We start from the raw sequence: 136,797 nt of genomic DNA, 5'->3' as shown, positions 1-136,797 counted from the left end.
CAGGAAGATGCGGGGGTCGTTCAGGCCGGCTGCCCGCAGCCGCTCAGCGCAGTGATCCCGGATCTCCTGGAGGACGGCGGCCTCGCTGAAGCCCGAGGGCCGCTGGCTACGGGTGGCCGCCAGATCCTCGTCTACCTTGGTGCGCACGAAGTAGAACTTCTTCCCCTGTCGCAGGATCTCGGCGGCCAGGCGGGTCTCCACGGCGCCGCAGCGGCGCGGGGACACGAGCAAGAAGAAGTCATAGCGGCCGAAGTCCACCTGCTTCAGGTACTTGTCTGCTGAGCAGCCCGGAGAACCCGCCCCCGGCAGGTCCCACAGGGTCACGTCGGGAAACTGTGGGTGCGGGTAAGGCGAAGGCTGCATGGTGGTCTCCACGACCCCAGTGAGAGCTGCGCCAGGATCCTCGGCCCCCAGGCCACGCAGGGCATTGATGAGGGAGGACTTGCCGGCTCCCGACTCGCCCGTGACGCCCACCTCTAGCCTGGTGCTCTCCGAGTTGGCCAGAAGCTCCCGGAGGCGAGAGGCGGCCTGAGGGATGTCGCCAGACTCAAAGGCCGAGCGCAGGGCCTCAAGCTCTTCCTTGGCCATGAGGATGGTGGTCTCCTCCTCAGGCACCGCGGGCAACCTGGAAGTCGCCATGTTTCAGAGCTGGCCGGGAAGATGGGGGGACAGTCACGGGCTGTGTGACCACTCAGCGTCTGCAGGGGAGAAGGAAGCCGTTGGTATGGCATGCCCTCGTGCAGATGTGGAAGAGGGTACAAGGACGCGCTTTACCACCCGGCCTCTCTTCCTCAAGAACTGGGGTAGTTCTCACCTGTAGTCTTACACTGGGGAGTTCGAGGCAGGAGGATCGCCATGAGTTCCAGGACAGCTTGGGCTACACAGTCTCAAAACAACAATGCCCGGGTGTGGTGGCACACACCTTTAGTTTTAATCCTGGGAGGTTGAGGCAGACAGATCTACATGAGTTTGAGGCCAGCCTGTTCTACATACAGAGTTCCAGGCCAGCCCAGGCTTCATAGTGAAATTGTGTCCAAATAAATAAATAAATAAATAAATAAAATAATAATAACAATAATAAGCCAAGTGTGATCACTCACACCTGAGTTCCCAGCACTTGGGAACTAGAGGTAGGAGGGATCGTTTGAAGGGCATCCTCAGCTACATAGGGAGAGTTGAAGGCTAGCCCGGGCTACATGCAACCCTGCCTCAAAATAAGAACCCACACCCTCAGACCCATTTAACATGAGTTATTAAAGGACTCTGGAGTGTCAAAGGCCCAGGCCACTTTCCACCACTGACTTCCATGTGACCTGGATCAAAACAGACATCACTCGGTGCCTGTTTGCGCAGAGTTCTATAGTTAACGGGCATAATTAACAACCACACTACAGAGACGCTGTCAGGGGGCTGTGAATAGCTCAGGAAGGGCACAACTCTGCCTTGTGCCTAGTGCCCAGAGTGAGGCTGGGTGCCTGCTGAGACCAAAACCTTACATATCCGGGTTGAGACAGGGACCCACTGTGTAGCCCAGGCTGGCCCGAAGCTCACTGTGTAGCCCAGGCTGTCCTGGAGTCACAGCAGTTCTCCTGAGTGCTGGTTACAATGCCCGGCTGATGCCTCCAAATATTTGAGCAAGCTGTCCAGTCTCACTGTGGCCAGACCTCCCATCGTGGGTAGCAGGACCTGGCCTGCAGCTCTGGCCGAGCTGGAGAGCCTGCTGTGGTCACCAGGAGCCAGTGTGGGGTGACAGGGTCACCTCTTACCACACACTGGCCCAGCAATGCCTCCTTTTCTTCATCTGTGGCATGTGGCTGTGGCCGTGGCCATCCACACGACGGTGTCTCCTGAGAGTGGGGGACTCCACTGAGCTGTGGTGTTAGCAAAACCACGCTGGGCACACGGCAGGCGCCACCATCAGCATCCAGTGTTGTGACTGACATCTGTGGTCTGCGGCTTCCTTTTTTAAAGATGGGGGCTGGCTGCACAGCCCAGGCTAACTCACAGCAGCTGACTCACCTTAGCCTCTCACGTACCGGGCATGCAAGAATGCCCTCCCCCATGCCCCGCTAGGCTTGTGGCTTGGAGCCTCTGCCCTCCTGAGCGCTGACTGCCTGCCTGCTCTGAGACACGCTTGAAGGCCCCTTGGGCCCCTCTTAGGCCTATGGCACCTCCAGTCAACGCTGAAGACATTTGTCAATCAGCCCGTAGGCTCTCATTCGACCACCACCCCCTCCAGCTGTGTGGCCTTGCCAGGCTCACCCTCTCACTCTCCTCAGAGCTGATGGTGTCTCCCTGGAGACACCCAGCTCTCCCTCTTGTCCTTTGTGAACCAAGTGGCCCACGACCTCGAAAACCCAGCCACTCACCCAGATGTGGCGGCAAGCACCTGTAATCCTAGCATTTAGGAGGCTGAGCCAGGGAAATTACCATGAGTTCAAGGCCAGCCTGGGCTAGAGACTGAGGCCCTGTGTCAAACGAACAAGCCGTCTCCCCCTGATCCCCCAAAACCGCTGCAAATAGATAAAATCCCTTGCTTACAGAGAGACACCCTTGGAATCAGGGACCCATTTCATCTGGAAGGGAGGGACCTAGGCTCAGGTAACACAAGGGATATCTCCCACTCAGAGGCACAGTTGGGGCTCTAGTCCAGGTCCATGGGCTCCTTTACCCTCCCCCTCCGCCACACCCTTTCCCCCTTGACCCCTTTACCCCCTCCTCCTCCTCTGCTGCCCTCCCCATCCTCGGACCCTCCTTCCCCAGCTTCAGCCACCCCTTTCCAGGCCCCCTCCCTCACCTACCTCAGGTGTGACCTGGGACAGGTCGCTCTGGTTTCTGTGCACTGACCCGCAGGGCCCAGAGGGAGAGCCCGGCCCCTCAGGGACTCACCTGACCTGCAGGCTCTCCCTTCCCCTCACACTATCCCCGCTGGTGGGGTCTCCTCCCCAGTAAGCCCAAGATCACAACCTGTTGCTAGGGCCCATTATAACAGTGAGCCTCAGTCCATTGGTCAGCCAGGGACTGCGTAATAATGAGACGATGACATCAGAGGGCAGGGCCCCAGCGAGCAGAGACTCCAGCCCCAGAAGCCCTAGAGCCACCATAGGTGACCACTTTGGGCCCTGAGAGGGACGTTTTCTAACACACTTGTTCAGAGCCCCCTCTGGAATGAGGGTGGAGTTTAGTGATTGGAGGGTTTGGCTAACACGGCAAGGTCCTGGGGTCCTTCCCAGCGCCAGACACACCCAGCATGGCAGCTCACAGCCAGTAAGCCAGAGCTCGGTAGTTAGAGGCAGAAGGGTCGGAGGTCAGGGCTATCCTTGGCTACACAGCAAGTTTTAAGGCCAACCTGGGCTTCACGAAAACCTGTAAAAAATAAAGATAGATAGATAGATAGATAGATACATAGATAGATAGATGATAGATAGATAGATAGATAGATAGATAGATAGATGATAGATAGATAGATAGAGACAAATAGACAAATAAGCCTACCCCCCCCCCAAAAAAAGAGAAACTCTCCGTGGTTTCCATCACCTCACCCCTGGGACAAAGTCCTAAATGAATGTCTCAGCACTCTGCACCCAGGGCACTCTGCAGCCGGCTGCTTGCCAGCCTGTCATTGTCCTGTAGCTCTCGGGTGTCACATGTGCTCTGGGGCACAAGGGTGGGGGTGGGGTAGGGTTAGCCTGGCTAGCACTGGCTGGGGAAGGAGGAAATGGGCAATGGGAGGACCTGATTTCCATGGTGGCTCATGCCTGTGATCCCAGCACTGGGTCAGTAGATCCCATGTTCAAGGACAGCCTCCCCCTACATGTAGGTCAATCTGGACTACATGAGTCCTTGTCTCAAAACACACACACCACACATACACCCACTACAGACGCACACATACACACACACACCACACACACACACACACACCACATACACACACCCACACACCCACACACACCACACACACATATACTGCACACACACCACATACACACCACACACACACACACCACACACCACACACACACACACCACACACACCACACACACATATACCGCACACACACCACATACACACACCCACACACCCACACACACACACACCACACACACGCATTAGGCAATGGGGAGGTGGAGGCAGAGGGACAATGGCTCAGTCTGTAGTGTTTTTGCCTTGTAAGTGCAAGGATCCAAGTTCAGAACCAGCTGGGTGGGATTGTTGGTGGGCACGGGGACCCTGGCACTGGAGGCATGGAGACAGACTCGTCGGGGTTCCCTGGCAGCAAGTCTCACCTAACTAGTGTGCTGCAGACCCATGGGTGGTCCTTGCCTCAGAGGAGGCAGGTGGCTTACACACACACCACACACAAAGCTTGACACCTGGGCCGAGCTGTGTCACCTACAGACCACGGTGGCTCTGGATGGAGGCGGCCAGACAGGGCACGGAGCCCTGCCTTCCTCCTCCCTTCTCTAGAATGTGTTTTGCCCTTACCCTCCCCGCCACCCCACCTGTCAGTCAGTCTCCGCCAGGGGCCACCTGTCCGGCACACTTTCCTTCACTCTGTCCCTCTGGTTCCTCTGGGGAATGACATGCGGGTTACAAAGCAGGGAAATGAAAGTGATCTGTCTGTGGTGGTGCACGCCTGTGACCCCAGCACTTGAGAGGTAGAGATAGGAGGGTCAGGAGTTCAAAAGCATTCTTGGCTACTTAGCAAGTTCGAGGCCAGCCTGGGCGCCAGGGGACCCTGTCTCGGAACAAGCTAAGAGAAAGTAGGGAGCCCTGAGCCAGCAGATGGGCTGAGGTACGGACTGCTTCAGTGGGAGGGGCTTGAGGGGAGTAAAGGACTGCAAGAAAGAAACAGGAAGGAGAAAGAATGGACATGGGCGCTCAGGGCACCAGGCGCACAAGGGACAGGCTCAGAGCTAGAGCGGGTGATTCAACAGGAGATGCGAGAGACAGCTGGGGGGGGGGGGACTCTGGACCGTGCACAAGCCCTGGTTCTATCCCCAGCACTCTGAAGACAAGAGGGGAGAGAAAGGTCTAATCTAGGTGGCGTGTGTCTGCCACTCAGGTAACTTGAAAGGCTGAGGCGGGAGGATCACCATTTCCAAGCCTGCTACTGAGTGAGTTCAAGGTCAGCCTGGGCGGAACAGGAAGGGAGGAAGCAGCTGTGACGGCTCACACCTGTGGTCCCAGCACTCGGACAGCCACGAATCCAAAGCCAGCCTGAGGCTACAGAGTGAGTTCCGAGGCAGGCCCAGCTAACATGAGACCCTATCTCAAAGAAAGAAAGAAAGTCAATGACTAAAACGAAAACTAGAGAGGGCCAGGATGTAGCTCAGTGGTAGGGTACTTGCCCAACACATGTAAACCCTTAGGTTCAGTCCCTGATACCTCGAAAAATCGGTAGGGCTGAGACACCCACAGGTAGGGGTCACGTCGCCCAGTGCATGGGTCCTCAGGACCCCAGCCGCTGCTGCCGCTGCTCTACCCTCTGTCCATGGGTGCCTGTCTGCCCCATCCCCTCATAAGGTCCTCTAGCCAGGCTCTCAGGTCCTCTCGCCTCCTGTGCATTTTCTAGGATGTACCTCAGGCTTCCACAACTCAGAGGTTTGTTCTGGCATCTGAGGAGCCTCCAGGCATGAGGACAGAGGCCACAGGAGGGACAGATTGGCTAGAGCTAGGGCAGGAGAGGCTGACACCCACCCTGTCCAACCTTTCCAAACCCCAGGCGGCAGCTGCATACTGCATGGGATCCTGCTGACTGGCAAACTGCGGAGACAGTCAAAAATAGTCTCAGACGTTCCCCAAGACTGAGCAGGCTGTGGCAAGTCCCCAAGACTCCTTCCCCAAACTCACAGACACGTGTAGGGCCCACGAGGGAAAGGATGGATTCTTCCAGCAAACACAGAATCAGCAAACAGATCTGCAGACTCAAGCCATGGGGCTGGAGAGATGGCTCTGAGGTTAAGAGCGCTGGCTGCTCTTGCAGAGGATCCAGATCGGTTCCCAGCATCCTGAGGCAGCTCACCCATATCTGTATCTCCGGTGGATCTGACATCTGACCTCCTGAACACCACCCAAACACATGGAGCACATACATGCAGGCAGGCAAAACACCCACATACATAAAATAATAAAAATGCAAACAAAAGGTTTTTTTTAAAAAATGTTATAAAAATACATTTTTGAAAGCTAGACAGGAGTTGGGGACTTTTATCAGTGATAGGCGCTGACTCAGCAAGTGTGAGGGTTCGAAATCAAGCACTAGGACACAGATACATGAACACACATGCACACACCACACACACATGTAAAGAAGAAAAGGGACTGTCCAGATGGCTTAGTGGTACTGGACATAGTGGCTCACGCCTTTAATCCCAGAGCTCAGGAGGCAGAGGTGGAGGCGGGTGGATCTCTGTGAATTCAAGACCGTCTTGGTCTATATAGTGAGTGCCAGGCCTACATAGAAAGACCCTGTCTCAAAAAGGAAAAAAAAAAAAAAAAAAAAAAAAAAAACAGCTTACTGGATAAAGGTGTCTGCTGACATGACAGATAACCTAGATTTGATCCCAGAAGAGAGAAAACTGATTCCCACAATCTGCCCTCTGACTTCCGTGTGTGTACACACACAAACATACACGCACACACTCTCCCACATAAACACATATACACTCACATGAGCACACACTATAAGTATTTTTTTTTTTTAAGTTGGGAGCACGCCTTTAATCCCAGCACTCGGGAGGCAGAAGCAGGCCAAGCTCTGTGAGTTCGAGGCCAGCCTGGTCTACAGAGGGAGTTCCAGGACAGGCTTCAAAGTTACACAAAGAAACCCTGGTGTGAAAAACCAAATATATAATTTTTTTTAAAGAAGAAACATGCAAGCCTCATGCTCACACCTTTATCCAAGCGCTTGGGAGATGGAGGCAGGAGGGTTCTTGGGACAGATGGCCCATTTGTCAAGCCCAGGTAACCACTCCCAGCTTGTACGTGGGTGTTGAGATTTGAACTCCAGGCCTCACGCTTACATGGCAAGGACTCTTATTCAGTCATCTCCCTATATTTAATTATGCCTATTTAATTTTTTAAGAGCTCAGCATTAGAGTGAGTGATTAGCATGCAGGAGGCCTTGGGTTCCATTCTCAGCACCAGAAAGAGAGAAGGGAGAGGGTAAAACAGGTAGGGGAGAGAAAGAGAAGGAGGGGGAGGAGGGGAGGAGAGGGAGGAGGGGAGGAGGAGGAACTGAGTCTATTGGAAACGATAGAGACACACAAGGCACATAAGAGTGACATTTATTCATCCCTTCCTTCCGCACATAATCAAACGTAAGATGCCTATGGTTGTCGGACGTGTCCTTTTTTGATCCCGCTGACAAAGAGAAAATAATGCCGCCAATAAAACCACAACATGACATTTCCTTATCGCTTCAAATGTTCATTCCAGGACAGCTGAAAGAGCTCTAGGGAACTTACTTAGAGCGCACAGATCTTATCACACGTCAGTCCTGAGTATATAAAAACAGAGAGTGGTGTGCGCCAGTCACACCGGCTCTCGGGAGGCAGAGATGGGAGGACAGAGAAGACAAGGCCAGCCTGGGCTACACAGGCATCTGGCCAGGCGCGGTGGCGCACACCTTTAATCCCAGCACTCAGGAAGCAGAGTGAACTATCTCAGTAGTCAAAGGTGCTTGACAAGCAAACATGGAGGCCTGAGCTGGATCCCTAGGTGAGAACCCACACTTTGCATAAGTTGTCCTTTCAACCTACACACACACACACACACACACACACACACACACACACGTATAATAAAACAAAAGCCAAAAACAATATCCTAAAGCACTTCCTTAAGCATGTTCTCCCAATGTGCATCTTCGTCTCCATCCGCAGCAATCCAACCCTGCCAGGCTGGCTGTACCCTTCCTGGGTGTTCGCTGCAGAGAACATCTTTTTATTCTTTTCTTTCTTTGGAGCCTCCTCCTCTTTTCTTTTTTAACAAGATCTCTTGTAGCCCGGGCTGACCATGAGCCCTGTAGTTAAAGATGACCTTGAACTCTGGGGGCTAGAATTACAGAGGTGTGTGCATGCGTTCGTGCGTGCATGCGTGAAATCAACCTCCAGGGTTTCATTCATTCACTCACTCATTCATTCAAACATCGGCTCCCACAAAGGTGCTAGGTTACAGGGACACAGTAGGGACTAAGATTATCTCTCAGGCTGCCTTGAATCTTGCTCTGTAGCCCAGGATAGCCCTTGTTTTTGTCGAGCTTATATTCTTGAAAGTTAGATAATAAAAATAAAACAATTAAGATGATGCCAAGTAGTGAGAAAATAGAAAAAAGAAATCAAGGGGAAAGGGATGTGGTTGGAAAGCTGTGAGATGCCTGCCCCTTTGTTGTGGATCCTACAGGTGACTGACTCCCTTTCTCCCTGTGGACGAGCGAATGCCGCGCTTCCCAGGAGACATGGAGGGTCCTTCTCTTGAATTTTGAGCTGTCCTTGGGATGTGCTGTCATCAGTAGGATTCTGGGACTTCAGTTATAGCCTGTGAGCGGTACTGGCTCCATATTTTCTTTCTTGGCACCCTGACCTGCTGTGGAAGAGGTCAGGCAGGCTGCCTTCCTGGACAAGTGCTGGGAAGGGACAGCAGCTGCTAGGCGAACCAAACCGGCTAGCACATTCCAGCCACTAGGGAGCAACAGCTGCCCGCAGTCTCTGTGCAATGCTGGAAGAGGCCAAAAGAGGGCATCGTATTCTCTGGGGCCGACAGGTGGCTATAAGCTGCCCTGTGTGGGTGCTGGGAACCAAATGTCTGTCCTCTGGGGAGCAGCAAGTGCTCTTAACCACTGAACAGCCTCTCCAACCCTCTTCTGTACATTTTAGGGCTCCCTCGTCTCCCTCCCTCCTTCCCTCCCTGTATCCTTTCTGTTTTTTCTTCTCTTCCTCCTGATCCTCCTGCCTCCACCTCCCAGAATGATAGGCGAGCTCCACCACACCCAGCTAGGATTTTCTTTCAGTGCACGGGAGGGATATGCCATCCAAGCCTTTAAGACTTCTTGGAAATTATTTGTGACATGAAGAAGCGGAACAGACATTAATCCACGTCCCGCCACCAGGGTGTTTACTGCTACATCTCTTCGTGGGAGGAAGATAAGAGGAAATTGCATGAGTCCTCACCAAAGAAGGCAGAAAAAGGAAGCTGTGTGAACCTCCCTCGACACAGAGATGACGGAGTGAATATCAGGTCATCGACATACGGTCATGAGGCTCACAACACACAGCGAGGACCGGGAGACTTGGAGGATCCCCACGAGGTGCTAAAAAGTGTGAAAAGGGAAGACGGAGAGCCAGCCAGTCGTGGCGGCAGACATTTAATCTCGGCACTGAGGAAGCCTGTGGTTTTAGACTGGTTCCTGCTGATCTGCTCCCCCTTTATCCCATCCTAAGAGAAGCTTCTGCTCAAGGGGAAGTCTGCACAGCTGTGGAGGCTTTTGGCAAGGCAATAATGAAGGCTCTTTCATTTTGGATATGGTGGTGTCTGAGCCCACTTAGGGGGCTGTAGCCTTCATGAGGCAATGCCAGCAAAGGACAGCCAAGGACAGCCAAACAGAAAGATGGGCCCCCTTGACCCCTTTCGACCATGGGTCGGGGCACCTCGTCTCCATTTTCTCATTATGTAATGTCCCATTTGCCCTGCTTCATTCATGGCCATTGCAGGCGCAGGTTCCCTCTGCCTGAGCTGCCGGCTTTTAATCCCAGCACTCGGGAGGCAGAGGCAGGTGGGTCTCTGTGAGTTCGAGGCCAGCCAGGGTTCCATAGCGAGACCCTGTCTCAGAGAAACAAAAACCCGAAACTCCTATAAAGCCGTGTGCCTTTGGCAGAGGTTATGTTCCTGTTGGCTTTACTGCGTCTCCATACACAGACTTCCCTGGCGGACTGTCTATGCCCTCCATCCCTCTGTCTCTCCCACTATCACACGGTCTCACGTGCCTGTTAACTTCACTGGATCCGAGATGAGCTGAGAGCCTGGCAGCCCCTGGGGAACGTGTGAAGGATTTTCTTGATTAAATTAGCTGAAGTGGGGAAACCCATCTTGGATGTGGGAGGCACAATCTTCCCACATCTCAGATACAAGGGGGTGGTCTAAAGGAAAAGGCAGCCTTTGGCGCTATGAAGTCGAGAAAGAGGGTTTAGCTTTCCAGAAGGAAGCTTTAGTCCCAGCCTGGCATCCCCACTGTCCCCAGGGGCAGCTGGACCTAGGCCATTCTCCATAGCAACAGGATGGGATGAGGGGCCTCCCTGCCAAGGAGGCCCAGGGAGACTCTGTCCCATCACAAGTGTGACTGGGACAGCCCTTGAGTGGCTCTGTGCCTATGTCTGGGCAGTGAATGGACTCTGCAGTGTATCTTGCAGGCCAGCAGGTACCCTGAGAGCTCCAGTTACATGCACAGGTTGCAGGAGCAGCAACCGTGTAGAGAGGCATCCTGGTGGCCTGCGGAGATGGTAAGGAAGCCATACACAGGCAGAGGTTCATACCAGCATGCGTGCATGCCTGGGCTCAGATGCCACCATATCCAAAATGAAAGAGCACACACACACACACACACACACACACACACACACACACACACATGTGCGCGTGCATCTTGCATGGACTCACTTTGCATACTTGCATATTCTGCGGTATCCTTGTCCTTGGTGAGAACTCACTGGGAACTTCCAGCCCTTGACCTAGGGGCTAATTTCAGCTGTCCCTCTCACCGTGAGTTTTCTCCCTTACATGTGTGCTTTCCCTAAGTTCGATGCTGACAAAACCTATGCCATATGCCCCCCCTCCTCCCCACCTCCCGTCCAGGCTGCTGTTTCGCACCCCCTTCATCCTCAGAGCTGTGGATGAACTCGCAATGTGACGGCCTCTGTCGACGTCTCGAAACAAATAGGCACAAATCTATTTTGTAGAGGATCGGAGGGAATGACACAAATGCAAAATGTTTTTATTTCTCTAATGCAGAAACCCTGAAAAGAGGCCAAATGTGGTTGGTGGTACACGCCTGTAATCCCAACACTCGGGGGGGGGGCAGATGCAGGTGGATCTCTGTGAGTCAGAGGACAGCTGGGGCTGCATACTGAGACTGGCCATGTCCAAAAGCACAAACAAAAACAACCTCAGAGAGATCAAGAGGTAGAGCCCCTGCCTAGAATCCCCCAGTGAGGGGCTGGGGGTGTGACTCAGTGGTAGAGCCCCTGCCTAGAATCCCCCAGTGAGGGGCTGGGTGTGGCTCAGTGGTAGAGCCCCTGCCTAGAATCCCCCAGTGAGGGGCTGGGGTGTGGCTCAGTGGTAGAGTGCTTCTCTAGCACTCATTAGGCCCTTGGTTGTAATCCAAGGATGGAAAATAAGGAATCTCACACAACTGTAGATCGTGTAAATCCTGTTCATATATGTGCATGTACGTTTATGCAAACACACACAGAAATACAAATGAACTCAGGCCAGCCTCTAATTTACAGTCTTCTCACCTCCCAATGCTAGAATTGTAGGTGTGCAACACCGTGCCTGGCGCACGCACAGGAGCACATTTGAACACTTCTGAGCGGGGCCATCTGTCTATTTTCTCATCGATATCGGCATCGGGTCCCTGCAGTTTGATCCATAGCGCCTGCTGTGTCCCAGAGAGATGCTATTCGGGGCAGGCGGAGAGAGCCACAGGTGGCTACCAAACACTGGAGATGTTGTTAGTTAGTGTGCATCGATATGTATTGTGCAAGATAAGCAGCCAGCTTCCAAGAGGATTTCCAGTGCAGCCCATACTCTCCTTCCTCTTCCTTCTGCTGTAGTTTACTTCATTGCATCCTCTTGCTTTTGTTTTCTTGAGACAGGTTTCTCTGTGTAGCTTTGGAAGCTGTCTGGGAACTCACTTTGTAGACCAGGCTGTAGATCACTCTGTAGATCCACCCGCCTCTGTCTCGTGAGTGCTGAGATTAAAGGTGTGAGTCACCACTGCCCTGCCCGGTGAGTTTATACTTTCTTATACTGATAGCATGTCCAGAATAGCTGTTGGAGTGTCAGACTAGGTAAAACATGGTATTAATTTCTCCTGGTGTGTGGCTCATATTATACTGATTTGTATGGCACTCACCTAGGAAGTTTCTTTTAAAGGTGTATTTATTTATTTTTATTTGACATGCATTAGTGTTCTGCCTGTATATCAATGCATCCCTTGCATGTGGTACCCATGATGACCAGAAGAGGTCGACTGTCTTAGTTGCTTGTCTTTTTGCTGTGCGGAGACGCCATAGCCAAGGCGTTAAATTGGGGGATTGCTTGCAGTTTCAGAGGGTGAGTCCATGACCATTATGGCAAGGAGCATGGCAGGAGCTCCAGTGTTGGAGCAGCAGCTTCGACTTCACATCTGATTGGTAAGATGTAGGCAGAGACGCTGGGCTTGTGAAAGCTCAAAGTTCACCCCCAGTGATACCTTCCGCCAAGAAGGCCACACCCCCAATCCTTCACAGACAGGTCCACTGACTAGAGACCAAGCATTCAAACACATGAACCTACAGGAGCCGTCCTCATGCAAACCACAGTGTCAGATCCCCTGGGACTGGAGTTGAAGCTGGTGGTGAGCCGCCATGTTGGTTGTGAGCCACCATAGTGGGTGCTGGGAAACAAGCTTGGGTCCTCTAGAAGAGCAGCCGGTGCTCTTAACCACCGAGGCATCACCCTGTCGTCTAAGAGGGCTAACGCACCCTCTGGTTATGTTCTCACGATGGCTTTATGAATTATGGATTGTTATACTCCTTTTTCTTTTTATTTGTGTGTGTGTGTGTGTGTGTGTGTGTGTGTGTTTGACAGGTTTCTCTATGGAGTGAGGTCCTCTAGGCTTGTTTCAAATCTAGTTCCTTCCATCTCAGCCTCTCAAGTGCTGGGATTATAGGTGTGAGCCACCAGCCCAGAGAGCATATCTCTCTCTCTCTCTCTCTCTCTCTCTCTCTCTCTCTCTCTCTCTCTCTCACGACAAAATTGTGATGCAGAGAGGCAAATCCACCCACACATGAAAGTGGTGGATTTGGGGTGTAAACCCAGCACCAGGACCCAGATTTCTAATCCTATGCTTCGTTCTCCATTGCTTCTCTCATGAGTTCGCTTTGTCCCCACAGAACTTTTTGAAATACACATGCCACTCCTGTGAACCCGAGAGGGGGGAGGGGAGCTGAGATGACAGTGTGAGCTGGGGGTGTGGCTTCATCCAGTGCTTGCCTGGCGGGCAAGATGCCCTGGATTCTAGCTGAGCACTGTATAAGACAGACAGAAGTACTAGACAGATGTACTGGCACATACTTATAATTGCAGCACTTGGAGGTGGAGGCAGGGGGTGAGAAGTTCAAGGTCAGCCTGGGCTACATCACACACACACACACACACACACAGAGAGAGAGAGAGAGAGAGAGAGAGAGAGAGAGAGAGAGCTTACCAGGAGTCCTGCAGATAAAATCCAACCCCAGACAACATCTTTGTCCCTAAGCAGTGTGCTCAAGGTGACTTGTGCACACACACACATACACACACATTGCCTCCATTCCAAGACCATTTCCGGCCAAACACAATCTCCCCACAGACACCCTGCATGTAGAAAGAGGCATCGCAGAGCCCTGGTGGCCCTCAGGATGGGTGGGACAGCAAAGTTCCCCACACAGCATGAGGCTGGCTGTGCAGAAGATGATGATGGCCACTCACCAGGCCTCTCAGGAGGGTCAGAATCCTTGGAACACTCATGGGTCCTACCACGTGGATTTCGCACTGAGCTCAGGGACAGGGTACATATGTGGAAGGCTGAGGATTGAGTGGCTTCCTGACAGCCTGTCTCCCGAAGCCCAGCGCTCACCCCTCCACAACCACACAGCCAACACCTCTCTGCTCACCCAAGTGAGCACTTCTGGGTAAGCAGGAGGAGGAGGAGTGGGCCCCTGGCTGCTACTTGGCAACAGGAAGGGTTGACCCAGAGCCCAAAGCCAGTGCTGTAGCAGAAGGCCAGAAAGGAGGCCCCGGTCCACAGTCCTGGAGGCCACACGATAACCAGGAACAGGCTCCCAGGAACAGTGTCCCCTTCCTCTAGGCTGGAGAGGTGGTGAAGGTACGAGATTAAGGACAGGTAGCCACAGCCTTATCTCTCAATGGAATCACCAAAACCCCATGGGTGTGACCTTCCAGCTTCCATTCATCCCCAAGTCCCCATATAACACACCCAAAGTTGGGCACTGCTAGTGAAAATGTATCTCAGAGAGCTCTCCTTGAGCCCTGTGTGTTGGCACAAACCTGTAACCACAGCCCTCAGGAGGCTGAGTCAAGAGGACCTCAAGTTCATGAACACTCTGCCTACCTTGCTGGACCTGGGCAGAAAAATGAACGGTCTGTGGCTGGGGCTCAGTGGTGGAGCCCCTGCCTAGAATCCCCCAGTGAGGGGCTGGGGTGTGGCTCAGTGGTAGAGCCCCTGCCTAGAATCCCCCAGTGAGGGGCTGGGGGCGCAGCTCAGTGGTAGCACATTCCCTAACATGGTGGCTCCATCCCCAAGGCCCACAAGTTAGAATTTATTTCAAGTCAGAGCATGGCTCCAGAAGGAACTGGAGCGGAGGCCATGGAGGAGCATTGCTTACTGCTTGCTCCTCATAGCTTGCTCAGCTCCTTCTCTTATACATCCCAGAAGGCACCACCCACAGTGAGCTGAACCCTTACACATCAATTACCCATCAAGAAAATGTCCCAGGACAGTCTGAGGGAAACATACCTACCTCCTCAACTGAGGTTCCCACTTCCCAGGGGATGCTAGTTCATGTAATCCGACAAAACCCAATCAGCATGCAGAAGCACTAAGTCTGCTGAGAGGAATCACTAAGATCCTTAAACACTTGTAGCTGCACCTCAGATCAGCCACGCATCCCGCATCTTGCTGAACACACAGTCGCAGCCAGCCAAAGAACGCACAGAGAGCCGGAAACCAGCAAGGCAGCGAAGGCAGCAAAGTCTAGCTGTGCAGACATGTGGAAACCTACTCACATGGGGCCCAAAGGAAATACAGACGCCCTCATCCCCCACCCCAGACGCATTACCATATGTGGGAAATGGGCACCTTGGGAAACAGCTCTGCAAATTCTCCCTTGCAAGCAAGCATCAGTATTGCAGGAATAAATGCACAAAAGACTTCTGTAAGAATCTGGGGAGATGAGGGCTCAGTGGTTCTCACTACTATGGCTGAGGACCTGATTCAGCTCCCAACACCCACAGTGGTCAGCTTTCAATCACCTGTAATTGCAGCTCCAGAAGATCCGACGCCATCTTCTGGCCTCTTTGGGCACTGCACCCATGAACACACACACACACACACACACACACACACACAGGCACACTCTAATGGACGTGCGCATTAGTCCTCTCTGTCTGGCTCCTCAGATGCATGGCCATGCATGTTTTCCCTGCCAAGAAGGTGGAAACTACTGTGTCAGACAGAGGGCACTGAGTATGAGTGAACATGGGGACAGGAATGTATTCATCTGACTTACTGATGAATAATCATCAGCTCAAAGCTTAGTGACACTAAGGACAAATAGTGTGTGAGTTCGATTACTTGAGACATCTAGAGGAGTCAGCAAAGCATGGAAACAGGAAGTGGATGGATGCTTGTCTGGACTAGAGGAAAGGGGTAGGGAAGTGGAAGAGTTTGAGGAGCTAGGTGTTCTCCCCTCCATCAACTACAGATGGAACCCAAAGTTTTAAGTATGTTCACCAAGAGATCTACCACTGAGCCACACCCCAGCCCCTCACTGGGGGATTCTAGGCAGGGGCTCTACCACTGAGCCACGCCCCCAGCCCCTCACTGGGGGATTCTAGACAGGGGTTCCACCACTGAGCCACACCCCAGCCCCTCACTGGGGGATTCTAGGCAGGGGCTCTACCACTGAGCCAAACCCCAGCCCCTCACTGGGGGACTCTAGGCAGGGGCTCTACCACTGAGCCACGCCCCCAGCCCCTCACTGGGGGATTCTAGACAGGGGCTCCACCACTGAGCCACACTCATAGACTTTCAGTGATAAATTTTAGACAAGCCTTCTACTGCTGAGCTATACCCTCAGCCCTCTGAGAATGGATCTGAGAATGAACATGCATACATATGGATGGATACCTACGCCCATATCCATAGGGGCCGTAAATGCAAAAATTCCACATCCGCATCCCTCCTCTTAGCAATCGTCTTTAGTCCTTTTCCTCCCCTATTGTAAATTCCAAGCTCCCACATCTGCCTCTTTTTTCTTCATTGTGATAATTAATTTAAGCTGCTGCTTAGTTTTGAAAGTAAAGCTGTTGGCAGCTGGGAGTTTGAGGATGTGAAGGTGAGAACATTCTGGCACTGCTTGCAGATCCGGCACGTGGAACAGCTTCTGCATCTCAGAATGGTCCTTGCTGGGCAGCATCAAACAAAGGCATCTTCTGCATCCTCCGAGTGGAGAAAACACTGCTCTGCTCGGGTAATGTCTAGAATATCTTCAATTCTGTTAGGTTGAATCAACTTAATAGATGCCCAGTAATTCTCTAAGTCTGTCTTTGGTTCTCTATACCGCTGAGCCACGCCCCCGGCCCCTCACTGGGGGATTCTAGGCAGGGGCTCTACCACTGAGCCCCATCCCCAGCCCCTCACTGGGGGATTCTAGGCAGGGGCTCTACCACTGAGCCACACACCAGCCCCTCACTGGGGGATTCTAGGCAGGGGCTCTACCACTGAGCCACGCCCCCGGCCCCTCACTGGGGGATTCTAGGCAGAGGCTCTACCACTGAGCCTCGCCCCCAGCCCCTCACTTGGGTTTTCTAGGTAAATGTTCTATCTTGCATAGAGCTTCATCTTATAAACCAATTTTCAATCAGCATTCCTTCCCCCCAAGATACAGATAATGGCGAATGTTCTTTGCAGATGTCAAAGAAGACTATTAGCAAATCTACCTTCCCACACAAGCAAGGAAGTGAAAAAAGAAAGAAATAGACCGTGCGATTTTCCTTCCTTAAATAGAACCTGGGTCTCCAATCTCACAGCTCGAGATGCTGGCTCTTAAAATTCCTGCAGCTGTGGAGATTCGCAGAGGGTGCTGGGACGGAAGCCCGCGAGTCTGTAGTGCATGCCAGTGGCGTTCTGCTTTTGAACGTGTGAGGCTGCGTGCCTAAGTGGTTCCTCTTGAGAGCACTGTGGCAGGGGACGGAGTGCCCTGGGGACACACCGGCGGGTGAGCAGAGCACAGGCTAACCAGGGGAGGTTGAGAGGATGGGTTCTGACCTTCTGACCGGAGGTGGGGTTTGGAACCCCGGCTGGGTGGGAGGAGCCTCAAGGGTTCCATGCAGCCTGAGCCTTGAGATGAAACACTTGTGGGTCTGACTTCCAATGTAGCTCACTCCTCCAGGATTTAGAAATACCTTGCAAAAGAGGGGGAGATGACAGGAGCGATTCAGAGGCTCAGTCTCCCATGTTGATGTCTGTCTTCCCCTTTCTGAAACCATGTGAGCCATTTCTTGTTCTAAAATGCCTTTGCCATTTTCACAACCTTACTTTGGCTGCCAGGGTTTTTGTTGTTGTTGTTTAGCGTTTATTATTGGAGAGGGGGCACAGCTGTACCATAGGGCACCTGTGGAGATCAGAGGACAGGGCCTGTGGGAGATGGCTCTCTCCTTTCACCACGTCGAGCCTGGGGACTGAACTCAGGTTCTCAGGCTTGGCAGCAAGCACCTTTTCCCAATGAGCCATCTTGTTCCCTCTGCTAGGGGTTTTAAATTTTGAAATAATCCTATCCCCAACCAACATCTTCCCAGAATGCCTCTGTCTCAACAACGTGTCTGTAACCAGGCAACAGCAGTGCCCATCAGTCCCCCCAGTCTCTTGGGAGGCTGAGGCAGGGGGATCCCTTGAGCCCAGACATTTGGAATGGTTTAGACTGGAATTAAATGGAGTTAAAGGCCTGTGCCATCACTGCCTGGCTTAGGTTTTGTTGTTGTTGTTTGGGTTTGTTTGTTTGTTTTCGGAGATAGGGTTTCTCTGTGGTTTTGGAGCCTGTCCTGGATCTCGCTCTGTAGACCAGGCTGGCCTCGAACTTACAGAGATCCACCTGCCTCTGCCTCCCGAGTGCTATGATCATTAAAGGCATGCGCCACCACCACCCGGCTTGTTTTGTTTTGTGTTTTTGTTTTTTCTGTTGTTTGATACAGGGTTTTGCCGCGTAGCCCAGGCTGGCCTTGGATTGGGTTCCTCCCACCTCAAAGCCTTCCCAGTGGCTGGAATTACAGGTATGAGCCACACACCTGCCCCAGAGAGACTTTGAGGACCATTTCAACCAACCGAGCATGGTGGAAGTGACATGATGTGACTGACCTCCAAGGCTTAGTTACAAAAGCACAGGCAGCTGCCACCCCGTCCGCCGGGTGAGCTCTCCAGCTGCCATGTTCACGTCCTGGGGCAGCCATGATGGGAGAGAGCCCAGCCGCAAGGCTCCACATCCGATGTGCCAGGTCCCTAGTTCAGCTCCGGCCACAGACACCAGAGAGAACCATTGTTGTGTGGATCGCTTCCTGCTTTCCTCATCCCCAGAAACCACAGGTGTGGTAAAAATCACCAGGTCTGCAGGGTGATTTGCTGGTTGACAAGAGAGAAACCAAGACACACAGGTGTGGTGGCACAGCCACCTGCTGAGCCAATGACCTCCCACCTGTCACCCCATTGAGAGTGTCATGCGCACATCTGGTTCCTTGGGGCAGTTCGTGACAGGGCTGAAGAGTTCCTGGAACAGCAGTGACTGGGCTCTCACTCCAGAGGAGAGAGAGAGTGGGTGTGGCTAGAGGAAGACAGAAGTTAGGGCAACCATCCCGGACTCTCTCTCCCTCCACACCCCCACACCCCCACACCCCTGCACTCCCATTCCCCAGGACAATCCAGGTCACATTCCTCCACAATCTGACTAGCCTGGCCTCAGCTGCCTGCTTCCAGACTGGGACTGAGGGTCGCACGCCCCTATGCCCACCCACCCGCTGCCCATTTGTCCTGAGGAAACCTTCCACTTGGACCCAGAGTTCTCTTATTCAGTCTACAGTCACCTCTCGTTGTTTCCATATCGGGCTTCATATAGCCCTTGCGTTGACAGGTAGCTGAAGATGACCTTGAACTCCTGATCCTCCTGCCTCTGCCTTCAGGATTCTGGGATTAGCAGCTTGCACCCCAAAACTCAGCTTATGGGGTCCTGGGTCTGGAACCCTGGGCCTCATGCAGCAGCCTCATGCATGGTAAACAAGTGCTCTACCAACCGGACTATAGTTCCAACCCTCATACCCATTTCCAGACAGAAAAAACTAAGGTTTCTCCTTCTTACCCCAGTTAGCCAGCCCCTGGGCCTCCCTCTCCTATGAGAGACTCCCCCAGGTCCTGCCAACAGCCAGCCTTGTCTGGGATTAGACTGAGTGCCACGGTTGTCCCAGAGACCAGGGTGGGGCCTTAGGTCAGGACATAAATGCCTGCTGGATGGTCCTCAGATGTCACACAAGGTCTGTCCTCCAAGAGTCTCATTTTCTAGCCCCCTTTCCAAGCTCTTCTGGACCCTCTGTCCCTCTCCAGATAACACAGATGTCACCCCAGGATCTTATGGATGGCACCAAGTTGATGCATGAGGCCATGCGCAATCTCAGGGTGCCCTCCCCCCCCCCCGGCTCTTCCCTGCCTACCTGCCCCCAAACCCTGTCCATTTCCTCAGTCTGCCTCACCGGCTCCCCACCCAGCTACAGCTGGCTGAACTAAAAAGAGCCTTGCATAGACTGCTGAGGAATGTCAGACAGCTGTGTCGCCGAGACCAGGCTAGAAGTCCCCGTGGGCTGAGGAGAGAACAGAAACCGCCTACCCACTCCACAACCGGGACTCGGGGTGGGAGCGTGTGCTGAGTGTCAATGAGGAACATCGTATTTTGCTACTTTGGGTTTTGGGTTTGGAGTGTTACTTCGTTTTTTAGTAACTGGCTTTTTGGGAGTTTTGTTTTTTTGTTTGGTTGTCTCTGAGGTAGGGTTTCACTGCGTAGCCCTGGCTAGCCTGAAACTCACTCTGTAGCCCAGGCTGGCCTCAGACTCCAGAGATGTGCCTGCCTCTGCCTCCTGAGGGCTGGAGTTAAAGGTGTGCACCTCCATGTCTGATTGATTTGGTTTGGGTTTGGTTTGGTTTGGTTTTGAGACGGAGTCTTATGTAGCCAAGGCCGGCCTTGACTTTTCAGTGTAGCAGAAGTTCGCCCTGAGCTCCTGACCCTCCTGTCCTATCTCCATAGTGCTATGATCACAGAATTGAGCTATCATTTTTTAAACAGTCTTATGTAGCTCAGGATGACCTTGAACTTGCTTTGTAGTTGAGGATTACCTCAAACTCCTGAACCTCCTGACTCCAACTCCCAAGAGCTAGGACTGTAGATTCCCTATTTCCAGGGTGGGTACTGGAGATTGAACCCAGGTTTTTGGTACATTAGGGGAGCATGTTACCTACTGAGGCCCAAATCCTGGTGGTTAGACAAAAGCCAGCATTCCTCAGGAGCTTGTGAACATTCCCCTCTGCCAAAAGGAGCCATTTCCCTCTCACTGGCAGAAGGGACAAATGGCTATCTGTGCAGTCTATTAGCACACCAAAGCCGATGCTGGCCTCCAGGCTCGCCCATGATCTCAAGCGCCTGCCTGTTATACATTTCAGAGTCCTTGCTGGCATCCTGTCTCCTCCATCCTTCTCACGCCTCCCCCCCTTCGCCGCAACGGAACCGTCTTCAGCTCTCAGGCCCATGGGCCTCCCTCCCTTCCTCCAGCTACTCATTCTCCTATGACCCTGCTATTCCCGCTAAGCTCCCCCTCTCTAGGTCTCCTTTGCCTTCATCTCTTGCCCCCATCCCCGCCCGCCCCCAGGTCTAGTCTGCTGGCCATGTTCAGTCTACTTTCTCCCCTGCCATCTGCTCTGGATTCTTCCAGATGCCTCTAGCTGTCTCTCGCTTATACCTCCAAAAGCAAAACAAAACAAAAACCCTTCCCTTCGACCATACCTTACAGCGGCCATGTCGTCAGTCTCTAAGCATCTGGTGTTGAAGCCCTCCATTTATACCGCTGCTGCTGCGTACCCTGGGCAAACCAGGTAGGGACATCTGCCTGCCTGAAGGAGAAGAGCCTCACTCATTCCCGAAGGCGCAGGCGATACAATGCAAAGCCAGTAGGTGGGGATTGTTCCCAGGGCCAGCCACCTCAGGTCCCTTCCAGGCCACAGGCCCGCAACTCTCAGTGACCTCCGCAAAGTCACCGCATTCCACTGTCTGGTTGGACTAAGCTGTGGAGGTAGAGTGGGCCCCTCAGGCTGAGCTAAGGGAACCCCTTCTCCCAGCTAGCCTCTGACTTGACCCCAAGAGAGACTCCTAGAAGTCTTGCACAGAAGCTCCAGCCTGGAAGACGTCCAGCTCCTCGATAAACACCTTCCCTTTCTAAACAAAGAATCTTGAGTGAGATCCAGGCCACTTAAATCTTTTTGTTTTGTTTTTCGAGACAAGGTTTCTCCGTAGCTTTGGAAACTGTTCTGGAACTCGCTCTGTAGACCAGGCTGGCTTTGAACTCACAGAGATCCACCTGCCTCTGCCTCCCGAGTGCTGGGATTAAAGGCGTGCGCCACCAATGCCGGTCAGTCACTTAATTCTTAACACAGTGCAAAACTGGGAGTAATGGAACCAAAGGGAAGCAGACGCTGCTGGCAAAGGCCCATGACGTCGCCCTTGAATATCAGCCCTCATTCTCAACCAGGCAGCTCCACGCGCTCTTCAGACAGACCCAGGCAGGCACTGGGCTCCACCATGGAATCTAGCACTTGGGAGGCTCAGGCAAGAGGATTGTTGCAGATTTTTAGACTGCCAGCCTGGAATACAGAGAGGGACTTTATCTCAAAAACAAACCAAGATACCCTTCACAAGCAAGTCCATTATCACTCCCCTTTCAAGGTTGGGAAACTGAGGTGCAGAGAGGTTAAGGGACCTTCTCGGGGTCACACAGCTGAAGACGAATGGAGTTTGGATCAGACTGTTTCCCTATGCGGCAGACCTCATTGTTCGCCTGCGGCTGGGGATCTGAGGAACACCAGGGCAGGGAGGAAGTAGCATGATTTCAGCCACCAAGGAGGAAGAGGGTGAGGGTGCCCTGGGCTTTTATTCAAGGGACTTGTCCCAGGCCAGCTGCACCAGGAGAGGGAGAGCAAATAGCAGGGAGACCTGGAGCTGCTGGGGAGGGGCATGGAAAGCATCTAGAAGGGGAAACTGAGTCTAGAGATTTGCAAGTGACCCAGTCTCACTAAATTACTATTGAGGGTTTGCTTCATGACTCCATGCAGCCGTCAACTCTCTGGATCCATACAGTAACATCGCCGGTGGTCCACATCTGTAACACTAGCACCGGGAAGGCTGCGGCATGAATCCAGCCTGGCCATATCCGATGTCACAGGGCAGGGCAATGCAGAGGTTCCTCCGTCTTCTGTTCTTGCCATGGCCTTCTCTGGTTTAACTAGAATTTGATCTCCTTGATGGAGAATCCTGTAGGAAATTACCCAGCTCTGTTCTAGGAACCAATGGTCAGGTCGCCCCAGCTAACTTACCTTAGCTTCTGTTAAAACTGTGAGTTCATGTGGACGTCCCTCGGGCTTGCTTCCAACCACTCATTCTGCAAAGGCTCCGTGCAGATGCTGAGCTACGTGGCCAGATTCGGTTTCTGCCTTTAAAAAGCCTACCTTAGAGAGAGGCAGGGGAGAGAGGGAGGGAGGAAACCCATGTTAATAATGATGACAGTGGTAGCTGGGTGTGGTAGTGCCTTAGATCTAACACTGGAGAGGCAAAGGCAAGCAGATCTCTGAGTCAGCCTGGTTTACAGAGTGAGTTCCAGGACAGGTTTCTCTCTGCTACACAGAGAAACCCTGTCTGGAACACACACACACACACACACACACACACACACACACACACAATAATAATAATAATAATAATAATGTAATAATGGCTGGCATGTTCACCTTTATTGGCAACATTTGGGTGGCAGAGTCAGGCAGATTCTACATCATGAGTTCCAGGCCAGCCAGTGACACATAAGTGAGTCTCTACCTCAAAATAATAACAGTATCTAGGTCAAGGGGCTGGTGATGCCATTCAGTTGTAATGCTTGCCTGACACACAGCATGCCCTGAATTCTATCCGTATAAAAACCAAGGAAGGTGGCTCATGCCTGCAATCCCAGCACTTGGGAAACAGAAGCAGGAGGATCAGGAGTTCAAAGCCAGCCTAGGCTGACTTTGAAAGAATCTATTGGGGTGGGGGGGGATATGAGGGAAAGAATCAGGGCTGGTAGCTCACTAGCAGAGTTCTTGTGTTCTTGTTATTTTTGTTGTTGTTTTTGAGACAGCATTTCTCTATGAAGTGCCCTGGCTGTCCTGAAACTCACTCTGTAGACGAGGCTGGCTTTGAACTCACAGAGATCTGCTGCCTTTGCCTCTGGACTACTGGGATTAAAAGCGAGCACCGCCACTTCTATCCCCAGCACTAAATAAACACAAACAGCAGCCACAGCCTCTGCTGACTGCATTGTCATCTTAGCAACAAAGACGAGGACCACTAATGGGCAGGCTAAGGTTGGCCTCTCCCCACAGCTGTGAGGTCCAGGTCACCCAGCTGACTCAGGCGTTTGTTTTAGGGCTATGGTGGTTTTTCCAGAGAGGGTCAGCAGGCAGCAGAAATCTGTGTACTCAGCTCAGCCATCTGTCCTGCAGATGCAGAACCTTTTGTTCTGAGATGTGAGAAGAGAGAAAGTACCCACGCCCAAGGGAGGGATTCATCCAGCCTTGGGCTTCCATGACCAGCTGTGGGGAGATTCTGTGAGAGGTCTCCGATCTTCAGAGGTTACTGGGATGGTCCCACGGCTGGATCGACAGGCCCCAGGGTGTAAGCCTGGGAGGCCAGAGAGGTAGAGTGAAGGGTGAAGAAAAACCAGGGTTTTCTCGGTGTAGTCCTTGCTAATCTCAAGCTCCCAATACTCCTGCCTCAGTCTCCTCGAAGCCAGATTATGGTTTAGACCTCAGCAGCTGGGCACAGAGTTCTTTGTGGTGGCACAGTTAGTCACACAAACCACAGGAAGGTGCCCAGTTGCGAGAGGCACATGCATCCTGCTTAGAAAGAGGGCATCTTTACGAAATACAGCTTACCCCAATGTCACAGACAGATGGGGCAGAGCACTGTGGGGAAGACACTGGGTGCCAGAAAGCAGGGCCTGTAGCCACACTGTGTGTGTGTGTGTGCATGGCTGTGCATGTGTGCACGGGAGTGTGTCCGTGTGCACCTGTGTGCGTGCAAGAGCATGTGTGCGCATGATGTTCCTATGTTCATGTGTGCACATGTGTGTGCCCGTGCATGTGAGTGTTCATGTGTACATGCACTCGAGTATACATGTGCGCTGGTGTGTACATGCGTGTGTGTGTGTGCAATGCACGAGAAGAGAGCATTGGATCCCTTGGAGCCAGAGTTACAGGTGTTTGTGAGTTACCCATGGCGGATGCTGGGAATAGAGCTCAGGCTGTCCGGAAAGAGGTAGCAGCAAGCACTCCTCATTGCTGAATGATCTCTCCAGCCCCCATCCAGAATCTTTGGGGAAAAAAAATCTTTTGAAAGGTTTATTTTGTGTTTAAGTGTTTTACCTGTGATTGGTTTTCGTACCCCGATAATAGGATAATAGGTTTCTCCGCCGATACAGTAAGCCAGATCAAGCTGAATTTAAAAGATTGATTGGACCAAGCACTCTAGGGTGATTTTCCAGCCCCCAGAGGTGAGGCAGGGGCAGGGGGCAGGACAAATCACACCACCAGTCTACAAAAAAGGGTTTAAATACCTTGTAGGCTGGGTTTTCAGCTTGGGGGGGGAGGAGCCTGGGCTTTTGGTGGTCTTTCTGAGGGGGCGGGGTCTGGAGAGGGAGGAGTGGGGCCCCGGAGCGGGTTTCCAGCAGAACAACCTGCATTTTCACTAGGTGCAGGTTGGTGCCGGGAGAGGCCAGGAGAGGCATCCATCCTCTGGCTCTGGGGTTGTGAGCTCCTGCTGTGAGGGTGCTGGGAATTGAATCCTGATCCTCTCTCAGAACTTCCGTCCTCGACCACTGAGCACCAGCGCCAAGAATCCTTTGTATTTAAGATCACACGGGCAGGTTTCAGGATGTGGGTGGGTGGGGTTGGGGGCTGGGTGTGTGTGTGGAGGGGACCTGCCATGTGTCCCTAAGGCTCAGTTTCCTCATCTGTGGCGAGGACTGGCCGTGTAAGATCCATTTGCCCTCAGAATAGACCCCGCGCCCACGCAGGCACCCTATAACACAGACATGGGGGGGTCCTGGTTTAAAAACTCCCCCATTGGATTGGGAGGCTGAGGCAAGCCTGGGCTATTACACAGACCCTGTCTCAAACAAAACAAAACAAAACAATGACAGAGGATAGATGATCGCCGGAGATCCAGAGGCTAGCCAGGGATTCACAGTGAGACCCTGTTTCAGTGACCCCCTAATCTCGAAAAGAAACGACAGAAAGTATGACTGAGTGATAGGGCTCTTTCCAGAATCCCCCAGAGAGGGGCTGGGGGCGTGGCCTAGCATGCACAAAGCTGTGCTCCATCCCGAGTTACATTCCCAGCACTAAAGGCTTCTTCTTTTTTAGCGTACTATTATTGCTGCTGCTGCTGTCATCATTATTATTTGAGACATGATCTCTCTGTGTAGTCCTGGTTGTCCAGGAACTGGCTTTGAACTCACAGAGAGATGCCCCCTGCCTTAGCCTCCCAAGTGCTGGCACTGAAGCCGTGTGCCACCACGCCTGCCAAAACATTTTTAAAGATGTGGGGGCTGAAGAGATGGCCCAGCAGCTAAGAGCAGGTTTGGTCCCTCAAACACGTGTAACTCCCTGTTTAGGGTTCCAGTGCCCTCTGTCTTTTTCCTCTCTTTCCGCGGGGCCAGCATGTCCTAGGCAAGCGCTCTGCCACTAAGCTGCACCCCAGCCCTCCCAGACCTTTCTGCTGCCCTTGGTTCTTCCCTCCACTCCATCCCTCGCTCTAGCTCAGTGACTTGTGTTGCTGTTCTCTGTGTGCTCTCCTCCCCTCCCCTCCCCCTCCCCCTTCCCTCTTGCCCTCCCCCCCCCTCTTGTCTCTTTCCTTCCTCAGGCTGGGGAAGCCCCCACACGCTGGGACTCGCCCATAGTCCATGGGGGGTGGTGATGCCCAGGTGAGTCACCCAAAGGAAGGAGTGGACATTCCTGCAATTTTTCTACAGGTATCGGTGATCTGGCACCTTCCTGACCCCTCCCTCAACTCCTCACAGGAACCTCCCAAAAGTCAGCACAAGACCAGCACAACCCAGGAGGAGGGCCTGGAGAGGGACAGACAGTAAAGCAAGGACAGGTGGAGGCAGGTGGAGGTGGCGAGCCCCGGTAATGCTAACCCTCCTGATCCCCCTGCCTCGGCTTCCAAAACGCTCAAATTACAGATTGGCCATCGCCATGTGTGGTGTGGTGCGGGATTGCTGGGGATGGAACCCACAACTTCATACATACTAGGCACGCCCTGTGCCTTGGCCAATCCCAGCCCAGTGCTCAGTCCCCACGCCACCCCAAGAGAGGCCCCGCTTTTCCAAGAAAGGAAACAGAAGGTCTGTGTTAGCCCAGGGTGACACAGCCAGGGAGTGGTCCATCCTGTCCACCATCAACGTGACAACCTCTGACCTCAGACTCCCTGGCTCCGCCCCAGCTTCCTTGTCACTGGGGAAGACGAATTCAGGGTCCTGCTGGCTGGTGTAAAAACACAGCTCTTCCCTCAAAGGAAGTGAGAGAATTCATTCTAGAGCCAGATGTGAGTGACCACGGCTGGGAAACAGGCTGGCATCAAACTCACAGAGATCCACCTGTCTCTACCTCCTGAATGCTGGGATTAAAAGCGTGCACCACCAATGTCCAGCCAGCTCCCTACTCTTACTCATTGAGTTATGACCTCTTAGGAAAAAGCTTTTATTTAGGACTTCCCCCCCCCATTTGCTATATCTTAAAATTGCTAAATTAAGAGGTAGGGGCATGTCTCAGTGGTAGAGCCCCTGCCTAGAGTCCCCCAGTGAGGGGCTGGGGGTGTGGCTCAGTGGTAGAGCCCCTGCCTAGAGTCCCCCAGTGAGGGGCTGGGGTGTGGCTCAGCGGTAGAGCCCCTGCCTAGAATCCCCCAGTGAGGGGCTGGGGGTGTGGCTCAGTGGTAGAGCCCCTGCCTAGAATCCCCCAGTGAGGCGGCTGGGGGTGTGGCTCAGTGGTAGAGCCCCTGCCTAGAATCCCCCAGTGAGGGGCTGGGCGTGGCTCAGTGGTAGAGTGCTTGCAGGAGGCTTTGGGCTCCATCCTCCTGAGCTCAAGCGTCAGTGATTCAGGACTGTACCGGTAGCTGCTCCTCACAGGTTGCTCTCTGTGCTCTCCCTGCTTCCCACCCACCAGCCACTCTTGTGATTTCATACCCTCGGGGCCTTTGCACTGACTGACTCTTCCCTCCGTGACTCCTTTGTCTCTGTTTCCCTAGGCATCATCCACTAGACTGTTTCACAGCGTCAGTGAAATTCCCCCTCTCGGAAGAGCTTGCCCCTCTCCCTTGCACCCCGGTTCCTCCCAACAACATTTTTTCTTTCTTATCTCTTGTCTTAATGGCCATGAGGGTGGGACCCTTGCCTTGTTTCCTGTTGTGTCCAGCGCTCCTGGAATAGAGTACTAACCGCACAAAGGAGGTCCTGTCGAGTCCGTGTTCTGTTCTACATGTCCCTCCCACCCCACCCCCGCACAAATTGCTCTGCCTGGGCACAGGATGGTAACACCCAGCACTGGGGAGGCTGAGGCAGGAGGCTCCTGAGTCCCAGGCTAGCCTGGGCTACTTAGCAAGACCACTTAGCTGCATTCAACTGCCCAAGGAGACCTGGGATTTGAACCCAGCCAGGAGATGACAGGGTTGTGGCCTCAGAGACCCCGAGTCAGGCCTCCTGGGAAGGGTAGCTTAGTGGGCTAGGGAGGAGGAAGGGGAGGCTCCCACACAACCCGGGCTGAGGGCTGACTCACTCTTAAGCAAACGGTGGGCGGAGCCCTGGGGCCACAAAACTGTCTCTTTCCCAGCGCTCAGACTAGAGCAGAGGTGGAGGGAGACCCACCCAGACGCTAGCATGGGCCTCGGGAGGAGGCTGCTGCTGCTGCTGCTCACGGCCTGCGTCCCAGGTAAGGGCTGGGTGGTGACAGCCGGGGTGAGTTAGGGGGAGCAGAGCCCAGCACCCAACCCTTCCCATCCAACCACTCTCGGGGTGTGTTCTCCAGCCCCACGTGGCGCTTTCAGACGCCCGCGGGCACACATTTGGAAAACCGATCCCTGGCGCGGTCCCAGGCTTCCCTGCAAAGTCAAACTGCACAGCCAGCGGTGGAATGACTTGGGCATGTGGCCCCCGCGGGCAGCTTTCCGCAGTGCAATCGATTCGGTGCGATCCCGCTTTGGGGTAGGAGAGAGATCGGCTCCCCAACATTTCTAGCGGACCCAGGGCCCGACGTTTGGCTTTTGCTACTTCTTCACCTGCTTCCTCCAGGAAATGTGGGGGGAAATGGTGTTGAGAAAGCCCAGGAAATGGAGAAGGGATTGAGTCAGGGTTTGGCGCGGTGAATAACCCTCCAGTCCGCGGGTGGCCGGGGATGAGTAATGGGGTGGGAAGGGGACCTCCGCGGGAGGCCCGGGTGGTCAGGGAGCTAGAGGGGTACGGGTGCGGGCACAAAGGGGAGGGGCTGTTCGCGTAGAAACCGGACCTGGCTCAGAGGAGAACAGCTCTGAGTTGCAGACGGGACCTCGCGGGGCGCAGACAGGGCGCTCTTTCTGTGCAATAGAGCCCGGGGAGGACAGCGCCGCGGAGAGGAGCCAGGAGTGCAGCTGCCACCTGGGGGCAGAGCGGGCTGTGTGGTTTGGGACAGTTACTTAGCCTTTCTGTTCCTGGAACGCACCTTGGAAATAGGGATGGATCCAGAGCTGGGGTCCAGATTAGAACCTTTGATGTCTGCGAGCGGGGCCACGAGCTTGGGGAGGAGGAGTGGCTCCGAGCCTGGGGCGGGGCCAGGGAAAGGCTGTGGTGGGTCTGTGGCAGTGCTTCTCAACCTCTGGGTCGCGAACTCTTTGAGGGGTCGCATAAGGTCATCGGAAAACGCAGACAATTGCGATCCATAGCAGTAGCAAAATTACAGTTATGGAGTAGCAACGAAAATAATGTTAGGGTTGGGGGGCGGGGACCACAACACGAGGAGCTGTATTAAAGGGTTGCAGCATTAGGAAGGTTGAGAACCACTGGTCCATGATACTAAAGTGAAGTCCCGGGCGGGCTAGTCTACCAAGAATAGAGCAGATCGTGGTGGGAAAAACCCTTAATCCGAGGCAGGTGGATCTCTGCATTCAAGGCCAGCCTAGTTTTCATAGGGCTCCGGACTAGACATGCGTAGTGAGACCTTTTCAAAAATATTCAATGAAATCATATAAAGGTAGGAAAAGAATTTAGGGGAAGAGTCAAGGGCGGGGCTACAGTAGAGATGAGAGCCTGAAGCAGGGCTATGGAAGCCGGGGCGGGGCTAGAATAAGGGGCGGGGCTAGAGAAGAAAGACTGGCAGGACTTGTGGGGCGGGACTAACGCCTGGGTGAGGGTGGAGCTAAAGGGCGGGGCTAGAACCTAGGTGTTGGGGAGGGGAGAGAGAAGGCTATTGGAGGTCACCCCGGTTGAAGCTGTCTTGGAGGGCTGATGGGCGGGGTTAGAGCTGCATGAGCTTAGGCATTGGAGAGCGTTGAAGAGAATCTACAAAAGGAGGTGGCATCTGGGGCTCGAGTGGATAAGAGACCACAGAATAGAACTGACCAAGACCGGGTATGGAGGATGGAAGACGAACAGCAGGTGATGCGCACGGGAGGCTGAGTCAGGCAGGAGAAATGCTGTGAGTTTGAAGACAGCTTGGACTAGAGAGAGAATGCGCCAAGGGCAGCTGCACATGATGACGAATCTGAGGGGACCAGGCCTAGAGACCAGTTTGGCAGCATGGTGGAGTGCGAGCAGACCCTGGCTCTGGCCCTGCTGACCACCTCTCCAATCCTCGCAGTCTCCCAAGGCCTGCGATGCATGCAATGTAAGGACAACCAGAACTGCTTGGTGAAGGAGTGTGCCCTGGGCCAGGATCTTTGCAAGACCACGGTGCTTCGTGAATGGGAAGGTAAGGTCGGTCCCACCACCACCACCACCACCAAGAAAATAGGAAACAATAGGCCACAAACCTTCTCTATCCAGATAGTAAGGAAATACGGACATTTAAACATCTAATGAGGCCAGAGAAACAGCCCAGACCCCTGCTTTGCCGGGGTGGCCCATGCCTTTAATCCCAGCACTTGGGAGGCAGAGGCAGGTGGATCTTTGTGAGTTCAAAGGCAGCCTGGTCTACAGAGCGAGTTCCAGGACAGCCAGGGCTACACAGAGAAACCCTGTCTTGAAAACCCAAAAACCAAAACAAACCAAAACAAAAAATTGCTGTCTGAGACAAGGCTACAGAGACAGCTGAGCAGGTTGAGACACCTGCTACTAAAAAGTCGGGCACTTAGGTACACACCTGTAACCCTAGTACTGGGGAGGTTGAGTAGGAGGATCGGGGGCCCCAAACCAATCTGGGCTACATAGCAAGACCCTGTCTCCAAAACGTTAGTTTTTGTTTTGTTTTGTTTTTCTTCCTATTGAGGCATCTCCGTGCTGGTTTCATTCACCTTAGGAGAGAGTTGCAGATGGATCCAGAAAATCTAAATGATGTGTACGAGGGAGGGGGAAGATGATTCTAGAAAATAACAGAGTCAGCCCAAGCAAGAAGAAAGGCCAACAAGGAGTGTCTCTGTGACCTTGAGTGGCCCGGGCTGGCGGAGACTGGGGACCCGCGAGGACTAAAGCTGTCTTCCTCACAGACAATGGTGAACTGGAGGTGGTGATGACAGACTGCGCCAATTACGAGAGGACCAACAGGACCATGAGCTACCGTGTGAACTCGAAGATCATCAGCCTGGCCGAGGTCATGTGTGCCACGGACGTCTGCAACAGGCCGAGGCCTGGTGAGTAGTCGGTGTCCTCGCCACCACGTGCCAAAGCCCCGATTCTAACCCAGACCTCCTCCAGCACCCCAGAGCCAAGTCCGTTCCTTACTCCAGTGCCCTGCTCATCCATCGCCCAGTGTCCTTGTCCCCAGCACTGTCCCCCAGGTCATCTCCCTCCCCATCTCGAAATATCCTCACGCCTACTTGCTTTGTTCGGTTGAGACAAAATCACACTATGTAGCCCAGGATGGCTGAACAGGGAGATCCTCCTGCCTCAGCTTCCCGGGGCCTGGGATTACGGCTTTGAGCTGCCACACTTAGCCCTCTCTGCACTATAAAATCATCCCTGGGCTGTGGGGTATCAAGCGCGACTGTCCTGTATAAAACAGTACATCCTCCAGGCTTGATGGAGCTTGCCTGTTACCCGAGCTGCTCAGGAGGCTGAGGCAGGAAGATTATAAGGTGAAGGTCAATTGGGATGCCTCAGGTTCTGTCTCAAACTAAAAACTAGAAAGGACCAGGGAGATGGCTCCTTGGGTAAAGGTGGTTGGTGCTCAGACCTTGAGACCTGAGTTCAATCCCTGAATGTGGAAGAAGGGAACTGACTCTCTACAAAGTAGCTCTGTGACCTACACACACATCACTATAGTCATAATAATAGTAATACATCAAAAATTTTTTAATATAAAAAAGTAGGGCTAGGGGTGTGGCTCAGTGGTAGAGCCCCTGCCTAGAATCCCCCAGTGAGGGGCTGGGGTGTGGCTCAGTGGTGGAGCCCCTGCCTAGAATCCCCCAGTGAGGAGCTGGGGGTGTGGCTCAGTGGTGGAGCCCCTGCCTAGAATCCCCCAGTGAGGGGCTGGGGGCGTGGCTCAGTGGTAGAGCCCCTGCCTAGAATCCCCCAGTGAGGGGCTGCTGGTGTGGCTCAGTGGTAGAGCCCCTGCCTAGAATCCCCCAGGGAGGGGCTGGGATGTGGCTCAGTGGTAGAGCCCTGCCTAGAATCCCCCAGGGAGGGGCTGGGGTGTGGCTCAGTGGTAGAGCCCCTGCCTAGCATGTGTAATATCTTTTTATTGTCTCCAACAACCTTAAAAAATAAAATAGAAAGGATGATGCTTGACATGGAAAGTATGGAGAGAGCTTGAGAGAAAGAAGTTCCCACAGCTTTAGGCTGTGGTCAGGGGTCCAAGTGCACACAGAGAAGGCCAGGGAGGATGAGGAAGGAGCAGGGTTCCTTGCCCGATGCTCTTCCTGAGGGGTCTGGCTCTGGGTAGAAATTGATTACTAAGGGCCTGTGTCCCAGGATCCTCATGAGGGTAGAGACTGCCTTTGTGCTGGGGTTGTCTCTTCCTCCGTCCTAACCTACAAACCATCATCTGGTGCAAGGCTGAGTCTTGTACATGTAGTTTCCGTATGTGTGCCTGCGCGTGTGTGTGCATGCTTGTCATGTTACACGTGAAGCTCAAAGGACACGTTGTGGGAGTTGATCCTCTCATTCTACTGTGTGGGTCCTGAGTCCTTAACTCTGGTCTTCAGGTTCGGCTCCAAGCACCCTTACCCGATGAGCCATCCTGATGACCCTGAGTTTCGTTTGCTTGTTTATTAGTTTGATTTTGTTTTTGTTTTTGGTCTGTTGAGACAGAGCTTCTCTTTGTATCTTTGTAGACCAGGATGGCCTCCAACTCACATAGATCCTCTGCCTCCCAGGTGCTGGGGTTAAAGGCGTGGGCCACCAACGCAGTCTTTGTTTTTGTTTTTATGAGACAGGGTCTCTCTGTTATGGAGCCCTGGCTGTCTGGAACTCACTATGTAGACCAGGCTGGCCTCAAACTCAAATCCACCCTCCTCTGTCTCCATGGGGAGATTCAAGGCTTACGCTGCCACAGCTGGCTTTTTTGTTTCTTGGATGGCCCTCTCTGGCATTGAACTTGCCATGTGGCCATGGGTGGCCTTGATGCCCGGTCCTCCTGCCTCCACCTCCTGAGTGCAGGGTTCCCAGATGTGCACCAATCACACAGGCTTTATTTGGCGTTGGAGATGGGACACAGAGCTTTGTGCATGCTAGGCGAGCACTCTACCAACTACACCAAGTACCTAGACTCTTTTTTCTATTTTTTTTTTTAATCACCTCCCACTTCTATTTTTTGACAAATGATTCTGCCCTTAGCATGGGAGACAGATTCGAGGCAAGCTAGAGTATGAAGGGAAATGAACATGGATGAGTGGGGGATGGGTGAGGTTGTCCACGAGAAGGGTAGCCAGACGCGGGGGTGGGGAGGGGAGGGCAGAGCTTTGGCAGGTAGAAAAGGAGACCTCAGTGATGCGTGCGTGCGTGCGTGCGTGCGTGCGTGCGTGCGTGGCCGGGCATAGAAGCTTCTTTCCTTGTGGGATGGAATCCCCTATGTCAGTGCAATGCTTCTGCGGGCGACAGCTATAAAGCTGGACAGATGACAGGAAGTCTCGGAAGAGCACTAAGAGGCAGAGGAAGGAACTTGGGGCCCCTTGATTCTTGGAAGAGAGAAGCCAGGCACAGAGTTTCGCAGGTGAGCCACATTCCGACTCAGCGACTCAGGGCTGTGAAAGGGAGACAGCCATGGGGAGAGAGAGGGCCTTGAGATTGAGGCTGCAGGGCGTGGCTGGGAGGGGCGGGTCCCCTGATTTGGAGATGATTTCTCCTCCAGTTCTTTGCAAGTGTACATGCAGAGGTGAGGTGTCCCAGCAGCAGTGACTTGAGCTTCCTGGGGACACAACCTGGAGAGGTACAGGTAGCCATTTCAGAGGCCCCACCCATACCCCAGCTAGGAGGTGAAGGCAGGGCTGAAACAGACCAGCCCTTCCGGGAGCTGAGCATGGCTGTGATTGCCTATGAGCGAAGCAGTTGGGAAGCTGGGTGAGGAAGATGCCGAGTTCTAGAACAAGCATTGATTGATATAAAGGGACAGAAAAAAAAATAATTTAGAGCTGCGTGTGTGCTTATGTGTGTGCGTGCACGCATGTGTGAGCATATGTGTGTGGGTGTATGTGTTAGCATGTATGTGTGCACACGTGTATGCTTATGTGTACTTATGTGTGCCCATGTGTGTGCTTGTGTACATGCGTATGTGTACCTGTGGGCATGTGTGAGCATATGTGTGTGTGTGTATTCGTGCGTGCGTGCATGTGTACGCACAAAGAGGCCAGAGAAAGATGGAGTGTCCTGCTCTGTCATTCACTTCAGAGAGTGCCTCAGTAGGCCTGAAGACAGCCTGGCAGCCAGCAAGCCCGAGGCACCCTCCCAACTCTGCCCCCCCCAACACGGATTACAGGCCTGTGCAACTGTAATTAGTTCTGGGGATCAAATTTGGGACCTCATGTTTGTTCAGCAGGCACCGACTGATCAGTAAAGAAAAGAGCTACAGCCTGGCATGGTGGCACACACCTATAATCCCAGGGCGTGGGAGGATACAGTAGAAGGATTTCCACAAATTCCAGGCCAGCCTGGTGTACTTAGCAGGTTCCAGACTGCAGAGTAAGACTTACTCTTGAAAAACAATAAAATAAGAACAACCCAAATAAATTTTGAGAAATGGGAAATCCACACAGCGTACTGCTGGCTCTGGCCGGAGCTCTTCCCCAACACACACGCATGCACGCACGCTACACGCAACCCCAAACCCCATTACCTCTCAGCTATATACTGATGGAGAATTCAAAACACAGGAGACCACAGTCTGGGATGGCCCAGTGGTTAAAGCACTGGCTGTCTTTCAGAGGACCCAGGTTCAGTTCCCAGCATCTACACCAGGCAGATGGCAGGTCTGTAGCTCCAGTTCTGGAGGGGCTCTACCGCCCTCTCTTGGCCTCTGCTGGTACTGCATGCACATGGTGCACAGCCGTAAGTGCAGGCAAAGACCCATGCACATAAAATAAAATGAAGGGAAAAAATGAAAAAACAGCTTGCTCTCCTGGGAGTCAACTCAGAGTCCCTTCCAAAGCTAATGTACTAATTAATCCCTTCCTAAAGCAATGCTGTGAATGACTGGGCGGCTCCCTCTAGCTCCCTGCCGTAGGCCCCTCCCCTTCACTCTGCCACTCCGAAGACCAAGCTTTCAACCCATGACCCTCAGGGAGACAAACTACACATAAACCATGGCAGAGGCAGGTGGAGACTCAGGAGTGTGATGCCAGGAGATCCAACAGGCAACTGAGCACATACGTCTGCATGTTAGACATTTGCTTTTTAGTACTGAAAATGCAAGCGAGGGTCTTCTCCGTACTGCATGGCTACACCCCCTGCCCCTCACTGGGGGATTCTAGGCAGGGGCTCCACCACTGAGCCACACCCCAGCCCCTCACTGGGGGATTCTAGGCAGGGGCTCTACCCCTGAGCCACGCCCCAGCCCCTCACTGGGGGATTCTAGGCAGGGGCTCTACCCCTGAGCCACGCCCCCAGCCCCTCACTGGGGGATTCTAGGCAGGTGCTCCACCCCTGAGCCACACCCCAGCCCCTCACTGGGGGATTCTAGGCAGGGGCTCTACCACTGAGCCACACCCCAGCCCCTCACTGGGGGATTCTAGGCAGGGGCTCTACCCCTGAGCCACGCCCCCAGCCCCTCACTGGGGGATTCTAGGCAGGGGCTCTACCACTGAGCCACGCCCCCAGCCCCTCACTGGGGGATTCTAGGCAGGGGCTCTACCACTGAGCCACACCCCAGCCCCTCACTGGGGGATTCTAGGCAGGGGCTCTAACACTGAGCCACGCCCCCAGCCCCTCACTGGGGGATTCTAGGCAGGGGCTCTACCCCTGAGCCACACCCCAGCCCCTCACTGGGGGATTCTAGGCAGGGGCTCTACCCCTGAGCCACACCCCAGCCCCTCACTGGGGGATTCTAGGCAGGGGCTCTACCCCTGAGCCACACCCCAGCCCCTCACTGGGGGATTCTAGGCAGGGGCTCTAGCACTGAGCCACGCCCCAGCCCCTCACTGGGGGATTCTAGGCAGAAGCTCTACCACTGAGCCATGCCCCTGGCCCCTCACTGGGGGATTCTAGGCTGGGGCTCTACTATCGAGTATAATCAGAATCCTTTATCTCCAGCTATTTCATCAAAAATAGCACAATCTTACCTTCGCCTTTACTTCTTGGATGGTCTGCCTTGCAGTCCCAATTATCACCCACGAATGAATGACCCGGAAGATCAAAGCTTCACTTGATTGATCCATGATAACTTTGTTATTTTGCCCAAAGCTTCTAGCCTAGGCCAACTGGTCCAGTTGCTTTTCCCTGGAAACACCATGTCACCCTTTGCCTGGGCTTTGGCTCACACCATCCTCCAGCCTGGCACAGCCTCTCCTTCCTGACCCAGGAGATTGGAGCTGTGTCTGAGCCGAGGCAGCCCACTGGCAGGCTCAAGGCAATTAGGTGAATCATTCCCCCAAGAGCCAAATCTATCTTGTTCAAGGAAAATGCCTAAAAGGCCCATAGCCCGCTCCTTCCCACAAACATCCATGAAAACCAAAAGCAGATTTTCCTCCAGGCACTGTGGAACATTCCTGTAACCCCTAGACTTTGGTAGCTGAGGCTGGAAGATTGACAGTTTGAAGCTAGCCTGGGGTACATAGTGAGACTGGGTCTCAGAAAAAACCCAAATTTCCAGCACAGCCACACTGGCTGCCCCAAAATCTGGGGGGTGGGGGAGTTCCTTTTTGAACACTTCTTCCCATGCACTTCTGAATGTGGGTCATGTGATCTTCAGGAATCCTCTTACTCTTTTTTTTTTTTTTTTTCCTCATTGCTCATTCACAAATCTTTCTCCATTCTCACAAGTGATTTACCTGCCATGGTGATGCCAGTGGAGAGAACCACTTGGGAGAATGGGACAGGAGGATTCCCTAATGAGGGGCTGGGGGCGTGGCTCAGGGGTAGAGCCCCTGCCTAGAATCCCCCAGTGAGGGGCTGGGGGCGTGGCTCAGTGGTAGAGCCCCTGCCTAGAATCCCCCAGTGAGGGGCTGGGGGCGTGGCTCAGTGGTAGAGCCCCTGCCTAGAATCCCCCAGTGAGGGGCTGGGGGCGTGGCTCAGGGGTACAGCCCCTTGGTGGTAGAGCACCTGCTTAGAGGAGGTGATAAATAAAATGATAAAGAATGGGGAGGAGTTAGGAAAGACAAGGAGCAAAGAAAGGGTGTTCTAGACAAACACAATAGAATTTGGGAAGATCCGGGGGCCAGCGGGTCTATGTTCTGAGACTGGGAAGCCAGTAGGGAAGAGAGAATGCGAGGGGCTGCTGCTCGGGGATGAGGCTGGAGGGGTGGCCAGGGCCCAGTCTTCAGTGGGCCTTGAATGCCATAATCAGGAACCTAGGTTTTCTTCTGAGAGCAATGGGCAGCTATGAGAGTACTCTGAGCAGAGGGCTGGGTTAGATGCACTTTAAAGCCCTTCCTTCTGAGGCCATGTGAGAGGAGGGGCAGCTGGGTGTGGCAAGGGCAGAGGCTGGTATTGAGGGGCAGCCAGGGAAGGTCTAGAAAGACTTGTGGTAAGTAGGCTTAGTGACTGACTGCCTCCAGTTCAGAGAGGTGTTCTCTGCAGGAGCTGGGCCTCCAACCCACCCCCTACCTTTCTTCCTAGGAGCCCGAGGGGTCGCCTTCCCCAGGGGCCGTTACCTTGAGTGTATGTCCTGCAGCTCTTTGGATCAGAGCTGTGAGAGGGGCCGGGAGCAGAGCCTGCAATGCCGCTACCCTGGAGAGCAGTGTGTTGAAGTGGTGACCCTTGGGAGCATGGGAAGTAAGTTCTCGGCCACAGGGATGGCCTCTTGTGGGCTGTACCCATGTAGAGAGACCTCCAAATACCGGAACTCAAAGCAAGAGGCAACTTAATTCACATGCACGCGTGCACACGCACGCACACACACACACAGACACACACACATACACGCATGCACGCGTACACAGACACACATACGCGAACACACATGCACGCACATGCATGCACACACACAGTGACTGCAAGTCCAGCGTCACCGGGTCAGCTTGAGAGTGACGAGGAATCCAGTTGCCTAGTCACATCTTACATATTGCGTTCATTCTGACGGCTGCTTTGTGGCCCAATGCGGCTATCGGAGTTCCAAACCTGGTGTCCATATGCCAGGCTTCTTCTGGAAATCCCACAAACACATGAAGTTCAATGTATCATATGGGCCTCCTTTATCATACAGCAAAGTGAGCATGGAAATACAGTCCTTTGCCTAGGGATGAAGTTAGCCCAAATAATAATAACAAGAGGCCTCTAATAAAACAGGGGTCCCCAAGGAGGCAACCCCACAATCAGTTCCTTACCACGGCCTGACCTCTGCCCCTTGCAGGGAGCTTGAAGAATGAGAACTACATCAAAGGCTGTGGCAGTCTTCCTGGGTGCCCTGGCGTAGCCGGTTTCCACAGCAACCGCACCTTCCACTTCCTGAAATGCTGCAACTCCACCCACTGCAATGGCGGCCCAGGTGAGGGTTAGGGTGCGATGGACGCTTTGGCTCTGTCTAGAGCCACCCATCTCTCTTTCCTAAGTCCTCCCCATTGTCGCAGCGTAAGTATCGCCTCTTCCCGGAAGCCAGCCCTGGCCTGAGACCGGGTCAGGGCCACTCTGTGCAGCACAGGCAGCCCACTCAGCTCCCACCGCACCCCAGCTCTGCCCACCGTGGGTCAGAACTGTCTGGTGACAAAGCTGTGAGTCCAGAGAAGGTAGAGCCAGGCTGCCCCGGCCACTGTGGTACCCAGCATAGTCAGCATGAGCTTAAGGCCAAAGGGCACGGGCTGCTCTTGCAAAGGACCCCAGGTTTGATTCCCAGCACCCACATGGCCGCTCATGTCTGTACTACAGGGCCAGGGGATCTGATGCCCTCTACTGGACTCGCTTGGAACTGCATGCATATGATAGACAACACCCAAACACTCATACACATAAACTAAAATAATTTTTTTAATGTTAACATAATGCAAAACCCTACTTTTGATTCCCGTGGGAGCCAGGTCCTGGCACGTGTTAGATGGGTCCTCAGGCTTAGCAGCAAGTCCCTTTACCCACTGAGCAGTCTCAGTCCTAAACTTATCCCGTAACATTATTCTATTTGAACCCACAACAGCCTCAGCACTCCAGAGGTAGAGGCAGAAGGTTCGGAAGTTTGAATTCATCCTCCACAGGGTGGATTTCAAAGGTAGCCTGGTACATGAGACTCTGTCTCAGAAAATGAACAGAAAAGCCAGGTGTGGTGGGCAGTGCCTTTAATCTTAGGACTGTAGACACTCTCTCTGCCCAACAGGAGTTTCCATAGTAATAGACGTCTTCTGCACTGGGGCTGAAGAGATAGGTAGCCCAGCATGGAGAGTGGATACGAACCTCGGTTCAGGTCCCAACATCCGTGGTTGGGCAGCTCAGAGCCACCTCTAACCCCAGCTCCAAGGGACCCAGTGCTCTTTTCTGGGCTCTGCAGACATCTACAATTACATGCTGCACACACGTCATTTGGTTTTTAAGTTTGCATTTATTTTGTGTGTATGTACGTTAATGCATACAGATGAGCATGCCATGGTCCATGTGTGGAAGCCAGAGGACGACTTTCAGGAGTCAGTTCTCTCTTTCCACCACGTGGAGCCTGGGGATTGAACTCAGGTCATCTGAGTCGGCCTTGAGACATCTCAACAGCTCTAGAATTATAGTTAACGCTAATTAATTTCAACCTTTAGAAACACAAGTGGCCAGTGGCTGCCACAGTGAACAACGTCAATCTGAGAAGGCAGGGCTCATTTCATAATACATACTTAGGGTCCCCCATGGGGCCTAGCCGGATGGGTGGGGCTCAATCCCAGAGAACAAGACCCCAAAAGAAAGTGTAGTTCCCACGCATGACCACCAGGTGGCGCCCTAGCATCTCGGGCTGACCGTGGGCAAACGATGGATCTATGGATGCATGGTATCAATGCTCATCTTTGGTCCTTGTCTTTTTCTTCTTCTATCTTTAAGTTCTGGATCTTCAGGACTTGCCTCCGAATGGCTTCCAGTGTTACAGCTGCGAAGGGAACAGCACCCACGGGTGTTCCTCCAAAGAGATGTCCCTCATTGACTGCCGGGGACCGATGAATCAGTGCCTGGAGGCGACCGGCTTAGATGGTGAGGTCCTGTTAGAGCTGGAAGGGGACCGACCCATTGGGGCACAGGGCGCTGACCAGACTGATTGGCAGATGGGCGGGACCTAACCCAGGTGGATATTCCTATGGAAAAGGAAGGGCAAATTGCAATAAGAGGGTTTGGCCCTGTCAAACCAACAATAATCCACTTCGTTACACCTTAACATAAATAATTTTTGATGCAGGGTCTCACTATGTAGCCCTGGATAGCCTGGAATCTATGTAGACCAAGCTGGCCTCTAACTCACCGAAATCCGCCTGCCTCTGCCTTCCAAATGCTGGGATTAAAGGTGTGCGCCACCACAGCCGGTCTCATAAATAATAGCTTTGGTGACGGGGGAAAAATAGCCTGTGTTTCTCATAATGAAAAAGTGCAAGAGGGGACTGTCATTGTTTACGGTGTGGCAACCCTCTTCCCGTCTGGCTTTAATAGCAGACATCTGGTCCTCGTGGCTGCTCTCGTGTTCAGCCTGTTGCAAATATCACATGTCCTGGGGTTTCTCTGGGAAAAGTATCTCTGTGCTCGCAGAAGCTCGGAAAGGCCAGATGACATCTTAGCGTTCCTCTGAAAACAGTCCTGGCGTGAGTGTGAGGGACTGCCAGGGGTCCCTGGCTCCCGCCATGGGGAATGGAGGTGGCTATGGCGTCCACCACCCGAAGCTTGTCTCTGAGAATTCCTGGCTAACCGGCTCTGCTATTCCTCAGTGCTGGCCAACCGGAGTTACACCATGAGAGGCTGCGCCACGGCTTCCTGGTGCCAAGGCTCCCATGTGGCAGACGCCTTCCTCCTGGACCACCCCAACACCTCGTGCTGTGATGGCAGTGGCTGTAATGGTCCCAGCAGCGGTGCCCCCAGGCCAGACCCTGCTCATCTGGGCTTCATCGTCTCCCTGCTCCTGACCGTCCTCCTCTGGACCTGAGTCCTGAGCCCCAAGCCCTGGCTGGACCCAGGGACTTTTGACCTCCCTCGTGTGCCTCAGTTTTTCCAAGAACCGGAAGAGATGTGGGACAAGGGCTGCGGGCAGCAGAAGGGCTCTTGGTTGAGTTAATATTATGGTTGCTATTGTTATTATTATCATTGTCATTCCTCTAACTTATTATATATATAAATAAAAGACTTTTTTATACCAGTGAGCAAGACTGGGATTCTCTTCTGCTCCTGTCATATTTAGCTTTGGGAAGATGAATGGGGGGGGTCTTTTTTCTTTGATTTTGTTCCAAGACAGGGCCTCACTATGTAGCCCTGGCTGTCCTGGAACTCGTTCGGTAGACCAGGCTGGCTTCAAACTCACAGATCTGCCTGCCTCTGCCTCCCCAGTGCTTGGATTAAAGGTGTGAGCCACCACACCCACCTTTTCAACTCACTGGTTTTTTTGGGTTTTTTCTTTTTTTGTTATTGTTTTTTAAATGATTTATTTATTTTTATTTTTATATGTGTTGGTGCTTTGCCTGCATGAATGTCTGAGAATGTTAGATCCCCTAGAACTAGAACTGCAGGGAATTTAAACCCGGGTCCTCTTAGAACCACTGCTCTTAACTGTTGAGCCCTCTCTCCAGCCCCTCACCTCACTGTTTTGAGACAGGGTCTCCCACTGAATCCTGAGCCCATCAGCTTGACTGTACTGGTGGCCAGCCAGCTCCAGGAATCTTCCTGTGTCACGAGCACTGAGGTTACATGGGTACTGTGTCTGGATTTTCTACATGGGTCCTAGGGATCTGAACTCAGGCTCTCATATTTCTGGGACCAAATGCTGTACCGGCAGAGCCCTATCTCAGCCCCCAGACTATGTTATTGCTAATGCCTTCCAAGAAAAAAATGACAATAATTGAGCCAAGACTGTATTTCCCATGATGCCCTGCAACAGAGAGAGCTGGAGATGATGTTGCATCAGCTGCTTCCTGTTTCAAACTGAAGATAATGTCACCATGATGCCTTGAAAAAGACATTGAGGCTAAGGCTTCCTCTCCCGTGATGCCTTGCAGTGGGACTCAGAGGATAGAAATGGCCACCCTCTGGTGTCCCCTGGCTAAGGTCACGTTTCTCTGTTCCACAGCCTGTTCTAGGCCTCGGTGCCGCCAGCTCCTGAATTGATCTTCCAGGATCTTTGGCTGCAGGAGATAAGATCCCTTTGTGCTAACTTAAGCAGGAACTGGTATCATATAGGGAGGTTAGAGTCTAAGCAAAGTCCTGGGAGCCTGAAAGCTGTGAAAATCAGAGGAAGCTCCTTCCTGCAGACTCTGTCCCTCCTCCATCCTCCTGCGCCTGTGCCTGTGTGCACCTCGGGTGCCTTTACTCAGACGGCGGCCACCTGGGCTTTGACACCCTTACTTCTCCCTGGCCTGGAGTAGGCTAGGCTAGCTGGTCATCAGGCCCCAGGGACACCCCAGTCACCACCATGATGGAATTACAAGTGAGCGTCCCCACATCTCAGCTTGTTTCTTTAATGTGGGTTCTGGGCGTCCAACTCAAGTAAGAGGCTTGCAGGCCAAACACTATGTGCTAAGTCATCTCCCCGCCCTCAAAGTCCCTCAGCCTCTTCTCTCCCCTTTCAGTGCCCCCCACCCCACCCCCTCCACCCCACCCCACCCCCTCCACCCCCACCCATTGGCTCTCTCGCCGCCCCCCCCCCCCCCCCCCCCGCCTCCAACCCTCTCACATTTCCCCCAAGCTTTCCTTCATTTTCCTTTCTCTAGACTGCCTGCGTGGACTTCCCACATAGTAGACAAATACGCCTACTATGGGGCTAAAGACCAAAAACACTTGAATCCCTTCTTTTTCCAGGTTCTCACATTTTAGCTAAGGATCCACCCAGGCCAGTTCTGCCCACGGCTCCCCTCTGCTTAGGGCCAGGGAAGGTCACTCCCATCTGAGGTTCTCACGAAGTACAGCCCACTCATCTGGGAGCCAGGAAACAGAGCCTGCGGGAGGGTTCTTGCCACAAGTAGGAAGAAGTAAGTGAAGAAAAAAAAAAGCCGAAAAAGTTCCCACCACTTAGAAGGTTCTAGTTGGCAAGCAGTATTGCTTCCACAAAATCTCTGTATGAATCACAGGGCCAAGACTGCACCCAACTGAACGTGGTTGAAAGTAAAAAGGAAATCGATTTTCTCTATAAGAATCAGTCGTGAGTTAGGGGAACCCTTGCTTTGATGAAGTCAGCAGTTCCCCACCGAATCCTACATGGCCCAGGCTTGCATACATCATGAACTCAAGGTGGCTGCCTCTGTGCCAGGCATTTACTCTGGGGATTTCTTTGGGGAAACGAAGAAAAACGTGCCTTTGAACATCAGTGGACAACCCCTGCTTGGCGTTTCATTCCCCTGACTGGCCTCGCGTACCCTTGTATCATCTGGTTACTGAGAGGTTCAGACACTGGAGCAAGGTCACTGCTGTTCGTGGAAAGGGGCAAAGGGGGAGGGGCGAGCAGTTCCCCATGCCCCGCCCATGTTTCCTCCCCCAGGGAATGGGTCCAGCAACTGCCTCTCTGACACCCACCTCTGCTAGAAGGCTGATCTCCACTAACCAGAGACCTGTGGTCCTCTCTGATGCAATTAGCATAGACCCGCCCCTTGGCCGTTGTCTTAATTGAGCTTCTACTGCTGTGATAAAACACTTGGCCTGGGGCTGGAGAAACCCACAGAAACTACTGACCTGAACAAAGAGGAGCTCATGGCCCCCAGTCTGATAGCTGGGAAACCAGCGTAGCACTGACCCAGATTACCCGAACACGGGTGTTAGGAGGCCTGGGCAGTCAATGGGACCTCTGGTAATGGATCAGTATTTATCCCTAGTATAGGAATGGACTTTGGGATACTTTCCCAGCCTAGACACTTTCCCAGCCTGGGAAGGGCCTGGGCCCTGCTCCAAATGATATGACAGACTTTGAAGATCCCTCATAGAAGGCCTCACCCTCCCTGGGGAGCAGAAAGGGGATGGGATTGGGGTGTTGGTGGGGGGATCCGCGGAGGATGGGAGAGTGCAGGAACTGGGATTGAAATGTAAAACAAGCTTGTTTCAAATTTAAATTTAAAAAATTATTTAGAAAAAAAGATACCACTTTGCCTGGGGCTGGAGAGATGCAGTGGTTAAGAGCACTGGCTGCTCTTCCACAGGACCCAGGTTCAACTCCCAGCACCCACACGGCAGCTCACAGCTGTCTGTAACTCCAAGATCTGACATCCTCAGACAGACATACATGCGGGCAAAACGCCAATGAAAATTCAGTAACAATAAATATTTTAAAAATTAAAAAAAAAAAAAAACAATTTGACCAAAGCAAGGGATAAAAGAAAGCCTTTACCAATGCAATGATATCCTAATGATATTCTGCTAGGCTCATAGGTTGGTGCTTAGTCCAGCTGTCATCAGAGAGGCTTCCTCCAGCAGCTGCTGGGAGCAGATGCAGAGACACCCACTAGGCAGAGCCAGGGGAACCCCAAAGAGGGGGAGGAAGGATGGTGGGAGCCAAGAGGCTGAGGACTCCAGGAGAACGCAGCCCACAGAATCAACTGAGCAGGGCTCGAAGGGCTCACAGGTCTCATAGGGTCTGAGCTAAGCCCTCTGCTTACGTGTGTTCTCATGTGACTCCTTACAGCGGAGCGGAGCTGTTTCTGGCTCTGTTGCCTGCGCCTGGGGCCCTTTTTCTCCTACTGGGTTGCTTTGCCCAGCCTTGATATGAAGGTTTGTGCCCAGTCTTGTAATTTGTTATACTGTGTTTGTTTGCAATCCCTGAGAGACCTGCTCTTTTGGGTGGAGGAGTGGATGTAGGGAATAGGGGAGGTGAGGGGAAACCGCAATCGAGATATATGTAAGGAATAAAAAAAAATTTTTTTAAAGTTTTTAATTGGGCTTTTGTCAGAGTTAGAGTCCATGAGGAGGGACAGAGGAATGGTGACAGGAACAGCTGAGAGCTCACATCGTCATGGGCACAAGGCAGAGAGCCAAGGGGAAATGGTGCCAGTCTTTCAAACCCTCAAAGCTCACCCCCAGCGACACACCTCCTCCAAGAAGGCCAAACAGTCCCATCAACTGGAGACCAAGTATTCAAACATATTCACCCACAGGGGCCAATCTCATTCCACCCCCCCACCGTCCGCACCACCACCACCATCAATACTGGCTTAGGAACAGGCAAGTGGCAACCGTCTGGGGCAATGAGACACCCCGGACCCAAGAGATAGAGGTAAGATCTGAGATCAAACCTGGGCTACCAGCTGGGACCCTTCGCATGTGTTGAGGCAGGGAGGAGGAGGAGGACGTGAGGAGGATAGGGATGGAAAGATGGCTCAGTGGTTAAGAGTAGCTGCTGTCAATCTGAACACAGCATCAAGGTCCTACAACACGTGTAACAAGCCAGGCATGTATTACAATGCCTGTAATTCCAGCTCCAAGGGGACTGACAGCCCCCTGTGGCTTCCATGTATGAGAACACACACACACACACACACACACACTCCCCCAAGTGGGGGACCCATCCAACAGCCATTGCCCTGTAGCTCTGGCCTGGCCATCCGTCTATCCTGAGAATGGATGGCCCCCCTCATCTTGGAAGATGGCTGGCAGATAGCCCTGGGGCTAGAATTACCAGTGAGGCTGGACAGAGGGGAGAAAAAGACAGTTGAACAAAGAAGTCTACTGAAGGAAACTCAGAAAAGATCACCTCCCTCACTGAAATGGAGCCTTGTGGAGGCTGTACTGGCCCCAAACTATGTAGTGGAAACTGGCCTTAAACTCCTAGCTCTTCCTAAGCACTGAGGATACAGGTGTGAGCCACCATGCCCGGTTTCTGTGGCGCTAGGGGTAGCAATGGGGTTCTGTGCCTACTGGGTAAGCGCTCCACCCCCCCCCAAAGCCTTGTCCCCAGCCCACTGGAATAATTTCTCCTTCACCCTATGAACAGAGTGCTTTGAAGGGACCTGCCCTCCCATGCTAGATGCGAAGCTGACAGATGAGTGCCAAGCCAGTCTCTCTCCCAGAGTGCCACAAGCCAGGGAGGAAGATATCAGTTAGTGATGTTAGCTCACCACTTGTGTAGGGGAAAGGTCACTATAAGCTGCCCCCTTGTGGGTCTTGAACGCATGCCAACAATTTCTGTGTTGAAAGTCCAGCGGGATCACTCAGTTAAGTAAGTGCTCAGTGTGCAAGCTTGAGGGTCTGTGACAGAGTCCCAGAACCCATGTAAAAACTATAGCCAGGCACAGCAGTGAATGCTTTTCATCCCGGGGCTAAGAGACTGAGACAGGAGGGAGCCTGGAGCTTGTTGGCTGGGCAGTCTTGTCTACTCGATGAGTGTCCGACAAGTGAGAGATTATCTCAAAGGGAAGAAAAGACACACCCCAGCAGAACTGACACCTAAGGTTATCCTCCAGCTGCCACACACGGGAATACACACACAGACACATACAGACACACAGACATTCACACAGAAACACAAACACACACACACACAGAAATACACACATTCACACAGAAGCACACACATTGCTGGGCAGTGGAGGCACACACCTTTAATCCCAGCACTCCGGAGGCAGAGGTGGAGGCGGAGGCAGAGGCAGGCAGATCTCTGTGAGTTCGAGATCCACCTGGTCTACAAGAGCGAGTTCCAGGACAGCCTCTAGAAAAAGAAAAAAAGAAAGACAAACAGACACACAGACACACAGAGAAACACATACATTCATACAGAAACACACACACATTCACATATACACACATAAGCACACATTCACACAAAATATACATACACACACAAATACACATTCACACAGAAACACATGCATGTACACACATTCACACAGATATACACACAGACAGAAACACACAAACACACACACACACACACACACACACACAAGACATTTAATCCCTTGTGAGTCATTAAGAGGATGGCAACCTAATCCAACTATGGTGCTCAGGGAGGATCCACCGAGCTGCTTAGGATCAATGAAGTCATCAGGGTGGAGCCCTCATGATTGAACACTGACAGCTGGTTAAAAAGGAGACCAGGAGAGACACGTGTGCTCCCAGTCTCCCGCCATGTGACAGACACCCTGAGGACTCTCAGCTGGAAGGCCATCAGCAGATGCAGCCCCGAGTTTGTTTGCCAAAAGAAACCTTCCTTCCTAACTCATTCAGTCTCTGTCATGTTCTGAGAACAGAAAACAGGCTCATACACCCTGAACAAGTATCCCCAAAACAGTCTCAGCTTCATTCACCCAAGTCACAGAGGGGACTGGCTTGATCACCCCGGCCCCAGCCGGAAGTGGTAAACCGAGACTGGGAATCTGGAGCCAGAGTAGAGAGCTGTGGTCCGGAGGATGGAGAGGATGCTGCGAGCCAGATACGATGCTGGGAGCATTGGTCCTGAGGTCAGAGATCCGGGATGCTGGGAGGCATGGTCCCTGGGACACAGGAGTTGATGGGTGTTTTAGGATCTGAGGACAGAGGGGACACAGGAGTTGATGGGTGTTTTAGGATCTGAGGACAGAGAGGATGCTGGGAGCTGGGTCCTGGACAGGAAATGTGCTGTGATGACGACCCTCGGTTGACCTGGATATACAACAGCTTAGAAGTGATGGAGACAAAAAGGCAGAGCTTTTCAGAAGTGGCATGCGTGGCCCCAGTTTAGCTGTGGTCCTTGAGTCCTGTGAGAGGTAGCGGCCTCCCGCATGCCAGTTTCTCACTGTTTTGGGTCCTTTGGGTCATAAACTCGCTTCAGGCCTTTGGGTGTCCACAGAAGCGGGCTCAGGGAAACCCACACCCAAGTGAGAGAAGGGACCAAAGTCTGGAGGGGTGTGTCAGCCTCCAGGTTGGGGAAAGGAACCGGAATGGCAGAGTAACACAGACAGGCTGGACCAAACAGTGGGGAGAAGGTGCGAAGCCTGAAGGCCACTCCTGAAAGGTCACCCCGGGGGCCTCTCCCTCCCCAGGGCCTAGGATTAAGACTTCCTTCCAGTCCGGTTAGCATTCTGGGGGCCGCTCCCTGAGAAACAAGGTTGAAACTTGAGGCTTCACGGTCAGGACCAGAGGGAGGGAGCTGATCCCATTCTATGCCCTGCCCAGAGAAGTCCACACCTGCCCAGCCACCCATTGCCCAGCCTCTTACTCTTTCCTGCTCACCTGCCCACATTCCTTTGCCGCATCACACTCCTCTCCCCCAAAGCTCACACTCACAGTGCATGCCAGCACCCCGCATCTTCGCGCGCTTCCGAGCATCGCCCTCCAGCGCATCTCCAGAGCATCTCCCACGCACCCCCTGTGGGTAGCCCGTGCATCTTCTGCGCAAACCCCAAGCATCTCCCGTGCGTCTTCCATGAATTCCCCCGTGCATCTCCCGCGCCTCTCCCACGCATCTCTCGTGCATCTCCTGCGCATCTTCCTTGTGTCTCCCGTGCAAGCATCCTCTGGGGAGCCCCACTCGCCCTGGCTACGCCTGCGCGTACACGCAACGCACACCTTTGCACCTTCACACGACCCTCCCGACCTTCCGCTCTCCTGAGTCCTCCCCCACCGACTCCCACCGAGTCATCACTCTCACGCCCAGCCCGCGCGCCCGGGTCAGCGCTCTCTGCCCTGCGCTTCCCTCGTGCGCGCCCCGTCCGCGCTCCCGTCCTCCCTCTCCCCTCATTGTCTGGGCCTCTCTGCCCTCGCCCAGGCCCCGCCCCTAAGGCCACGCCACGCCCACCCAGGCGCGCAGTGGGCGGAGCAGAGGGCGGGCCCGAACTTGGGGGCGGGGCCGGCGGCGCGGGAGGTGCAGGTGCCGGGCCGGGAGCGAGCGGCGGCGGCGGCGGCGGCGGCGGCGGCGGCGGCGGCACCATGGGCCGGGCCCGGCGCTTCCAGTGGCCGCTGCTGCTGCTGTGGGCGGCCGCGGCGGGGCCAGGTAGGGTGGCGGGGGTGGGGGCCGGGTCGGCGGGCTGGATCGGGGTGACGAGGGAGGTGTGCGTATTGCAGTGGGGCTGAGGAGGGGGTCGCGCCGCGGTGACAGCCGGGTCGCCCGGGGGCCTGCAGAGGCCCGAACAATGCGCTGGGGGGGGGGTGCTGCGGGAGACCCTCGTCTCCGGGACAAAGCGCAGCGCGGGCCAGGAGCCCGGAGCCGCGGGCAGGGGAGGGGGAGTGCGGGCCCCGGCCGCCGTGCCGCAGCCCCCCCACCCCGCAAGGCCCCGATCCCGCAGGGACAAAGGGCCTGAGACCCTCCCTCCCCCCGTGCCCCCAATCCCGCCTTCTCCAGGCAAGTCCCACTGCCCTTCCGTCCTGGTCTTTAGATGCCTCTCTCTGCCCCCCCCCACCCCGTCCTCTGTCCCTTAGTCTTCAAGTCCTGTCCTTCCTTCTGTCTGCCCCCTCTCCTTGACTCCCCCTTCCCGTTTCTCCGTTCTGCCTTTGTCCCCCACCTCTGTCCCTTTTTCCTGGGTCACTCTGCCTGCCCCCCCCCATCCTCTATTCACTCCGCTCTGGTTACTGCCCTCCTCCCATTCACCATCTCTCCCTGTCTCCTTGACACCCTGCATCTCTTCCCTTCTCTGTCCCCCATCTGCCTCATCCCCTCGTCTCTCTATCCCCTGGCATTCATCCATTTCTCTACCTAGCCACCTTCTTTCCCCTCCCTATCCCACGGTGTCCCTGTCCAACTCTGCCTCCCCTCCCCATACACCCTTCATCGAAGTATCCCTCTGCAAAGAGGAGTCAGCCAGTGCTGCCACGACATGGATGTGTGAAGTGGGGTAGGGAACGCTGGCATGTGGGCACACACGTGGATTCCACAAATGTCTCCCCAAACCTTCCCACCCGTTCACACACCCAGGCCACACTTCACAGATGGGCCCCTCCAGGACGTCACGTGCCTTTCTCACTCGCTGCGGGGAGCTAAAGACCCCCAAGACAGGGTGACCCTGCGGCTGGGGACAAGGTCAGGAAATGTCACCTGGACACCCACACTTATAACCCTAGGTGTCTCATATCTCCCGTGGGACACTCCTGCCCGGTGGGTCAAGTTACTTTGCCTGAGAATATTGATGGGGAGGTGGCATCTGGACAAAAGCAGGATGAGGACTCCTACAGGGAGTACAGAGATGAGTTGGGACCCAGTGGCCCAGGGCTAGGAGCCCTCTTTCCTGGTTCCAGTTCTATCAAGGGACAGTGCTGAACTTCATGACTGATGACTGGGAGCTTTTAAGTTGAGTGTGGTCACACTTGCCACTCCAAGGGTTGCAGCTGGGGAGGAGGCTGCGGGCCGGGGGGCAGAGCCGACCTCAGAAGCTCTGCCTTTCTTCTGTAGACTTCTGTAGTTGCTTCCTAACTTTTATCTCTCCCTCCTTTGCAACGGGCATGCCCCAATTTCCCAGGTGAGAGCTTGGGACTCTTAGTATATTTCCGTCCATTTTTATTTTTCTTTATTCTTATGCATGAACATTAGGGTCAGAGAGGATCCCGGAACCATCGAGTCCAGTAAAGAAAGAACCTGAGGTTATTTAGAACGTTGACGCTCTTAGGATGCCTGGAAGTCTTTAGAACCTTAACACTTTTCCATTTCTAGGATTTGGTCAGGCCTGGTGGCCTGTAATCCCAGCTGCTCTGCAGGCTAAGGCAGGAGGGTCATGAGTTCAAGACTTGCTAGGATCGATACTTAGTAATACCCTGTTTAGAAGGTGTGTGTGTGTGTGTGTGTGTGTGTGTGTGTGTGTGTGTGCCCTAAGGGAGGAAGCTTATTAGTAATAGGTGTCTAGAATCCACCAATGAGGGACTAGGGGTGTGGCTCCATGAGTAACTTGTGTAGAATTATTGGCCACTGAGGGTCTGGGGATGTAGCTCAGTGGCAATGCCTTTGCCCAATGTGTGAGAGGCCCCAGTGCTGAACAAAAGAGAAAGAAGAGGTGAAGAAAAGATTGAGAATCTAAAATCTAGATTCTCAATGATGGGACTGGGCTATTCTAGTGTCTTAACATATGTGAAGTCGTGAAATTCCCCATCCATTAGAGCTGTGCAGCCCCTGGGCCCCTTGGATACTTAGAACTCGAATGTAGCCTCAGCTGACTTACCTATCAAACCTCGGGCTCTTCTGGGAGGTAGCTATAAATGTTGTGTGATTTTAAAGTCGTCTGCTTCCTGGCACCTTAATCCCTTCTGTAAATGACCTCTAAATTGCATGCTGTGGAGCTTTACAAGCAGAAGGCCAGCTTGGCGTCTTCCGAGAGTCCCGGGCTTGGGTCCTCTCTGGCATAGTTTAATGTCAGTCTCTGTCCTTCTCTGGGCCTGTCTCTCCTGCTGGGGAGCATGCTCCTCAAAGGTGTCATCATGGTGGCTTCTCATTGACATCTAGTTCTCTTCCTTCCTTTCTTTTGTTTGTTTTGTTTTTGTTTTTGTTTCTCTGTGTAGCCCTGGCTGTCCTGGAACTCCCTCTGTAGACCAGGCTGGCCTCCAACTCAGAGATCCGCCTGCCTCTGCCTCCTGAGTGTTGGGATTAAAGGCATGGGCCACTGCCACCCAGCTCTTTTTCTTTTTTCCCCGATACAGGGTCTCACTGTGTACAAAAAGGCTGGCCCCCTGCTGGTCTCAAACTCATAGCAATCCTCCTGACTCAGACTCCCAAATATTGGTATTACATGTCCCCCCAGGCCTAGCTTTTCTTACTGGATCTTTATGAAGGGCCCTGACCACCTATTTTTAGGAGGTATCAGTGGTCCCTACATCTCCTTACCCAGCCCATCAGGAGTGGGAGACTAGAGCCTATATTTTTGCCTTTCAAAAAAAAAAAAAAAGTAACCCATCCCATCTCTCCTGGGTCACTCATCTGTTGAGAATATGAGAAGAGGAAGGTGAGGTGGATGTTGGAGAACAAGGGTCCAAGTGGATAGAAATATGTCAGTTGTCCCCAGAGATGCCCATGGGGGGTACCCACAGCAGGAAGCTGGGTTAGGCACTAAGAAGGGGGGAGAGCTGATATGTGTGTAGATCCCAGGGAAGGACAAAGAGGTCCTTCAGGCTTGGGGAGCCCCGTGGCGGGGACTTTGTTGACCCCAAGTTATTTCCCTTCTAGAGTGACTCACTTCTCTCCGTTAACAGCTCTAAGCTGCCACTTGGACACAGAGGACCCGCCCCCTTTCATTGCGCCTCACGCCAGAGAGTGGGTCTTGCAAGATATCTACCACTGACCCCCGACCCACTCATGGACTGGATGCCCGGGTCCTGGACTGTGGGGGTGGAGGTTAGGTTCCACCACAGATTCCAAGCCCTTAGACCCAACAGAGCTAGGGCCCAAGGGTGGGTTAATGTCGTGCGAGCCTGGCCTGTCCCCGACTTGCGGAACACAAAGGAAGCTTTCTCTCTCTCTGAGTGTATGTGTGTGTGTGTCGGGGTGGTGTGCTGGATGCAGCCGGTCCCGTCAGCATCCGATGGCCCATGGCACCAGAACCTGAGCGCTCATGGTTTCTGCCTGTAGACACCGGACACGTACACCCCTCTGTAGATGCCCAGGGCAGTAGGGTGGGCTGCCGGGTCTTTCTTCATGGAGGAAGGTGCATGGGGGTGACTGGGACAAATTGTCGGACAAGCAGAATTCAATGGAAGCTTGCATTCCTCTGGGAACCCCACGCTCAGGGTGACCCTCTGAGGGACTCCTCACCCCCTGGCTGGGCCATAAGCCTGGAATCCAGGGAGTCCCGAGTATCCCAGGAACGTGGGGGCCACAGGGAGGACTTTGTGTGAGGCCGCTGACTCAGCCCTGGACGCCCCCACCTAAGGCCTAGTCCCCAGGAGACAGAAGGCAGGGTCATGGTTTAGAAGTCCAAAGTTTTCAAGAAGGGAGAAACTGGGGCTCAGAGCCCTGCATCTGAGAGGGGAGGGTTCCCTGTGTCTGAGTGGGAGGCTGGGGTGTGTACCCCTGTATCTGAGGGGGAGGCTGGGATCTGTACCCCTGTGTCTGAGGGGGAGAGGATGGACCTGGACCCTTGTGTTTGAGGGAGGAGGCTGGGCCTGGGCCCTGGGTCTGAGGGAAGAGGGCTTGGATCCCTGGGTCTAGGAAAGGAGGCTGGCGTCTAAGTCCGAGGTTTGAGGTGACTAGGAGTCTATACTTGTGGGTACTGAGTGAGGGAAGAGAAGCTGAGCCTCCTTGGCTATGGAGAGGGGCTGGGGGTTTCCGTGGGAGGCTGAGCTGGGACCCTGATGCTAGGTCCTGCAAATACAGGCACCTTCACAAGGCTGATCTGCTGGAAGAATCGAGGCTTTGTGCAAGGATGCTCGGACTCCGCCATTGATGGGGGGGCTGAGGGGGGGTTCAGGCAGGACCCAGGAATGTACCAGCTTCCCAGGGGAGGGAAAAAGGAAGAGGCATGGTGCCAGAGGCCCCCTGGGGAACGGATGCCGAGGGGGTGGCTATGACCTTCCCAGAACTGTGACCTTGAGACTCCCTTGGGTATTCGCTGACTCAGGACCAGGAAGTACTCCCCCATCCTGCTTAGTCTCTGTGGAGAAGTCCACCAGCTGTGCACTGTGGACCCCTGTCTCCTGAGTCTGAGGGAGTAGGGCCAGGCCTGGATCCTGGGTCTAAGGGAGGAGGCTGGGCCTGAACCCCTGTGTCTGAGGGAGGAGGGCTGTGGTCTGGAGTCCTGGGTCTGAGGGAGGAGAGCTGGGCCCTGGACCCTGTGTCTGAGGGAGGAGGCTGTGGTCTGGAGTCCTGGGTCTGAGGGAGGAGAGCTGGGCCTGGACCCTGGGTCTGATGGAGGAGAGCTGGGCCTGGACCCTGTGTCTGAGGGAGGAGGGCTGTGGTCTGGAGTCCTGGGTCTGAGGGAGGAGGCGGGGCCCAGACCCCTAGATCTGAGGGAGGAGGTCTCTGTGACAGTTGTTGCCTGTGTGTGTGAGTCTGAGGGTGGAGCATGCCCAGTCTCTCCATGTCCCCTGACAACCCCCTTTCCAGAACCTCCCGGCTACTTTTCTCCAAGCACAGTCCCCATGATGACTTCTGGCTGTCAACACCGTTTCAAAGTCCATGTCCCAGGCCCAAAAGCTCAGCCCCTCTCTGACCAGAAAGTCCCGCCCCCCCCCAACCAGAAACAAAAGCCTTGGGCCAATTAGTATTCTAGGCAGAAACACGGTCTCTTACTGACTCTTCAGGAGGGGGAGGGAAACAAAAGCCCCCCCTCACCCTATCTGCACCCTCAAGCACAGAGAAGTTGGGGAAGGAGAGGTGGGTATGGGGTCCCCCATGGCTCCCAGGAAATGTGGGACTCCTCTAGGCTACCTCACTCTCCACATCTGTAAAATGGGGGCTAACTTCACATCAGCTGCAAGGGCCAGAGAGGCAGGCGTTGAGATGTTGTCTGGTTGGATGTTGTTTTGAAACTGTCTCATGTAGCCCAGGCTAGCCTCAGACTGGATGCTTAGTCCAGGATAACCTTAAACGCTCGATCCTCAAGCCTCTACCCCCAAATGCTGGAGTTACAGGCATGCACCGTCATGCCTGGCTAACACAATGCTAGGGCTCAAACTCAGGACTTCACAAAATGCTAGGCAAACACTCTACCAACTGAGCCACATGCCAGAACAAGATTATTATTTGGGGATTTGGTCTTATAAGAGAAGGTTTTACTACCAGGCCTTGGCTGGCCTGAGACTAACTAGCCAGGCTGGCCTCACACACTCAGAGATCGGCTTGCCTCTGCCTCCCGGGTGCTGAGATTAGATGTATATCTCCGTACCTGGCAAGATTTCTTTTTTTTTTTTTTTTTTTTTTTTTTTTTTTTTTAAGTATTGACCATGCAGACTAGTTTTCACAAGGCATGGCTTGTTCCCAGAGTCTGTAATAACAGCTTTTGAAGAGGCTTCTTCCGTAGTGCTGGGCACAATGCTGACCCATGAAGCCATCTCTGGCATCTCTATCATTTCACAGATGGTATGGACTCGGCTAACAAAGGTTGGGGCTCTTCCTCAAGGTCACCTGAATGGCAAGGGCTGGAGCCCCAGCCTGGCATTTACAGGGAGATCCCAGGCACGTTGTGGCAGAGCATGCCTGGGACCCCAGCTCTAGGGAAGGCTGAAGTGGGAGATTCAGGAGTTCAAGGCCAGCCTGGCCTGTATAGTGAGTTTTAGCACAGCGTCTCAAAGAAAAGCAAAACAAAGCTGCAGTTCATAATTGTTTGGAAGCCGAAATCAGATGCTACCTGAGTGGTGTAGCACCTCCCTGGAGCTCCTTAAAAGTTTTGTTTAATTTGAAGGATCCTGTTCTTATATTCATGTGTTTCTTTTGTGTATGTGTGTCCCTGGGGTCAAACTTGGCTTGCTGTCTTTACCCACTGAGACATCTGACTAGCCTAGGCTTCCTTTTGGTTTGCTTGTTTGTTTGTCATTTGTTTGAGACAGGGTCTCTATATTCTGTAGCCTTGGCTGGCTTTGAACTCACAGAGATCTTTCTGCCTCTGCCTTTGCCTCTGAAGTGCTGGGTTTAAAGGCGTGTGTCACCGTGCGTGTGTGTGTGTGTGTGTGTGTGTGTGTGTGTGTGAGAGAGAGAGAGAGGGGAGAGTACACCTATGTGACTGTGTGTGTATGTACGTGTGAATGTATGCCACACGTGTGCAGGTGCCTTCAGCAATCAGAAGGGGCATCAGGTCTCCTGGAGGTGGATTTGTAGACAGTTGTGTGCAGTCTGATGTGGGTGCTGGGAACTGAACTCAGGACCTCTGGAAGAACAGTGAGTGCTCGTAACTTTGACCCATCCCTTCAGTCCTGCTATTATTTTAAAGCCATATATTATTATTATTATTATTATTATTATTATTATTATTATTATTATTATGTGTATGCAAGTGCTGGTGCCTGCAGAGTCCAGAGGCTCCAGGTCCCCTGGAAGTTGTGAGCTGTCTGATGTAGGTGCAGGAATCTGAACACAGATTGTCTGCAAGAGCTGCAAGGAACTCCCCTAACTGCTGAACTATGTCTCCCTTTCCCTGCGTTTGCATTTCTGAGACAGTGTCTCCTGTAGCCCAAGCTGGCTTCCAGTAATAGACAGCGAAGTTGAACCACTGATCTTCCTGCCGTCATCATCCAGATGGTGACGGAGGGCTATGCACACTTCCTGGCTGGGGCGGGGCGGGGCGGGGCGGGGCGGGCGGGGCTCCTAACCTCAGTGGGTCATGCATGAGCCTTCATAGAGCCCGTATGGCATCCATAGACTACATCAATCAAGCCGGGCCGGGCACACGCCCTTAGTCCTGGCACTTGGGAGGGAGGCAGAGGTAGGCTGATCTCTGAGTTCAAGGCCAGCCTGGTCAACAGAACGGTCAATGAATGAGCACAGAAGATGGGGGGACAGAAGAGAATAGCAGCCAAGCAGTGCATGCAAAGGCCTGTGGTGGAAGCAAGTTGGATGAGCAATGGTTGTTCCAGGGGATCTGATGCCCCCTTCTGGCCTCTCAGGGCATCAGGCACACACCCACACACAGACATATGCACATAATCAAAAAATAAAATAAATCTTTTAAGTTAAAAAAAAAAACAAGTCCCTCTCAGTGGCCCAAACCTTTAATATAGGCCTGGTCCACAAATCAAGTCCTAGGTCAGTCAGGGCTACACAGTAAGACTGTATGTAAAAAGAAGCAGCCAGGAGGTGGTGGCGCTCACCTTTAACCCCAGCACTTGGAGGCAGGGGCTGGCAGATCTTTGTGAGTTCGAGGCCAGCCTGGTCTACAGAGTGAATTCCAGGACAGCCAGGGCTACACAGAGAGACGGTGCCTTGAAAAATCAAAATAGAAAGGGGCTGGGGGAGAAATAAAAGAAGTGAAAAATCCATATACTCTGGGCATGGTGGCATTCCTGTTATCTTAGCATTCAGGAGGCAAAGTCAAGACAGTCATTTGTTGCAGGTCAGCCTGGACGTGAGAGGCAGGCTTGGAAGCTGAGATCCACAAATATGTTCTAGAGAGATCCAGATGAGAGATGAGGCCAGGAGAGGGTTCTGGGAGACAGACAAAGCTGAATGGATTCTTGTATGTTTTAGAGGTGAAATATGCAGACATTGCTGAAAGAATGGTTGAAGGGATGGGCGGACGAAAAGGCCGGACACTTGGGTGGCTTGACATCTCTTGGCCTGAGCAACTGAGTCACTGAGTGGGTGGTCTGCAGGGAAGGAAATATTGGAGGCAAAGACTGAATGTGTTGAGTTTGTCGTTCCAGGAGACACTAGATAAAATCCAAAGGGTGGCTTAGAGATCACCTACATAAAGGAGTCCAGAGTTAGAAAGTGTGGCCACTCCACATCATCCCAAAAGACTCAGACACTTCCAATCCTTGGTTGGTTCCATCACTCATGCTGTCCTTTGTCACTGGGACCCAAAGTGGCTTCCAGAATCCCACATATCCCATCCAATTTCCAGGAAGCATGACGGAGTCCCCGTAGGGGAAAAAAGGATTTGTCTCCTCCTATTCATTAGGAACTAATCCATAATGACTATATGATATTTTTGCTTAGGTCCAATTAGAATTAATTTTATCACATGGCTTTACCTAGCTGCAAGGGAGTCAGAACTATCTCACTGGACAGGGAATGACTGTAAAGGACAATGAGGCTTCCTATGCGGTAAATAGAAGGAGGATGTTAACATAGGAAGTCCCTGCTTGTGTCCTGCAGTTCTGTCCTACCCTTTGGTCACCTACGCTCTTAACAGGGAATCTACAGCTTCTGATGGGATAGGACATTGATTTGTGGCTAGTTCCTTATAAATGGTAAACATTTTCTAAGGGCCTGGACCTCATCTGACTTATCTCTGGGTACCAGGCCCAGAAACTTCCCTGACAATCAAGGGCTGCACAAACCAGACAGCATAACCCAATGGAGAACCATTTAGCTTATTTTGTTGTTTTGTTTCTTCAAAGCACAGGCTCTTAATATAGCCTTGTTGGACTGGAAATCCTCCTTCTTCAGGGTCCCTAGTGCAGAAATTACAGGCATGCTCTGCCATGCCCAGCCATTAATAATTTAAAGGCAATTGAAATGGCTATGGTGCCTTGTGTCTACCTCACAACGCTCAGGAAGTGGAGGCTGCCACTCTGCAGGAAAAACCAAATCAAATCATTAATTCCAGGTACGGGGAGACATCTTGCCTCAAAGAACTAAGGTGGAGAATGTCAGAGGGAATATCCAATCCTAGTGCCCTTCTCTGTATTCTGTGCAGAGGCTCATACATGAGTACTTATATCACACACACACACACACACACACATATACACACACTTACACACTCACACACTCACACACACATACACACACACTCATACACTTATACACACACAGGCTAACTAAATTGTAAGTATAAACTCAGAGACTGGAGAGATGACTTAGTGGTTAAGAATACTGGCTGAATGCTGGGCAGTGGTGGCACAATCCTTTAATCCCAGCACTCGGGAGGCAGAGGCAGGTGGATCTCTGTGAGATCGAGGCCAGCCTGGTCTACAGAGAGAGTTCCAGAACAGCCAGGGATACACAGAAAAACCCTGTCTTGAAAGGCCCCCCCCACAAAAAAAAGAAGAGCACTGGCTGCTCTTCCAGAGGACCTGGGTTTCATATCCAGCACCCACGTGGTGACTCCCAGCCCTCTGCACCCCTGTCCCAGGGCCCTGGTGCCCTCTTCTGACCTCTGTGGCCAGCACACACACAAATGGTGCATTCACGTGCATGCAGGTAAAACACCTGTACATGTAAAATAAAATTAAGAGTTAAAAAATAAATTCAAATAACAAGCAATCCACAGTAGTACACGTCTCTAATTCCATAATCAGAGAGACTGAGACAAGAATATCCATCACCTGAGTCCTCAAGTTCAGAACCTCTGGGCAGCCTAGAGAAATCAGCAGACAGACAGACAGAAACCAAGGTAGCCTCTTGCCATGGCAAGCCTGTCACAACATATTCCATAACCCCTCCCCAATGTTGGACACTTACCAGGCGGCTGGAAGGGACATGGAGGCAGGACTAGAGGTCAATGGCCCCACTATACAGTGGGGCTTGAGCTGGGAGCTCCTGGGTTCAGTCTCTGGCAACCATCCATTATCATGGGAATTGGAAAAACATGCCTTTAACTTAAGCACTCTGGAGGCAGAGGCAGGTGGATCTCTGTGAGTTTGGGGTTAGCTTGGTCTACACAGAAAGTTCCAGGACAGGCTCCAAAGCTACATAGAGAAAGTCTGTCTCAAAAAACCTACTACACAAACAAACAAACAAATAATAAATAAATAAATAATCTCAGGCAGGGCCATGGAGGACAGACAGCTGTGGGCTTTTTCTTATGATAGGCCCTGCCCTTCCGTGGGCTTCTTAGATTGTTCTGACCCCATAGATGTATACAATTGTAGGAGAGAAAGATGAGTTGGGAAATGATATCCAGCATTACTACATCCATTGGTCCCAAACCAGTCACATGGCCTCACCCAGCCACAGGGATGCTGGGGGAAAGTAGCGTAGGTGTGTGACAGAGCCAAGGACATTGCAGTGGGACAGACCACTCAGAATTCGGTGGCTTAGGAAAATGACTGCTGAGATCCGGGGGCCATACTGTACGCTTGTGACCATACCACTGCAGAAGCTGAGGCAGGAGGATTAGGAGGAGTTCAAGACCAGCTTGACTAACACGATGAGCCCTTGTCTCCCAACACCAAAGTGGTGGGAAACAGGTGGGGGGTTTGGATTGGGTCAGATGGGCAGGCTTCTCTCCATTTACACCTGGGGCCACCTGGGCTTCCGTTAGAGTGTAAGATTCAAGATGGTCTCGCTCAAAGAAGAGTAGCAGGTGCCTCAAAGAGGCTATTCTGGGCATCTTTACCAACAGTCTCTGGGTAGCAGATGGCACACAGGAAGCTGCTAGGCATCTTTAAGCCTGTGCTTTGTGACTCTTACTAGATTATTTCTAGCAAAAATACCTCTCCCTTCCCAGCTTGGTCTCCCACTACTCCCTCCCTATGAAACTGAGGGTGACCTTGAACTTCTGACCCTCCTGCTTCTACCTCAAGAGCTGGGATTGCAGGCATTCACCACCACACCTAGTTTATGCTGTGCTGGGTACTTAACCCAGAGAGAGCATCATGGCTGATAAGCAGGCACTCTATAGACATCTCCACCCCAGTGTGTGTGTGTGTGTGTGTGTGTGTGTGTGTGTGCATGTGTTCGCACGTGTGCGCACTCCAGAGCCTTCCTGCCTCTGCCTCCCAAGTGCTAGAATTTTCAGGGCCATGTCTAGCAGATTCTGTTGGTCTCCATAAGTTGTAATTCAGCCCAGATTCGGGAGGTGGGCCTCCTGAATGGGCCGGTCAGCTGAACCAGCTTGCAGAGATCTCTATATGTAGACCAGGCTGGCTTGGGACATAGGGAAAGAAGAAACAAGGGAGAGGAAGAGAAAGGGAATTTGTAGCCGGATGTGATGATGGAAGTCTATAACCCCAGCACTGGAGAGGCACAGGCAGGAGGAGCCTGTAAATTCGAGGCCAGCCAGCCTGGGCTATATATGTTCCAGATGTGGAAAGACAACCCATCTGATGAGCCTCAGTGGGCGCCCAGGTAGGAACGATGGAAGCCTCCCACACCAGGTGAGCTCCAGCTTTCATATCCAATGGGAGCTCTGTCAGAGCCTCCAATTACCGTCTTCTGGGCAGTTCTCTCTCCCATGCCTGGCAAACCCCTTGTGCTGCTACCTCCGGAGACTTGCCTCGGCTCCTCTGGAGACCATTTTGCCTCTCCAGATTGGAGAGGACCAAAGGCCAGGTTCTGTGGCTCACACCTATAATCTCAGCACTCATGAAGCTGAGGCAGGAGGATTGCCACGAGTTTGAGGCTAATTTGGGCTACCGGGTGACAGATTATTCTAACAACAGACAAACCAGGAATTAGGGAGTGTTCAAGCAAGCGCAAGGATCAGAGTTCAGATCCCCAGCAGCCACATGAGTCGACTATGGTCCTGGAAGCTTGCTCCAAAGCCAGGGATAGGGTCCTCAGAGTAAGCCGGCCAGTGGAGCTGCTGCTTAGCAATACCAACCCTGATCGGCGATCTCTGGGTTCCATTGGGAGACCCTGCTTCAATGAATATGGTGGAGAACCTTAGAAGACTCCACGTGTCAACCCACGCGTGTGAACATGTCCATGTTCCCCCACTTATGTAAACACACCTCACCGCAAACACGCGCTTGCGCGAACACACACACACACACACACACACACACACACACACACACGACTGAATGTCATCCCAGGGACTCTCCGTCTGTTTCAGGGACAGGACAGGAAGTGCAAACAGAGAATGTGACAGTGGCTGAGGGTGGGGTGGCTGAGATCACCTGCCGCCTGCATCAGTATGATGGGTCCATAGTCGTCATCCAGAACCCAGCCCGGCAGACCCTCTTTTTCAATGGCACCCGAGGTGAGTGCAGGAACCCTGGACACCTGTGACCTCAAAGAGGACACATCTAACATCTGACAGGGGGACACAATCGCAAGGGGGAGGGGCTCCGGAATGGGTTCCCAAGGGAACAGACAATTGACTAGGTTAGACTCGGAGCTATGTCTGGAGAAAAGCAAGGGGTCGCATCTGTCCTGGAGGGTGGCTGTCTGGAGACCAGAAGCCCCTGAGTTGAAGCCCTCTTCACTGTAGCCCTAAAAGACGAGCGATTCCAGCTGGAGGAGTTCTCCCCGCGTCGAGTGCGCATCCGGCTCTCCGACGCCCGCCTGGAGGACGAGGGGGGCTACTTCTGCCAGCTCTACACGGAGGACACCCACCACCAGATCGCCACACTCACTGTCCTAGGTACTGGCTTCCTGCCCCTCGGAGTCCCACTCTGATTCTCTGCTTCGCACTCGTCCCTCAGGACGCCCTGTGCGCCCTGGATGTTTTTAACTTCTTGGACATCTGGCTCCACCAGGCCTCTGGTCTCTGCATATGACCCCAGCCACCGGTGGGACCCTGGCTCCCTTTGGTCCCTAGGATCTAGCAGCCACAATGACTTGTGCCTCCCTTGACACCCCACTCCCCCATCTGCGCCCCTTCTCTGCGCAGTGGCTCCAGAGAATCCTGTGGTGGAGGTCCGAGAGCAAGCGGTGGAGGGCGGCGAGGTGGAACTCAGCTGCCTGGTTCCGCGGTCGCGCCCCGCTGCTGTCCTGCGCTGGTACCGCGATCGCAAAGAGCTGAAAGGTACCCAGGGCAAGGCGGGGTGGCGGAGCGCGATCCCGGGGCTTAGGAAAGAGGCGGGGTTAGTGGTGGGCGGGGCCTGGAGAATAGCACACCGGTTCTGATTGCTACTTCCCTTTCGTGGTTGAGCTATTGAGCCAGGCGTGATGGTACGCGCCTCTCATCCCAACCTTTGGGAGGTGGAGGGAGGATGACCAGGAGTTCAAGGTCATCTTCGGCTACATAGAGAGTTCAAGGCCAACCTGGACCCTGTCTCAAAGCAAACAAAACAGACCAGACTCCTGAGGCGTGGGAGAGACAGGCGGGTGTGGCTAGGTGAATAAGGCGAGACTTAGAATTGGGAATTTAGAATTAGGCCAGCACAGGAGTCTGGGCACAATCCCTAGCCTGATGTTTCTGGCCTGGGTCCGGCAGGAGTCAGCAGCGGCCAGGAGAACGGCAAAGTGTGGAGCGTGGCGAGCACCGTGCGCTTCCGTGTGGACCGCAAGGACGACGGCGGTATCGTCATTTGTGAAGCGCAGAACCAGGCGCTGCCCGCGGGACACAGCAAGCAGACGCAGTACGTGCTGGATGTGCAGTGTAAGTGTCTCTGTGGTCTGCACGCCGGCCGACCGCCCCTAGAGGTCCCTGCTCCACCCCCCCACCCCGGAATGATCTCTCATTTTTTTCCTCCTGCGCTGCAGACTCCCCCACAGCACGGATCCACGCCTCTCAAGCTGTAGTGAGGGAGGGGGACACACTGGTGCTGACCTGTGCTGTCACAGGGAACCCCAGGTGAGATCTGGCTCCCAAGGGGTGAGGAGACTTGGGGCTTGCGCTCCTGGGCCTTATGGGAAAAGGTAGTGAAACCAGACTCCTGATGAAAGAAGGGCCGGGAAGGGGTGAATTCTTACAGCTCTGGCTACATGCAGAAGCTGGTCGAAAGCCTGTTGGTTTTCCACAAGAAAAGGGCCCTGAGACGGATGAGACGGATGTGTGTGTGTGTGTGTGTGTGTGTGTGTGTGTGCGTGCTGGGTGCTGGTGGCGCACACCTTTAATCCCAACACTCGGGAGGCAGAGGCAAGTGGATCTCTGTGAGTTTGAGGCTAACCTGGTCTACAGAGTGAGTTCCAAGATAGCCAGGGCTACACTTTAAAACCCTGTCTTGAAAAACAAAACAAAACCAATTATGGGACTGGAGAAATGCCTCAGCTGTTCATCCAGAAGTGCCCGGTTCAAGTCCCAGCACCCATATAGTGGCTGACCCTCGGTCCCCTGTATTTCCAGTGGGGGGGGGTGTCGTCCGACGCCCTCTTCTGGCTTCTGGTGGCACTGCACACCCGAGGGGCACTGACATACAAGCAGACAAAGCCCCATACACATACATACTTTTTAAAAATATTATATTTTTGTGAGGGGTGGGTGGGAGGTCTACCACTATACGTAGGGAGGTCAGAGGACAACTCGCGAGAATTCCTTCTGTCCTTCCACTATGTGAGTCCCAGGAATCTCATTCACAGCCAGGTTTGTCCGCAAGTGCCCACCTGTTGAAGTATCTCACAGGCAGAGTTGTGGGATTTTCCGTGCCTGTTTTCATTGCTGGGGATCGAACCTGACATCTTAAACACATAGCTGGCAAAGGGTCTACCATTAGGGGACACACCACACACACACACACACACACACACACACACACCAGCAGTGACAGCCGCTTATTTGGAAGTTAATGCTGCATAACTAGATTCCTGAGAAGTCAGATTTCTTGGGTTCTTAACGCTTGTTTTTACCCTCGGCCAGGCCAAGCCAGATCCGCTGGAACCGCGGAAATGAGTCTCTGCCGGAGAGAGCCGAGGCGGTGGGTGAGACGCTCACCCTGCCAGGCCTGGTATCTGCAGATAATGGCACCTACACCTGCGAGGCGGCAAACAAGCACGGCCACGCGAGGGCGCTCTACGTGCTTGTGGTCTACGGTGAGGGCGAGGCGGGTCAAGCCTGGGGGCGGGGGCGGAGCCTGAGCAAAGAGGTCGGTTGAGTGGTTAAGTAGTCAAAGGTGTCTTGAGCTTAGACTTTGTTTCCCTGGGGGTGGGGAAACATTTGAGTCAAACGAAAAGGAACATGCTAGCTGACCGTGGCGGGATTATAGTGTTATCCCAGCGCTTTGGAGGTTGAGGCGAGGGGATCACGCCCTTTAGGCCAACCTGAGCTAAATAACCAGTCTACCCTTTAAAAAGGGCAGCGGGAGGTGGGGTGTAGTCCAGTTAATAGAGTGCTTGCTTTGCCTGCGCGGATACAATTCCCAGCACCACATAAATCCATGCCAGTAATCCCTGAACCCCGGGTGGAGGAAGGAGGGTAGGAAGTTCAAGGCCATCTTCATCCATTTATTTTAAATTTTAATTTCACTTTATGTGCATTGGTGTGAGGGTGTCAGGTCCCTTGGAATCGGAGTTACAGACGGTTGTGAGCTGCCATGTGGGTGCTGGGAATTGGACCCTGGTCCTCTGGAAGAGCAGCCAGTGCGCCTAACCGCTGAACCATCGCTCCAGCCCCGTCGTCATCGATTTTTAGATCAGTCTGTAATTCAGGAGACACTCTTAAATAAAAAGAAGAAGAAGAAGGAGGCAAGCCAGACTGGTCTACATAGTGCAAACCCTAAAGCTAGCTGAGCTACATAGTGAGACCCTGTCTCGATAAACACACAAACGGGCCGGAGAGGAGGCTCTGCGTTTTCAGCATCCACATGGCAGTTCACAGCTCTATAAATCACGTTATGGATCCAACAAGGTCCTCCTTTCTTCTGGCCTCCTTAAGCTCTTTCGTGTACTTGGCGCAAGTAAATCCATGCAAGCACAATTAAGGAAAACGTTTTGTCAAAACCCCAAAGCTAGGGTGGGATGTGTTACTTGGAGCTTAGGGGTGAAAAGGTGAGGAGGTGAGTCGTACCCACCGGTGTGAAAGCCCAGGGGTCCCGGAGGAGCTGGGGCTACGAGGTGGCAGGCAGTTTTGAGGAGCGAAGCTGTGTGCAGCATAGCTTAATGGTCTGGCAGCAAGTGAGCTGGATTAGGACCTTCTCTGACGACCTGTCCCTCTGACAGACCCGGGCGCAGTGGTAGAGGCTCAGACATCGGTTCCCTACGCCATTGTGGGCGGCATCCTGGCGCTACTAGTGTTTCTGATCATATGCGTGCTAGTGGGCATGGTCTGGTGCTCCGTCCGGCAGAAGGGTAAGTGGGGTAGTGGGCGTGGCCACGACAAAGGGGCGGGGGCAGAGTTGCAGGGGAGGGGCTCAAACCAGAGGGCAGGACTTGGGCGGGGAGGGGCGGGGCGCGCTGGCCCGGCTGCTCCTGAGCGAAGAAGGATGGGGTCGGTTTGAGTCTGGATACCTAGGGGATGGAGCCTAGATGCTAGATTAGAGTCAAAATCGCGCCATATTTTAGACTAATACTGTGTTGGGGTAGGACTTTGGGCTCTGGGCTCTGAAAGGGCTGAAATTTAGCAGAATTAAGGTGAGGGATTTTGAGTAATTTATTTTTCAAATAGCTGGATAGACGTAAGGGAATACTGTCAGAAAAGAATCGGGTGGAGGATAGGGCTCAGCCGATCGACTGCCTGGCAAACGCAAAATCACGAACTCCATCTAACACTGTCCAAAACGGGGCGTGGCGGTGACTGCTTCTAACCCCAGTATTTGGGAGGTGGCCGCAGGGGGATCTAAAGATCAAGGTCACTTGTCACTAGCGAGTTTGAGTTTGCTTACCTGGGAAACCAGAGGCCCTGTCTGGAGCACGGGGGGTGGGCAGTTGGGGGATGAGGGTGGGTTTTTCTTTCTGCGGCCTTTTGGAACTTTCCTAATTCTGCTTTTACCTCTTTCTCTGCCTGTCTTATGCTTTACTGAACTTCACTGGTCCCTTTCCCCCCCTTCCTTCATATGATGTGTCTCTTGCCGGCCTCCTTACCCTGCATCCACTTCCTGGGTCTGCGTACACATCCCCTTTGCTCTGGGGGGCATCTTTCCGCCCTCAGGCTCTTATCTGACCCACGAGGCCAGTGGCTTGGACGAGCAGGGAGAAGCCAGAGAAGCCTTCCTCAATGGCAGCGACGGACACAAGAGGAAAGAAGAATTCTTCATCTGACCCCACCCCCCCACTGCCAGCTGCAAGGAGCCAGCAAAGACATTGACCAGAGTCCGGGATGGTGGGCCTCTCCCCCACCGCTAACACCTCAGGCGCTTGGGCAGGGATTGGGGGTGTTGGATGCCTGGACCTCTCTCCCAGGGCCAAAGGCCAGGGTCCAGAGGCTTAGGGTCCCCTAGAGGACACAGGGACCGAAGGTCCCTTCTAGACCCCAAGCCCAGGGAGGGTAATAGGGATTTGGGTTGGGGAAGAAAATGGGGAAGGACAGAAACCCTAGGCAACAGAACCAGGTCTTGTGGGGAGGGGTCAGATTCTGGGAAGGGTGGGGTGGGCAGGGAAGGGGAACACAGATTTCTTTGGGGTCCCAGACCCCATGCCAGCCATTGTAAGAGTTCCACAGAGCTCTGGGCACCTCTTTGCAAAGCCATGTTTGCACGGTGGGGGGAGGGGTGGGGGAGGGCGTGGAAACGGGAATTCTGTGTCTTTGTGTGAAAACTGATGGGGGCAGGTGAGGGAAACAACCCCAACCCTTATGCCGTCCCCCTTTCCGGGCTCCTATTATCCCACCTCCACCCACATGTCTTTCCCATCCCATATTTGTCTGTCCACCCACTCCTGGGGGGGCCTTCCCCAGCTCTCCTCCAGGCCCCCCGGGGAGGGGGAAAGGAGTTTGGAAGGGATGTGTGGTCTCTATGGTTTTATATATAATATATTAAAAAATCAAAATTCTGTATGAAAAATATCAGATTGCACCCCTCTCCCCCATTCCTGGCTTTTGCCCCTTTTTCTTGTTTAAAAAAAACAAAACAAAAAAACAAACACATTTTTGTACGGGGCGGGGGAGGGGTAGGGAGGGGGGTTTGGCAATCCCACTAACCACCATTAAACTGAGGAGAGAACAATGTTTGGGATGGCTGTGTGTCTGTCCCTCTGCCCATGGCTGTACCACCTGCAGAGGGAGATCCAGGGGTGGGGTGGGGAGGGGGTGGTATGAATTCTGATAGGCAGGAAGGTAAAGGGGCAGCCCTCACTCACCGAGGCCAGCTTCGTCCACTCTTCCCCAGAATTTGAGATTTGTTTCTTTTTTTCGCGGTGGGGTAGGGGAGTGGGCAGGGTGTGGTGAGAATTTGTTTTGTGAAATTTATGACTTTTGAGACAGGGTTTCTCTGTGTAGCTTTGGGGCCTGTTCTGGAAATAGCTCTGCAGACCAGGCTGGCCTTGAACTCACAGAGATCCGCCTGCCTCTGCCTCCCGAGTGCTGGGATTAGAGGTGTGCGCCACCACTGCCTGGCAGAAACTTATTAATGTTATAGGCATTGTCTTCATCCAGGCATTAAGGCAGTCCTGACTCCCGGCTGGCCTATCCTATTCCCTTTCTCATGGCTTAGACACTAGCCTCAGCTGTCGCCCCGCCCTGCCCCGCCATTATTCTCTAGAGACACTTTCAATTCCATTTCATCCTGCCTGTTATGATAAAGCACAAGGGGACCTTAGCGGATTCCATGGCAGGCACGCGAAGGTAAACGAGGTGGGGGACATACACGCCAGGCAGACAGAGCTTAGGGAGAAGTGTTATTAGAAAGGGAGCGAGGGGAGGAAAGAGAAAAGAGGTAGAGAGACACAGAGTCAGAGAGAGGACAGAGGAGGAGAGGGAGACAGGACCAGTCCTGTCTGCTCCAGCGGGAAAGGGGGAGGGGGGAAGGTCTGTCTTTTAAAGGGGTCCTTTGCACCTGTGTGCTGACCAGGGCACTGCCTGAGTGCATCTTGCCAAGTGACGGGCCAGCCAGCATAATGCCTGAGTTCTTACACTGCCCCTGCCAACTGCTTGAATCTAAGAGTTTAGGCTCTTTGGGCAACATGAGACCAGGCATGGTGGTTCAGTTGGGAAGATGAGGCCGGAGAATCACTGAGTTTTGAGAGCAGTCTGAGGTATACAGTGAGACTTTCACTCAAACAATGACTGATTGCAATTGCTGGTTAAGGTTCAGGATAGCCAACTATAAAACAATCCCCCACCACCACACACAGACACACAGCCCCCCCACACACACACACACAGACACACGCTCATAGCCCTCCCCACAGACACACACTTACAGAAATCTAAACTTTGACCCTGTACTAGGCTGTAAGGACTCGGGGTGAAAGGGGGAACCCTATGCTGGTCCTCATGAAACTTTAAAGAAGGAAGAAAAGTTTTGCTGGAAATTTCAATGGTGGTTGTGCATGCTTTTAAGCCCAGTACTGGGGAACCAGAGGCAGGTAGATCTCTGTGAGTTTGAGGCCAGCCTGGTCTGCAGTCTACATAAAGAAGACAATTTCAGAGCTAGTCACAGTGGCCCCAGGGAGTGGAGGTACAAGGGTCTAAGCAAGTTCCACAGCATCTTCGTCTACACAGCAAGCCTGTGAGTCGCCTTCCCCATCCCAAACAAGAACCCTTATACCTTGCTTTAAAATCCTAAAGAAGGCTATTAAAATGCCAGCTGGGTGTCATCGCCCATTTAGAGGCTGCAGTAGGAGACTCTAGAGCTTGAAGCCAGCCTGGGCTACACATTAAGTTCCTGTCTTAAAAGAAATAAAATAGAAGCTGATGAGGGTGGTGTAGACCTTTAATTCCAGCAGCGGGGAGCAGAGGTAGGCAGATCCCTCAGTTTGAGGTCAGCCTGATGTACGGAGGGAGTGAGTCCCCGGACAGCCAAGGCTACACAGAGAAACCCTGTCTCAAACAAACAAACCAACCAAAAAACGAAAACAAAACTAAAAGTTAACGCACATTTAATCCCAGCACCTGGGAGACATAGAGGCGGGTAGATTTCTATAGCCAGCCTAGTCTACATAGCAAGTTCCAGTCCAGGGCCATATAGAGTGAGACCCTACCTAAAAGGCGCACGTACACACGTGCACACACGCGCGCGCGCGCGCACACACACACACACACACACACACACGAGATGTGGCATACTGTTTTATTTTGTTATTATGGAAAATTTCATGCAAAGTGAGAGTTAGACAGGACCACGAAGTCCCAGGCTCTCTTCATTCACTCCATCACTTTCACCCACCATCCGAAGTGCTTCGTTGACTTGAAACAGGTGCTGGCCGCCTCCCTGGTTCACTCAGTCTGCGGGCGCTACATCATCAAGGAAAGGGCCCTCAGATTAGCATCAGTGCCACGACAGAGCACGCACAGAGCGGCAGGGGGCAAAGCATTCTCTGATGAAGCAAAAGCAAGATCAAAGCCTGAGACAGCACAGAGAAGACTGTGTTGAACTTGCTGGGGATCCGGACCTGATAAGGGGGGGGGGGCTCCAAAACAAGCATCAGGGGCGGAGCTTTGACTGAGGCCAGGTATGGTGAAGCAGCCCTGTCATCAGGGCATCTGGGAAACTGAGGCAGGGGAACTGCAGAAGTGCGTAAAAACTAGCGTGGAGCTAGAGTGAGTTCCAGGCCATCGTGGGCTACACATTGGTTTTAGGTTGCAAGTAATAAAAATCAGTTCTTTCAAGCACAGTTCAGGGTTGCTGTGATGGCCACGTTACAGCTCTTTGAAATCACCTGCGGGAGTTGGGCTTGCTGCCACGTGCCTGTAATCTCAGCACTCAAGAGGCAGTGACCCAGGGAGTTAGAGGCTAGCCTGAGCTACATGAGTCCCTGCCTCAAAAAAAAAAAAAAAAAGCAAACACTTAGAGATTTTCTCCTCTCCGATTGTGTCCCATGCAAAAGGAGCTGCCTTCGATTCCTTTAAGAATGCAGCCACCCTTTTGCCTCTGGGCATTTTTTGTATTAGTTATTTCCTCTGCCAAGAGACTCCCATTCTAGTTGGCTCCAGTTCAGGCTTGGCTTAACAAAAGGCCCTGGAAGTCCTTGCAGATCTCCGGTCTGGGGCAGGCCTTTCCGGCACCCACAGCCTCCTACTCGCCACCTCTTCCAGGTGAGCAGTTCTAGGTATTAGCCTTAGCAAACGTGGTTCGTCTTCCTTAGACTGGGGTGTGTGTGTGTACCAGGTCGCTGGAAACGCAGAAACCACGTGCCAGCCTAATTCACCAGAGGGCAACAAAGACTAATTCTGGGTGGCAGGGGCGTGAACCGGGTCCTAGAACCTTCTGTCCTTTTCAGGACGAGGAAGCCAGGCCACCGGGTGCAAGGCTGCAGTCTCCACACGCATGCGCCCAGCTCAGTTCCCCCCTCCCCATCCATATGCTAATCACTGCGCTGGGAAGGACAGCCTCTCCGGGGAATATGCAAATCACACCCTCCAGTGCGGGAGGCCTTCCTTTGTCCCGCGCTAGGATTATGCAAATGAGCGAGCCTCCAGCCCCGGGATCCGGGCCGAGCACTCAGCCCCCTCCCCAGGCATCCCCTGTTTATTAGGTGTGCTCGCCCCCTTCGCTTCGCGCACGGCCGTTCGGATCCTGAAGCTGCCCGGTGCTTGCTCTGCAGCCGCAGCCGCAGCCGCAGCCTGCGCGATTCCCCGAGCCCCTCTTCCCACCGCCGGCCAGGGAATGGTCCTGCTGGCCGCGCACGCGCCCTGAGCTCCGCTCGCCCCGCTCGCCCCGCTCGCCCCGCTCGCCCAGGCTGCCTGGACGCAGGCGCAGTGCCCGGGCTTGCAGCTGCCGCCGCCGAGCCCGAGCCGGGGCCGCCGGCGTCGGTGAGTGTCCGTGCTTGGGGTGCGCGGGGCACGCTGGGAAGTGGGCGATACGGCCCCGCTGCATGACGGGAGCCCGCGGCGGCTTGCCAGGGTAACCGGGCCCCAGAGCCCTTGGCTTCCCCCGGCACGCGCGCCTCGGACCCCACGCCAGCCCGCCTCTCCTCGCGGCATTGTGGGAGCCGGTGGCAGCCGTGCGCCAGGCGTCTGCGAAGGGAGGGCCCGGGCCCCCGAGGGGTCTTTTTTTTTTTTTTTTTTTTGCTCGCACACGCTTTCGGTGCTTGGCGATTTTTGATTTTTGGAAGGTGGTCGTTAAAGGCCCGAGGGAGGCACCGTGGGAAGTTGTCACGGGGCATTGTTTGGTGCCGGGGTTTGTCCGAGCCCTGGTCTTAACCTAGCATTGGGCAGAAAGGTACCCATTGTGTTCACTCGCACCGTGTTGGCTCAGTGTTGTGTGGGGTCCGGCTCACAGTATTGCCTTTGTGGGAGGTGGGGGAGACTGGCCTTGAACCCACAGTGTTGTGAAGGAAGGGTGACCTAGAATCTGCAATCCCCCCCAAGTGCTGAGTTTGTAGGGGTGCACCACCACGCCCGACTGCCTTTCATCTGTAGGGCTCAGGGCGGTTTCTTTCTTGCGCCTCTTCTATCTTGGAAGTCAGTCAACATGTTGGCATACAGGACTTGTGTACTGAGGGATGGTTCCACCTGATACCCGGAACATTCTGGAAGGAGTTTTGTGTAATGTGGGTTTGGAAAGGGATGGCTGTCCCCAGATAACCCCGAGGAAAGCCCTGACGATCTGTAGTGTGGTTGCCAAGTAGAATAACAGTTAAAGCCCGGTGTGGTGTCACAGGCCTATAAATTCCAGCACCCCGCGGTTGGGGCAAGAGAATCAGGAATTCTAGGTCAGTTCTGGCTACATAGTGAGACCCGATCTCAAAACGGAGGAGAACGAGTCTGGGTAGAGCTAGGTACTGCATGGAACATGTATATTAAATCTTTATCTAAAACAGAGACCAGCTGTTTTGGATTTTCCAGGCACAATGAAGAACTCCTGTATTAGAGGGGTCCTCCGTGATCGATAATCATGAGAGCTCTTCAGTACTGATTACTAGTCCTTGAAGTTCAGGTGTCTTAAGTCGCCCCTCTCTGCTGCCTGCTCCAGCTACATTCCCCCAACAGTGCACTTGACATCTCCCAACAGTGCACTTGACATCTCGGCTTTGAAAAGATAGTGTACTTTCTACCATTGTATCCCCAGTGCCTAACATACAAGCTTTGTCATATTCTTAGTGAGGCTGAGCCAGATGGAGTGGTGCATGTCTGTAATCCCTGCACCCGAGAGGCTGAGGTTGGAGGGTTGCAAGTTCAAGGCCAGCCTGGACTGGATAGCTTGTCTGGGGAGAGTGTAAGGGTACTGTGGTTGTTGGTCCTACACTGGCCCTGCAGGGCCCTCTCACAGGGCAGCAGGAGGAGGGAATAAGTGCTTTGGGTGAGTCGGGATTCATTAAGGCTGAGGAGAAGTGTAGAAATGTGTTTATAAGAGTGTGTTTGGCAAGGTGAAAATTAGTTCTCCGGGCCCACAAGGAGGAAGGAGAAAATTCCAGATGACAACTGAACTGCAGGATGTGCTAGGACCCTTCCCTCTCCCGTTATAAAGAGCCTGCATGTACCCCCCAGAAGTCTGGAGTGACTGGAGGGATGGGCAAGGTCTTCGACACCCCCCCAAATTCCATGAATCCTGTTTTTGTGCGTTTGTTTTGAGAATGGGGATTTCAAGGATGACCTTAAATTTGACTGCCAGAGTAAGGGCTGGGTTGCAGGTGTGGGCTGCCATGAGTCTGAGCCTACTGACATTCAAAGCATGGCTTTGAATGCTTTCAGCCACCAGTCTGGGGAGGTGACCTGCCATCTTGGGTTTTGGATCACCTGCTGGTGCTTTCCGTCCCTTCTTTCCTCTTCTGCTTCAGGGGAGCTGTTTCCGTGGGTGGTGTGCTGTGTGAACCGGTCAAGGCCTGGTGGCGGGCTTTCCAGAGAAGGAAACAGGCGAGAGAAGCTGGGTCCTGTTTGAAGCTACAGCTAGAAAAGGACAGATTTGGGTCTGAACGTAGGCAAGGCTGGCTTTCACAAGTTAATGTAGGTTGATGCCTTATACCCCTGGCACGGGGGGGTGCAGCTGTAATCCTGGGGCTTGGCGGGAAGATCTGGAATTCAAGGTCATTTGTGGCTAGCCCTGGGTACGCGGGGCTCCATTTCAAGTGAGGAGAAACTGAAGGGTGGGGAGGTGGGCTCAGTTAGTAGTGAGCTTGCCTGGCGTGCACCGGGCCCTAGATTTGGTCTCCAGCATTTGGGAAGTAGATCTGTCTGGGAGCATCAGAAGTTCAGGGTCAGCCTAGGATATTTGAGCTCCTGTCTCATTAAAACAAAACACTTCCAGGATAGTGTTTCCACTGTTCAATGTTTTCTGTGTCCTAAGTTAATGAGGTATCCTCCCTGGGCCCCTGGCCTCCCGACCACTCAACTGCTAAAGGGTTAATGCCTGGCACAGGTCTCTTCCTTTTACACTTAGTTTATGATTGGTGCCCATGCCAGTACCTACCTTTAAATAGTTAGGGATATCATCTCTCCCTACCCTACTGAATGAGAACCACAAAGCTTCGTTGCCCAGATATGGAGGTTGAGGCCTCCAGGAGGCAGGGTCCGCAGAGTCAGGGTTCTGTATGCAGTCAGGACAGCGCTGCCTCACCCCGAGCACTGAGCACACAGAGGTCTTGGAATGGGGACAAGGGTTATGTAAAAATTTATTGAGTCACCACAGGCCTTTTCTTTCCCCATGTCCAGCATCCCTCTCTACCTGCCAACATCCTGTGTTAGAAGAGCTTGTGGCTGGAGGTGTGACCGTGGGAGAGCTGGCCGGGGAGGGACCTTGCCCAGTGGCTGCTCTGCTCCCGTCTCTTGTCCCCTCCCCTGGCCATGACAGAGACCCGTGAGCCCGCTGAGACTGGAGGCTATGCCAGCTTGGAGGAGGATGATGAAGACCTTTCCCCAGGTGAGGCGGCCTTAGAATTCATGGTGTTGACAAAGCTGTCGTCCTGGGCTTGGGCTCCCTTGGGAGGCTGTGATGAGGGGTGAGCCCTTTCCTTGCTGTGGGCTCTCTTCAGAATGGAATTCCTGATCCCTGTGGGAGACGGCTTCCCCTGGGGGCTCTCGGGGGCTGCAGGTTGGTCGTGTTCTTGGTCCTGGGTGAAGGTTCTAGATTGGCTGTGTTCTCTGCCCCTGCTGTGGGTTCTAGAGTGGCTTCGAGAGCTCTCTTCGCTGCTGGCTCTGGATCGGCCATGGCGGCTCTCCTTGAGGAAGATCTTGGATTGGCTCCGGTCTCTCTTCTTAATGGAGGCTTTAGACCGGCTGCGGGCTGTGTCTGTGCTTGGGGTTCTAGACTTACTGCGCCCACTGCCAGCGCTAGGCCTCCTAGACCGCCTGTGCCCCTTCTTCCTGGTGGCTCTTGCTCGGCTGTGTTCTCTCTCTCTGGTGATTTCTTCCTCACTGGACGTCCTAGACCACATTTGGCTTCTTTCTCTCCTTCCTTGAGCTGTCCATGGGCTGTGACTTTTCTCCCGGCTGTGGGTTCTACGCTGACTGTGTTTCACCTGGGTGGGTGTACCCCTCCGCGTACGGCTCCTTGCCCTACTACGATTTCTCTTCCAGCTGTAACCTCTCACCCGGCTCTGGGTCCTAGAGCGGCTGTGACTTCGGGTCCTGCTGGGGGTCCTAGAGCGGCTGTTATTTCTTCGGATCCTGCTGGGGGTTCTAGAGCGGCTATAACTTCTTGATCTTCTGGGGGTCCTAGAGCGGCTGTGACTTTTTGACCTTCTGGGGGTCCTAGAGCGGCTGTGACTTCGGGTCCTGCTAAAGCTGTTGCCCTTCTTGTGACTCTTGGTCATGCCTGACATGTCAGTCAGATCAGTCATGGTGTGAGTATGTTCCCTGCTGGGGGGCATCACTTGGCTGTAGCTCCTGGCTCTCCTGGATGCCACGGGAGACTTGCTAGAGCTCTTCAAGGCTGTCCTACTTAGGCTGTGGCTCTTGGTCCTTGGAAGTCTAGAGCTGCTCCCTCGGTCTGAGGCTCCTGGCAGCTTGGGGCTCTTTTCCTGGCGCACGTTTCTAGGCTGGCTGGTGCTCCTTTCCTGGGTACTGGTTCTAGGTCGGCTGTAACTCTTGCCTCGGCTTTGTTTGCGGTGGGAAGTAGGGGTCCTTGCCTTCTTGGCCATACCTGGTTTGGCGGAATGGGTTCTCTTCCTGCTAGGAGTACTTCCTCTGCTTGGGGATGTCTTGGAACTGTGGATTCCCCTCCTGCCCGGAGTTCGCCCGCGGCTGTGTGTGCCTTTCTGCCGGTGTCGTCCCAAGATGCTGTTCTTGCCACCCTTCCTGCCCTTACTGGCCTTCCTGCCCTTGGCGTCAGCGCTCAGCCGATTGGGCGTTCTTGTCTTGCTGTGGCCTTGAGACCTGCTGCTGGGCCGGGTTGAAGGAGCTGTCTTGGTACCTGTTGATCTGGTAGACTTAGAACTGCTAGGGCTCATGACCAAGTTAGGGGACTTAGGATGCACTGAGGAACTGTTGGACACTGCTGCTTTGGTGGTCTTCAGGGAAGCTGGAGGTGTGAGAGCTGTGGTGGCCATGGAGGGCCCAGTGGCTGCCGGAGCCATGCCGGGCTTGGAGGATCTCTTCGATGGGGAATGCATGGCGAGTGCAAAGGGGCTTGAACTCCTGGAAGTCATGGTAAACATGCAAGATTTGGTAGCCAAGGACAACAACCAGATGGCTCATCACAAGCAACTTGGTGAGGTCATAGTGGACACTGAGGTCCCTGGAGGTTGAGGCCAGAGGGGAGAGAAGGTGGGGCCCTGGCACAAGTCCTGTTAGTAAATGGAATCACATCCGCTCAGACTCGGCAGGGCTGGAGATTGGAGCTGGCTTCGCCAAGGGCCTGCCTTGGGTAGTCTTCAGGCCTAGGTGATACTATTGCGGGGGTAGTGGGGAGCCCAGAGAGAGAGAGACTGACCACCTTGAGGGCCAGAGAGGCTTCATAGAGGAGGTGAGCCTCACAGAGGAGCTGGAGTTGCGGGTAGAGCAGAAAAGGGTCCTCACAGGGAGAAGCAGACGGGGAAGAGGAGGGGAGGGAGCTCAGAGCCCGGCTCATCATCAGTTACGACCCATTGTCCTCTGCTAGACTGAGGTGCGAACCCAAGGTCAGACATGGGGCTAGAAGGCCACAGCCTCTAGACAGTGATGGGGGCAGCAACAGCCAGGACCTGTGCTGGGTCCTGAAGCCTAAATAGGAGGGGCCAAGTGGACACAGTGTGGGGCAGTGTGCAGAGAGACACCTAGGTCTCAGGGTTATTGTAGAAGGCGAGAGGGTAGCAGGGACAGGGCAGGGACAGTGAGGCAGCCCTGAGACTGGGAGGGACCTGGGGCCACAGCCCTGGGACGCTCAGGGGACAGTGGGAGGCCAGCAGAACAGGGGACTGGCTACTGAGGAGGATGAGGTCTGGGGTGGCTCACCAAGGAGGGAGCTTTGCATCCACAGCAGAGGGGACCACTTTACAGAAGGCAGGATACATCCCACAAATACTCGTGCAGAGTGTGTAGACGTCAGGGCCAACTCGGGGACGAGAAGGGACATCGGTACAAGGGCTTGTCGTGCAGTCGATTGACTGCAAGAGAAAGTTAAGGCAGGGTGAGACTCGGGGACAAGAAGGGACATCGGTACAAGGGCTTGTGCAGTCGATTGACTGCAAGAGAAAGTTAAGGCAGGGTGAGGGACACGGGCAGTACTGGGCAGGCGTGCTATGAAATCGGGTGACCAGTGTGCTCAAAGACAGGCTGGAGCTTGACCTGCGGAAAGGGAAGCAAAGGCTCTTGGGTAGGTGCACACCTGTGGTATTGAGAAGCACGGGGCCCATGGTGACTGCTGGGGGCAGGTGATGAGGTCCAGAGCCATCCCATGTCGCGTGGTATGTGCACACGCACACGTGTGCGCACACACACACACACAGAATCTGTTGTCACTGTGCGGATGTGAACGAGGATAGAGACACCATCCCTGTGGTGTGGAGGAAGCAGGGGCCGAGGACGGAATGGATGCAGGAGGAGGTTGTTGCTGCAGTCCAGTGTGGCCGGGGCAGGCATCTTGACCATGGAGAGCCCAGCATGCGTGTGGCTCCAGACCAGCTGCCGTGTACTCATCACCACAGTTTTCTCATTTAAAAGCTTTGTCGCATTTTACTTATTATTGATTCCGTGAGGGTGGGTGTACTCTCATGATACCAGGAACGGAGGTCACAGGACAACTATTGGGGGTAGTTGGGGCCTCTTCCTCTACTGTGTGGGTCCTGGAAATCAAACTCAGGTTGCTGGACTTAGCAGGAAGTACCTTTACCACCAAGCCATCTTGCCAGCCTCTCTGGTCATGGTTTTAAACCCAAACTTGTCTATATGTACTTTATGTCCTATAATCACAGTAGCGTCTGTGCTTAAAATTGAGCATTTCAATTGACTTGTTTACTGAAATGGATATTACCTGTAATCCCAGCACTTAGAGGCAGAGGCAAGATGACTGACTTCAAAGCCGTCATGAAACACGTGAACATACGTTTATACCTATGCACATACATGTGTTCTGTCTTCTAGAAACAGCAAAAAAGAAAAGCCAGGTATAATGGTGCTTTTTGGGAGGTTGAGGCAGGAAGATCAGGAGTTCAAGGCCAACCCTCAGCTATATGAGAACCTGTCTCAGAACAAAATGGGCTGGGCATAGATCAGTAGCTGGGAGCATTAGTACAGGGTAAAAACCAAGCCTGGTGTCCACCTGAGGTGCCACTGCTGGACGGCACGTGCAGGGTGGTCTTGGGGTAGGCCTGTCAGATCAGTCAGATTGCTGAGCTCTGGGGCCAGGAAGAGACCGCATCTAAACAGAAACTAAGATGGCAGGTGATAAGGAAACGCCAGCGCTGTGTCTCTCTGGCATCTGGGTGGTCGGTGGCTGGGTGGCTGGCCCCGACTTCCTTCTCTTCTAGATGTCTCCTGTTTATCCTCTCTGCCTGCCAGCCCCGCCTCCCTCTCTCCTGCCTAGCTATTGGCCATTCAGCTCTTTATTAGACCAATCAGGTGTTTTAGGCAGGCAAAGTAACACAGCTTCACAGAGTTAAACAAATGCAACATAAAAGAATGCAACACATCTTTGCATCACTGAACAAATATTCCACGGCATAAATGATTTCTGTTGTTTTTGTTTTTCGAGACAGGGTTTCTCTGTGGCTTTGGAGCCTGTTCTGGAACTAGCTCTTGTAGACCAGGCTGGCCTCGAACTCACAGAGATCCGCCTGCCTCTGCCTCCTGAGTGCTAGGACTAAAGGCATGCGCCACCACCGCCCGGCAAAAGATCTTAAACTAATGTTCTATAACACACAAGTCTCTGCATGCACATGCACACATACACATATGGGGGAAAACCGTTTTCTTATTTTCATTCACTGCATTTTAATTTACTACTTAGCTGCCTGTTCTGATTGATGCTTGTCTCTCTGGAATGGTCCAGTGCAGGCCACTGCCATATTTAGCTCTCTGTGGTAGACACCGGAGGTGAGTGAGTCATACACACGTTTGACGCCTCGCTTTCCGCATTGGCCCAGGTGTTGCTGTAAGAGCTGGGTGAGCACACGCGTACTGTCTGCTGCCCACCCCACTGCTGATGCCCATCTGTCTTTTATTTTGAGAGAGTGCTTCATTGTCTCTAAGCCAGATGGCCTGGAGCTTGCCGTGATCCTCCTGCCTCAGTCTCCTTGAATACCAGCATTACAGATGACGGCTGACACTCATTTGCTAGACACATAGATACATTGCATCTGTGTTGTGCCCATACAGGGGCCTCGGGGGTGCAGCTGGACACAGCCCTGATGCCTCTCCTACCTGCCCCCACAGGCCCGGAGCATTCTTCTGACTCTGAATACACTCTTTCAGAGCCCGACTCTGAGGAGGAAGAGGAGGAGGAGGAGGAAGAGGAGACCACTGACGACCCCGAATATGACCCTGGCTATAAGGTGAAACAGCGCATAGGCGGCGGCAGGGGAGGCCCATCTCGCCGGGGCCCGCGAGCCGCTCAGCCTGCCGGCCCACCTGCACAGCCCTGCCAGCTCTGTGGCCGGTCACTGCTGGCGGAGGCCCCACCGGGTACCCCACCCTGCCGACTCTGCTGCCCTGCCACAGCAACCCATGAAGCCCCAGCCCCTGAAGGCAGGGCCCTTGGCGAGGAAGAGGAGGAGCCATCTCACACCTCGGAAAGCCGGCCTGCAGGACGGGACGCAGATGAAGATGAGGAGGAGGGGGGCACCTACCACTGTACGGAGTGCGAGGACTCCTTTGACAACCTTGGGGAGCTGCATGGTCACTTCATGCTGCATGCCCGGGGTGAGGTTTAGGCGGGGCCCCCAGGGAGTCGGTGGAGGGGTGGGTGGGGGCTGGGCGTCCCATCCACGTGTGAAGTCTTAGCAGTAGATGTGCAAAGGGCAGAATAAAAGCCAGATCCCGTGTGTGCTGAGCTGCATGTGTGTGACTGATGGTGCTGAGTGCCGTCCACCCCAGCCCCCATCTCTGTCTCCATCTCCTGAGTCTGTGGTCACCGGCATGCGCCACTGACTGTGGGGCCAGGGACTGGACCCCCGGCTTTGAGCATGTCAGCCAGGCACATCCCAGCCTTTTTTGTTTGCCTTCACTTTTCTTTGGGACAAGGTTCTGTGGCTTTGAACTTGTGTCTCTCTTCCTTAGCCCAAATGCTAGCCTCGCAGGCACAAAGCCACCATGCTTAGCTAGGAGTCCTGGGGTTCAGGCCAGTCCTGAAGCTTGAAACCGCCCTATGATCCATCCTTGCTGGGTGTCCTGCCTGGCTTATTGGTACAGGACAGAGTCTGCAAGAGGTGCCTGCCCCTGGCATAGGCCACTCCCCACAGTGTCCCTGCTGAGAAGTCATTTGCATGGCTGCAGCCAGCTGCAAAAAAGCCTGGGAAAGGCTAGCTAGCCAAGCCCCTCGGAGCGGGTGGGGGGGGCGTAAGGGGGGTAAGATGGCCATGAGTGTTCTGCCATCACGTCACTGACCCTTCTCCAGAGAGGACCACCATGATAGCCAGCTCTCCCTATGTTGCCTCAGTGTGCAGTGCCTGGCCAAGGGCCTTACCTATCTGGAGTCAGAGAATTCAGGAATTCATACTCAAGTAGAATTGTGGTGTGATCCCAGCCACACTGGCATGGCCCTTGATTTACATGACCAACCTCTTCAAGAACCAGATCTCTAACAAATAGTTTTGAGTACCTCCTGTGTGCCCAGTGATGCAAATGCACGGGGAGATTTATGTGTGGGTACTGCCCAAGGAGGCCAGAAGAGGGTGTTGACTCCCAGGAATGCGGGCCCTGTGAGCGAGCTAGCCGTAGAGCTGGCATGGGGCCTGTGGGGTGGACACTGAAGAGAAGTAAAAAGCTGCCTCCTGTGTTAGGTAAATGCTGTGAAGAAGCAAGAGAAGGGTAACTGTTGGAGAGAGGCACCTTAGTCACTTGTCCAAGACAGCAGAGAGAGCATTTGGCTGGGGGCTGGCTTACAGCTAGTTAGGTCTCGTCATTATCGCGGGGCGGGGCGCTGCAGCGATGGTTAAAAGCTGCTCCCGATCCTACATTGATACCGTGCCTGACATCCCATGCCCCTGACACACTTCCTCCAACAAGGCCACACCTCCTAACCCTTTCAGAGTGCCTCTCCCTGGGGACAAGCGGTCAGGCACAGGAGCCTGTGGGTCCCCATTTAAAAGACCAGAGAGAGCTGTAGCCTTCAGTCTAACCCTGCCTGGGAAGGAGGCAGTCATGCATGGACTGACATGTTCTAGGCGGACAAGGCAGGCGCCCACCCGGGCCGTAAAGAAGGCCAGAATGGCTGTCGGGGCCCAAATTGAGGACAGCAGAGGGACCACTTGTCACTTGTCACAGCCTTCTCAAAATTGTGTATCCTGATGCCATGCATGGTGATTCGGGCTCAGAACCCCAAACCCTGGAGGGCGTGACAGGTTGTTGAGAGAGTTCAAGGCCAGCCTGGGCTTAGAGAGTCATGTCCCTGTCTCAAAAAGCAGTACACACACACACACACACACACACACACACCCCAAGACAGAATTGAGGCCAGGCTCCTGCTTTGAGGTAGGAGATACTAATTGGTAGAAGCTTGGCACCAAAGCTACTTTCAAAATAGGAGGCTGATTATAATGATAGCTCCCATTCACCAAGTGTTCACTGCTGCCAAGCCCCACTCTGAGGCGCTTTACATGTGTTAGCTTCTAGAAGCTTGGCAGCTAGAAGCCTCTAGGAATAGGACCTGAATGACATTGAGAAGGCCAAGTCCACAGTGCACCAGGCCTGGCTCAGTGCTGCGTGTGGAGAAGATCATGCACGGGAGCGGACATTGATAGTTTGTTGTGTTGAGACAAGGTCCTGTGTGTCCAGGCTAGCCTCAAACAGCTCCATAGTGTTTTGCTGCCTTCCGCCTCTTGTTTTGTGAGGTTCTAGGGATGGGCCCAAGGCCTCACACGTGTTGAACAAGCACTCCCAGAGGCCATGCCCCGGCCTGAGGGTTGTGCCATGATGGACAGACTGGAAGCGCGTTTTTTAGACAGACTGAAAAGTGTGGAGCCAGGTGTGGTGACACATTCCTGTAATCCCAGCACTCTGGAGGCTGAGGTAGGAGTTCAAGGCCAACCTGGGCTACAGAGTCAGACTGTTTGAAGGTGAGTGCTTCCTCCCTCGGCCAGGGTTGCCCGAGGGAGTGCTGTGGGAGGTCTGAGGTAGGGGCCTGCTTGGGATGTTTGAGAGGGAGTGGAGGGGTAAGAGGAGACCTGGTGGCGGCAGGGGACTGCAAGGAGCAGAGGGCCACACAGGTTTCGGTACCAGGAATTGAACCAGGGCCCCTGTGCATGATCAAGTGTTTTACCGCCTCGAGTGCCACAGTGGCTCTTGTACAAACAGGTGCCGGAGTTGAAGTGTTGCTGGAGAGGCGGGCTACCCCAGCCCCCCCTCTGCTCACACCCCTCTCCTATTCTGGCCACACCTCAAGCTCAGAACTGAAACAAGCCTGGCAGTTTGCAAACAGCCTTAGTATCACTGAGCACCTTGGAAGGCTGGCCTCCAACCAAAGCTCTGAATCAGCCATGGCAGTCGAGGGTTCATGCTGACCCCGCATCCTACACACTGTCTTACTGGGTGGGGGTGAGGTACTGAGGGTTGGAGACACAGTATTTCTTATCGTTAGGAGCTTGAATCGAAATATATGGAAAATTCCCTCCAAAACTACAACTCCAGACCCTGAGGAGTGCTGCAGAGAAACTAGGGTAAGGGGCAAACCAGGGCAAATCCCCCAGCTGAGCAAGCTGGGACTTCTCTTGGGAGGTGTGAAGGGTCGAGAGCTGAGTAGCGTTGAGGCCTTTGCAGAGACCTGTGGTAACAACTGCACAGGGAACGGGAGTAAAGGTCCTCGGGCAGAAGCCAGGCGTGTGGGGCTAGAAAATAGCCATTGCACGATGGGAGGGAGGTGATAGGAGTTTTCAGATGCTGTATGCAGGCGCCATGGGACTGGTAGCGTGTCCGTAACAGAGTAGAAGTGGGTGTGGTAGGAAGGGAGGCAGCCAGGAGTCTAGCTGCATGAGAATTTGCCAGAACGCAGAGTGCACAGCTCACCGCTATTGTGACAACTCGGCTGGCCAGAGACCACAGAAGTCACTCCAACCCATCTTACGCCCCTTTGTCACTCAGGTGGCTACAGCTCATCTATGAAGTCTGGGCTGTAGACATAAACTTGGAGGCCACCATTGTTGCCATTCAGTCTTGGCACCCTTGACATCTGAGGGGAGAGAGACACGTACCTGATCAGGCCGCCATCTTGGGAGAGCACATGAGGTTTAACCTACCCGTTTGGGGTTAAGGATGCAGATGTGTGCCCTTGGGGGAACTCCTGGAGCAGAATTGGGGCTTCCACCAGGTACCACGGGAAGGCCTCACTTGTGTGGACTGGCATCTCGGAGGAAAATGTGTTGGTCAAATCACTCCAGGTCCATTTCCCATTCACCGCCCCAGAGAAAGCTCTAGGCTAACCCTGACACATCCCACACACCAGGCCGGGTGTAAGGAGGTGAAGCCAGGGGCTGGACAAGAGCCTGGCCGGCACTTGCTGGAAAAGGTCAAGTGATGCAGGTCCTCAGGCCTCTGAGGCAGCTTCTCCACCTTCTAGTGTGAAGGCAGCCAGGCAGTAAAGAATTGAATGAGCCGCAGTGTGTGTGTGTGTGTGTGTGTGCGCGCACGCATTGCTTCCAAACTAAAAAACCACAAAACGAGTTGGAAATGCAGTTCTCCTGAGTGGGACAGGGGCCTAAGATAATGGCGGCTTAATTAAGACAGAAGTTTCTGTTTCTCTGGTACATAGTAGCAATGCTCTAAGAAGGTGACAGGGCCCAGGCTCATGCTATCTTGTTGCCTGGCCCTTCTTCCTTGCTTCTGACTTTATGGTGAAGATTGCTGGGTGACCACACCCACATCCCACATAGAAAGGGACAGCAAAGGTAAGTCTTTCCCAAACTTGGGGACTCTACCCGGGAATTTGTCACAGTGCCGCAGCTAGCTGCAAGAGAATCTGTGAAGTGTGTTTTTGTTTGACTCACTAAAAAATCGAGAGGCAGGGATAATTTCTACTAAATCCACTTGACCTGTGGCATTTCTGTTGTTGCTTGTGTTATTGTTTGTTTTTTTTTTTTAGACAGGGTTTCTCTGTGTCACAGACCAGGCTGGCCTCGAACTCAGAGACCTGCCTGCCTCTGCCTCCTGAGTGCTGGGATTCAAGGCGTGCGCCACCACTGAATGGCCACCTTTGGGCTTTTGAAACATTTCTTAGGGATAACACAGGCTTCCTGGGACTCATTCCCAGGGCAAGGATAACACTCACTGCTCTACCCCTAACGACAGTTTAAACTTCCTTGGGTCATTCAGGAGAGCCCAAACTGGGCCTCCACGGGAAATCTCAGTGTTGGCCAAAGAAAACTCAAAGCAGAAGGCATCTCTGTTTGGTTCCGAACTCCTCCTCCTGCCCCTGCCCTGCCCTGTGCTTTTCCCCCCCTCCCATATGACCTCCGGCAACTCCCACTCCAAAGTCAGGGCTCCCTCTTTAGATTATTAGCGTGCATGTTTGGTTTTTAGGCATCCCCTTCCTGTTGGTTCACTCATAGCACCTCATTTGTGGAAAGAAAGAAAGAAAAAATAAATAAATAAAAACCAGGGTGTAAATTACCTGGCAATGGGTAATTACCTGAGTCAGGGACCATGAACACTGCCCTCCCCCCCCCCCCCCGGGACCTCAGGGTCCAGTTCACTCCTACTTCCCCATCCCCAAAGGCCGGTGCAGGCCTGGAACCCAGCCAGCATTGCGGGCCAGTACCACTCCACTTCCCTGCCCCCTCCCAGGCACAGAGCCAGGGCAATCTCCTCCTGCAGCCCCTGGCATCCATCTGGGAAAACTAAAGGTGATTATAGACTCTGAAGCTATTTAACCGGGAGTGAGGGAGATAGGAGTAGTTTTCCTTCTCGGTTTCTCAACACATCTATCTTATCCGATGTCTCTGCTTCTGGAAAGACCCCATGTTCTCCAAAAACTGCAGATGTGACACTCGCCTTGTGCCGGCCTGGCAGGGTAATTAAATCCTTCCAGGAGACCCAAGACCCTGGCACGGGTGGACCCCCCCAGCTGTAGAGTCCCGTCATTGCAGAGGGGGCTCACACCTACTCAGCTCCCCTAAACATGCCCGCTGCCGTGTGGATGGGGCCCTGCTTTCTGGGCGAAGTTCTGACCACACCCAATCCAGGCAGAGAAGCAGGGATGGGGGCTGTGCGTGCACGCGTGCGTGCATGGTGTGTGTGTGTGTGTGCACGTGCGTGTGCGCATGTGTGTGTGTGTGTGTGTGTGTAGGGGAGTGGGGGATGGGCATCATGGACCCGGTGGGCGCCTGAGAAGTGGATTGGGTCTTGGTGTGTGAACACAGTGGGGAGGGTGATGGCTGGCCGGGCTGTGGCTGCACTGCTGGACAGACCATCAAGGCCTTGGAGGAGGGGAATGAAGAGGGACGCCTGCAGCTTATGGGCCGAAAAGTCTTCCCGGTGCTGCCGCGTCACATGATGCTCCTGGAACTTGGCATCAGCGGCGAAGGTGATGAGGGAGTGGGAACACTGTGGAACCCCTAGGTGGCCTGAGGGATATGGGGAGAGGAGAGGGGGAAGGCTGGAGAAATCTCCAAGCCCTCTCCTGAGCCTTGAAACCACGCCAGCAGCTACCAATGACCGCTCTATGCAGTGTGCATGCATGCGTGTGTGCATGCATGTGTGTGATCTGCTGCATGTGGAAAGGGTGCAGCCAGTATTAGAACCCAAAGTCTGCCTGTCCAGCAAAGCAGCGTGCACACTGATTAAGACGCTGCCTGAGGTGAATCTCCATTTTCCAGGCAAGGACTCGTTTTCATCATCCACAAACTGGGGTCTTGATCTTAGCAACGCCACACCACTGTAATGCTACAGTGTCGGCAATTACTGCTCTTGAGACAGTGACAAGCAGCTGGGAATTGACACTGCTAGGCCTCTGTCTAGGGAACAGATGCAATTTCACAGAACATCAGTTAGAGACAAGGCTACGGCAGGGTCGGACAAGAATGACTATCACCCAAGCCATGAGCGTGGCTGGCTAACACTAGTGACTGGCTCAGCTCTACTCCCTCTCTCCTGGCTCAGAATTACCAAGAAATACAACCATTGCCAGTTATGATGGCGCACGCCTTTAGTCCTAGCCCGCGGGAAGCAGAGGCAGGTGGACCTTTGGGTTCAAGGCCAGCCTGGTCTATAGGACAGTCAGGGATACACATTTGACTCCCAGGTGTCTGAGCTGCTTGTCACTGTGTCATGAGCAGTTAATTGCAGATGCTGTATCAGAAAAACAGAACCAAGGTGGGGGGACCCAATCATGGGTGCCTCTGCTTTCTGGCAACTTCCAATCCTCAGCAATACCATTCTTTGAACTCTTCCTAAAACCACACACACAAGCCCAATCCTATAACCACTTCCACACACATTTTTTTTTGAGACAGGGCTTCTCTGTGTAGCCCTGGTTGTGCTGAAACTCACACTGTAGCCTCCTGAGTGCTGGGATTAAAGGTTTGCACCACCACCTGGCCCTTTAATACTCTTCCAGACTAGAAACTCCACATAAAGGACTAAGGGTGTGGGTCAGTGGTAGAGCCCCTGCCTAGAATCCCCCAGTGAGGGGCTGGGGTGTGGCTCAGTAGGAGAGCACCCGCATAACCTGCACAAGTCCCTGAATTTGGTTATTTTTATATTTTTTATTTTATTTTGGCAACATGCATGTATGTGCACCAAGTGCGTGCCTGGTGCCTGAAGAAGTCAGAAGACGGCATTGGGTCTCCTAGAACTGTAATTACATATGGTTGTGAGCCACTATTCAAGTCTTGAGAACCAAATCCAAGTCCTCCGCAAGAGCAACTGAATCTCTCCAGAGCCCTGAATTAATTTGGTCTGAGCACCACAAAACAACAGAGGGCTTTTGGTTTTGTTTTGTTTCTCAGGGCAGGGTTTTTCAGCCCGGCTGTCCTGAAACTCACTCTGTAGACCAGGCTGGCCTTGAGCTCACAGAGATCCGCCTGCCTCTGCCTCCTGAGTGCTGGGATGAAAGGCTTGCGCCACCACTGCCTGGCTGTGCACCCTTTCGAGGAAAAACTGTAGCCCAGTCACACTGAGAGTCTAGGGACGAGCTGGAGCAAGAACCTTGGGGACTCATTCCCAGGCACATTGTCACACCCCCAACCCAAGCCTCATCTGGAAGCCCCCATCCTTCTGAATGGCATCCTGCTTCTGCCTGAACCACAGCAGGGCACACTTCCAGCAGGGAGGGGCGTTGAGATACAGCGGTCCCTTTAGTTTCCGTCACGCCTGCACACCCCCATCTATCCAGCAAGTACTCAAAGAGGTTGCCTCCTGAGATGTCCAGACTCCTCCTTGGGAAGAGGTCTGCGGCCCCGTGGTCTCTTCAGAGTGGTAGCCCTCCATGTTGTGGTCAAGAAAAAAGAGTGGGTGAGGCTGCCCACGTGCCACCAGCCACACGTAAAACTTTTGGCACCCATTGGACTCTGACATCCTCACTACAAAACCTTCACCGGTCTCATGTGAGAGAGGCTCCTCGGGTTTGTGACATTTCGGTCTCCAAGCCCCTGTGACCTCTGATCGTCACCAAACCAAACACATCCCTGAGAAGGTGGAAGCCTTGATCGTTCACAGCAGCCTCGTCCTCGTTCCTCACGTGTGTCCAGACAAGTTAGTGGTTCTCACTCTTAGCCCGCCCCTTCCTGGGAGACATCGTTCTCTGACATCTGATTGCTGCCTCACCCACAGCCACCGCCGCCCACGCTCGCTTCTAGCTTCTCTGGATCGCGCTGCTCCCACCGATTGCCTTCTGCCCCTAGCTCGCGACGCCCTCTAGCTTTCTGCCTGGTGGCCGGAGGACTGTCCCTCAACTGCGCCTGACGGTCGATGGCCCCAGCGCTGCCTCCAGGGGATCTCCCTGCCTGTTGCACCACCCCTGTCCCGTGGCTCCAAGCCAGGTTCGAGGTTGCAGTCCGGCATTAGTACAGTCACGCCAGCCAGGTCCTGGGAATAGCAGGTGGAGAGGTCCTTCCCCGTACTGGGATGCGTGATGATGACGTCCGCCGTGCTTTCCGTACACCTCGAGGCTGCTCCTTGTTCTCTTTGCCGTACAAGAAAGCCCAAACTTCTTACTGCGCAGGCGTTTTGGTTGCTGGTCTTGGTGGGGCTCCGCCAGTAAAGCTTTCTGCGCACGCGCCTGGGCTACATTGTTCCTGTGCCCAAACAGCCTTAGCTCGGAAGAGACAGCGTCAGGGTGTTGACTGCTGCCCAGAACTTTGTCTCTCCGCGGCGGCGCTCCAAGACGCGCCGGGTCCTGGGAGGAATGACGTCAGGATAGTCCCACGCGAAGGCGTCCGGATGCCTTTGGATCCTGACGCTCCGACCCCTTCGGCCTGCACCAGCTCGCCCTAAGGGGCGGGGCTCCCGCTGCTATCCCGGCGCGTCTAAACTTTGCTCGGTTGGTGATTTGGAACGGGGAGAGGGAGGGCCACCCTCGAGTCCCCAAGAGATTGGCAGCCAGATTTCTGAGTTTGTGACACAGAAATGCGTTCGTGTGGAGAATGAACAGACGCCAGGCTCTCCAGGGAATAGGCCCTTACAGGAGAATGGAAGTAGAGGACAGGCTGGAGGAGGGAAGTCTGGATCTACACTGGGGCAGCTAGGCAAAGGGTGTTGCCGGGTGTAGTGGTGCACACCTTTAATCTCAGCGTTCTGGGAAGGCAGAGGCAAGAGGATCTCTGAGTAGGACTACACAGTGAGACTCTGCGTCTTAAAAAAGAAGCAAACAAAAATAAAGTCTCGCGTTTCCACTGACCCGTGTCTTTCCCCACCTCTTGCTTTCCAGCAATGCCTCTGCCGCAGGGTGACGTGACTGCCTTATTCCTAGGGCCTCCGGGCTCGGGAAAGTCCTCGTTGATCGCTGCATTATGCGACAAGAATGTGGACACGGTAGAGATTCCTGAAGGACGGCCGGATTCTGGAGTCCCCAGTCTGAGAGCTGCGGCCCCAGGCCTCTTCCTGGGCGAGCTGAGCTGCCCACCCGCAGCCCCAGGGCCTTGGGCGGCCGAGGCCAACTTGCTGGTATTGGTGCTACCAGGATCTGAGGGGACCGAGGAGCCCTTGACCCCAGCTCTGGGAGAGGCAGCGCGGGCCGCCCTGGCCCGAGGGACTCCGCTGCTGGCCGTGCGGAATCTGCGTCCTGGAGATTCCCAGAATGCAGCTCAGGCCCGGGAACAGACTGCGGCCCTGCTGGACCGTGCTGAGTTAGGAGCTGCGCCTCTCTTTGTGCTGCCGGCCGATTGCGGCAGCAGTGACTGCTGCGAGGAGCTAGAGCGCCTGCAGGTGGCGCTGCGATCCCAGGCGGAGGCGCTGCAAAGGTGAGGGGAAGATTCAGGCTGGGTGGGGTCCTCGGATACCTTTAGGCTATACTGCCTAGACCCAGCTCAGCTGCCACGGCCTTTAAGGTTCTCGAGCCATGTTCCTAGAGAGTTAAAGGCAAGACTTTGTTGGCTGTCTATTCTTGCCTGCCCTGCTGATTTGCCTGGATATCCCCCCACCCCACCCCCACCCACGAGCACAGAGTTTGAGATCAAGGTGGTCCCACCATAAACAAGTGCTATTTTCTTTCTTTCTTTTTTTTCCCATTTTCTGTTATTTAAAGCCTGCGCCCACCAAGGGTCAACTGGAGGGCCGGGCCACAAAAGTCTTAAATCTCGTGCAAGCTCTCTGACATCACAAGACCCCCCTCTGGTGAGAATTGAGAAGAGACCCAGACATACACAAACACTGTCAGCAGACGAAAAGCTGGACCCCGTTTCTCTGTGACATTTGCGTTCCCACGGAGTTTTCACCCAGAGACTCTCAAGCCACACCCCGTCCCCATTGCCCTAGCCCCAAACCCTCAAGGAGCTCTATTTCTGACTGGCCACCTCACTCTTCCATTCCCCCAACCCCCTCTCAGGTCACCCCACCCCAGCTGACAGCGGCCTCACTTTGTGGGTCAAGAAGGGGCTGCGTCTGTCCCAGAGTCCCTCCTGCCTCCCTCCACATGCTTCCTTTCCTAACATCCACCCTTAGGAAAAAAAGCCTTCGGGGACGCCATAAGCCAATCGCAGTTGCCATTATGCCCTCGCCTTCCTCTAAGCTTCACCCCCTGGAAGACTTCTCTTGCCCGGCTCATATTTGATATGCGGATACAGCCCTGGCCCTGAGGGCTGTGTCGGGAAGTCTTAACGGGGTCCTCATTTTCGGTTCTCCTCTGAGTAGCCCTAAGACCTCCCTTAACTTTATGGTCCCACCCCACCTCATTTTTTATTTGCTTTAGTTTCCTGAGATTCAGAAAGTTTTTTTTAATTATGACCAAGTCCTTGCACACCCAGCCCAGCTTTTCCTGCTTTTAATGCTTTTGACCTTCTCCCCTCCCTCCCCTACGCCCACCCACCCCCCCCCCCCGCCTTGCAGGCTTCTGCCTCCTGCCCAGGATGGCTTTGAGGTGCTGGGTGCAGCAGAGTTGGAAGCTGTGCGAGAGGCCTTCGAGACCGGTGGCCTGGAGGCGGCGCTGTCGTGGGTGCGCGCTGGCCTGGAGCGCCTGGGCAGCGCGCGACTGGATCTGGCGGTGGCCGGCACTGCCAGTGTAGGCCTTGTGCTGGACATGCTACTGGGACTGGATCCGGGTGACCCAGGTGCTGCGCCTGCCTTGGATCCCGCCGTGCCCACCCCTTATCCGGCTCCAGAGCGCCCCAACGTGGTGCTCTGGGCCGTTCCCCTGGGCCCCACGGCCATATCCCCTACCACCACCCCTCACCCGACCCACTACGATGCCCTGATCCTTGTCACTCCTGGGGCTCCCACCCAAGAGAACTGGGCCCAGGTCCGCTCATTGGTGTCACCAGATGCTCCCCTCGTCGGTGTGCGCACAGACGGCCAGGGCGAGGATCCCCCTGAGGCTCTGGAAGAAGAAAGGGCCGAGAAGCTCAAAAATGCAAGCGACGGGAACTCAGGGGATGCACGAAGCCAAGGAAAAGAAAACCCTGGCTCCGGGGACTCGGGGCCCACGGCTGCTCGGAGCCCGGAGGATGAGTCGTGGGAGGTGCTGGAAGAGGTGCCTGCACCGGTCTTCCCTCTGCGTCCTTGTGGTCTCCCGGGGCTGGGAAGCTGGCTGCAGCGTGCACTGCCCGCGGCTCAGGCTGGGGCGCTGCTATTGGCACTACCACCCGCAAGTGCCCGCGCGGCGCGGAGGAAGGCGGCGGCGCTGAGGGCAGGAGCGTGGAGGCCAGCCCTGCTGGCCAGCCTGGCGGCGGCGGCCGCCCCAGTACCAGGATTGGGCTGGGCTTGCGACGTGGCGCTTCTACGGGGACAGCTGGCTGAGTGGCGCCGAGCGCTGGGTCTCGAACCTGCAGCCGTGGCACGCCGTGAGCACGCCCTGGGCTTGGCTCCCGGAGTTCTGGCCGCGCGCACGCGCTTCCCGGGCCCGGTGACGCGCGCAGAGGTGGAGGCCAGATTGGGGTCCTGGGCCGGTGAGGGCACGGCGGGAGGCGCGGCGCTGGGCGCCCTCTCCTTCCTATGGCCGGCTGGTGGCGCAGCTGCGACCGGTGGGCTCGGTTACCGCGCTGCGCACGGTGTACTGCTGCAGGCCCTGGATGAGATGCTGGCTGACGCTGAGGCAGTGCTGGGACCCCCAGAGTCCAACCAGTGAGGGGTATGTGTGTGTGGGCGGGGGCGGGGATGGGGGGGGGAGGCTGGGGTATCTGATGGCTGTGTTTCTGGCCCCACAGCCTCTGAGATTAAGGGGTGGTACTCAAACCCAGGGACTTGAAGGAGACTGGTTGAAATTACAGTCACCCGATTTCCTGGGTTGTGAATGGGAGTGGGGTCTGAGCGCTTCAGATGCTAATGTCGCGAAAGGAGTTGGGGGCCTGGACTCCTAGAAATGGGAGCCTCTTGGCCTGCAGCTGCCACCTGATCCTAGATCTGGAAGCCTCGATTCCTGCCTGCCTGTGAGTGGATCTATGACCGTGGGCCTGGTGCTATTGGGAGTTGGAACCCTTGCAGTGCTGGGCCCCAAAGGGAAACAGAGATGTAAGTTGCCCCGGAAAGTGGACATTGGTTGTCAATTCCTGGGCGGTGGGAAAATCCCGTGAAGACCAGGGGCCTGCTGGAGACCCCCTGGTAGGATCGTACACCATTTGCTCCCCAAGGCTTTGGTGTAGAGAATATTGTCCCACAAAATTGAAAGGTCTAGGCATGGTGGTCTCCGGGTAGCCAGAGTGTGGGAATGGGGTCTTTGGAGTGTAGAAGAGTAGAAACCCACACTTAAGAAATACCTCCCATGAGCCCTGATGTGGTGGGATTCTGGCAACTGCCTCCCCGTGCTTTACTGGGAGGGGGCGTGACTACCCCCACTTTATAGGTGCTGGGTGATTCAGGGACTTTGGCATGTGTGCTCCTGTTTCTCTTTAGTTTATCACTGGTTTCTTCTGTCATAACGACCTTAACTCTTGGGCCTTGGAGTTCTTCGCCGCTGCTGTTTTGGAAGGGCAGGGCCCGCGGGGTGGGGGTGGGGGTTAGCAGTCTAGACTTCTCCATGTGGCTTCCTCTGGTTTCCCCAAGATGACTGCTGCTGGTCCACACAGGATGCTGATGCTGCCGTGGGCAGAGTTTCTCGCACGGTGGCTGGGCAGGCGCGTGATTGGGGGGGGGGGGAGTGGGGCAAAGAAGGCAGAGGCCACGGTGCTGTCAGTTTTGCGTAGGAGGGAAGCGCCAGTCACAAACAGAAAAGGAGGACGAGTGGATGGGCCCGCCAGGCTCAGAGATGCAGTCCAGAGTCTCATAACACACAAGGCACTGTGGCCTGGCCCCCACCTCCTCTCATTCCCAGCCCATCTCCAGCAAGCCTGGTTTGTCGTTCCGATGCTTGGGTCCCAACTCAGGACTTGTGGGGTACTCTGCCTCCCCATGTTTCTTTTCTGAGATTGGGTCCTCATCCATCAGGTCTCCCTGAAATGGCTCCTTCAGAAGAAGCCTCCTGATCACCCCAAGTAGCCTACGCTGACCCTGGCCACTTGATCATCCCTGCAAGTAAACATTACTACCCATGATGGCTTTATTTATTTATTCATTCAGCTTTCATTCACCCGTTGTTGGCTCTTGCCCCTTGCCTGTCCTTTCCTTGGGTGTACCCTAGCACTTTGAGCAGTGCCTGATACACGGTAGGTGCCTAGTATTCGTTAGTTTAGCTTATTGATCCCTGGCACGTGACCTGGAATTCAGGTGGTCAGCATCTTGTTACAGAAAGGGACGAGCTAGCGGGAGAGTAAACGGGGAGCAGGCACAGCCTGGTCACTAACAGCACTTGAGTGAGTGTCCTGTATTTCCAACTGCCAGATGAAAGGCTCAGAGCTATGAGAGCTTCCCAGGGCTGCCTAGTTGGTTGGGTTCTACCCCCCATCTAACCTTAAACTCTCAACCCCCCCACCCCCATGCGAGTCGAGGGCATGCCTGGTGCGGTGGCGCCTGGTGCTGCTGCACATGCATGCAACCCCAGCACTTGAGAGGTGGAGTTAGGAGACTCAGAAGTAGCTGTAATAGAGGAGTTACAGGCACACCTGAGCTACGTGCGTCCCATCTCACTGTTTAGACTGCACCTGAGCTACATGTGCCCCATCTCACTGATTAGTCTAGACTGCCCCCTACCGCTTCTCATTCCCTGCCCCAGGTCATCCAGCCTGATACTAGGTCCTTCTGATGCTTGAGCTGGCTAGCCTTGGCCCTGCCGAAGCCTCCCCAGTGCTTGGATTACAGTCCTAAACCCCAGCACCTGGCTCCCGTTTTAAAGCTCGTATAGAGATGCCTGGTGTTCTTTTCACGGAGAGCACGCCTCAGCTCCCGTGAAACACCTAATAGGAAATACTTGAATTCATAGGTGGAGAACCCGATTGTCTCAATTATGTTTCATAGGCTCCCCCCAATACTGGGGTTTGGACCTCCTGCCTCACATATTCAAGGCAAACATGCTATGCTGAAACTATGTCCCTAACCCTTCACTAAGGGTAGGGTTTCTGGGCAAGTGCTCTACCATTGAGCCAAACCCCCAGCCCCTCACTGGGGGATTCTGGGCAGGGGCTCCACCACGGAGCCACGCCCTAGCCTCCTTTTTATCTTTTATTCGGAGACAAGGTCTGACTACATTGCCTGGACTGGCCTCCTGAATAACTGAGATCACAGGCCTGTACCACCTCCTGCTTCATAGCTCTTCCAAACCTGCGATGGGTCAATGAATCAATTACAAATAAAATTCTCAATGGCAAGGTGAATCAATTACAAATAAAATTCTCAGTGGCCTTAGCCACATATAGGATACTTAGTAGCCACATTTCATTAGTGACCCCAGTGTGTGACAATGACAATACAGATATGAAGTGGCTCCAGGGTTACAGGAGAATTACCCACAAGATCTAGGGACAGAGGGTCCTACTGAGTTGGGGGAAGAGGATATTGGGCAAGTCACCGGCAAATGGCATCTAGCAAGGTGTATTGCCTTTCTTGTGCGACAAGATAGCGAGGGAAGCAACTTATGGAAGAAACTATGTTTGGCTCAGAGCGCATGGATACAATCCATTGTGATGGGGAAGTCACGGGAGCAGGAAGGCTAGGCAGGTGGTCACATTGTAGCCACATTTGGGAAGCCAAGAGAGAAGTATTGGTATTTAGGTTGCTTTCTCCTTTTTCTTCACCCTGGGACCACAGCCTGTTGAATAGTAGGTGATCTCTCCTCAGTTAACCTAATCTGGACACTCCGCCATAGCCATATCCGGAGAGTAAATGCAGATTGTCATTCGACGGTATTCGCCACCATAGCAGGCAGCTGAGAATTTGTTGTGTATACACTTGCACGCTAGCCTGGGAAACATGCTGGAACACAAACCCAGCTCCTCCTGAGAGGCTTTGCACACAAATGTTAGTCTCTAGCTCCTGGGCCCTACTTCCCGTGGCCGGGCAGTAAGACCACCAACTTGGTACCTTCTGTGACTCCTGGGAAATGCCCTGCTCTGGCTAGCACAACGGTCCTTTGCTTTATTTTATTTTATTGGTATTTAGATGTAGTACAGGCTTGCCTTGAACTCAGTATGTAGCCAGCAATGTCCTTGAAATCGATCGTCTGGCCTCCACCTCTCAAGTGCTGGGATCACAGGCATGTGCCACCATACCCAGCTCTGACCGTGTCTTACTTTGGTGCCTCCTGGCATCCCTGCTTTGTGTTTTGCTGCTTTCCCTTCTCGAGTCAGCAGGCTCATGCTCGATGCATTAGGAAAAGCAGCATGTCAAAGCCATTGCGTGTGCTGATCACCTCCACAGACTTACATGACTTGTGGATGGTTTGTCAATTTTTGTTGTTTTTGTTACTAGAGGGTCCAGGCTGTCTCAAACTCTTGAGCCCAGGGGTCCTCTTGCCATTCTCCTGTCCTGGGTTACAGGCAGGGATGAACTATGCCTTTTTTTCCCCCTAAGGTAGGGTGTCTTACTCTATAGTTCAGATTGGCCTCAAATTCATGCCTCAGCCTCTAAAGTTCTGGGATTACAGGTGTGAGCAACTACATAGGGTGCCTAAATCTTTTGTTAGGATTTTAGGCTTTTCTAGGGTGTAAGTAAAGCTTAGAGTGAAGTGCCCATCTCTGGACGCCTCCAAATAGAGAAGGCTTAGTCTCTCTTGTGGACAGGCCACCGGCCACTAGCAGGATACACGAATAAGCACCTCAGGTCTCAAAGAGCCTGGACGCAGAATTCTGGGAAACGTCAGCCCTCCAGGCTGGAATTGCAAGTGTGGGGTGACTCTTGGCCTTAGCCCTGTCACAAGAGCAGATTCCAAACATGGTGAGTGGATGAGATACCCTCTTCAACATAGGGGAGAGTCCCACACTGCTGACTCCTGAAGGAACTGTCTGTTGGAATGGGGGACAAATCTGATGATCTGGTCAACCTGTGTTGTGTTTCAGAAAAAAAAAAATAATAAAAGAGTAGAAATCCTGTTGTGTGTGTCTGTGTGTGTGTGTGCGGTTGTGTGTGTGGGGGGTGTGCTTTTGTCTACTGAGCCTTCTCCACACCCTTGAACTTGATTTTTTTTTTTTTTAAAGTCCTTCTTTTGGTTTTTTGAGACAAGGTTTCTCTGTGTAGCTCTGGTTGTCCTGGAACTCGCTCTGTAGACCAGGCTGGCCTCAGACTCAGAGATCCTCCTGCTTCTGCCTCCTGAGTGTTGGGATTAAAGATGAGGGCCACCACTGCCTGGTGAACTTGGTGATTTTTAAGAGCTTCCAAGTTTGTGATGACCAAGCAACTGAACTCTGGGACCAGCATGCGTGACCCATTGTTCCCAAGTTCATCCTCTCTCAGGACAAGAACTTGGGTGTGATCTCTCAGCCTCGCTCTGGATTTCAGCCAGTGGGACAACAGCAAACATGATGCAATCAGAGGCTTGAAAAGTGCTTATGAACTGGACTTCCTCTCTGGCTGTCCTTGGGCTCCCTGCCATCACTGTCACATTGAGAAGCCCAGGCTAAGGGCTGGGGATAAAGCTCAGAGCCCAGTGAGGCTCTGAGGTGTGGCTCAGTGGTAGAGCCCCTGCCTAGAATCCCCCAGTGAGGGGCTGGGGTGTGACTCAGTGGTAGAGCCCCTGCCTAGAATCCCCCAGTGAGGGGCTGGGGTGTGGCTCAGGGGTAGAGCCCCTGCCTAGCATAGTCAAGGCTGCAGGTCTATCCCCACTACTGACACAAAGTTGATCAAAGCTTTTGGTATGTAGCAATTCATTATCCTTCTGCTTCAGCTGCCAAAGTATTGGCTTTAAAGGTGTACTTTATCAAGTCCTGTGAGCTTCAAATTAACATCTCCCCCTGAGCCTCAAGTCTGGTTTCCTGAAAAGGATGAGAATACTAGTGCCGGCTGTGCTGAGTGAAGCTAAGACAAGAGGCCTTCTCTCAAAGGCCAGGAGGGCTACACTCACTGCTGAGATCACCCCGCTCTCAGCCTGAGATTACCCAGGCGAAGGAGTCTAACTCGGGTGAGGTGTGGCCATGTGACTAGCTCTATGCAGGGAGCTGAGAGTGTTGTCACTTCTGGGTCATACAGCGTTTAATCATGCAGGTGAGGCACATCTAGGCACTTCCCTTTGGCAAAGAGATTGGGTGATCCATGCCTGGAATAGGCAGAAACCCTCGCTGGAGAACTTGTAGAACGAAGGAAAGCACCAGCCTGTTGCAAGTGGGTGCTCATTCAGCAAATATACCGCCTTCCCTCCCAGTGAATCTCCCACGTTGTTGGCTTTGGCCTTGTGACTCACCTTAGTCAGTGGAGCGACACCAGTGCCAGCCTCAACAACAACAACAACCTTACATGCACTTGACTTTCCTGCTGTGAGACACCTGCCAGCAAACCACTGACCCAGAGGCATTGCCAAAGTCGTCGGAGGAGCCTGCTCTAGATCAAACCAGCTACAAGGGCCGCCCCAGCCCAACCTACACACCCTGAGATTGCTTATTGTCTTAAGTCTCCGTTTGGGGCTGGTTTGTTACAAGGCATTATTGCAGCGTGAGCTGACTCAAAACACCTTTGTTGTTTCCAACCACTGAGATCAGGGAGCTGTTACTGTAGCTTAACGTAGCCTGCCGGCTAATGGCCACTCTGTAAGTGGCAGCTATCACAATGATTAGTATTTACTGAGACATAGTGTCTGAAGAGCCATCATCCTTTTCAAGGTGGTACCCACTGCTGGAAGTGCTTTTAAAGCAGCATTTTTCATCATATGACAGCCCTGAGGTTCTCACTGTTACTAGCCGCCCACTGAGGTGACAGGGACAGTCAAGTCAGGAGAGGCGGGGCCAAGGCCTTTGGAGTGTGTGACAGTCCCGGGTGCCGATCAGGATTCTCCCCCATCCTCACTGTTTGACTCAAGGCAATGCCACCACCCATGATCAATGGTTCCCACCTGTGAAGTGGAATAACATCAATTTCTACTGGGCCCAGCATTCTAGAAGGTGAGGCAGAGAGTTTGAGGCTGGGCCGTACTACATAATGGGACAGTCTCACACAATAACTGCAAAACAACAAACCAAGTTCACGAGGCTGTGATCATAACATGATTATAAAACATAAAATACTGTGGGGGAGCAGCATTGTTCTGGTGGAAGCCTCGCCCCAGCCCCTGGCACCCATACACCCAAAAAGTCTGGGATGTTACGGTGGAAGTCCCACCCAAGCCCCCTCCTCTATCTCCCTCCAAACCCTGCTGCGTCTCAGAAAGCCGCCAAATGACGGCCCCTCCCCCAGAGATGCTCAAGACCACTCCCACAGGGTATTTGAACTGTCCCCCAGAAGAAACTAGGCTGTGGTTTTTCCGATCTCCCTTTCCCTGTCTCCTCCCTGGGGAACTGGAGTGTTGTATCCATTAAATGTGGGCTTTTTCTAATTCGGGTTGATTTGGTATGATTTGGATTGCTGCATTGGCAGAGAGGCTTATTGGGCTGTAGAAACTTCTTCTCAGGCATGGCACCCATTAATATAAAGCAAGGGCCACTTTCTTGTATTTCTTTTTCCTTTACAAAGGGCAGGCTCTCGTGTAGCCCAGACGGTCCCCCCCCCCCCCCCACCCCCACCCCCACCCCCACCATCAGTCTTACTATGTGGCTCCCTGGCCGTCCTGGAACTTACTAAGTAGGCCAGGTTGGCCTCAAACTCACTGAGATCTGCCGGCCTCTGCCTCCCCAGTACTGGGATTAAAGGTGTGGGCCACCACACCTGGTTCCTTTTTCTGTTTGTTTTTGAGACAGGGTCTGGCTATGCAGCCCAAGTTCAGGCTGGTCCTGAACTCACGATCCTCCTCCTTCAGCCTCAGCCTGTGCTACCTACCACATAGGGACCCTCTCTTCTTTGAATTGGGTCAGAAAAGAACACGGGGGAACTTGTACCTTTTACACCCACCTTCCCAAGATGCACCTGGTCACAAAGCCTGAGGTTTACTCTGTTCATCGGTTTTAATTTACAGGCTCCTGGAGGGCTACAGGCTGAGGGCAAACGGGGACCTCAAGTCACATCCTCGTCACTCACCCCTTCCAGGGGGGTAGGGGGCCGGCAGGCAGTCCGCTCTGCGCAGGAAGTAGAGGTAGGAGGCTGAAGGCACCTCGGCTCCAGTCTTGGTGTAGCAGGCGCTCTCTGTAGCGCAGCCCCTCGTGGCAAACTTTGTGTTGATGATACCTGTGATGACATTCAGAATGGAGCCAGCATCTGTGATCACAGCCCAGGAGTCTAAGGCACACATCCCCGTCCCGCCCCGGTTCTCTGGAACTCCCTCCTCATCACCTGCAATGGGGAAGTGTGGCCCTCTATTTCTGACACACACCCCTCTCCCCATCAAAGTCTATGCACCAGCTCACCAGCCTGCACATTGCCAGCAAAATAGATACAGTGTGTTTCCGGGCCCACGCAACGGGCTGCCTGGGTTCCTGGACACGTCTCTTGGAAGGGCGCAATGCAGGAGGGACACATCAGGCCATTCTCGGTTCGATTGTTCTGGGGAGCTGTGAATGAAGATGGAGTATAAAACAGACTAGAAGAATTGTTACCCCCAACATCCTCAGAATGTGGGGAACACGGAGTTTGTTGGAGTTTGCGGGTCAGGAAACGGAGGCCCGGAAGCAGCCACTGGCTTGCCAGATGTCACAGGGCAGGCATGCTGTTGTTGGAGCAGCGGGACTTACGGGGCACTGAGACACTGTTGCAACCGTCGCTCTGACAGCAGTGGGCGTTGGACACCATGTAGTCATTGGGACTCATGGTGGTTGATACGAAGCCCGAGTAGCAGTCTTTAAACTTCATGCAGGCTTTGAACGTGCTCACTGACTTTCGGCCCTCTGCAGAGTGGGGACAGGAAGTAATCACTCCCTCCCATCGCCTCATCATCTCATCCCTCAGTAAGAGGGTCTCCTCTCCCCCCACCCCCAAGACAGGCTGTGGTGTCCCACACCTTTACTGCACTCGGGAAGCAGAGACAAGTGGAGCTCTGTGAGTTCCAGGTCAGCCTGGTCTACAGAGTGAGTTCCAGGGTGGGCTCCAAAGCTACAGAGAGAAACCCTGTATAGAACACACACACACACACACACACACACACACACGCACACACACGCGCGCTAGGGCTAGAGAGAAGGCTGGTTGGTTAAGAGTATTTGTTGAACTTCTAGAGAACCCAAGACCCAAGTTTGGTTCCCAGCACGCACATCTGGGAGCTAACAGTCTAAGGATAGTTCCAGGGATCTGTCGCCCTCTTCTGGCTCCCTTGGATATCTGCACCCACATGCACATACAAACACATATACATACGCATGCACATAAAATAACGTTTTTGAGACAGGGTCTCACTATGTTGCCCTGGCTTCCCTGGAACTCGCTCTGTAAACCAGGGTGGCCTAGAACACAGAGACCCACCTGCCTCTGCCTCCCCAGTGCTGGGATTAAAGGCGTGCACACCACACCCGGCTAAAATATATATATATATATGTGTGTGTGTGTGTGTGTGTGTGTGTGTGTGCATGACTTTAGGTCTGGAAGCGCTCCTCCTCAGTTCCCTGGCCAACACCATGAGCTCCACTGGCACTGGGTACGACCTGTTAGCCTCTTTGTTCTCTCCTGATGGAAGAGTTGAAAATACCATGGAGGCTGTGGGAAAGAGCTATTGGGAGGAAATGTAAAGACGGTCTGTAGGAGCTGGGTGGTGCTGGAGTACACCTTTAATCCCAGCACTCCAGAGGCAGAGGCAGGCAGATCTCTGTGAGTTCGAGACCAGCCTGATCTACAGAGCGAGTTCTAGGACAGCTCTGGAATCTTTGAAGGAAGAAGATGACCAGATGATGACAGTTTGTAATGTTTTCTTCACCATCGCTTCTGGTTTTCATTTCTATGACAGTGCCCTGTGACTCTGTGACTAGCACCATGAATTAGTCATACACACCATCCAATTTTCATTTAATTTTTGTGGCGTATATAGTGTATGCATGTCCCATGTGCCCCAGTGAGTGTGCTTCCAGGCCAGCTCTCAGCAGTCACTCATGTTGTGTTACCTTGTGGGATCGGGCACCAAACTCAGGCCCTGCACATCAGGGCCTCAACCTGCTGAGCCGTCTCTCTGGCCCCATAGCATCTCAGAAAGGCCACCTTCACAGTCCGCCTAGTGCACAGCGGCTGGCAGGTAGCAGCCTGCTTGTCTGACCTGGTTCCTTCGCCCATTTGACCCAGTCCCCTGTGCTGTGGATACACGTCCTTCCCCGAGCCGCCTGAGGTTACCCCTGTACCTATGCCAGGTGGGCTTCCCCACCTCCTGCTAAGTTTCAAACCTAGGACAAATGGCTGAAATGCCCTTTTAATATAGCAAAGCTGGACCTGGCTGCCAGGTTCTCCTACTCACCCCTCCGTCCCTACCTGTTACAGGGTAGGGATGGCATACCCACCCACCCCCATTCTGAAGTTTCCAGCCCAGGTGCTGGGCCGCCCTTGCCACGGAGGCTCAGCCCTACGTAGTGCAGGCATTTTGGACCTCGGCCTCCTGGCTGCTGCACCCGGTTTCCCTCTCCCCCTTTCCCTCCCCCTCCTCTCCCACATGGGCCAGCCGGGTCTTGACCATGTCCGCTCTGGACTCTCCCAGATGTCCCTGCCTCTGCCTCCCTGTGCTCGCCCTCATATCCACTCTAAACCGTCTCCTCCACCATACCTCGGAGCCGTTGTGCCCTTTCCTTTCCTTGCTTTTTAAAATTCACCTTCATCGTGCTGCGCCATCCCTCAGGGTTCCAGTCCTCCTCCAGCCAGGCAGCTCCCTTGCTGTCTTCCCCTGACCCCAACCCCAGCTCCCCTCCCGTCTCTCCCTCCACTCTGCCCTTCCCTTGTGCTGGAGTGATGGCTCTTGAGCTAAGAACATGAACTGCCCTTGTAGAAGACCCAGGTTCAGCTCGCATCATCGGAGTCCCACAGCTGCCTGTAACTAGCTCCGGGGGATCTGACCTTCTCTCCCCACCTCTGCAAGCACTGTACTCAATTGCATAACGCCTCCCCCGACACATAATTGCAAATAAAACCATTTTTAAAAAGCCTCTTTCCTCCTGCTAGTTTTCCATGTCCCCTCATCTTTTCCTCACGCAGCTCCCCTCCCCTGCCCCGTTTTATTTTCTGTGTATGGGTATTTAGTCTGAACACACACACACACACACACACACGAACACACACACACACACACACACGCGCGCGCGCGCGCGCGCGCGCCACAAATATGCAGTGCCGGTGGGGGGCCAGAAGAGGGCGCTGATGCCCTGGGATTTTAGTTACAGATCATTGCGGGCCACCGTGTGGGTGCTGGGAATTGAAACAGAGGTCTTCTGTAAGAGCAGCCAGTGCTCTTGACTGCTGCTTCATCTCTCCATTCTCCCATCTCTGTTTGTTTAAGCACAGCCTCAGTTTCAGAATCTCTGACCATAGCGTTTTTGTAGCACACCACACCACTCCCATCTCTGATTTTTCTTCCCCGTAACCGTCCCCCACCTACAGGGTGGTATCCTCGACGACGAAGGTCCCCATCCTCCCCACCCTCTTGGCTGAAGCCACACCCTCCTACTTGTGCTGGACTCGCCCACGAGAACCACGCATGCATCTTTGCCGGCTTCACAGGTCTTCATTTTCCCGCTGCATGTGTGTCCAGAGCCCTTGCATACTTCACAGCTTAGAGAGCACCCTGCAGCGAGCAGAGGAGAGAGCGGGGTGTGTGGCCATGACTAGGATGATCTTCTGACCATGGTTCGGGCTTTGGGGCTGGGGGGGGGGGGAGATGACTTGCGGGGAGGGACTAGAGTCTTCCTGGGTTTTCAGGGTTGGGCACCGAGGCCTGTCCGGGGAATTGTCCGGAGTCTGACGAGGAAGCGGTGTCGATGCCAGCGAAGTGGCTTCTAGGGCGGGAAATGACTCCACCACAGAGCCTGTTTTACTTAATAATTACAAGGCTTGAGGACTTTGGACGCCAGGGTCCTATGAGCAAGCTCAGAGGCAGGGAGGGGTCGTGGCAGAATTTTCTATGGGGCTTTTGTAAGATTTCAGGTCCAGCTGGTTCTTGGGGTGTGGAACTCGCCTTCCTGAAGGTACCACAGACGTCTGGTAGCTCAGGCAGGGGTACCTGACTTTGAGGTCTGTGTCCTAAGTCAAAGCGGGAGACTGAGGTCCAGAGGGATCCGTGGCATGAAGTCCTCCCTGACAGAGGAGGGCCCCAGGGACAGGGAAGCTGCCTTGGGAGTGCTAGGGCCTGAATTCCTCTAAGTCCAGAGAGAAAGGACACCCCTGTCCTTACTAACTAGTTACATTTTAAAGATTTTTCTCTGACACTCATCGGATTTCCCAGAATTCAGATGCCGTGTTTGAGATCCTTCCTGGGGCCCATCAGACCCAGGCTTTGTCCTCCTTACTCTCTGCATCCTTCATAAATCTGATTTCTCAGGACACCTCTCTCTCTGTGTGTGTCTCTCTCGGACCTTGCACAATGCCCTCTGAGACACCACATCCCGACGGCACTTACCGAGACCCAACAGGGTGCAGAGCAGTGTGAAAGCCAGCAGGGAGGTCCTGTGTCTTCTAGACAGCCTCATGATGTGTGACCTGGAGTCCCAGGTCCTGTGCCCTTATAGGAAGCCAGGTAAGGGCGGGTCTGGTCCCACCTTCACCCTGGGGTGAGAAATAGCTAAGGTCAGAACCCCTGGCAGTCCTCCACAGCCTCCGGGTTGGAGCCATGAAGCCAGCATCCACAAGAAAACCGAACATCACGAACTCAACCCTTCCTGCACCAGGACTGAAAGTGTCTCGATTTCCAGTGTCTTCTTCCACCTGGACCGAGAAGGTTACTTATATGTCCCCCCGCCCCCCACCAAGCCTAAGGTTGGAGTCATTTGATTCCCTGCGGGTGCAGAGCAAATTCGGAGACTGCCATCCCCTCTTCTGTTTTCTCAAGGAGGCGCCCAGCGTGGGTTGGGTCCTAACCTGGGAGCGCCCAGCATGTCTAGGCCCGTCTTGCGGGGGCCGGGCGCCTTGTCAACTTTTCCTTTCCCTTTAGTGTGCCTGCCTCTCACACTTACTCTTCTGTATTTGAGCTGTGTTGGGCTCCAAGCTCTTCCAGGAACCAAACAGAAGAGAGCCTGTCAGCGGCCAGAGATGGGCGAGGATGGAGACACATGCTCACAGAGCATTGGGAAAAAAGGCATTTGTGGCAGCATGCTAGCTAGCCTGTGCGCGCGAGCGCGTGTATATGGCGCATAGTTTGTATTTAAGGTCTTTCTCCATCTCCTTTGGTGTCAGGTCAAGAGCCAAGAAGTGTCTGAGAGCTCTTTCTGTCATCTGTCCTCTCTCTCTCTCTCTCTCTCTCTCTCTCTCTCTCTCTCTCTCTCTCTCTCTCTCTCTCTCTCTCTGTCTGTCGGGAACATGTTTTATGTTTTACTTAAGATCTTTCTTCCTCTTTTGGTCTCAAGCCAAGCTCTAAGAAAGTTCTGAAATCTCCGTTTATCATCTGTGTGCGCCTGTCTGTCTGTGTCCGTCTGTCGAAAGGGAACAGAGCGTGTCCGCAACAACAGGTGGAGGGGATCTCCTCGCAAGCGGGATGCAGGCTCTGGGAAACTCTCAGCAAGCCTCGGCGTTTCCAAGGCTTCGGTTGGTTGGTAACCGCACGGTCCAATGAGCGGGCAAGCGTCACGCAGGACCCAGTCCCCGCCGCCGCCCCTGTGGTTAGGCTCCCGGAAAGCCAGTCCGTGCGTCATCGGGAAGCGAGGCCTGAGAGTGGCCGGAGCAGAGAGAGGCGGGGCCGGAGGGAGAGCTTGTTGCTAAGGGGACCGGGCGCCTCGCTCCGGCGCATCCGATCCGAGCATGCGCGGTGTCGACGTGCGCCGCGGCGCGCCGCGGTTTGAAAGGCCCGCGCGTCGCGCGCTTGCGCACTGAGTCCCGTGCGGTGCCGGGCGCGCTGCCCCTCGACCTCCTCCCGGGGTCCCCGCCGCTGGAACCCTGGTCCTTCGTCCTGCGGCCGGGATGCCGGAGATCAGCCTCCGCCACGTCGTGTCCTGCAGCAGCCAGGACTCGGTGAGCGGCGGGGAGGCGCGGGGGCTCCCCGAGGGGGGCTGAGGACGTGGGAAGTGCGGAGATGGAGGGAGGCATCCCCGGGGCGGGGGGGGGGGGGCGGACCTGCATCCCGAGCGATGGGCAGGTTGGGGCCGCTGCGGAACTCCCGCAGAAGTAAGGAAAAAGGGGGCCCCGGGGGTAAGTGCGGAGAGTCGGCCAGTAGTTTCCGGAAACTACTGTATTGTTTTGGTTTTATTATTTATTTGTCTTCCTTTTCTTGGTTTTTTGAGACAGGGTTTCTCTGTGTAGTCCTGCTGTCCCGGAACTCCAGGCTGGCCTCGAATTCACTGAGATCCTCCTGCCTCCGCCTCCCCAGTGCTGGGATCAAAGGCATGCGCCACCACTGCCCGGCAAATTATTATTATTATTTTTCAAATAAGCTTTATTTAACGAATCTCCACTTTCCTGCTCTTGTCTGCAGACCCATTGTGCAGAAAACCTTCTCAAGGCCGACACTTACCGGAAGTGGCGGGCAGCCAAGGCAGGAGAGAAGACCATCTCTGTGGTCCTACAGGTGATGCTGCCCTTTCTCTCCTCATCCTCCCTGGGCTGTGAGTCCCCGGGCCTCATTCCTAAGCCAGCTGGCAGTAGGTTAAGTCTCTTCCCCTTCCATGGTAGAGAGAGGTTTTGCTCAACTCACTTGCTTGGAAAATGGGCAAGTTGAAATCCCAGTGTCCCATTGGCACAGGAGAGAACAGTCTAAGCCCAGCGGTGACCAGGAGTTAGTGGGTGTCTTCAGTAGGCTGACTCTTCCTCTGGGCCTCAGCTGGGACAGTGAGGGCCAGAAGGTGGCCATGAAGGTTTTCTACATAAATCAGTTTCATTATATTGTTATTTTTTAAATAACTTACCGATTTTATTTCATGTGCATTGGAGCTGTGAGCTGCCATGTGGGGTGCTGGGAATCGAACTCAGGTCCTCTGGAAGAGCAGTCAATGCTCTTAACCAGAGTCATCTCTCCAGTTTCATTATATTATAAAGAGGGACAAGTTGGAGGAGCTGATGGCTCAGGCCTGTGATTCCAGTTGCTTGGCAAGTTGAGACAGGAAGGTCAGAAGTTCAAGGCCAGCCTGGACAACTTTGAATTTGTCTCAGACATACAAAGTAATTAGCATCACAGGGACTACTAACAAAAGGATTAGGAATACAACTCAGCTACAGGGCTTGCCTGGAACACGTGAGACCCTTGGTTTTATTCTAGTGCCAGGAAATAAAGTGAATGAAACAAGTATAAGGAGGGAACTGGATGTAGCCAGCTGACTGTGTTTTGTTTGGTTGTTTGGCGCTTTGTTTTGTTTTTGAGACAGGGTGTCTCTACAGAGTCCAGGCTGTTCTGGAACTCACTCCGTAGACCAGGCTGACCTCGAATTCAGAGATTTGACTCCCTCCACCTTTGAGTGCTGGGATTATAGGTGTGTGCCGTTTTCTTAAATTGAAGCTGATGTCTTGACGCCTGATTCCGCTCTGTCCACCTGGGCTGGAGGAATTCCAGGTGGGCACCATCAGGTCTACCATTTGCCCGTTTGCCTTTCTCTCATTTAACTTAAAATGCACACAAACATGTACACACACACCGAGTACTGAGGTTTGAACTGAGGGCCTTTTACAGGCCAGGCAAGAGGTCTGCGAACTGAGCCGAGTCCCCAGCCTGGCTGACATGTTTCTGAACATGTATGGGCACTAGTCCTGTGGCATCACGCGTACGGAGGTCAGAAGACAACTTGTGGGAGTCAGTTTTCCCAACGTGTGTGTGGGTCCTGGTCCCCTGGATCTAACTCAGGTCATCAGTGTCTCCCCCAGCCTGAAACTTATGATTATTTGTTTCTGTCCCCAGTTGTGCCCCCACATCTGGCCTCCGAGTGTGTTTTGCAATGTTCTAACGGAAGCCAAACCAGAGCTCTGCAGGCTTAAAGACCTGAGTGTGGAGCATGTGTGACTTTTATTTTTTTTTAATGATGGTCTCACTTCTCGGCATAGGCTAGACTCAAACACCCAATACTTCCCTCCCCGCTTCTTCTCATGTCCTACGATCAAGACATGTTAATGTTGCCGACACTGGGCATGATGGGCATGATGGCACTTGCCTTTAATCCCAGCGCTCAGGGCACAGAGGCAAGCAGATCTTTGAGTTTGAGGCCAGCCTGGTCTACAGAGTGAATTCCAGGACTACACAGAGAAACCCTGTCTCAAATAACACAAATAAATAGAAAAAAGCTTTTGAAAGGAACAAGAGATTTGAGGAAGGCCCTAGAGAGCTGTCTCAATGGTTGAGAGTGCAATTCCTCTCCCTGAGGACTGAGTTCGGTTCCCAGCACCCACTGATGACTCACGCAGCCTGTAAATGCAGCTTCAGAGGATCGGATACTGCTGGCCTCTGGGGTCACACCCTCCTTCCACACACTTATTTAAGATGCTAAGAGTAAATCGGTGTTTCTTTCTTGGTCTTATTTTGTTTTCAAAACAGGGTTTCTCTGTGTGGCCTGGAACCCACTCTACCTCTGCCTCCCGAGTGCTGGGATTTAAGGTTGTGAGCCACCACCACCTGGCTGATAAAAATAACCCTTTAAAATTGGTGGGGGAAAAGAAGTAGATGCTTGTAGCACCTGCCCATTTCTGGCTGTAAAGGTCTTTGTTGCCCCTCAGGGATGACAGTTTAAGACAGCCCACTCTTGATGGTGCTTTTGGAAATGTTGTTAGCCTGTTCTGTTTCCGTCTGCCCTGCTGAGCTACAGCCCCCAGCTGCCACCGCAACCACAGTGTCCATCACACACACTTTGCTTGGCCACATTCCTCAGTTCTGAGTCGAGGGGTGTTAGGTGAAGGACCTTGGCGGGGACAAGACTCATCAGACCCTCTCTACTACTGAGTGTATTTGTGGCCTCTTTGTTTAGTGGCTCTGGCTCACAGAGCCTTTTGAGGGTTATAGAGAAGTTGAAACAAACAAGCAAACAGACATCTGCCAGCCAACGTTAGGTGTTTAAGTAGTATCTCCTAAATCCTTAACCAGAGACTGGTAATGAAAACTAATGTTATTTGCCATTATAACTTGCCAGTCAGCAGCCTACACACCTCACGTGGCTTGATTCATTTGAGCCTCATAAAACCCCATGACCCAGACTGTCATTATCCCCATTTTGCAGATAAAGAAACTGAGGCCCGGTGAAAATTATACAACTGAGAGCCTGTCTTTTAAACTGTGTGAGAACCAGGTTGCTTACCCTTTAGTTTGGGGATTTGAATTCAAATCCTACGTCTCCCTCTTACTCATGCCGACCTCAGGCAAATGTTTTCTCATCTCCAAGCGTACCCATTGAGAATAAAGACACCCAAGGCTGGGGTGGTTGTAAAAACCCGGTGGTGACATAATGTCTGCAGAAGTGCTCTGTCAACATGTACGAGTTGATATAAAGGGAGGGGCTGGCGATTTCATTATGGGACAGTGATTCCTCAGGCCTTGCTTACGATCAGGTGACCTCCCCACCCCCAAGTGATGTTCAGTTTGCTAAGAGTGCTTGGGAATGAAAAGAATCGGGACTGAGAGGTTGTCCTCTGACCTCCGCATGACATGGCATGCCTGCACCCCCCCCCAACACACATACATTAAATAAATGACACATGGAGAGGTGTCCCGTGGGTAAGAGCACAGGCTTCTCCTTCAGAGGACCTGGGTATGATCCCCAGCACCCACGTGTGCAACTGCAATTCCAAGGGAAAGGAAGCCCTTTCTGGCCTCTGAGGGCACAGCCATACCTGCAGGCAGAATACCCACATACGTAAAGAGCTTTAAATGTAAAAGAAAATATGGGCCGGGAGGTGGTGCCACACTCCTTTAATCCCAGCACTCGGGAGGCTGGGCAGGAGGATCTCTGTGAGTTCTAGGCCAGCCTGGTCTACAAGAGCTAGTTCCAGGACAGGCTCCAAAGCTACACAGAGAAACCCTGCCTCAAAAAACCAAAACAGAAAAGAAGAAAATACGGGAGACAAGCAGAGGTCCTATGGGACCTGGAGTCAGAGGTGTAGACGTTGATGTTTGGAGTAGCTCATCCATCATCCATCCATCCATCACTTCTCAGCTTTGTGGTTAGGATCAAGTGTAGCACCATGTCTTCACTCAATCAGTTATTCCATGAGTGTGTGACGAGTGTGTGCCAAGTGCTTTCTGTGAGTCCTGGCTCTTCACAGTGTGGGCAGCTCATAATGAGCATGTTCACACTTGGAGGCGGGGCTGGTGGCGAGCCTGCCTGGCTGGGTGTGAAGGGTTGGAGGAGAGCCTGCCCGGCGCACTCCAAGTCCCGAGTTTGAACCCTGTCTCCACATAAACTGGACATAGTGCTGCACGCCTGTCACCCCAGTACTCGGGAGGGTCAGAAGTTCAAGGTCATCTGCTCCGTAGCAAGTTTAAGGTCAGCACGGGCTTAACCCCAGCATACAAAGGCTGACAAAGGCTCCTTAAGTTGACCCTGTATCAGGCAGTGAGCCTTGAATGCTGTGAATGAGCAAGGGGGTCAGGTTTTTAAGTAAATATGAGCACTGTTACTTTTTTGAAAAATTTAAATTGAATGTGGTGGCGCACACCTTTAACCCTAGCACTGGGGAGGCAGAGGCAGGCAGATCTCTTGAGTTCGAGGCCACCCTGGGCTACAAAGAGAGTTGCAGGACAGCCAGGGCTACTGTCTCGGCCCACCCCTCCCAATTTAAAAAAAAATTATGTTTATGGGTGTTTTTCCTTACGCAGGGACACACAGCGCTTGAGTGTCTGATGCCTTTGAGATTAGAAGAAGGCATTGGATTCCCTAGAACTGAGTTAGGGATGGTGGTTGTGACCTCTGAGTAAGCGCTGTTAACCCTGAGCCATCTGCAGCCCCACTGGTGACTTTTGGTGCCTTTTTTTATTCTCTTGAGATAGGGTTTCTCCGTGGTGCCCTCCCTGGCTGTCACAGAACTCACTCTGTAGACCAGGCTGGCCTCGAACTCACAGAGATCCGCCTGCCCAGCCTCCCGAGTGCTGGGATTAAAGGCATGAACCTTTTTTTTTTTTTTTTTAACTTACTTATTTAGTGTGTGTGTGTTTGTGTGTTTATATGTGTTTAGTGTGTGTGTGTTTGTGTGTTTATACGTGTGCACTGCTGCACATATGTACATTTGTACAGGTCAGAGGACGACTTGCAGGAAGGAGTCACCTCTTTCCTTCCACTCTGGGTTTTCAGGCCAGCATCTTTGCTCACTGCAGCCTGGAGTCTGGTGACTTTGAGCAGAGGAGGCTGAGCACCCACGGGGAGGGCACCGGCAGGCGAGCAGGGTGGGGCCAGAGCTGATGGGGCGGGGGTAGGAGCCTCTCACAGCACTCAGGGCCGGGAAAGGGCTGTTTGAGAGACGGGGGCCACCAAGACGTCTGCAGAGGAAGGATAGGGCCCTGCTGAGGTCTGCGCAGGCTCCTTGTTCCCTGCTGAGAATAAACAAGAGGCCAGCACTGTGGTAACACAAGAGAAGACAGCCGACCCTTGTGTGCTCTCCAAACACTTACACAACGCTGGGGTTGCCACACAGGCTCCTCCAGCCCTCTGCTGTGCAGTATCAGCCGTGGCTGCTCTGTGCCCAAGCGGTCACCTGCTTCCTTCCAGTCACGGAGCCCAACCTCTTTGCCAACCCCGCCTGTCCTCGAGGGGATACTGGTGTATCACCTGAGTGTCAACAGCAGCTGGAACACATCATGCTTGCCTTGTGTTGTCGTTTGAGACAGGGTCTCATTGTGTAGCCCAGGCGCTGGCCTCGAGCTCTGCTCTGTGCGTGAGCCTTCAGATCACAGGTGCTGGGATTTCAGTCATGAGCCTACACCTGCTGTAGCCCTTTCCGTATTCAAAACTATCTGTTCTAAAAGATTTATTACTTAGCTATGTATGTGGGTGCTCTGATTGCATGTACACCTGCACACCAGCAGAGGGCACCGGATTCCAGTATGGATGGTTGTGAGCCTCCATGTCCTTGCTGGGATTTGAACCTGGGACCTCTGGAAGAGCAGCCAGTGCTCCTAACCACCGAGCTGTCTGCCCAGAGCCCATTGTTTTGTGTTGAGCCAGCCCATTGTTTTGTGTTGAGCCGTTGCCGGCTCTTCAGTTTTGAGAAAGGCACTCACTGTGTGCACCCTGGGCGGCCTTGACTTGTGGTCCCCTCCCCCCCCTCTCCCCGCTGCTGAATGATGGGTGGGCACCACTGTGCTGTCGTTTGAGGCGGGGTCTCCCACTGTGCCTGAGGCTGAACTGGAGCTGGCGTCCGTCCTTCCTAGTCAGCTCCGTTTGCTGCCTCCTGCATGCTAGGCCAGCACACTCCCCACTGAGCCTTTCCCCAGCCCTCCCTGTCATTTCCAGGGCAGCACGCAGGGCAGCTCTTTGACCAGCCGGCTCAGCTCGGCCCACTTCCTGTGGCCCATCTCGTTCGGTCTCGTGTAGGAAGATCAGGGAAAACGCGAACAAAAATGCAAGCATAGAATACCAGGTTGGGGCTGTTTGTGTAGCTCACTGGGTAGTGTCCTGAGTTTGATCCCTAGCACTGCATTAACCCAGAAAGAGACGAGGCAGGATCAGGAGTTCAAGGACATTGTTGGCCACATAGGAAGATTGAGGCCTGCCTGGGATACATGAGACCCAGTTTTTATTTTTTTAAAGTATGTAAAACCAAAGTGGTAGAGGTCTGCCTGGTGTGTGCAGGGCCCCAGGCCAGCCCAGATTCTGTGGGTAGACAAGCAGACTAGGAATAGAGGGACCCCATGTGGGAGATGGAGAGGGCCGCTTCGTTTGGTCTGAAGTGTTGACATCTGAGTCTTGCTCAGAAGGAAGGCATGAGCGGTGGCGAGATGTGAAGAATGTTTCAGATTCTGGCGTGGCAGGTGTGCAGGCGGACGCCTCCGCCTCTGCCTCCTTCATAGGAGATGGGTGATGTAGCTGGAGAAGAATGGTTGAACACACAGGAAGTCAGCTGGGCTCAGTGTCAGACAGTCCTGTGTTGGCTTGCATTCTCTCCGAGTGCAGTGCTGTGGGTCCAGGAGCAGCGCTGTACACAGACAGCAGGCTGCCTTTCTCTTGGGCTTTACCTGCACAACGGTGGCAGAAACACTTCCTGTCCAAGGCTGTGCATCTGTGACGAGGATGTGGTTGCAGCATCCGCACTTGGAGCCCTGGTTAGAGTAGGTTTTGCATTGTGTCCACCGTTACTGGCGCGAGCACTCAGTTTTGCTCTGTTTTCTTCTGTGGTGCTGGGTATTGAGCAGGCTGTGCAGGCTAGACCAGCACTCCACCGTTGCTGCGTTAACTCATCTGCTCTTGAACGCAGTCTGTGGCCCAGGCAGGCCTTGGATTCTGGCTTCACCTCCCAGCAGGCCTTGGACTGGGAGGGTTATCACCACGACCCCCCCCCCCTCCAATGGAGAAAGCTGCCTCTCGGAAACCTTGGCTGAGGTTTAGAACGGCAGAGGAGGGCAGTGTTGGGTGGCAGTAGATAGGCAGTTAAAAAGATTTGCTTAAAAAAAAAAAGGATTTATTTTTAAGTGTGTGTGTGAGGGGTAGGTGCGCTTTAGTGTGGGTGCCTGCAGAGGCCAGAGGCATTGGGTCCCTGGGGACCTAGAATTACATGAGGTTATGAACTTCTTGTGGGTTTGAGTAGCTGTGGCGACTGAGCCGTCTCTGCAGCCCTGACCTTGAACTTGCGATCCTCCTGCTGTTGTAGCCAGATGTTCTCACCCGGGAGGGGAGCAGGGCGAACTCTTCACGAATACTCTGGAGGTTTTACTGGACCACAGGGTCCTGTGATCTCGGGTCTCAGAGGCCCGAGCTGAGTGAGCAGGGCGGGAAGCCACCAGTGTGGTGCATCCCGTTGGTGTGGCTGTGATGGCCATCAGCAGGCATGACAGCTTTGAATAAGATTCCGGCCCAGCTGAGTCACCACGCAGGGCAATGGTCCTAAGAGCCGTGCGCACCTGAGGGTCGGACTGACCTGGGGTTTAGCTCCAGGTCGGGTCGGGTTGAGCAAATGTGTTGTTTTCCTTGGTTCAGTGCCTCCAAATTGGGAGTACATGCTCCACCATGCTCTCTCTGTTTGTGTTTTCCTGGGGCTCGAACTCAGGGTTCCTGCATCCTAGGCAAGCACTCCACCAGCTGGACTATGTTTGAAGCCCAAGACCAGGTGCCTTTGAGGGCTGTAATAACTCCTCATCCAGCACCCTGAAAAGAACCCCAGACAGCCCGGTGAGGGTGGCATGCACTTTTAATCCCAGCTTGGGGGGGGGGGTGGGCGGCAGGGGTAGGCGCATCTCTGTGAGTTCAAGGCCAGCCTGGTCTACAAGAGTGAGTTCCAGGACAGCCTCCCAAGCCACACAGAGAAACCCTGTCTCGGGATGGGGTGGGAGTGGGAAGAGCCCCAGACTGCAGAGCCGGAGGCTTGGCATTGCCCATCCTGACTGCTCCACACCCACACACCTTTCTGTACCTTCAACCCTCGGGCTGCGGCCACAGGTTCTTTGGTGAGAGTCTTCATAAATGGCTCTTTCTTTCGGTGAAGAATGAGCCTGTATCCAGCAGCGCTCCTACTCGCAGATAGATGATAGACACAGCAGGGAGCCTGGACTTTTCTAGGTCAGCACCTGACAAAGCCACTCCAGTCAAAGGGAACAGGCCTGGCAAAGTGGGCCCGGCCTGCAACCCCAGCTCCTGGGACGGGACGGTAGCCAGGGTCCCAGGTATGCGTTGTGTCCCGACTCCCCCAGTACACACGCCGAGAGGAAACGGAAAGGAGCTGTGGCAGCTCACGCCAGGGGCCCAGCTTTTGGACTACAAGTAGCTTGGACGACGTTGGCCCTGTAAATGAGGCCCTGAGAGCTGGCTCAGCACTTACAAGCACTTGTTCCAGGGTCTGATTCCCAGCACCCGAACGGCAGCTCACAGCTGTCCCACTCCAGTCCCAGAGGATCTGACACCGTCTTCAGGCCTCTGCAGGCAAAATGTTCAGACACATATGACACAGTAGATAAACTTCAAAAACGGGGGGAGGGGGCTTCAGCCTAGTGTTTGGACTGGGTGGCAGCCTTCATGCTGTCTCAGAAAAATGATTCCATCCCTGACTGCCCTTCCTACACTTTAAAGCGTCACCTGTGTGTGTGTGTGGGGGGGGCAGTGGTGGTGTCACACGCTTTTAGTCAGCGGTAGGCTGAACTTAGATCTCTGAGTTCGAGGCCAGCCTGGCCTACAGAGCTCCAGGGTTCCAGGACAGCCTCCAAAGCCACAGAGAAACCCTGTCTCGAAAAACCAAAAACAAACCAAAAAAACCAAACCACCCCCTCTCAAACAAAAACCTGATTCTCCTGCCGTCCGTCACCTTCCAGATACTCGGGTTTACACGCCTGTGACACCAAGCCGCAGCTTTACCTCCCTCCGTAGCTCTGTCAGTGAAAGCAGTGTCACAGCGTTGGCCAGTATTAAAACAATGCCTAATTGGCAGCTGCTGGGCGCCTGCCGGGTGCCCGGCCGCCAGCCGCTTGCACGGGAAGAGCCCCCTGTCTTACAGATGAGACCATAGGGGCTCCAGCAGGTGAGCCAGCAAGGGCACACAGCTAGTGTGCGACAGCGCTGGGATCCATTTGCAGGACTTGCTGAGGAGCAGAAGCCACAGAGCCCCTTGCACGCATCTGTTTGCTTGTTCGGGAGCCTATGGAGTCATGTGTCCTTTGTATGACAAGTGAGCCTAGCTATGCCTTTGGCTGTTGCCACCAAGGAGCGTGCGTGGCAGTGGACCCGTCGGGAGGTGGGAGTGTGGAGAGGTCAGGTGTACAGTGGGGATGGCATGCGTGTGCATGGGTTCAGGGAATTCTGCTCCATGTCATGTCCCAGGCTGCCTGCCAGAGACATCGCGACACCACTCAGTTCTGGTCCCCCGTTCCAAAGCAAGCCAGGGCAGAACTCACGGTGGCCTTTCTCTGCCCACAGTTGGAGAAGGAGGAGCAGATACACAGCATAGACATTGGGAATGACGGCTCGGCCTTTGTGGAGGTGCTGGTGGGCAGCTCGGCCGGAGGGGCCACAGCTGGTGAGCAGGACTATGAGGTAAGCAGGGCTGGGAGACGCTGATACCCCGAATCGCCATTGCTATCTCCTATTGCTTACATGAGGGTGGGGGACCCTCCCAGCCTACCTTCTGGGGGAGTCCACGGGAATTGGTACAGAGCGGTTCTTGGAGGAGCTGCAGAGCTGGGTCAGCAGTCGAGAGGGAGTGCTGTCCTGGCAGAGGAGCTGAGCCCGTTCTCAGCACCTTGTCTGGCAGCTCAGCCATCTGTAGCCCCAGCTCCAGGGGGGCCACACTGCTAGGTTCCATAGGCTCCAACACTCCCTTGCACATATAAGTAAAATAAATCTTTAAAAAGTACTGCTTTTCTTGTAAGACATGGGTCGGAATTTCCTTCATAATAGCTGGACTGTTTGTTCTTGTGTGTGTTTAATCGGTGTTTGCCCATCTGGAGGGTGCCGTGGCCAGCTCAGGCCTGCGCTCCCAAGGTCTGTAAACAGCTGTGCCTCTGCAAAGTTTCAAATGGAACTTGTACTCACTCAAGTCTCAGGTTCTAGTCACAGCTGGATGGGAGGTCAGGGGCTTAAAGTGCTTGGTTTCCTTATGGGAACTACGGACAGCTGGAAGATCAAAGGAAGGAGGAAATGGCAGATCAGTCAGTCAGTCAAGGTTGCTTCCCCCTCCAGGTCACAGGGCAGCAGCAGCATTTCCTGCAAAGTCAGCCTGTCTTTCCTCCTCCACCCAGGTCTCAGCGAAAGACAGGCTTGGTAATGCCAGCTACTCTGGGGGATGAGAGAGGAGGTTTGCAAGTTCAAGGCCAGCTTGGGCTACTATGTAGAGTGTTTGAGCAACTTGGCCAGACGTTTCAAAAATAAAAACAAAAGAAACATAGGGTTGGCGTTGACACTGTAGATCTGTGGTGGAGCGCTTGCTTAGATGTTTTCAGTGGGAGCAGCACTTTCCATTTCTGTGTGCTTGTGCCTAAAATTCCTCTGTAGTTCCTGTGTCTCATTATATACATGTTGCCTGGTTTCTCCTGTTCAATATACACCAAAAGGAAGTTATTGATTACAGGATTGGAAATAAGCCTTGGACTGGGCACAGAATCCCCCAGTGAGGGTTGGAGGCATGGCTCAGTGGTAGAGCCCCTGCCTAGAATCCCCCAGTGAGGGGCTGGGGGCGTGGCTCAGCGGTACAGCCCCTGCCTAGAATCCCCCAGTGAGGGGCTGGGGTGTGGCTCAGTGGCAGAGCACTTGTTGAGCGTGTGTGAAGGTTTAGCCTTCATCCCTAGTATAAGAAATTGTGCAAAAGAGATTCATCAGAGTTGGAGGTAGCCCAGACTAGAGAGTAAAAGGTTAACTTGGAAGCCTAAAGGCAGTGTGATACCCAGAGTGGCTTCCCTTTACAGTGAATAGGAAGAGACATTTGGGGCTCTCCGCCACTGAGTGTGGGTAGCAGCTGCCGGTTGCATTTCCCTTCATCACCCCCTCCCTCGGTGAGAAGCCCAGCCCTGCAGTTTAGCTCAGAATCTGTCCCTGTGTAATAAGTAGAATGGAGGCCAGTGAGGCCTTCATTGTTTCCTTTCCCTAGAGCTGGGCACCAAGAGACGTAGTGTTATAGTCTCCTTTTTTTTTTTTTTTTTTTTTTTTTTTTTTTTTTGTTTGTTTGTTTGGTTGGTTTGGTTTTTCCAGACAGGGTTTCCCTGTGTAGCCCTGGCTGTTCTGGAACTTTCTCTGTAAACCAGGCTGGCCTTGAACTCAGAACTCTGCCTGTTTCTGCCTCCCAAGTTCTGGGATTACCGGTGTGCACCACCGCCACCCAGCTTGGCTTATTTATTTTTTAAGGCAAGGCTTCCCTGAGTAGTCTTGATGGAGCTACCCACGCTCCTGCTTGTGTGGTGGCCCCTGCCGTGGTCTGGACCCAGAGACCATGCCCATCACTTTTGTGGACAGAATTTATTATAAGGCCGTAAGTACGGGCTGTGCTGTAAGACTGGGGTCTGAAGAAGAGAAGGCAGGGCAGCTGTCACCCCTGGGACGAGGAACAGGAGGCAGGGTGGCATGTGGAAGCATGTCACAGTGGAGGAGTCATGGGGGCCAGAAGAGAAGGTGTGCCTCGCCCTTTCTACTGCTGTGTCACCCAGAGAGGGGTTAGTGGAGGATGCTGCAAACCGGGTTCATCTGGTGTGGCAGAAAGAGCTGGGGTGGCCTCCCAACGTCTGCAGAGTCTGCCGTGCAGCTTGCAGCCTCTCTAGCTCCCCCTCTCGGCAGAGCCTGGTAGGGCAAGCTGGCCCTCAGAGATGTGCTTTGCCACCCCTGCCCGTGGGTGTGAGCAGGGACGCATCCCTTAATAGCTGACGCTGCTCTCTCCATCTTTGGATTTGGGTCCTGTAATTCTCCCGGCCTTTGAGCTGACTCAGCCGAGTATCTGCAAACATCTGAACCCTGCCTCTCACTGAGACTCCTGCTGGGGTTCCTTAGGGCATCCGGGCCTCTGTATTGTCGCCAGGAGGAGCTCTGTTCCTCGTCCATTATGTTGTCTCCTCCCTAGGTCCTTCTGGTCACCTCCTCTTTCATGTCCCCTTCTGAGAGCCGAAGAGGCTCAAACCCCAACCGTGTCCGTATGTTTGGACCCGACAAGTTAGTCCGGGCAGCCGCGGAGAAGCGCTGGGACCGCGTCAAAATTGTGTGCAGCCAGCCATACAGCAAGGTACCTATGTGGAAGCAGAGATGTGGCCCAGGGCAGGGTGTCCCAGGGGCCATCCTGGGTCCAGGGCGCTGAGCACTGGGCAGCTGCTGCCCCCGTGGGATCATGGTGTCCGTGTTCCCAGCAATGGGTTTGGGGTCCTCCGGTGACAAGCAGCTTAGTCTGGAGGGAGTGTTAGAGGGTGACTTGAGGCCCATCGGGCCCAGTGTAATGTCACTCAGGCGCCCACCTTGTAGCTCTGCACCCTGACAGCAGAGCGGCAGAGAGCCCTGGTAGTCCTGCATAAATGGCCCCAGACAGAGATAGGGCACACGGCTGTGGACTCGCCGCCGGCCAGCTGGCTTCCATCTGCAGTGGAGGTCAAAGAGCAGGTCGAGGGCTGACCCTGGCCTTGTCTGCAGTTAGGGCTCTGTGAGGTTTAATGTTACCGTCCTGACTGTCCCTCCCTTGGACTCCTGCTCCGACGGAGCCAGAGAGGGCTTCCGCGGTGACGGGCATGAGAGCCCAGCTCTGTGCTACCCAGACACCTCCCGTTCCAGGACTCACCCTATGGCCTAAGTTTTGTGCGGTTTCACAGCCCTCCAGACAAAGATGAGATGGAGGCTCCATCCCAGGTAAGCCGCACCGTCACCCCCACAGCCCTCCCCCTCCCCTCCACCCCTGCCTGCCAGCAGCCTTCCCACAGCACTGACCTTGCGGGACCTTAGAAGGTGACAGTGACCAAGCTCGGCCAGTTCCGTGTGAAAGAGGAGGGTGCCGGCACCAGCTCTCTAAAGCCAGGGGCTCTCTTCTTCAGTCGCATCAACAAGACGCCTCCAGGTGCGCGTGGGGACTCGTGTGGGCAGAACACTCGCTTAGCGTGGAGCCTGGGATCAGCGCCTAGGCCCACGCCTGAAATCTCAGCCCAGGGAGATGAGGCGCTTATGGTGGGAAGTTTGAGTTCAGCACAGACTGTGTGACACCTGACTTGTCTTAACAAAAGGAAACCTAAGCCCTGAGGGCCATGGCTAGACCCCTGGGTCTGGGGACGAGGCCGTCCAGGGCGGAAGGCTGGGCCTGGGCTGATGAGTCTGAGGAAGGGCTCGAGCCCTGGGTCACCTCTGGGTTTGGGAGTGACGTGAAACCTGGTGACGGGATGAAGTGTCTTTGTCCCTGCCCTCTTACCGGTTCATCGTCTCCCTCTGTAGCCTCTGCTCGCGACCCGGCTGGACCCAGCTACGCAGCAGCTACGCTGCAGGCCTCTAGTACAGCCTCCTCAGCCTCGCCAGTCTCCAAGGCTTTGGGTAGCTCTTCCAAGGTGAGGTCCTCACACACTGGGGTGTGGAGAATGGGAGGAGCCGGGGGCCTCAGCCCTTCCTTGCCTCCTCAGCCTCAGGAGTCTCCCAAAGGGAAGAAGAAACTGGACTTGAATCTAGAAGACAGGAAGCCTCCCAGCAAACCTTCAGCAGGGCCACCTACCCTCAAGAGACCTAAACGTAAGCAATTTGGACTCCTTAATTCTGCAGAGACCCTGGCTTGTGTGTCATAAGGGAAGGCTGGGGGCTTGACCCCGTCATCCAAGAAGGGTTTCGAGAGGGCCTGGTTTCCGCGTCTGGGAAATAAGGTTGCTGGGGGCACAACCCCAGGGTACCACTGACTCTCTGTTCTTTGACTCCCCAGTGTCTGGTCCTAGTCACCCCCCAGCTGCAGCCCCAGCCTCTGCCCCAGCACAGAAGGCGGTCCCAGGGAAGCCCCGGGGAGAAGGCACGGAGCCCAGGGGAGCCCGAGCTGGCCCCCAGGAGCTGGGGAAGATCCTGCAGGGCGTGGTGGTGGTGCTCAGTGGCTTCCAGAACCCCTTCCGCTCCGAGCTTCGGGACAAGGCCCTGGAGCTGGGGGCCAAGTACCGGCCAGACTGGACCCCGGACAGCACACACCTCATGTAGGCTGACATGCCTCCTCCGTGCCACCCACCGCTCCCTGGACTGCCCTCTCGTTTTCACTCTCCCTGTTCTGCTGCCCTCCCTCCCCGCTTCCTTCCTTCTGTCTGTCTGTCCTTGCCTCCTGCCTCACTTCCTCTGCTTTCTTCCCCTCGTCCTTAGCCCCATCTCTGTTCTGTCTGTCTCTCACCCCGTCTCATTTGTTGGTCACATCTGACACCCCTGTTTTACATCCCTAGCTGTGCCTTTGCCAACACCCCCAAGTACAGCCAGGTCCTGGGCCTCGGAGGCCGAATTGTGCGGAAAGAATGGGTGCTGGACTGTTACCGAATGCGCCGCCGGCTGCCCTCCCAGAGGTGAGGCCTCGCTGCCCCGCCTCTCAGGCAGCTCACACACCTGCCTCTCACCCCAGAGCTGGGCGATGCAGAGCCTGGGCAAGCTCAGGTGACCTCAAACCAGCATCGGCTGGTTTCAGCCAGAGGGACATGGCCTCCAGGTGGGAAGTGACTACCTAGGTGGGTCACAGATTCCGTGATAGCTGTTTTGTGCAGAAGGGAAAGGACACAGCAGGTTGCTGTATGCAGAGGCTTTGGGTTGAAGCAGGGAGCTGGAGCTGTGTCTGAGTGGGGCATGGTTTCAGCGCACATGCACACACACGCACACACACATGCACACACACACACATACACACGATAGTTACCTAGTGTGTCAAAGTGGGGGCTGGTTTCAGCACACACAACACACAATCTTCAGAGGATCAAACTTCTGATGATGGTTGGGGCTGGAGAGATGGCTCAGCAGTTAAGAGCACTGACTGCTCTTCCAGAGACCCAGGGTTCAATTCTCAGCAACCATATGGTGGTTGACAACCATCTAACTCCAGTCTCAGTATCTGATGACTGCTTGTCATCATTGTGGGCACCAGGCACAAATATGATGAGCAGACATACATGCAGGCAAACTCTTATACATGTAAAGTAAAAATAAGTAAATCCTCAAAAACACGCATACCCACAAGCTACACAAAATAGCAGAGTGTTTACTGAAAAGTGCACATATCTTTCCACATGATTTTATAAATACTGCTATTTACATTATATGTGTGACTGTGTGGGAGGATGCGTGTGTGCTCAGGTACCTGAGGAGGCCATGGTGTCAGATCCCTTAAAGCTGGAGTTAGAGGCAGTTGTGAGCCTCCTGATGTGGGTGCCGGGAGTCAAACGTGGGTCCTCTGTGAGCATATAAGCTCTTCACCATCTCCCCAGGCTCACATACTCTGTGTGTGTGAGTGTGTGTGTCTGTGTCTGTGTGTGCATGTGCGCGCATGCGCGGTGTTATTAGAAACTGATCCCAAGGCTTCCCACATGCTAAGCAACCCCTAAGCCACACACCCAGCCCCTCACTGGGGGATTCTAGGCAGGGGCTCCACCACTGGGCCACACCCCAGCCCCTCACTGGGGGATTCTAGGCAGGGGCTCCACCACTGGGCCACACCCCAGCCCCTCACTGGGGGATTCTAGGCAGGGGCTCCACCACTGAGCCACACCCCAGCCCCTCACTGGGGGATTCTAGGCAGGGGCTCTACCACTGAGCCACACCCCAGCCCCTCACTGGGGGATTCCAGGCTGGGGCTCCACCACTGGGCCGTATCCCTAGCCTTTTCATTTATTATTTTGATGGAGGGCCTTTCTAAGTTACCCAGACTGGACTTCAGTTCACTCTGTAGCCCAGGCAGGCCTTGAACTTGGCAATCCTCCTGCCTCAGACTCCTCTCAAGATGATTTGTAACCAGGATTGTGTCTGTGTAGATGCCACGTAAGCCCTTCTCACAAGCCCTTCTCACACCATGTTGTTAGGGAGTAGTGAGTAAGTCTGAGGATGTTCACTGCAGACTCTGCTTTCCTCTGATCTGATTGGCTGAGTCCCCAGATTCAGAGTTCCACCTCTTTCGATAATTCCCCTTGTTGCTGGGGGAAGTGGGGGTCATATTGCTTTCTCCTCTTTCAAATGGAACAGATCTTCCTCAGGAGGGAGTCTGCGGGTGACTGAGCTGCCTGGCAAGCCGTGGACCCCTCTGGATCTGAGAAGGGCAGGGGCAGTGGATTCCTACTACAGCCCCTTCCTTCTGTGTCTGAGGCCCGGTTCTTCCCCTAGGTACCTCATGGTAGGGCTTGGCTCCAGCAGTGAGGACGAGGAGGACTCTCACAGTGAGAGTGAGAGCCGTGGAGACCCAGCTCCCGAGCTTCCGCGGAAGGTCTGATGCCCCTCGCTGGCCGGGAGGGAGGGAGTGCTGGGGGCCGCCGCGGTCCTCTGTGCTGCCTCAGCCTCCCGCTCCTGCCCCCTGCTGGTGGTCCACAGCCGCACACTGCCCCATCTCACTCAGCCCTCCTTCCTCAGCGGCCCCCGGCCAAAGCCAAGACCCAAGCAGCAGGGCCCAGCTCACCCCAGAGACCACCCGCTGCACAAGAGACCAAAGCCCCCTCACCCGGACCCCCGGACAGCAGTGACACTGAGGGGGAGCGATCAGGTTAGGGCCTGAATGACGGGCTTCTGCGCTCCCGGTGGGGAGGAGGGCGGGGCCTGCAGCCCTGAGGTGAGGGCCGTGCTGGGGTCCGGATTCCTGGGAGCGTATCCAGGCGATTGGAGTGAAGGAGGGGGCATTGTGGGTCCAGACGTCTAGATTGAGAGCCACTTAGTTTGAGTTCGCAGCCCCTGGCTGCACTCTGGGTGCCATCCTGAGAGGGTGTTAACAGACTCCCCAGAAAACAAGCCTGTTGACTGAGTTGCTACTGGCAGAAGGACAAGACGATGGAGTGGAAGATTCCGGAGACACTGAGGATGAGCTGAGGAGGTACGCGGCGGCGCAGGGTGGGCTAGGTGCCGCCTGACCTTGGGTGTGGCTGTCTGCTCCAAGTGCTCACCCTCCACAACCCTTGGCCTCCCAGGGTGGCCAAGCAGAGGGAGCAGAGGCGGCCCCCAGCTCCCGGGGAGAATGGCGATGACCCCTACGCTGGCTCCACAGACGAGAACACCGACAACGAGGCTTCCACAGACGCTGAGCTGCCAATCCCAGAGCTCCCAGGTTGGAAATCCCCGCCGTCTGCGCCCCTGGCCCCCTTCCCTGCTCTCACCAGTGACCTCGCTGTGTGTGACCTTATTTGCTCACCCAGCCCCCACGCTCAGCTCTGTCCGCTGCCCCATGACACCTGAGTACCCGGCACGGTGTGTGTTTAACGCTCACGGCTGTCCTCAGCCTCCCCAGTTCTTAGATCACATGTGTGCTACCACCCCCTGCTGGAGCCAGAAGGCAGGGAAGACTGCAGGCATGCAGAAGGGTGCCTGGCCCTTGTGGGGTCAGGAATGGAAGGAGAGCAGGGTGTGGTGGTTCAGGCCTGCTATCCCAGGCTCAGGAGGCCAAGGCAAAAGGTCACAGGGTCAAGGCCAACCTGGACTCGACTAAGAGCCTTCTTTTTTTTTTACAAAGAGAGGAGGGTTAGGAGACCAGGGGAGAAGAAAGAATTCAGGTGCAGCCAGGGAGGCCGGGTCACCGGACAGGCCGGTTCCCAGGCTGCGGGGGTGGCAGGGCGGAACTCTGACCCCCAAAGCTCCCAGAATGAGGACAGCGAATCAGTGACCTGAGAAGTCACATCAGGATGGGAAAGGAAACTGGCTCAGGCCAGCAGAGGTGAAGTGGTGAGAGCCGCCCGGCTGTCTCAGCCACAGGAGCCTCTCTCTGCCGGCTTGGGTGGGGGCTAGCCTGGAGCTCACTAGTCAGGGGTCGCCACTCTGCGGGCACCTCATCCTCCGACGGGCGCCTCCACCTTCCTCTCTGCGGCGGTCCTGGTGGATTGTTCCCTTTTCCTGTCTCTCCCACAGACTTCTTCCAGGGCAAACACTTCTTCCTGTACGGGGAGTTCCCTGGGGACGAGAGGAGGAGGCTCATCCGATATGTGACAGCTTTCAATGGGTCAGTTGCGGGGTTGGTGGTGGGTCCACGGGCACGCTGGCAGCTTGACTCTAGAGGGTGTGGGCTGAGGGAGGATGATGTGGGTGTGCCCAGCCGGGTGAGCACAGGCCTCAGAGTCCAGGTGCCAGCCCCGGCCACTGCGCTGTGTGGCCCGGGAGGCTTGGCCGCTCTTCTCTAACCCCTTCTGAGAGGGTTAGCTCCGTGGGCATTGCTGGTATGACTTGTCAAGGCTGCCGTGTGTGGGAGTCTCTCAGTGGACAATGGCATACCTCAGAGCGGGCAGGTCGCTCACAGCCCCCTCCTCTCTCCCACCAGTGAGCTTGAGGACTACATGAGCGAGCGGGTCCAATTCGTCATCACAGCCCAGGAGTGGGACCCCAGCTTTGAGGAGGTGAGCCCTGGAGGGGCAGAGATGGGGACCCCAACCACTCTCAAGTTGCCTCTGCCCTCTGATTCTATCCCATGTGGACCCCTCTTCCCCAGGCCCTGATGGACAACCCCTCCCTGGCGTTCGTGCGGCCCCGGTGGATCTACAGTTGTAACGAGAAGCAGAGGTTACTCCCTCACCAGCTCTATGGGGTGGTGCCCCAGGCCTGAGCGTGCACACCTGTGCACGTGTATACACACGAGTTAATAAAGGAGACTTTTTTTGGAGCCGTTGTTCCTCTCTCAGGAGCGTCCAGCTCAGGCTCTGTCTGGGTTCAGCTCGTCCTCTGTGCCGGCCAGGGCTCTGGGCTGCCCCGCGACCCCGTCCTACGGTCTGGGAAGAGGCGAGTGGGACTCTTCGAGAGATCTGCCGAGGAACTGCTCTGTCCCCCAGCGTCTGAAGCCCTGGTGATAGGAGGCAGGGACTTGAAACTTCCACTCAACACTGTCCCCCAGCTTGGTCTGCACCATCAATGTCAGGAGTCTCTCCGGGCTGCGAGCTGGAGGCGTGGGTGCTCACAGCATGTGCTGGCATCCCAGGTTCCTCTCCTGGAGTCACTGTAGTGTTTGCCAGTGTGGCTTACGTCCAACTCAGGAGGCAGGATGGAGGGAAGTAAGGCTGTTCTCATCAAGTCACCCAGACCTGAGGCCCCTTCAAGGCTCCATGTTGAAGGTGGGAATGGAGCAGAGCTGTTAGGGAATCAAGGCAGGAGGAAGGGGGTGATGGGCAAAGCCAGTGGTGGGAGTAGCCTGAGTGGGGGGAGTAGCCTGAGTGGGGGGGGAGTAGCCTGAGGTGGGGGAGTAGCCTGAGTGGGGGGGAGTAGCCTGAGGTGGGGGAGTAGCCTGAGTGGCCTGAGGTGGGGGAGTAGCCTGAGTGGGGGGAGTAGCCTGAGTGGGGGGAGTAGCCTGCGTGGGAGGAGTAGCCTGAGGTGGAGGAGTAGCCTGCGTGGGGGGAGTAGCCTGAGTGGGGGGAGTAGCCTGAGGTGGGGGAGTAGCCTGAGGTGGGGGAGTAGCCTGAGTGGGGGGAGTAGCCTGCGTGGGGGGAGTAGCCTGAGTGGGGGGAGTAGCCTGAGTGGGGGGAGTAGCCTGAGGTGGGGGGAGTAGCCTGAGTGGGGGGAGTAGCCTGAGGTGGGGGAGTAGCCTGAGTGGGGGGAGTAGCCTGAGTGGGGGGAGTAGCCTGAGTGGGGGGGTAGCCTGAGGTGGGGGAGTAGCCTGAGTGGGGGAGTAGCCTGAGATGGGGGGAGTAGCCTGAGTGGGGGAGTAGCCTGAGGTGGGGGAGTAGCCTGAGGTGGGGGGGTAGCCTGAGGTGGGGGAGTAGCCTGAGGTGGGGGGAGTAGCCTGAGTGGGGGGAGTAGCCTGAGTGGGGGGTAGCCTGAGTGGGGGAGTAGCCTGAGGTGGAGGAGTAGCCTGAGTGGGAGGAGTAGCCTGAGGTGGGGGGGAGTAGCCTGAGGTGGGGGGAGTAGCCTGAGTGGGGGGAGTAGCCTGAGTGGGGGAGTAGCCTGAGGTGGGGGAGTAGCCTGAGTGGGGAGAGTAGCCTGAGTGGGGGGAGTAGCCTGAGGTGGGGGGGTAGCCTGAGGTGGGGGAGTAGCCTGAGTGGGGGGGTAGCCTGAGTGGGGGGGTAGCCTGAGGTGGGGGGGTAGCCTGAGTGGGGGGAGTAGCCTGAGTGGGGGGGTAGCCTGAGGCTGCTCACACTGAAGGGCTCTGGGGCAGATTTGGCAGGAAAGTGCCACCAGATACAGGTGGCCATTTACCGTAAAGGAATGATGGTATATAACCCTGCTTCTTGAAGGTGGAGGCAGGAGGATCGCTAAGTGTTTGAGGCCAGCATAAGGTGCATTGTGAGACCATACTTTCCCTCTTGGGGTTGGGGGCGGGGGGGGGAGCCAAGACTAGGAAGGGAGAGAAAAGGCAGGCAGGGAGGCCGACTTCAGGTCCTCAGTCACAGAGCCACACATTTCAAAACACTCTGGAGAAAGTTCTTTTGGATGGGGCTGCCCTAGAGGGCTGTGAACTCCAGGCTGAGGAGTTTGGACTTAATGGGGTGGGGCCAGGGTTAGTTGGGGTTGAAACCTGGCCGTTGGATGACCTCCTCTGGGAGGTGCCGGCCCCTTTCCTAGCCACGGGTGGATCGGTGGATCTCTGCCCTCGACTGTCACTCACTGGTCACACTGGCCCTGTTCTGGGGCTCTGCATTTGGTCAGTGGGTCAGTGGCTTGTCAGATGCGGCCGCACTCCCGGTACAGAAGTCAGGGGCCATGGACTTGATGGCTTCAGACAGATGTTCTCCAGCAGCTGGTCTGGGGGAGTCTAGGCTACAATTGGTGTGACTGGGGCAGGCCTTTGGAGGCTGCAGGGCCCACTCTGCTCGCTCTTCCAGCTGATTCTAGACTTCAGACGCCTACCTGACCTGTCCTGGCATGACACACAGTTCGCAGCAACCCTGTCAGCCAAGAGTGTTGGCAAACACCTGCAGTCCCCATTCAGGAGGCTGCTGCAGGAAGACTGCCATAAGCTTAAGGCCAGCCTGGGCTACAGAGTAAACCTCATCTTAAAACACCAAAAAGGGACCAGGTATGGTGGCACACGCTTAATCCCAGCCCTTGGGAGGCAGAAGCCAGCCAGTCTCTGAAGCTGAAGGCAGCCTGTTACACATAACGAGTTCCAAGGCTACACAGACCTTATCTTAAAAAGTAGAATAAAATAAGCCAGGCGTTGGTGGTGCACACCTTTAATTCCAGCACTCGGGAGGCAGAGGCAGGTGGATCTCTGTGAGTTCCAGGCCAGCCTTGTCTACAGAGCGATTTCCAGGACAGGCTCCAAAGCAACAAACAAAACAAAATAAAGAATAAAGAAAAAAGATGAATAGGCAGTCCAACGGGGTGGGGGCGTAACAGATAGCTCTGTGGTTAAGAGCACTCGGCTTGTGCAAAGGGCCCGAGTTCTGCTCCTAGGGCCCACATGGTAGCTCACAACCATCTCTAATGTTCCAGGGGATCTGCCCTGGAGTTGGTCATCTCTATAGGCACCAGGTACACAAGTGATGCACACACATAAATGCAGGCAAAACGCTCAGATACACATAAACAAAACCAACCCACCAAAAAGTGTATGCCTGCATGTGTAATGCTTGCCTAGCAAGCCCCAGTTCAATCCCCAGCATCTCAAGGACAGCCTGGAGTCATGAGACCCTGTCAAAAACCAGATATCCCACAAACCCAAAGTCCTGTCTCCCAGATAATTAGTACATCTGAGACCTTCCTTGTCCAAGGAACCCAAGAGATTCAGAGACACTCCTGCCTTGAGTGTGTACTGCTCCTGCTGCTGGTGGTCCGTCCTTTGCTTGGTCTCTGTCACCTCCTGTGCTCAGGACACTGTATACACAGTGCTGACCTCTTTCCTACAGTCGCACATTTCCCTGTGTTTACTGAGAGCTGATGGTGGGCATGTGATGGCCTGTTCCCAGCGCGGTGGCCTGTTCCCAGCGTGGCCACACCACAGTGCCGGTGTCCTATGCCTTCACCGCAGGCTTGAGTGTAGCAGGTAAATCTCTGCAACAAATGTGTGGCCAAGGCAGACACCGAGTTACTTTAAACAGTGAGCAAAGAGCTGATGAGTCTCACAAACCCAAGATGTCAGCAGGCTTTTTACCTTTGCCATACAGTGTGTGTGTGTGTGTGTGTGTGTGTGTGAAAGTGTGTGTCTGTATGTGAGTCTGTGTGTATGTGTGTGACTGTGTATGGTGTCTGTGTGTGACTCTGTGTGTGTGACTGTGTGTAACTGTGTGAGTGTGTGTGACTGTGTATGTGTGTGTGAGTGTGTGTGTGACTGTGTGTGTGTGTGTGTATGGTGTCTGTGTGTGACTCTGTGTGTGTATGTGTCTGTGTGTGACTGTGTGTCTGTGTATGTGTGTGACTCTGTGTGTGTGTCTGTGAGTGTGTATGTGTGTGACTGTGTGTGTGTGACTGTGTGTGTGTGTGTGTGTATGTTTGTGGCTGTGTGTGTGTATCTGTGTGAGTGTGTATGACTGTGTGTGTGACTGTGTGTGTAGGAGAGCAGGCAGCACCAGTGTCCCACAACTCCAGGCTCAAAGTTTGAACCCAGTGATAAGCTCATGATGCCTGCCTCTCCACACTAATAGAATTTTCCCCAACCTTTTAAATCAGATTCCGTTATAGCCAATCCCAACGGAGCTCCGGGGATGTAACTGGAACCCGGGATTGGAAAGGTCACAAGAGGACAGGGAGTTCCAGGCCAGCTTGGGTTACATGTTTCAAGACGCTGTCTCTCTCTCTTAGAGGGAAGTCTACACATACAGCAGGACTTAGGGGTTCTGGTCTTTATTGACAGGTGATGGAGGCAGAGGGGGCAGGACAGACCATCATTCCCTCTCTCCCTGGTCCCCGGACTGGTGGTGGTTGCGTTGATGAAGCAACAAGAGGCGTCTCTGGCCAAAGGCCTGGCCGCAGGTCGAGCATGGATGGTGGCCAGTGGTGTGGCTGCTGGGCACAGCGGGGGGTTCGTGACACAGGCGATGGGCCGCCAGTTTGGAGGGGAACGAGAATGCTTTGGGGCAGTGCGGGCAAGGGTAGGGGCGGGCGTCCGTGGCGTGGTGCGTGTGGCGGTGGGCCGCTAGCTTGGAGGGGTAGCAGAAGGACTTGGGGCAATCGGGGCACGGGTAGGGACGGGAGGGCGCGTGTGTCCAAAGATGCGCCGTCAGCTTGGAGCGGTGGCCGAAGGCCTTGGGGCAGTGTGGGCAGGAGTGCGGGCGAGCTCCGCTGTGCGTTAGGCGGTGCGCCGCCAGTTTGGACGGGTAGGAGAAGGCCTTGGGGCAGTCGGGACACGGGTGAGGGCGGGTGCCGCCGTGCGCTAGCCGGTGCGTGGCCAGCTTGGATGGGTACGAGAATGCCTTGGGGCAGTCCGGGCAGCGGTGTGGGCGCTGGGGCTGGGGCCGCCGGCGGGGCAGGCAGGGCACGCTCCCAGATGCAGCGGGCTGGCTGGGTTTCGGCAGGTCCTGGTGGGGGTCTGGGGGACAGGAGAGCTGATGAGCTTCTGGTAACAGGTATGCCCTGGGCCCAGGCCAGGCTTTGCCTCCCCTCCCGACTCTGAAACAGGGTCCCACTATGCAACCCTGGCTGTCCTGGAACTCGCTCTGTAGCCCAAACAGGCCCTAAACTCAGAGATCCTCTTGCCTCTGCCTCCTGAGTGCTGGGATTAGAGGCTTGCGCTCCCACCATGGGCTGTACCAGAGGGGCATCTCAAAGTGTCTGAGCAGACAAGTGTCACACTGGTGTCCCATTAAGGATCATGTCTACTTGCCCCTTTACCCCACATTCTATCCTGAGCGCCTCAAATAGTTGTCAACCCCGGTCCTGCAACCTAGTGAAGTGCTCATTTATAGCACTGCCCCATAATCCCACATTATCCCCTATGCACCTCCTGTAATTTCCTGAGCCCCAGCAAATGGGAGGTCCAGCCAGACTGGAGGGGGGATCCCCTACAACCTGCTGCGCGCGGGGGGGGGGGGGAGACCGGGGCCGGGTGGCTAAACCCGAACGGTCCTAACACTGGTTCTTCTCAGCTGTCAATCCTGGGGAATGATCCCTTTGGACGTCAGGCGGCTCTCACCTTTGGTCACCGGGTCCTGGCATGTGGGACTAGGTTCCGAGACCCTGGCCTCGGACTTCACGCTTCCATCCAGCATCTTGCTGGCAGAGGAACCCTGGGGCAGCAGGGCAGAGGGCGGGGGTGACGCCGGTGATGACCAAGTTCATGGAGACGGGGTGGGGGCCTAAAGTCAGAAGGTCATTGTGTTAGGACCAGGGCAGCGGGGCTGGGAGGTGGAGCCTAAATAAGCTCACACTGGGAGGGGATATGCAAATCAAACCAGGAGATCATCTCTTTGCTGGGTGGGGATGTGGGGCTATTTCGGCTTGGACTAAACTTGGGAGGGGCGGGGCTATCCAAAAAGGACCACAGTCAGTGGCCGTGCCACCCAAACCCAGGGGCGAGTCTTTGAGCTCAGTGGGCGTGACCTTGGTCACACCGTCCCAGAGGTCACTGTCGCTCTGAGTGCAGTAAGAGGGATTTCAAATGGAAAAGGGTTTTTTTTTTTTTTTTTTTTTTTACCCTGCCTTCAGTCTTAGTCCATGGATGATGTTGTGTCCAACCTGTCCTTCTGATCGCTAAATCGCATCCCTGGTGTAGACCTGGGAACCTCGTAGGATAGGGAGGCCTGAAGAAAAAGACAACGGACTTTTCACTGGGGATGTCCCAAACACTTGGCATCTCATGCACTCCTAAGAACCAGGGCACCGGGACCCAAGTCTACTAATCCGCGGAGAAATGCTCGGGTTCAGCCCCCAATCTCTCTCCACGGGACCGGGACCTTGCCCTGCCCTCCTCGCCTGCAGGGCGGCCTCTCCCCGGGGGTGGGGCCCCGGAACCCTCCCTTCTCGGCTAAGCCTCGTGTGCTACCTTGAAACCCTGGGATCTGCACGGCCCTGTGAGCGCCGGGAGACGCCGCCCAAGGGAAGGAAAGAGGGAAGGAAGAAGCCGGATAAGCCAAGGCGTGGGGCCCAACCTCACTTCATCTCCTCCTCCCATCCGGGGCTGGAGGGGGCGTCGGCACGCATGCGCATTCACAGCTAGCAAGAGGCTGCGCGGGCGGGAGGGTGGTTGGCGGGGTGATGCCGTGGAGGGAAGGAGTGGACTCAACACCCAGCTGGCAAATTAGTGAGCAAGCGCGAAGCCGTCAGCCGAAAGACCCAAGGAAAGTGTACAGCTGGCATCGGGTGGTGCTCACGGTGGCTGAATGCATGCACATCCCTCTTTTTTTTGGGGGGGGGGTGACGGGTATTAAGCAGCCCAGGTTAGGCTCGAACTCCCTGCATAACCGAGGATGATCTTGAATTGGTGATCTTCAAGCCTTCACCTCCCAAGTGCTGAGACAGACATGCACAGCCACGCCCTGCTCCTTTTTGTTAACGTCCCTGTTATTTTCTCTCAAAAGTTTATTATACCTATTTACTACCTGTCCTATATGGATGCGTTTGAGTGTGGAGGTCCGCGGACAACTGTGGGAATCAGTTCTCACGTCCCACCATGTGGATGCCGAGGACTGAACTCAGGTCTTCAGGCTTGGCTGCAGCTGCCTTTTACCATTGAGACATCTCTCTGGCCTTGTGTTGAGAATTCCATAGTTAGTATGAGTTCAGCCTTTGGGAGCAGTTCCACAAGATCTGGGTCCATTCGATCCCACTCCTCCAAGTGTTTACAGGAAGTCTGGCTATTTCTTCCAGAGAGGACAGGGGGGTAGGACTCTGGGCTCAGTGAGCTGGGTGACACCCAAAAGTATTTGCATAGAACTCTAGGCACCTTTCACCACTGGGTGACTAGAGTCTCTAGCCACGCCCAGCATCTGGTGCCAACTGCCTCCCCTCCCTAACCTGGGTAGTCCAGGAGAGCCAGGCCAAAGGTGACACAGAGTGCTTGGCTTTCTTCCAGCCATCGGCAGGGCAATATCCTGCCCCGCACGGATACAGCTATGAAGCGCTACTCGTAAAGGCCCTCCACACGGGCATATCTTCAGCCGGATAACCCACAAGGTCTGGCTAGTCCTGGGAGCCACCGGAAGTTATTTAGTGGGGCTGAGTAACTGGTTTGTATTGTACTGGACTCTGTCACTCTCTAGTATGTCTACCTGAGTCTCAGCTAGAAAACACAAGTCCCTTGGTATTGAATGATCAATGGGAAGTGTTTACAAATTGCTGAGTGTCCAATCGATGTTTTATTTATTTATTTTAAAACAGGGTTTCACTATGTAGCTCTGGCTGTCCTGGAACTCATTCTATAGAGCAAGGTGGCCTCCAACTCTGAGAGATTCACCTGCCTCTGCCTCTCAAGTGCTGGAATTAAGGACTTGAGAACATTGGGGGCTAGAGAGATGGCTCAGTGGTTAATAGCACTGGCTGAATCCCAGCACTGGGAAGGCAGAGACTGGCAGATCTCAGAGTGTGAGGCCAGTCTGGTCTAGAGAGCAAGATTCAGGACAGCCAGGCTTGGGCAGTGAAAGAGGACAGCTGGTGGAGATGTGATTGTAGGAGGGGCCATGTTGCAGAGCCAGCAAGCAGCAGAACTTGGCAGAGACTTAGCCACATGGTTCTGGCTTTAGAGTCAAGGATAGAAGAAAGTCGTGATGGAGTAAAGCCATTGAGGCCAGGGATGCATTGGGCTGTCCCTAAATAGAGGCCTAGTAAAGAGGCATGGCATGAAGCTGTGAAGCTGAAGTCTGGATTGCCTTGGAGAACACAAGATGTTCGTTCGAGATGCCAGAGTTGTGGGAAACCTTCTGGGAGGGGCGCTAACAGGGAGTGGGACCAACCCAAGAGAGAGAAGAAGTGTGCTGCAGAAAACCAAACCAAACAAACAACAGAGTTGGAGCTCTGAAGAGCACTTTACTTTGACATCAGACATCAGACGGCGATGCAGAGTTTGGAGTTTGCCCAGCTGGTTTTTGGTCTTGCTTTGTTCTGGTATTTCTTTGCTATGCTCCCTCCGCTGTGTTTTGGAATGGTAATCTATAGCCTGTGCCATTATATCTTGGAAGTGTATGATCTGTTTTTTGATTTTGATTTCCACAGGGTGATTACAGTTAAGAGATTGCCATGCATCTCAGAAGAGACTTTGGACTGTGAAACAGGTTTGAGACTGTGGGGACTTTTGAAGTTGGACTGAATGTGTTTTTACGTTATGATATGGCTACAAGCCTTTGAGGGCTAGGGAGTGGACTGTGGTGGTTGAAAAAAAAGGGCCCCCAAAGGGAACAGCACCATTAGGAAATATGGACTTGTTGGAGGAAGCCTGTTGCTGTGGGGGTGGGCTTTGAGGTCTCTTTTGCTCAAGCTTCCCTCAGTGTGACACTCATGCAACTTCCTGTTGCCTGCAAGATGTAGGACTCTCAGCTATGTCTGCCTGCATGCTGCCAGACCCTCCATCATGACGAAGGACTGAACCTCTGAAACTGTAAGCCCACCCCTTCAATTAAATGTCTCATACACACACACACACACACACACACAGAGAGAGAGAGAGAGAGAGAGACAGAGAGAGAGGAAGAGAGAGAGGGAGAGAGAATGCGTTGGCTTTTCCTCCAGAGACTTGAGTTCAATTCCCAGCGCCCTCATTGCAGCTCTCAAATGTCTATAACCCTCACACAGACATACACTCGGGCGAAATACCAATGCACATAAGATAAACAAATAAATCATTAAAAAAAAGGACACGACATGATTAAAGAGATGCACATCCTGCCTGGCTTTTGTCATTTTTTTAAAAATAGATTTATTTTATTTCTATTTATGTGAATGTGTTTAGGCCACGCATGGGCAGAGGCCAGAAAAAGGCATTGGCTGCTCTAGGTGTGGACACACTGGTGACTGGACATGGGTGCTGGGAGCCCAACTCTGATCCTCTGGAGGACCAGTAAGCATTTTGTTTTGTTTTGTCTGTTTGTTTTGGGGCTGGGCAGGGTCTCTCTACGCGCTTCTGACTTTCCTGGAAGGCACTATGTACACCAGTGACCTCTGACCCAGTGCTTGAATAAAAGGCTTGCGCTGCCGGCCACACCCTGTCCCAGCTAGTCCTGTCTCACATCCATTTCTGTCGCCTCTGCCCTTCCCACTGTCCCACTGTGTATCTGTTTCCTAGAATGTACATGCATTCGTTAAGATGGGCAGCTTGCCAGACTTGTTTGTCTCCAGAGGCAAGAACAGGGCTTTCCACATAGATATTTGCACATTTGTATTGTGTAGGTAACCGTGGGAAGCTTTGGTAGAAGTCAGGGTCAAAGGGCTTAGGGAAGGAAACCAAACTCAGTGAGAAACTGGGGCAGGGATTTAAATGGTAGAAGTGGGGCTAGGGGTGTGGCTCAGCGGTAGAGCCCCTGCCTAGAATCCCCCAGTGAGGGGCTGGGGTGTGGCTCAGCGGTAGAGCCCCTGCCTAGAATCCCCCAGTGAGGGGCTGGGGGCATGGCTCAGCGGTAGAGCCCCTGCCTAGAATCCCCCAGTGAGGGGCTGGGGGCGTGGATCAGGTAGAATTTAGCAGAGCTTGCTTCTATCTAAAGTGTGGGAGGCCAGGGAGTCCCTGTAGGGACAGGATCCAAAGTCCTGCTAAAGTACTAGGAAAGGGGCACACAGGTATGGTTGGCTCTTCAGCTGTGCCTAAGGGTCCTGCTTTCCGGGCCTCTCTCTCCAGTGGGCCTGGTGACTCTCTTCCCGGTCCTAGCTTCTTTGAGCTTGGACTAGGCAAACAAGGGACTTCAAGAGTGTCTGGAAGGCTGAGCATCGATCTCCACCTCTTTCCCTTAGGCCACCTCTCCTCTCCCCTTCCCACCTCTATATTACGTCCCCCTCTGCTCACCTCTGCTTATCCCTCTCTCAATTGCTATGTTTTTGAGACAAGAGTCTCACTTTGTCACCCAGCCTGGCTTCAAAATCAATACAAAGCTGGGCATGGTAGATCACATTTTTCCCTCCAAGACAGGCTTTCTCCGTGTATCCCTGGCTGTCCTGGAACTTGCTCTGTAGACCAGGCTAGCCTTGAACTCACAGAGATCCACCTGCCTCTGCCTCCGGAATGCTGGGACTACAGATGTGCGCCATCAATGCCCAGCAGGTGGCTCACGTCTTTAATCCAGTTAGGAGGCAAGTGCCTTCAGCTGCTGAGCCGATTCATAGTTTCAACCTTGCCTTTTATTAACTGGAAGCCTGGGGCAGAAGAACACAATGGGATCCCTGAGGCGGGCGGGCTCCCCAAATGGAGGGAGTTAGAGAACTCGGGAAACCTGGCGGCTTTTCTGTAACATTTCTGTGAAAACAGAGTGTAGGGTTAGAGCCCAGGACACTGTGTAAACCCATTAACTGTGCCAGGTCCAAAAGAAAACAAAAGACCGCCTGTGGTGTCTGTTAGCATATCAAAGCTCACGCCGGCCTCCAGGCTCCCCCAGCTTCCCGAGTACCTGTGGCTCTTCGCAGTTCTCACCACCCCGCCCCCTACCCTAAACTCCTCCAGCTTTCCATGCACACCCCCCGCCTCCCCCAGCTTTCCATTTCCCGTGTAGCCCTACTCTTTCGGCCGGCACTCAAACTCTCTTCATCTCCTCTGCCCACACTCTGTCTCCTCAGCTCCCACCCTCACCCGGCTCCGTGACCCAGTCCCGTCGCCACTCCAGGCTCAGTGTAGGACTTTATCTCCCTGCTCTGGACTCTTCCAGAGGCCTCTGGCTGCACTGTCCCTTATCGACAATAAAAACCTTCCCCTCAGCCTTGGAGCCGGCCGGTCATGGTCAAATGTTTAGTTTATGCAAACAGGGCTTGCTGTGAGGTGCCCAGCAGGGTTTGCACAGTGAAGACTGCAGGATTAAGAGATAATGGTGGATTGGTGTTGTTGCTGGGTTCAAGGCTGCTTTTCTATGACCAAGTGCAAGGTGACTGAGGCCCACTGGAAAGAGGATCTGGGTCTTTCTTCCTTGTTGCTGGGGATAGAAACCAGGGTTCTATGGCCCCACCCCCACCCTGCCCGCTATGACTAGGATTCCAGGAGTAAAATGTTTGCTAGTCTGTGCATGAAGATGATATAGTTTATCATCTCTGTGAGTTTGTTTTTGAGCCAGGGTTTGGTGGGTAGGTGAGCTGGCTAGTTTTATGGCAGCTGGACACTATCTAGAGTCATCAAAGAGGAGGGGACCTCAATTAAGAAACTGCCTTCATAAGATACAGCTATATGCAATCTGGGCGGGCCCATTCCTGAACTGGTGGTCCTGGGTTCTATATGGAAACAGGCTGAGCAAGCCATGAGGAGCAAGCCAGTAAGCAGCACCCTCCATGGTCTCTGCATCAGTTTCTGCCTCCAGGTTCCTGCCCTGACTTCCTTCAGTGATGGACTGGTATGTGGAAGTGTAAGCCAAATAAATCCTTTCCTCCCCAAGTTGCTTTGGTTATGGAGTTTCATTGCAGCTGTAATAACCATGACTGGACAGTAAGCCCAACTGGCCTAACTCAATGTACTCTAGGCTTGCCCCAGACTCGTAGCAATGCTCTCTCTCACCAGAGCCTCCCAAGTGCTGGTAATATAGGTAGGCATGCATTACAACGCCCAGCTATCTCTGCATCCTTGAAATAAGTGATCAGTAGGTTTTTAGAGTCTTTAACTCCTAAAGAAGACAAATGACCCTCACACTGAACTTTAATTCCAGCATGCTTTTAATCCCAGCACTCTGGAGGCAGAGGCAGGCAGATGTCTATGAGTTTGAGGCCAGCCTGGTGTACAGCGTGAGATCCAGGACAGACTCCACAGCAACACAGAGAAACCCTATCTTGAAAAACCAACAAAACAAAACAAACAAAAAATAAGTGCTGGTTGTTCTGATGACAGAGGGTCCAGGTTCAATTCCCAGCATCCACATGGCGCTTACAACTGTCTATAACTCCAGGGTTCCCACATCCTCACATAGACACACATGTGGGCAAAACACCAATGCACATAAAATAAGAATAATAAGTATTTAAAAAACCCAAAAAG

The 136,797-nt window shown here is 54.0% G+C and overlaps 9 protein-coding genes across 14 annotated transcripts in view; 5 read left to right on the top strand and 4 right to left on the bottom strand.

The window, feature by feature from the left end:
* Irgc (immunity related GTPase cinema) overlaps positions 1–2,828 on the bottom strand; it is a 3,604-nt gene extending 776 nt beyond the window's left edge. The window contains exons 1-2 of one of the 2 annotated variants that reach the window (XM_051207469.1): positions 2,802–2,828; positions 1–698 (exon numbers count right to left, since the gene is read on the bottom strand). The exon at positions 1–698 is cut by the window's left edge and continues 776 nt beyond it. In XM_051207469.1, the coding sequence (XP_051063426.1) occupies positions 1–639 (639 nt within the window). In that variant the 5' untranslated portion in view covers positions 640–698; positions 2,802–2,828. The remainder of the gene's footprint in view (positions 699–2,801) is intronic. The other variant, XM_051207471.1, reaches the window with a different exon arrangement.
* Positions 2,829–28,224: 25,396 nt separating this feature from the next.
* Plaur (plasminogen activator, urokinase receptor) lies at positions 28,225–41,451 on the top strand. 2 transcript variants are annotated; one of them, XM_051207362.1, is made up of 7 exons: positions 28,225–28,307; positions 30,207–30,317; positions 31,051–31,194; positions 37,769–37,924; positions 38,502–38,636; positions 40,154–40,300; positions 41,023–41,451. In XM_051207362.1, exons 1-7 carry the CDS (start codon positions 28,256–28,258, stop codon positions 41,235–41,237), a joined length of 960 nt encoding a protein of 319 aa, XP_051063319.1. In that variant the 5' UTR covers positions 28,225–28,255; the 3' UTR covers positions 41,238–41,451. The 2 variants fall into 2 exon arrangements, with proteins under 2 accessions (XP_051063319.1, XP_051063320.1); XM_051207363.1 differs by lacking the exon at positions 41,023–41,451 and adding an exon at positions 40,751–40,931.
* A 7,605-nt stretch (positions 41,452–49,056) lies between these two features.
* On the top strand, positions 49,057–66,809 carry Cadm4 (cell adhesion molecule 4). Its single transcript, XM_051207219.1, has 9 exons — positions 49,057–49,190; positions 61,549–61,695; positions 61,927–62,079; positions 62,329–62,463; positions 62,875–63,039; positions 63,144–63,234; positions 64,237–64,409; positions 65,535–65,663; positions 66,463–66,809. The coding sequence occupies exons 1-9, from the start codon at positions 49,127–49,129 to the stop codon at positions 66,570–66,572; spliced, it is 1,167 nt and encodes a 388-aa protein (XP_051063176.1). The 5' UTR covers positions 49,057–49,126; the 3' UTR covers positions 66,573–66,809.
* A 7,196-nt stretch (positions 66,810–74,005) lies between these two features.
* Srrm5 (serine/arginine repetitive matrix 5) lies at positions 74,006–75,956 on the bottom strand. Its single transcript, XM_051207433.1, has 2 exons — positions 75,047–75,956; positions 74,006–74,971 (listed from the first exon to the last, which is right to left on the bottom strand). Exons 1-2 carry the CDS (start codon positions 75,954–75,956, stop codon positions 74,226–74,228), a joined length of 1,656 nt encoding a protein of 551 aa, XP_051063390.1. The 3' UTR covers positions 74,006–74,225.
* Znf428 (zinc finger protein 428) lies at positions 74,123–79,714 on the top strand. 2 transcript variants are annotated; one of them, XM_051207435.1, is made up of 2 exons: positions 74,123–74,266; positions 79,234–79,714. In XM_051207435.1, exons 1-2 carry the CDS (start codon positions 74,191–74,193, stop codon positions 79,689–79,691), a joined length of 534 nt encoding a protein of 177 aa, XP_051063392.1. In that variant the 5' UTR covers positions 74,123–74,190; the 3' UTR covers positions 79,692–79,714. The 2 variants fall into 2 exon arrangements, with proteins under 2 accessions (XP_051063392.1, XP_051063391.1); XM_051207434.1 differs by having other exon boundaries at positions 79,195–79,714.
* Positions 79,715–88,136: 8,422 nt separating this feature from the next.
* Positions 88,137–91,699, top strand: Irgq (immunity related GTPase Q). Its single transcript, XM_051207046.1, has 3 exons — positions 88,137–88,447; positions 88,835–89,366; positions 90,451–91,699. The coding sequence occupies exons 2-3, from the start codon at positions 88,837–88,839 to the stop codon at positions 91,682–91,684; spliced, it is 1,764 nt and encodes a 587-aa protein (XP_051063003.1). The 5' UTR covers positions 88,137–88,447; positions 88,835–88,836; the 3' UTR covers positions 91,685–91,699.
* A 7,290-nt stretch (positions 91,700–98,989) lies between these two features.
* On the bottom strand, positions 98,990–104,053 carry Pinlyp (phospholipase A2 inhibitor and LY6/PLAUR domain containing). Of its 2 annotated transcripts, XM_051207454.1 has the most exons (6): positions 104,035–104,053; positions 103,577–103,722; positions 102,629–102,745; positions 99,732–99,884; positions 99,408–99,551; positions 98,990–99,228 (listed from the first exon to the last, which is right to left on the bottom strand). In XM_051207454.1, the coding sequence occupies exons 2-6, from the start codon at positions 103,644–103,646 to the stop codon at positions 99,074–99,076; spliced, it is 639 nt and encodes a 212-aa protein (XP_051063411.1). In that variant the 5' UTR covers positions 103,647–103,722; positions 104,035–104,053; the 3' UTR covers positions 98,990–99,073. The 2 variants fall into 2 exon arrangements, with proteins under 2 accessions (XP_051063411.1, XP_051063410.1); XM_051207453.1 differs by lacking the exon at positions 104,035–104,053 and having other exon boundaries at positions 103,577–103,772.
* A 977-nt stretch (positions 104,054–105,030) lies between these two features.
* Xrcc1 (X-ray repair cross complementing 1) lies at positions 105,031–124,449 on the top strand. Its single transcript, XM_051207193.1, has 17 exons — positions 105,031–105,120; positions 105,581–105,673; positions 115,131–115,247; positions 117,757–117,915; positions 118,452–118,526; positions 118,620–118,731; positions 119,100–119,209; positions 119,282–119,387; positions 119,572–119,830; positions 120,068–120,184; positions 121,983–122,082; positions 122,226–122,355; positions 122,625–122,679; positions 122,774–122,910; positions 123,705–123,795; positions 124,111–124,186; positions 124,279–124,449. The coding sequence occupies exons 1-17, from the start codon at positions 105,070–105,072 to the stop codon at positions 124,390–124,392; spliced, it is 1,902 nt and encodes a 633-aa protein (XP_051063150.1). The 5' UTR covers positions 105,031–105,069; the 3' UTR covers positions 124,393–124,449.
* A 4,108-nt stretch (positions 124,450–128,557) lies between these two features.
* Positions 128,558–130,769, bottom strand: Znf575 (zinc finger protein 575). Of its 2 annotated transcripts, none has more exons than XM_051207472.1 (4): positions 130,696–130,769; positions 130,348–130,453; positions 129,847–130,009; positions 128,558–129,243 (listed from the first exon to the last, which is right to left on the bottom strand). In XM_051207472.1, the coding sequence occupies exons 3-4, from the start codon at positions 129,920–129,922 to the stop codon at positions 128,600–128,602; spliced, it is 720 nt and encodes a 239-aa protein (XP_051063429.1). In that variant the 5' UTR covers positions 129,923–130,009; positions 130,348–130,453; positions 130,696–130,769; the 3' UTR covers positions 128,558–128,599. The 2 variants fall into 2 exon arrangements, with proteins under 2 accessions (XP_051063429.1, XP_051063430.1); XM_051207473.1 differs by having other exon boundaries at positions 130,353–130,453.
* Between the last annotated feature and the right edge of the window lie 6,028 nt (positions 130,770–136,797).

Source organism: Phodopus roborovskii, unplaced genomic scaffold (assembly GCF_943737965.1).
Source record: "Phodopus roborovskii unplaced genomic scaffold, PHOROB, whole genome shotgun sequence".
Taxonomy (NCBI): Eukaryota; Metazoa; Chordata; class Mammalia; order Rodentia; family Cricetidae; genus Phodopus; species Phodopus roborovskii.
The sequence above is the reverse complement of the archived record's forward strand: the minus strand, read 5'-3'. Positions and strand labels throughout refer to the sequence as shown.

Coding starts and splice junctions, on each gene's coding strand:
- Plaur (XM_051207362.1), top strand. CDS start 28,256: ATGGGCCTCGGGAGGAGGCTGCTGCTGCTGCTGCTCACGGCCTGCGTC. Junction 31,195..37,768: donor CTGCAACAGGCCGAGGCCTG/GTGAGTAGTCGG, acceptor CTTTCTTCCTAG/GAGCCCGAGGGGTCGCCTTC. Junction 38,637..40,153: donor CCACTGCAATGGCGGCCCAG/GTGAGGGTTAGG, acceptor TCTATCTTTAAG/TTCTGGATCTTCAGGACTTG.
- Cadm4 (XM_051207219.1), top strand. CDS start 49,127: ATGGGCCGGGCCCGGCGCTTCCAGTGGCCGCTGCTGCTGCTGTGGGCG. Junction 63,040..63,143: donor GTACGTGCTGGATGTGCAGT/GTAAGTGTCTCT, acceptor CCTGCGCTGCAG/ACTCCCCCACAGCACGGATC. Junction 64,410..65,534: donor CTACGTGCTTGTGGTCTACG/GTGAGGGCGAGG, acceptor TCCCTCTGACAG/ACCCGGGCGCAGTGGTAGAG.
- Znf428 (XM_051207434.1), top strand. CDS start 74,191: ATGACAGAGACCCGTGAGCCCGCTGAGACTGGAGGCTATGCCAGCTTG. Junction 74,267..79,194: donor TGATGAAGACCTTTCCCCAG/GTGAGGCGGCCT, acceptor CTGCCCCCACAG/GCCCGGAGCATTCTTCTGAC.
- Srrm5 (XM_051207433.1), bottom strand. CDS start 75,956: ATGCATTCCCCATCGAAGAGATCCTCCAAGCCCGGCATGGCTCCGGCA. Junction 74,972..75,046: donor CTCTAGGACCCCCAGAAGAT/CAAGAAGTTATA, acceptor CCCCCAGCAGGA/CCCGAAGTCACAGCCGCTCT.
- Irgq (XM_051207046.1), top strand. CDS start 88,837: ATGCCTCTGCCGCAGGGTGACGTGACTGCCTTATTCCTAGGGCCTCCG. Junction 89,367..90,450: donor CAGGCGGAGGCGCTGCAAAG/GTGAGGGGAAGA, acceptor CCCGCCTTGCAG/GCTTCTGCCTCCTGCCCAGG.
- Pinlyp (XM_051207454.1), bottom strand. CDS start 103,646: ATGAGGCTGTCTAGAAGACACAGGACCTCCCTGCTGGCTTTCACACTG. Junction 99,885..102,628: donor CGTGGGCGAGTCCAGCACAA/GTAGGAGGGTGT, acceptor CCCACTCTGCAG/AGGGCCGAAAGTCAGTGAGC. Junction 99,229..99,407: donor TGCTGGCAATGTGCAGGCTG/GTGAGCTGGTGC, acceptor ATGTCATCACAG/GTATCATCAACACAAAGTTT.
- Xrcc1 (XM_051207193.1), top strand. CDS start 105,070: ATGCCGGAGATCAGCCTCCGCCACGTCGTGTCCTGCAGCAGCCAGGAC. Junction 118,527..118,619: donor AGATGGAGGCTCCATCCCAG/GTAAGCCGCACC, acceptor GCGGGACCTTAG/AAGGTGACAGTGACCAAGCT. Junction 122,083..122,225: donor CTCCCGAGCTTCCGCGGAAG/GTCTGATGCCCC, acceptor CTCCTTCCTCAG/CGGCCCCCGGCCAAAGCCAA.
- Znf575 (XM_051207472.1), bottom strand. CDS start 129,922: ATGCTGGATGGAAGCGTGAAGTCCGAGGCCAGGGTCTCGGAACCTAGT. Junction 129,244..129,846: donor CCAGGACCCGGTGACCAAAG/GTGAGAGCCGCC, acceptor CCTGTCCCCCAG/ACCCCCACCAGGACCTGCCG.